This window comes from Eleutherodactylus coqui, chromosome 10 (genome assembly GCF_035609145.1).
Source record: "Eleutherodactylus coqui strain aEleCoq1 chromosome 10, aEleCoq1.hap1, whole genome shotgun sequence".
NCBI classification, from domain to species: Eukaryota; Metazoa; Chordata; class Amphibia; order Anura; family Eleutherodactylidae; genus Eleutherodactylus; species Eleutherodactylus coqui.
In genome coordinates, this window is record NC_089846.1 from 85,745,804 (window position 1) to 85,889,982 (window position 144,179).

At 48.1% G+C, this 144,179-nt stretch overlaps 3 protein-coding genes across 3 annotated transcripts in view; 2 read left to right on the plus strand and 1 right to left on the minus strand.

Annotated features, from left to right (window-relative positions):
• The window catches only part of LOC136580674 (uncharacterized), an 8,309-nt gene extending 4,115 nt beyond the window's left edge, over positions 1-4,194 (plus strand). The window contains exon 2 of the mRNA XM_066581440.1: positions 1,515-4,194. Coding sequence (XP_066437537.1) covers positions 1,570-3,549 — 1,980 coding nt within the window. The 5' untranslated portion in view covers positions 1,515-1,569 and the 3' untranslated portion in view covers positions 3,550-4,194. The remainder of the gene's footprint in view (positions 1-1,514) is intronic.
• Positions 1-15,677, minus strand: part of ZDHHC9 (zinc finger DHHC-type palmitoyltransferase 9) — a 48,585-nt gene extending 32,908 nt beyond the window's left edge. Inside the window, exon 1 of the mRNA XM_066579986.1 lies at positions 15,530-15,677. The gene's annotated coding sequence lies outside the window, so the exon portion shown is untranslated. The remainder of the gene's footprint in view (positions 1-15,529) is intronic.
• Positions 15,678-72,566: 56,889 nt separating this feature from the next.
• Positions 72,567-113,282, plus strand: UTP14A (UTP14A small subunit processome component). Its single transcript, XM_066581442.1, has 15 exons — positions 72,567-72,690; positions 73,073-73,154; positions 75,751-75,821; positions 76,502-76,566; positions 77,296-77,438; positions 80,283-80,438; positions 82,966-83,085; positions 83,246-83,340; positions 93,459-93,582; positions 93,670-93,747; positions 94,670-95,027; positions 102,633-103,126; positions 104,442-104,635; positions 110,709-110,808; positions 112,703-113,282. The coding sequence occupies exons 1-15, from the start codon at positions 72,668-72,670 to the stop codon at positions 112,982-112,984; spliced, it is 2,385 nt and encodes a 794-aa protein (XP_066437539.1). The 5' UTR covers positions 72,567-72,667; the 3' UTR covers positions 112,985-113,282.
• The last annotated feature ends 30,897 nt before the right edge of the window (positions 113,283-144,179 follow it).

Genomic DNA, 144,179 nt, shown 5'->3' on the forward strand with positions numbered 1-144,179 from the left:
CAGTGGACAATGGTACGCTGTGATTGATATCGCACAAGCGTTCTTCACAATTCCAATAGAAGAAAAGGCGCAAGATCAGTTTGCCTTTACGTGGCAAGGACGTCAATATACGTTCACTCGATTGCCACAAGGTTGGATACATAGTCCAACCATCTGTCACCGGACGGTGGCAGAACATTTGGATGAGTTTGATTTACCATCAGAAATGCAGTTTTCACATTATATCGATGATATAATGATTCAGGGACTGGATGAACAATCTGTAAAGAAACAATTGGACGGATTGTTACATCATCTGCGAGAAAAAGGATGGGAAATAAATGATAGCAAGGTGCAAGGCCCCTCTCAGACGGTGAAATTCTTAGGAATTCAATGGAATAAGGGCCATAGGGAGATTCTCCCTAAGGCAAGGCAGAAAATCTTAAATTTTCCCACTCCGAAAGACAAGAAGGAAACACAATCCTACATAGGATTGTTTGGATTCTGGAGACAACACATTCCGCATCTGGGGCAGCTTCTTGCTCCTCTTTACAAGGTGACTCGCAAGAAGTACGAGTTCACGTGGGGAGAAGAGCAACAGGTTGCATTTGAGGCAGTAAAAGAAGCCATACAACAGGCTGTAGATTTATGGCCTTTACAAGATGGTGAGATAGAACTTCATGTATCAGTTCAGCATATGTATGCAAACTGGTCATTGTGGCAGAAGCAAGGGGGCAAAAGAGTGCCACTAGGCTTCTGGAATCGGAAATTACCAGATGCAGGAGAAAAATACACTCCACTGGAGCAACAGCTGTTGGCATGTTATTGGGCCCTGGTGGATACTGAACAATTGACGACAGGACACATAGTCCTTCTAAGGCCGCAAATACCCATCATGAGTTGGGTATTATCTAATCCAAAGTCCAATCGGATAGGACATGCCCAGGAGCAGAGTATCATTAAGTGGAAATGGTACATCTCGGAAAGAGCGAAAAAAGGTGAAGGAGGGATAGCTGCCCTGCATGAAAAGATAGCTGATATCCCTCCAGATGGTCAGGTTACACCAGTAGCGCAAATGGAGGAATCCCCAGTAAAGTGGGGAATACCTTACTCTGAGTTGACAGACTCCCAAAAAGAGCATGCTTGGTTCACGGATGGTTCGGCCAAGTATATCAGTGGAAGACGTAGATGGAAAAGTGTAGCCTTTAATCCAAAATTAGACAAGACGTTGGTCATGGAAGGAGAAGGTAAGAGTAGTCAATATGCAGAACTTTGTGCAGTATTCTTAGCTCTGAAGCAGGAACAAGGGCAAGAATGTCATTTGTATACGGACTCATGGTCAGTTGCCAATGGTTTGGCCACTTGGATCATGGGATGGAAGAAGAACGACTGGAACATTCATGGTAAGGAATTGTGGGGGAAAGAGCTTTGGCAAGACATAGAGGAATTCATTAGGAGTACCAAAAGTACAGTGTTTCATGTTGATGCTCATGTCCCTCTTGACTCATTGGAACGTTTATTTAATTCTCAAGCAGATGCGGCAGCATCGATTTCTGTTGCCATACAAGAACCTGACAAGGAAAAGGAAGCATGGCTTCAAGGTACAGCTGTTTGGGCTCACCAAAAAAGTGGACACTTGGGAGAGAAGGCCACTTACAGAATCACATAATCATTTTTGGAATCCTTGGCGTCATGTGTTCGGTGTTCGCAGTAGGTGATGCGTGGACGCCAGGGATCCGCGTCAATGACACCGGAAGGAATGATTATTCGTGGGGCTGGAGGAATTCAACCCGAACCAGGAAGCAAGACAACTTCACTTGTGAAGCCAACCAGAAATGTTATATCGTGAATATTACCTTTGATGGGACTATCTGGAGTGGAAATCCATTATCGCATATAAGTTCGACCTACCGTCCTTCATATGCACTGCATAAGGCAACGGGACAAATAAACATTACGTCACTTGTGAAAGTGTCCTGCTGTCAGAGACCAAAAGAGTTGCCATATCTCAATTACTCCCTGGTGATACAATATGTTCAGAATTGTACAAATACGGGAGTGCAGTTTTCATTTCCCTTAAATGAGACAGAAGTAATTACGTGTGGGAATGCAACGGAGATCGAGAATCGGGCCATGTGGGGCCAGTTCCTGGTATTCGTGAACATTAATGCTTCTAAAATAGATCCTGGACATATAAAAAGGGTTCCATCCACCTGTCGCCTGGTGGGACGAGATGCTCAAAAGACTGTTATACAAGCCTCCGTGCAGTTTCCACCCTCAAGGACTTGTCCTACCAAGCGTTCCCGTCGAGCTTGGTATGATACCTTACTCGGAGGCTACGGAGCGCTTTCTGGGACTATTAATGGTTTTGATATAGAGACTTTAGCTAATCGAATGCATAACGCGGGAAGTGGTATTAAAGATGTGCTCACATTGCAGGCTAACTGGATGCCCACTATATGGCAGCCCTTTAGTATGCAAACGGATGTGGACACAATAATGCTTGATTTGCAAGATGCATCTAATAGGTTTTCATATGAAATAAATTCTAACATATCTAACTATGTTAATTGGTCAATATGTACCTTGCAGACCATTTATCAGCAACAACAAAAGAACACACTTCAAACTATGCTCATGACTGGCAATGAGCAAGTGTGGAGGACCGTGTTCAATCAGACTATAACTGAGACTGATTGGATACAGTTGGAGGCGCAGAAAATGGTTTGCAATGATATATTATGTAAAGGGACCATATTCATATACAATGTTACTAAAAAGAATGTGATGTGTAAGTTTGTAGTTCTCCCCTTACTTATAGGTGTTCCAGAAGATATGCATTTCTGGGTACCTAGATTTAACGGGATTTACATTGATGACCAAAATAGAACTCATGATTTATCATTGTGTGATGATACATTAGAAGGGACCATATGCAAGGTCCAATCGGCTGTTTATGAACCATGCTTATTACAAAATACGATCAATGTATGTGAATGGACTGTGCTGCCACTCACTTTTAAGATGATGGTTGAAATAGCCCCACAGGAGGTATGTTTGGCAAGTAATCAACCTGTTGTACCTGGGATGGTTGTCCCATTTTCAGGATGCTTGCGAAACGTATCTGCACTTGTTTGGGAAAATGAGACCTTTGTGTTATTACCCGAACAAGACAAGACAGTGGCTGTCAATTGGCAACCACTGCCTTTAAATGTGTCAAATTGGGATCTAAATTTGACCAAATTCAAAAAGTTGTTAGAAGACACAGAAGAAGTACAGCAACATATTAAATTGCTTAATAGATCTTTGGCAACGCATATTGTAAGTACTACTGTAATAGCTGGCAAAATTGTAAAGATGGGATCGGCTATTGCTGATGCCACGTCACACCATTGGTATGACATCTTTATGGGTTATTCATCATCTGCACAAACCACTCTTAATTGGCTAATACATCCTGTTTTGGTATTGGCCATAGTTGTAATACTTTTATCGCTATGGAATTGTTTCATGGCATATAAGGTATTCTGTAGAAAACCAAAAGTTTTAATGGTATCATACGGCAAATAGTGAATGATTAAGGACCGATTGTGACACGTATGGGATACGATTGAACTGGATGATTGTGTAATCAAATAACTAGTTGCCGTATGAGTTAACCAGAACTTCAATGAACTAATGACCTGTCTGAATATTCTGCTCAATGCAGAATATTATCGACATATATGGTAAGACAGCAAGAATGACTCATAATATAACACAGATGTGATAACTTCATGGACAAAATATTCAATATATTGTGTTGCCAATCATCTACTACGCATGTCTAGAACCTGAATAGCCATATTAGAATGACGTATATACCCATAACTGCGCAGAAGCAGATATGCCACGTAGTGTAAGAACGGCATAAATAGCAGTGATCTTCAGGGAAGAGTCGGGACTCATCTTGTGGCCGTTAGACGTACCGGCGTACTCCCGGATCCTCTTGACAATCGTACCTGGAGATCCCCCGATTGCGGAGTGATGCTACAATATCCGGTGACGTATTGATGCTTAACTTTGTTACCCATGTGATCTCAATGCCTATATGTTAATTAACTATTTTACTTACATATACTAAAGAGTAAATAAACTTGTGTTTTATATTTGTCTTACCTCAGACTGTGTGCTTAACGGGTATGTTAATGAGGTTAAAAAATTGCCAAAATCTTGAGCAGGTAAGACAACTAGAAGGCCAAAATGTGCTACCGGCCCTTTAAATCTCCTAGGTCGGCAGCGGAAGGTTCTCGGAGTCGGACAAAGTAGGTCAGTAAATTCCGGCATGATTTCTATCTTTAGAACAATCTGCAGAGATATCTGATGAGAGATAAGGAGTTTTGGGCCGATGAGTCGGATCCGCTGTACGTGAGCGACATTGGCGCGGTCTGACCTTTGTGAAATGTTGCTTTTTGACAAATGTATCTAATTGAACTTCATCAACGAGCGATAAGACGAGAAAACAATCAAAGCAAGACCCATCTACAGCCTGCGGCGTCCGGGCTCCGCCGCCATGTGAGGTCATGGCGCACGGGATTTGTAAGCTCAACTGGAAAAAACATCCAGGGAAAAAATAAAAATCACTTCAATTACACACATTAGTCTCCCCATTATATCTGACAACAGCCACAGACATTAGATCGTTTGTGAAGGCAGCTCTGGATGTGACTGGAGTATAAGGTCCGTCAACAAGAGCCGTCAGCTACTACTTGAGGCAGGCATTCAGCGCTATAGAGGAAGCGGCCATGATTGGATGCAAGTCATCGCCACCCAGTGGAATACCTAAAAGAGAACTTTATACTCCAGTCACTACAGGAGCTGCATTCAAAATTCCGCTGCAGAGTCCGCAGCCTCACGTCTCTGCTGCCCTTTTGCTGATCCAGGTTTTGGGGGGGTGGTGGTGAGAATCATGGATGAGAACCAAGACAAGCGAATCCTGAACAAACCCCAAAGTGTAGGTTAACACCGAGTGATTCAAGGGCTTTCCCCAGCTCTGGATGTGACTGGAGCAGAACAGTAACTGCAGGCCGCATGAAGGATCTGCAGGAACTCAGGCTACAGTATTGCAGAGCCAATAAAACTACCCTGTAATTCCCTCGCACAGAGTAATATTATGTCACATTACACAGCGCTCCGTTAGAGGCGGCCGCCGCCTGTTCTGCAGCCCTCAGGTTACACCTTCAGAGCTGGAATCATCACACGGCCGTGATTGCAGGTTGTAGTCTTCTACATAAACCGCTTAATATCCCACGTCTTACACTAAATAGCCTCAATTATTGCTCCAAGCGATCTATGTAGAAAGAGATTATCCGCTGCTTAAAAAGGGCGACAAACACGACGGAAACAGATCCAGAGAGAGTCCTGCCGCACCTTGTAGGATAGAGATCACACACACACACACACACACACAATTATACTCCAGAGCTGCACTCACTGTATACATACATTACATATCCAGTTTATGTCTTAACTATTTGTGGTTATATCCATCTTTGAACTTTCTTTTTGTTTCTAATAACCACCAACAGAACAGTGAGTGCAGCTCTGCAGTATAATACATGATGTACCTCAGTGTCAGTACAAGATAAGTAATATATGTACACAGTGACTCCACCAGCAGAATAGTGAGTGTAGCTCTGGAGTATAATACAGGATGTAACTCAGGGTCAGTTCAGGATAAGTAATATATGTACACAGTGATTCCTCCAGCAGAATAGTGAGTGCAGCTCTGGGGTATAATACAAGATGTAACTCAGGATCAGTACAGGATAAGTAATGTATGTACACAGTGACTCCACCAGCAGAATAGTGAGTGCAGCTCTGGGGTATAATACAAGATGTAACTCAGGATCAGTACAGGATAAGTAATGTATGTACACAGTGACTCCACCAGCAGAATAGTGAGTGCAGCTCTGGAGTATGATGCATGATATAACTCGGGGTCAGTACAGGATAAGTAATGTATGTACACAGTGACTCCAGCAGAATAGTGAGTGCAGCTCTGCAGTATAATACATGATGTACCTCAGTGTCAGTACATGATAAGTAATGTATGTACACAGTGACTCCACCAGCAGAATAGTGAGTGCAGCTCTGGAGTATAATACAAGATGTAACTCAGGATCAGTACAGGATAAGTAATGTATGTACACAGTGATTCCTCCAGCAGAATAGTGAGTGCAGCTCTGGAGTATAATACAAGATGTAACTCAGGATCAGTACAGGATAAGTAATGTATGTACACAGGGACTCCACCAGCAGAATGGTGCGCTGGGCGTCTCTGGTTGAACGGCGTAGGGTGAATGTTTGCAGATTTCTTTGCCGGAGTCTTCCACGGCTCGGCACAAACTGCTTGTGCGGTTTATTGACACACAAAAGCAACGAGCTGCGGCCGGCCCTGACTAAATATTTATCTACTCCGTGGAAACTGTACGCAGGGCCTGGATTCAGTAATGGATTCTTAAATGGAAAAATTCAGCTGCCTGATTGTGCATTACAAGAGAGGATGGAAGTGCGGCCATCTACACACCGCACGCCCGCAGCTACGGGAACATCCGGCACTGGTGACGCTAGAGCATAGGAGCTACAAAGCCAAGTCATGGGGGACCTCCAGAAACACACGAGACGGGCGGACAAACTTAGGGCCCTGCACTCTAGCGTTTTTCACGCGATTTCGATGCGTTTTAACACGAATGTCAATAGGACATCCTAATGTTAAAAACGCATCGCAGAAAAATTGAAAGTTTGTTCTTCGCGATTTTTGTGCGATGCATTTTTATTGTATTAGAAAGTCCTATTGAGGTTCGCGTTAAAATGCTGCAAAATCACGTGAAAAACGCTCGTGTGTAGGGGCCCTTAGTGTTCTGCAACTCTCTAACTAGTGCTTTAATCGGTCACCATTTTCAAGATCTCTGCTTGCCAGCAACGAATGTAGTTTATATCCAGCTGCTAACACCCTGCCCCGACCCAATACTTCTCACAGCTGGGGGTTTGTTACAGTTGTATCCAGCAGAGACAATCCCCTGGACCCCGGACTGAGGTAATATGTACAGGCGGAGAGGAGGAATCTGTGAGGCGAGGTCTTTGGCCTCCTTCACATGGACGACAATGTTGCACGATGTTCTCCCGTTGCGACAGCACTACAGATTGCATGTACGTGAAGCCTGTGCTCTCCTGTTGGTTCCTTCACATTTGCATGGTCTTGTAGTATGCGACATTGCGAATAAAAAAAAAAAAAACCTTGCGGTTTGCTAGATACACTCGCGACACCTGAGGTTTTGTAGCTCATGTTTCCCTATGGAGCCTTCCTTTTTGTTGCATCGCACAAAAACGCGTTTTTTTGTGCAGCGTGATAAAACTTTGACATTAGGAAACCCTGCTATCAAAGCCCTAAAATAACCCCTAGCTGCAGAAAAAAAAGCGATATCGCTGTGATGCCGTGTCGCCCGTATGAAGAAGGCCTTTAGCTCACAGAGGATTTTCTGCACTAGATGCGAAGCAACAAATGCTCAGCTGCGAGAAGCATGAGGTCAGTGCAGACGTTCAGCTTCTGGATGTAATCTAGCCTAGCTGTAGTCACTGATGGCAAGCAGAGATCTTGAAACTGGTAAGAAACAAAGTACATGACAATTTGGGCTACGTTCTCCGACACCAAGCAAAAAACTTACAACATTTGCACAATTGGTGCATTTCTGGAAGCGGATCTGCAGCAGATTTCTCCATGCCCGTGGAAAGAGTCTACCACGGATCTGCATCAAAATCTCCACCAATGGCGCTAATTTTGTAATTTGTAGCGGTTTTGATGGTTCCCCATTTCTCCCTCCGTGGGAACATATCCTCAAGGGGGTTTACATTAAAACTTGGTGAAAGACAGGGAATGGTAAAAACCTTCTCAAACTAAAGGCTGCTTCACACTGGCGATCGGAATATCACGGTGAGAAAATGGCTATTTTCCCATGATTTTTGAGCGTCAGCGCTGTTTTTTCTTACTAAAACATCGCTGCTGCTCGCGATTTAGCATGAAAGTCAGCAGGACTCGCTAATGTAAAAAAAGCATTACATGGAAAATAAATAAATAAATAAAAATTGCAAGTTCGTGCTCGGCGATGCGATAAAGGAGGCCCAGAGGGAAACATGGGAGATTGTTAGGATTTAAAAAAAAACAAAAAAAAAAACACATCACAGAAAGCTACGAAATGACGCAAATTTTTTTTCACCCCACATCACATCAGAGAAAATTTCGCAAATGTGAAGGAAAACATTGCAAATCAGTGGTTTTAAAATGCAGCGTTTTTACTCTAACATCGTGCGAATTCCACGCCAGTTTGAAGGCGCCCTAAGGCAGGGGTCACACGGGACGTATTCCTGGGGAAAATCTTCCGGTTTTGCTGCAGCAAGAAACCGCGAGATTCCCGCTGGGATAGCGCTGCTCTAAAACCCGCAGAACTTAGCCACAGGTTTTGGAGCGGCTTGGCTGCACGCTTTTCCATTGCAGACGGCGCTCCCATAGAGAGAGCACGGCCGCAAATGGAGAAAAAAAAAAAATTGACATGCTGCAGCCAGGGAATCCACGCTGTAGTGCCGTCCCGTGTGGCTGAGATTTTTCACAAATCTCATCCACATGGCTGGCTAATCCCTGGTTTAGCGACCGCATGCGGATTTGCCGCAGTGAAATTCTGGACGGAATTTCCGTGACAAGTCGGCCCTGTGTGACCCCAGCCTTAGAGGTCCATTACACAGGACGACTGTCAGACGCTGTAGCACTCCGCAGCCGTCCCAGTGATAATCGCTGTGCTTTCATACAGGAGTGAAAATAGCGCAGTGAATGGAGGCGGGCTGGCCTGAACAATCTCTGTCCGCTGCATGCAGTCACAGCAAACTGTCCGTCTTTTGTAGATTAGCGCCGGCGTCTTCGCAGGAGCCGAGAGTTGTCTGAGTTTTACGCCTGTAGAAACCGAACTACAAGCCGCACATACAGATGTAATTACGTATGTACAGTATTTAGTACGCGGCCAGAGAACAAGAGGCCTTTATGGCGCGGAATCATATATAAAACGCACGGTTTGTTTGTCGTCTACACATCCACAGTTCTGTCCGATTTTAGTGAATTCTGCATGATTGTTTTTCAGCATCAGCAACCAATACCAGCGGAATTAAAAATCAAAAACTTGCCAACTTCGCCTGTAATCTTTATTGCCAGTAGCAACCAATCACAGCGCAGCTTTCATTTCTTATACTAATGAGGTAACATGAAAGCTGCGCTGTGATTGGTTGTTATACATTATACCGCTGAGGTAACATGAAAGCTGCGCTGTGATTGGTTTTTATGGGCAACACAGGTTTTCTTTTGGACAGATTCCATAGCAGTGCAGTGCCGGGCTCATTGTTGTGGCCACTTTGTATATTCCAGGACTGCTAGTCATAAAACCGCTGTGCAACGTACGGGTATATCCTCTAGTGTAATATATATATTATAAATAAAAACTGGTCCATCAGCTGGTTCACAGTAGAGCACGACATGCTGCGCTGTTTCTACATGCGTATTACAGTGTGAAGGGTCCAATGAGAAGCAGTGTAGTTTCCTTGCCGCCATTCACCACATATTCTGCGCACATACACTGCATGTGTAATACACGTAAAATTACGCTTGCTTGAGCCCGGCCAACTAATGGCCGCCAAAAGCAATAAAACCAAGACACCCAGATGAGCGCTTGTTGTCACATGTCAGCCGGAGCGGACAGGGTACCCAGCAAGATATCACTCGTTAGTCGTGCTGTCTCAGCTCACTCAGACTCAGCGACTAGACTGTGACTTCTCGACTAGACTGTGACTTCTCGCCGAGGACAAATACGAGACGTTCTGCCCGTTTGCTGAAGAGGACGAGATCTCCGGCCCGCATTAACGCAGTGATGCTCCCCCCGAGTAACTGCGCAACAATCACCCGGTGTAAGAGCGCCCGCGGGCCAGAGCCTGGTCTGCGGCTGTCCGTGTAGCCCCACATTCACGCACAGCGCACATCCGCTTATTGTTTGTGAAAACTAACAAAAATAGGCCAGCAGGACCTGCGCCCGCCCCCCGCGTTATTCCGTGTAAAGAGTGCGTGTTAAAAAACCTCGCAGGTTGTAACGGGTCATTTGATGTCCGTGGAATACCAGCCGTGTATCTGTGGTCTGAGGGCTCATTCACACAACCATGACTTTGGCACGTATTACGCACGCAATGCATGGTCGTATGAGACGCGGTGGAGTCAATAAAAGTACATGGATGTTGGATGATCCGTTCATATTAGGGTGTAGACAGAGACACAGGTGAAAAACATGGCGGCCCGCTCTACGTCACCGCGTAACGCTATACTTTCGTATGGGTACACAACGTTGTATGTAACACATTGTGTGCGGGCGATGATACAAACACCGCGATGAGACGGAGCGGTCAGGCGCACTACACTCGCTGCCATATGTGGTAGCCGGCTCACACAGACAGGTGAACCACGCAGCGTTTCACGCATACGCTCGTGCGAATGAGCCCCGAGTTGGTTATTCTGTACCCCTCCCGCCACCAGGGGTGTGAAACAGCGCACCTCACATATTGGTTGCCAAATTAGGATTCCAGACTCTAAAACAGACAGAACTGGGTCCGCTCTCACACCAGTGTTTGCTACCACATATTACGCGTCTCTCCTGTGTGGGGAGCACGCAGTACATAGTGTACCGCTGCGCGATGACACCATCCTGGCGTGCAATATGCGCATGTGAACAAACTCAATGGGTTCTATTTTCTGCGTCTTGTGAATGCGAATTTTTGTGCACAAATCCGCTCACGTGCGCGCGGCCTAAGGGCTCCGTCACACTGGCGAGCACCATATCGCCGCAAGGAAAATGGCAGCAATATTGCGTTATTGTTCATGCGATATCTGAGCAGCCGCGATGCTTCTTACTGGAAAACAATCGTGCATCGCTGCCGCTTGCGATCTTCTCGCACGGTAGCCAACAACAGTTTCTAATATTAAAAAATGCATTTTACAAACGTCACAAGTTACGATAAATCGGAGGCGCCATGGGGAAATCACGAGGGAGGACAGAAAAAAAATAATAATAAAGTTTAGCAAAACGCAGAAAGAGGGTAGGCAGCGATTCCCAAATGTCGCAAGACGGGAAGGAAGTCATTGAAAATCACGGGTTTCAGAATTCTGCCTTTTCTCGCACTATCGCATCACTCAAAAATCCGGCGGTCACACTGGCGATCAAACCGTGCGTCACCCCTCTCCGTACATCGTATTGTGCAGACGATGACAGACGCACCGTCCCTGTATCGCGCCGTCAACTGATCCGGATCGTATTTGTGCTTGCAAGAGCATAGCGCATTTGTGGAATGAACGATGCTTTTTTTGCACGCTCATCGACGCACTTCACTTTTTTGCGCCCGCGAGGCTTGTTCATTTCTGTAGGAAAATAAAGACTGCAGTGGGGGTTTTTGCGCAATCAAAATGCACAGGAAAAATACAAGCCTGCGAACGAGCACATTGAAGTTAAGGAGTTCTATTTTCTGCGTATTGCACGCATAAAGACACCCGTGTGGCGCCAGCCTTAGCATGTGGATGGAAGTCCGTGTTATATGGTGGGACGCTTTTCGAATCCCCATAGCCTGCAGCTGCAGCAGGCCCCTGTACGGAAAAGGCGGACTGCGAGGAATTATAACGTGACACATTGTGCGCGGCGGTTACACATGAGAACTCGCCATGCGTGAAGCGGGAGACAGAAGCCTCTCGGGTGGAGGGTCATCACCGCTACGCAGAAGGAACTCCAGATTAATGACCTACAGCAGCGCCCTCACTGAACTGGCCGGTAGTTTCACCAGTTCCAGATGTCTTCTTTCCCTGCGCATTAACACTGGACTGCAGAGCTGCGGATTGTTCTGCGGGAACGAAATGCACAGGAAAACACGTGCTGAGAGCCAACACAAAGAAATCACATTTCTCGTGCACAAATACGCCCTCGTGGCCGGGCCTCACAACTTACTAATTATTGCCCAGTTATAGGGGTATTCAGGTCTTTTTTTAAGTCCCTTGTAACGGTCATCAATAGTCGATAGATGGGGGCCGCCACTCAGGAAGCTGATGGTCCGGCCCACCGCAGGGGGTCAGACGACATAGGAGGAGCGCTGCCTGCTCAGGATAGGACGCAGCGTCCTGGCCACGAGAAGAGCAGCAGCGATTCATCCATTTCACTGGGAGTTAAAGCGGTTGCTTCCTCGGACCACTGCAGTGGGTAGGACATAGTCATCAGAGTGCAGCGGGCTGGACGGGGGTCCCGAGCAGCAGATACCTGAAGATAATCTATCCAGGGGATAAGTCATTAGAAACTGGACTACTGCTTTAAGAGACAAGGGCTTATGTCTGCAATAGGTCGCACACAGACACATTAACTTTAAGGCTGGGGTCACACAGGACGGAATTCTAGCGGAATTCTCACAGAATGGCTGCACCGAAAAAATGCGAGAAGTCCGCTGGGAAAGTGCAGCTTAAAAACCATGGCCTTTAGCCACGGGTTCTGGAGCGGTTTCGCGGTCGGCATTCCGCTGCGGCTTTCTCTCCCCATACAGAGGTGAAAGGCAATAGGCCACTGCGGAAATGAGAAAAGAATGGACGTGCTGCAGAATTGAATTTAGTGCCGCATGTCAGTTTTCATGTGGTTGGCCGCAGCGTGTGGACGAGATTTTTGCAATGTGGGGAGGGAGGGGTGTGGATAGTGCGTGGCGCTGCGACCCATATGGGTTGTTCTCAAAAAGCTCAGACACACCTTGCACACTGCAGTGTAAATCACACAACTGTTAGCGGCGGCCGCTGGCGCTCCAGTTGTCCCAATAATTGCCAGGCCGCACACGCAGGTGCAGCTCAGCAATTAGCGCCATCACGAGCATTAACAGCCCCCATGTAATAGACTTAAAGGGGTCCGTCTCCGATGCGTTGGCTTTTAGTAAATACTTGTATTTGGCATGAAACAATTGGAAGCACCATATTTCACAACTGGCTGTTCCTCTATTATTCCTCCTGGAAATATATAACAGTACCAGAAAAAAAGTGTGACTGGTGAGGTCAGCAGTGACTGGCCAATGTCAGACTTTATATTGAGTCAACCAAGTTGGTAACACCTAGTTGTCGATATATTCAGGAATTTCCAGGAGGAACAACAGAAGAGCGGCACAAGGATACGCCATCATAATCACTCCACAAAGAATACAAGAGTTTACAGAAAGAGGGATCCAGGAAAGCAGATCACCACCACAAGCTCAGGGCATGTAACTAACGGAATGTGGGCTGATTACAGCTCTGAAGCCTGGAGGATCCTTACTGCAGCTCTGGAGTATAAAACAGGATGTAACTCCGTATCAGTACAGGATAAGTAATGTATGTGCACAGTGACTCCATCAGCAGAATAGTGAGTGCAGCTCTGCAGTATAATACAGGATGTAACTCAGGAGCAGTACAGGATAAGTAATGTATGTGCACAGTGACACCATCAGCAGAATAGTGAGTGCAGCTCTGCAGTATAATACAGGATGTAACTCGGGGTCAGTACAGGATAAGTAATGTATGTACACAGTGATTCCACCAGCAGAATAGTGACTGCAGCTCTGGAGTATAATACAGGATGTAACTCAGGATCAGTACAGGATAAGTAATGTATGTACACAGTGACTCCACCAGCAGAATAGTGACTGCAGCTCTGGAGTATAATACAGGATGTAACTGAGGATCAGTACAGGATAAGTAATCTGTGTACAAAGTGACTCCACCAGCAGAATAATGAGTGCAGCTCTGGAGTAACTCAGGATTAGTACAGGATAAGTAATGTACACACACAGTGACTCCACCAGGAGAATAGTGAGTGCAGCTCTGCAGTATAATACAGGATGTAACTCAGGATCAGTACAGGATAAGTAATGTATGTACACAGTGACTCCAGCAGCAGAATAGTGAGTGCTGCTCTGGGGTATAATACAGGATATAACTCAGGATCAGTACAGGATAAGTAATGTATGTACACAGTGACTCCACCAGCAGAATAGTGAGTGCAGCTCTGCAGTATAATACAGGATGTAACTCGGGGTCAGTACAGGATAAGTAATGTATGTACACAGTGACTCCACCAGCAGAATAGTGAGTGCAGCTCTGGAGTATAATACAGGGTGTAGCTCAGTGTTGGAGGCAGTGCTCACAGTGTACGCTTCCTGTGTATTTGCCCCGGCCCGTTTATGTGGCCTATTTTCAATATGCATCAAAACAGGAACTGCTGCATGCTCCTTCCTAGGACTGGCGTCACATCTAGGATCTGAACATGAAGGAGCCATGGAGGTCGGCGGCTTCTAGTCACTGCATAGTACGCGGTGCGGGTCCGGCCGTGTGATACGCATGGAGTGTAATCAGTACGATGGCACATTTGGCACCGTTTGCCGTATCTAGTGCGTTGTATTCCCGTCACACAAGCGCTGGGGCCGGCCGCCTCTCGCTGCGCTGCCATCTCATTTACGGATCATCAGTTCTCCGTGACAGAATGTTAGTTAACGCAGATGTCAGCGCACAGCGGAATAACTGCGATATGAGCCAGGTGTGATATCTGCCCAGCGCCAGGGCCGCAGCCGCACTGTCAGCATGTAGCAGAGCTGTATACGGCGTGCGGCCCTTTGTGTAGACAGCTGACAACACAGGCGGCCTGGTGACTCCTGGGGGCAGTGTCTACAGACCCTGCAGGGAGGGGGGAGAGGTGCATCACCTGCAGAGCCCCCTGCACAGGACGCTGCCGGACCCCCAGCACCGCTATACACACCAGACCACCACTCCCTTCTCTGCTGAGCCAGGGATGTCAGAGACCCTCAGCAGAGCAGCGGCCTGGACCACCATCCTGCCAGCCCTGCACTACACCCAACCACCATGGAGGAAGAGATGATTGGGGGGGGGGGGGGGGGGGGGGGTTCAGACAGGCAGAGACGGCCCACCCCATCCCTTTGTCACACCGCACAGAGCCAGAGCATGCCCCCCCCCCCATGGTGGGATCAGTAACCCCCCCACAGTGCACGCCGCTCATCAGTCTGTATAAACCCCCATACACACATGTCCCCCATTCCATACACTGATCAGCCCTATAGATCCCCTAATACACATCATACCCCGTGCTATATATCACCCCGAGTCCCTCCCTACATATATCATACCGCACGCTGTGTATATATATATATATATATATATATCATACCCCTATATATAGATTATACTGCTCATCATCAGCCCTGTATATGACCCTCCCTACATATATCATACCCCAAGCTTTACCATACTGACCCCATGCAGTATACACACAGAACCCCCCATGCTGTACACTGCTCCCCCCTCCCCCGGGATCCAGTGGATCTCCAGCCTCTCATTGTTCACGGGCCTCTCACACCCTGCGCCGCGGAACCTCCATACAATGTAGCATCCGTTGTGTAGGATACAATGTATCGCAGCCCTCCTCACCTGCAGTCCCTGCTCCGCATCCAGGACAGCCCGGTCCTCTGTGGCCCCCGCCTGCAGTCCTCGCAGGGCCACTAGTCCAGCAGCGGGGACATCCTGCTGTCACACCGTCCTCGCTCCGGGCAATCTCGGCTTCTTTAATTTCGCCTCCTCGAACGTCACGACTTGGAGACCTGCGCTCAGCCGATTGGTCAGTCTGGCGCAATAATCCCGCCCCTTATACAGATCCTGCAATCTGATTGGATGTGTTTTGTGCCAGTCGCCCAGCCCCATTGAGCTACTCGGTCCTAGAGCCAGAGGTGTTTGTTGGTTCCTTCTAACCAAAGTCAGTTATCCGCTGAGTGAGGGGAATCGCAGGCCTGGAGTCACGTGTCCTGGGCCCAAGAGCTGACAGTCTACAGCAGCCTTCTGAGTAGTTGTAGTTACAGAATAGTAACATAATAATTTATCAGTCAGCTACTTCTATCCCTGTGAGCTGAGCTTATGGCACAAAGCAGGGGACGGCTGAGTCCGGGGTGTAGGCGCTGCGCCTGTGTCACCCCAGCGGATTTGTGCACGCAATATGCAGAAAATATGTCATTGATTTCAATGGGATCGTTTACATGTTTGTATTTGGCGTGTGCAAAACCCCCCGCGGCGTGCGCTATTTTAGGCCTCCTGCACACGGGCGGATATACATTGCAGAATCCGTAGCGGGTGTCCACTTCCAGATACTGCAGCAAATGCCGCCAATAGCACGCTATGGCAGAATGCGTTTTCCTCTAGACGAGCGGAAAGTGATTGCCATTTTCCGTATGCAGAGGAGAAATTGCAGCATGTTGTGATTTTTTGCGGACGGCTTCCATTGAAGTCAAAGGAAGTTGTCCGTCCCGCAGCCCTTTCACAATTATCATTGCGGAAACATCGCAAGATCTGCGTCATCGCCTAGCGATGGCGCTGCATCATCTGTACTGCACACGTGTGTTAGGCCTGCACATCCGCAATACAGGTAAGCAGACTGTGGACAGGTACGCGGGGTCACAAGCTGGGCACAGGGTTGGATTCTGCTGCGCGATTCGACCCGTCCGTGCGCAGGCGGCCTAACTGCAGGGAAAGAACACTAATTGAACTCATTAAACTAAGTGACCATTTCGATGGCGGACAGCACAGCATGTGCTTTTTAGTACACGCAAAAAGAACGGTAAAAACTGCACTTGTGTGCGTAAATCTGTAACATCCATTCAGCAAATCTGTGTGTAACTACACCTACGCTCATGTGACACCGGCCGTATACTCACCTTCACCGCTGGAAGCCGCTGAATGCATTGAGTGCGACGGTAAGTATAACGCTGTGACAGAGGCCACATACACGGCGCAGCACACAGGAGCTTACTCTCAGGTAATAGGGGTGGCAGGAGGGCTAAAGACTCTGTACAGTCCAGCCAAGAAGAAGAGGCGGTTATACGTGTACACAACTGCGCAAAAGTCTTAGGCTAATTTCACGAAGGCGAGTTCGATATCAGGCCAGGGAACACCCAAAGATAGGACATGCCGCAATTTTTTTACCGCACTGCGATGTAGGAAAAAATAGGTTCACGTATATGACGCCATTTAGAAGAACGGGGCTCATATTAATGCAAGATTTGTGGGTATCGCAATGCAGAAATCTTGCACGATGTTCTTGGACACTGGCGAGGGTGAAATCAGACCGTGATTCACTGCCCGATATCGCCCTTGCAATCCATGCAAAACCCCTGGATGTGAGGCGTTTTCACTTCACTGCGGTGCTGAAGGAATCCCCGCTGTCACGGGCGCGGCTAGGGATCGCGAGGTTCTCCCATTGTTTTCAATGGGCCCGACGCTGCTGCAAAAAGAACAGACTTGCTGCAGTGAAGCATGGTGGAGAGCGGTACAATAATGAGTGTCTGCAGGCAGCAATGAAGCATGGTGAACAGCGGTACAATAATGAATGTCTGCAGGCAGCAATGAAGCATGGTGAAGAGCGGTACAATAATGAGTGTCTGCAGGCAGCAGTGAAGCATGGTGGAGAGCGGTACAATAATGAGTGTCTGCAGGTAGCAGTGAAGGATGGTGAAGTGCTGTACAATAATGAGTGTCTGCAGGCAGCAGTGAAGCATGGTGAAGAGCTGTACAATAATGAGTGTCTGCAGGCAGCAGTGAAGCTTGGTGGAGAGTGGTAGAATAATGAGTGTCTGTAGGCAGCATTGAAGCATGGTGAAGAGCTGTACAATAATGAGTGTCTGCAGGCAGCAGTGAATTATGGTGCAGAGCGGTACAATAATGAGTGTCTGCTGGCAACAGTGAAGCATGATGGAGAGCAGTGCAATAATGAGTGTCTGCAGGCAACAGTGAATTATGGTGGAGAGCAGTGCAATAATGAGTGTCTGCTGGCAACAGTGAAGCATGGTGGAGAGCAGTGCAATAATGAGTGTCTGCAGGCAGCAGTGAATTATGGTGGAGAGTGGTACAATAATGAGTGTCTGCTGGCAACAGTGAAGCATGGTGGAGAGCAGTGCAATAATGAGTGTCTGCAGGCAGCAGTGAATTATGGTGCAGAGCGGTACAATAATGAGTGTCTGCTGGCAACAGTGAAGCATGGTGGAGAACCGTACAATAATAAGTGTCTGTAGGCAGCAGTGAAGTATGGCGGGGACATCAGTGTAGTGACTGGTACTGGGCAGAGGCATCACTGTAGTGACTGGCACTGGGTGGATGCATCAGTGTTTTGACTGGCACAGGGCGGAGGCATCAGTGTAGTTACTGGCACTGGGTGGAGCCATAGTATTGTGAGTGGCACTGGGCGGAGGCATCAGTGTAGTGACTGGCACTGGGCGGAGCCATCAGTGTAGTGACTGGCACAAGGCAGAGGCATCAGTGTAGTGACTGGCACTGGGCAGAGGCATCGGTGTAGTGACTGGCACTGGGCAGAGGCATCAATGTAGTGACTGGTACTGGGTGGAGGCATCAGTGTAGTGACTGGTACTGGGTGGAGGCATCAGTGTAGTGACTGGCACAGGGCGGAGGCAACAGTGTAGTGACTGGCACATGGCGGAGGCATCAGTGTAGTGACTGGCACAGGGCGGAGGCATCAGTGTAGTGACTGGCACTGGGCAGAGGCATCAGTGTAGTGACTGGCACTGGGCAGAGGCATCAGTGTAGTGACTGGCACAGGGCGGAGGCATCAGTGTAATGACTGGCACAGGGCGGAGGCATCAGTGTAATGACTGGCACAGGGCGGAGGCATCAGTGTAGTGACTATAACATGTTAGTTCTTGCAGCATTTCTGCAGCAAATTCTGCAGCATTTCTTCACCCTAGGTCTTAAACAGATGGGCGTGTTTTAGTCCTGTTATGCGCCCATCAAAACGCGGCCGTATAACAGGATGGAACAACCATTGATTTCAATGCTTTCGTTTCCACTTGCGCACAGTAGCGTGGAGTTTGAATAGTCCGGTAAAAAAGCCAAACAGTTCATGCACTAATACGCTATAGCGGCGAGTGTAGTAGCATATGCGCCCGTGTGTTTTTGCCCCCAAATAGTCAATAACTGTACCATTGGTGCGGACGTTAACTCCAAGGCCTCTTTCACACGGACGACAGCGATATCGTCACGAGAAAATTGCAGAGATATCGCAGCTGTGTTTCTGTGCAATATTGCTGCATTTTCTCGCAGCGAGGTTGCAATTTTGTGGAGGTACAAAGTCGTGCGACTTTGTAGCCCTTTTTTGGCGGGATTTTCGGGGAGGGGAACACAGGCTTGAAAAATAAGCCCTACCTTGAAAATAAGCGCTAGCTGCAAAAAAGAAAAAACAATACATCATCTAACAAGCGCTGTCCACTCAGCCACACTTCTCCTTCGGAGGTCCGGAATACTTGTCTGCAGTCTTCAACCAGCACTTCCTGGTCAGGGGGTTCAAAAATCCCACCTGCAGGAGGCACTGGCTCTGATTGGTTCTCAAGTGCAGCGACCCAGCCAATCCCATGGACTGTGAGGAAGCTGCAGCAGCGTTGGACAGCGCTGCTAAGGTGATGTATACTTTATCCCCCCGCAGCTAGTGCTTAGATTAGGGCTTTGACAGTTGGATTTCCTACTATCAAAGTTCATCGCACCACTTGGAAACCGCGCTTTCGTGCGATGCGATGCAACAGAGAGAAAGGCTCTATAGGGAAACAAGGGCTACAAAACATCGCAAATCGCGGCAATACTCAGCATGCCACAATTTTTTTCTCACAATCTGGCAGCCTACAACACACTGCTGATGTGAGGGAACCCATCGGAAAGCCTGGGCTCCACATACATGTGACGTGTAGCACCGTCACATCGCGAGAAAAATCACATGATTTTGTCGCCCGTGTAAAAGCAGATACGGCGCTCCCCGCACCTCACAATGCTTGCGCTGTCAGTGTGCCCCGGCAGCCTCTAGTGAGCAGCGAGCCAAGGTAATGCCACTTCCCCATGTCTGACGGGATGTCTAAGTGCTGTCTGATGTCAGTGATGCCCAAGAATCCTGGGTGCAACTTTTAAATCACCCATGTGCATGTGTCTGGAAATCGGACAGCAACAATGCCAGTGTGTGTGCGGCCTGGAAATGATAGCGGTAAAGATTACAAACCCTACAGATGCCCGGAGCTGTGGTGCTCGTTAGCCCTCGTTAGTAGGTTGGCTACATTGTTTCCTTTCCAAAGCATGCAGCTCAGGCGTTTTTACGTTTTTCTAGCCAGCGTCATATAATCGCGTGAAAGGACATTTTTCTGCCAGGGTAATTAGCATTTTCTCGTCAATTTACACAACTGCGAGCATGCTTTTTAGCGAAAAAATGCGTTGCACCCCGGAAAACTCTCGCTCATCTTAAATCCTCCCAATTGACTTCTAATGCAATAGAGGCACCTGTAAGCTTTTCGCAGCGTTGGCCTCTGCAGACATGCCTCCCCTTCTCTTTTTTTCCACCTGCTCCCATAGGCGTCTATGGGAGCCGCTGGTGTATATTGGCCAAAACCAAGTTTCAGAACTATCTTTATGCCCAATATTTATGCGTCAGTGCGTATTTTGGACGCGCATGTTACATTTTTTACAGTTCCTCGTTTTTACGCGCCGTATATTTGCCTGTGTGAACGGATGCATTGGAAACCTATGCTTCATGTCGGCAGCGTGTATGTGGCTAGGCCTGAAAGCACGGTGTATATGCGCCCGCGGGAAAGAGCCCTTAGGCCGCTATTACATGTGCGCTAGCGGGTTACGCTAACAGTCGCGTTTTCCTGACAATTTCCAGGCTGAACCTGCAAGCACATCTGAAATAGCTCGGCAATTAGCGCTATTACACGAGAGTTAGCTGCGCTTGTGTATTAGTAGACTTATGGTGGCTTCACATGGACTTATACACAGAGAATAGAACCCATCGATTTAAATGGGTTCACTCTCAGTCTCATTTTTGCACGCGTATTCCACGCACGTGAAAAAAAGAACACAACATGCTCTATTTTATTGTGCATTTGCGCACCTAAGATCCTGCAGTGGTTTATGGGGGGTGCACAAATTTGCACCCAAATCCCGCATAATTGCGCATTACAGTGCAAAATTTAATGAGAAAAAGAACGCACCCGGAACTCATTAGGCTACATAGCCTTCTATATCACGGCTCGGTTGTCCCGCGCCCATGAAAAATGTGCCTGTCAGTGCAAAAAGAACAGGAAAATGCGCAGAAATGTGCGCAAAAGCACACCATTTTTACGCTCTTGTGAATGAATCTATATGAAAAAATCTATTTCATATTGGTGCGCGTTTTGTGCGCAAAACTTGTGTGAGAATGTAGTTTATGTGAATAAGCCCTCAGACAGCACTCAGGGCGTGTACATTATTGCCAGGGTGGCTCAGTGGGGGAATGCCACACCTGACCCGAGCCCCAACCCCATGGCAAACTAAAGCTCCAGGTGCATGAGAACTGCTTGTAGATCACTTCTAATTACTGCGAATGTCCAGTGATGATCTCCGATGGTAGAAATTGGCGCAGGACCAGATAACTACATTTAGCTGCTGCTATGTTCCTATTAAAGGGGTATTCCGGGATTAACTATTGATGATCTATCTTTAGAATAAGTTATCAATAGTAATTGGTAGGAGTCTGCCGCTCGGGATCCTTGCGGATTAGCTAGTCCCGCAGTGGTCAGAGACACAAGTGCAATAGTAGGCTTAACTCCCACTGAAATCAATGACAATGATGCCTCCTATTACACTTCTGGCCCTGACCATCCATGCGAACGTCTGGCCCATATTGTGATCGCATGAAGATCCCCCTGCCCTGTATTGAGGAAACATCATAATGAGGAGACATATCTGGGAGTTGTAGCAGGAAGCAGGCCTCCTGGTGGCGCTGTTGGCACAGTCTGCTCTCTCCGGACTGGCAGTTCTTCCTGTGCTGCCCTTACTGGATGGCCGGGCTGTGGGCGCTCAGTCTGTAGCGGTTCAGGATCTGGCGCTCTCTCAGGTTTAGTAGTATTTCCCCATATGGGGCCAGCTTGTAGTCCCTCTGTAGACCCTGGTATATTGTTAGTTTCTGGGATGTCCTTATGTTGTTCCTCCAATCACTGATCTCAAGCTGCCGGGCTCCCCTCCAGTCTCTGGAGATCTTGTGAGTGGTCATCGACCAGTATGAAGACGGTATATTCTGCTTAATCAATGGTTTGTACCACAGATCTACAATCCATCATGATGTTTAAGAACTTAACACATAGGTCCGCACAGTTCTACCAAGACCCAATGAAGCCCTGTATTCAGCCATAGCTACAGCAATTTTCTAACTACGATATGGACACTGTGCATTGCTCTCTGATTGGCTAGTGCTAATCACATGAGCAGCTCTCGGCAATCAGAGAGTAGGTTTAGTACATTTAGTAGTCTAACACTACCAGTGCACTATGGGGATTAGTTAGTCTGAAGATTGTGTCAGCAACAGGACCAGAAGCGGTGGATTGGAGAGACAGCAGAGAACAGCAGCTGCAGGTAATAGACCTCCCTTCCCTTCTGGTTTCAGGACTGAATTTTGTCTAAAAACTGGAGAATCGACTAAAGAACATACAGTATTTCTATATCCTGTATGTGGTGCTTGGTTATGAGTTTCATTATTTATGGTAAGTAATGGTGGTTTCTATTTTGGACAACCCCTGTTGTGTGAGCAGCCACCCTGGACGCTGGAGCCTGCTGATACAATAAATCGTGGCAAGAACTGATAATACTTTGGGGATATTGCTTAATAAATGCACAATAACTATTAATTAGCCAAGTAATGCATGCAAGAGTCTGTTCTACTGTACAATAGTCACAATGGAAGAGCTAATAACACCACAGAAGAGCCAGGTCCACCAAAGAAGAACCTTGTCCACTATACAAAATCATGGTCACCACAGAAGAGATAGGCACATTATTGAACAGTCTTTTTCAGCATGATCCAACATAAAGAAACCAGATCCTCATAGCATAAAGTCCACTTTGAAACAGTCAGGTCAACCAATCACGAGTGAGGTCACCACAGAAGAGCCATGTCCGTCACAAAAGAGCCAGGTCCAGCGCTGTAGAGTCAGACCTACTACTAGGAGTCATGTTCACTAGTAAAGAGCCACGTCCACCAATAAAGAGCAAGGTCTACCATTAAAACATCAGGTCCACCACTGAAGTACCAGATCCACCACTGAAGTCTCAGCTTAACCAGTTAAATGCCAGCTTCACCACTGAAGCATCAGGTCCACTACTGAAGCAACAGGTCCACCACTGAAGAGACAGGTCCACCATTGAAACATCAGGACCACCACTGAAGCAGCAAGTCCACCACTAGAGTGGCAGGTCCAACACTGAAGAGCCAGATGCTCCACAGAAGAACACAGACCACAATGGAAGAGCCTATTCCATCAGTGTGTGATACAACTGTTTGGTTAATCAGTTGGGTTTTGGATGGTCCTCCCACCCTCATCGCCATATACAATGTAAATAGATTTGCTTATCTCAGGATCCTGGTGCTCAAAACTACTAGTTGACAAAATAGTGCCGCTTGTGGTGCTTTTTTTTCCTAGAAAAAATATGGAAAGCTAACCGAATCAAAGCCTAAAATCCTATTGACGACACTGGGATCCGTCACAGAAATATTTATTTCCATTTTTCTATTCACAAAATAAAAAAGAAGAGCAGAAAATGGGTGGTGATACATGGCATACGTGTGAATGCCGCCTGAAGGACATCTACATACCATGAAGTTAATTGCTGTCATAATGGATGTGACTGAACCTTGAGAAGAGGACGTGGCAGTTATCCTCGTCTGCTGTCACATCTCAGGCATTTGTAAACGTGTTCCACAGAAAACCAGTTTGACACATTCTTCAGCGCTTTCTACATTTTGATGTCACGTCTGGTGTCGGGTGCAGTCAAGGCTTTGGATATTTTCAGGTTGAAACCAAATGTAGTTCTGCATCAGCCTTCATCTTCCCACAACCTGCCGGCTGCTGCATTCATGCCCAGTTATAGGGGAAGTTCTTACAAAAGTAACAGAACTGATGAAATGGGTAAAATACATCGACACCGCTCGATACATTGTACTTCACTGCAGAAGGCATTGCCACTGCTCTTAGGGGGGAATACATGGCACCACCGAGTGGCTAATACAAGACAGGAGGGGAAATACCAAATGTAAGAATATTGTAACATTGTCAGATAATGTTATTAGGAAGAGCTGCTAACACTGGTACAGTACTACACATACTGACCCCTAGTAGCCAATATATCATCTGAATAGACCACCCACGAGGGGAGAGGAGACTGCGAGGAGCAATTACCTAAAAATGGTATTTTTACTAATATGATTCTTCATGCCTCCCTTCGGTCTAAGCAAACCCCGCACCCAGCTACATGCGCAAAACGAATACCTCCAAACTGGAGCAGGTATTTTGCATTATCTATGCCAGTTTCTATTGTGGAGATTAAAGTAACTGTAGGGGGCCATGAGTGTCCACTCCCCTGTCTCTGCCCACTTTTGAGAAAGTGGTGAGGAGCGGTGTAAATACCCAAAATGTCACAGTTATGGCATGCAAGTCAAAATTGCAGCTTTTGGACTCCAGAATTCTGACATCCAGGGTGAAATAAAAAAATTTCCAAAACATATAAAAGGGTTTTCTGGGACTCTATTATTGATGATCTATTCCTAGGATAGGTCATCAATATCTGATCGGTTTGGGTCCCAGTTGATCAGCTGTTTGAAGTGATGGTGGCGCCAAGACTTCTTCTCAGGCCAGTGACATCACTTTCATTCGTCACATGGCCTTAGAGCAGCACAGTTCCATTTTAGGAAATGGGGCAGAACTGCAGTACCAGGCACAGCCACTATAAAATGTACAGCGCTGTGCCTGGTAAACACTGAAGCGAGTGCAGCTGTCAATTCAAGTGAATGGGATTGAGCTGGTATACCACTGCTACAATATGGACAGTGCTGTGCCTGGTATGCAGTGAAGAAGCCGCAGAGCTCATCTGAGCACCACGGCCTTTTCAAACAGCTGCTTGGCCGGGGACCCAAGCAGCAGAACCCCACCAGTAAGATCTGAAAAACCTATCTTAGAGTGACTACCCACCAGCGTTTGCGAATTTGCTGTGTTTTTTTTTTCCTGGTGTCTATGGTGCTTTCTAATGTTAAAAACGCAATTTACCACGAAATTGCGATTGTGCGCGATGCGATTTTAACATTAACAAGTCCCATAGAACCCTGGAGAAAAAAAAACACTGCGAATTTCGCAGTGAAAAAGAGCTGTAGTGGGTAGTCCCCCTTAAGAATAGGTCATCAAACCATAGGTGCATGTTAAAGGGGTTGTCTCGCGAAAGCAAGTGGGGGTATACACTTCTGTATGGCCATATTAATGCACTTTGTAATATACATCGTGCATTACATATGAGCCATACAGAAGTTATTCACTTACCTTCCCTGCGCTGGCGTCCCCGTCTCCATGGCTCCGTCTAACTTCAGCGTCTAATCGCCCGATTAGACGCGCTTGCGCAGAAGGGTCTTCTGCCTTCGGGTCTGTCCGGCAGCATCGGCGTTCTGGCTCCGCCCCCTTTTACGCGTCATCGCGTAGCTCCGCCCCGTCACGTGTGCCGATTCCAGCCTCCTGATGCCATTATCTTTATTCTGTGGGTCGGTACGACTACAACAATACCAAACTTACTACTACTTAAACAATAAAAGAAATTGCTTTCTGTTATGATTTTTTGACCCCCATAACTTTTTAATCTAATTATAAACTATGTGAGGGCTGTTTTTTGTACGGTGATGCGTAGCTTTTATTGACACCATTTTGCTAGCTTTTTATTCAATTTATTCTTGAGGATGGGAAGACCAAAAAGCGCAATTCTAGCAATGTGTATATATATTTTTTTTGCTGCCCTTTACCGTGCAGGATTATTAACGTGATATTTTAATAACTTGGAACCTTTACAGATGCTATTTTTAATTTTTGTAAAAATTTTTAATGTGACAACTGCGAAAATTAAGATTTTTAAAACTTTTAATTTTTTCTTTAATTCAAAAAACTTTGTTTTGCTTTTTTCTTTAGCCCCAACCAGGGACTTGAACTTGCATTGTTTGATTGCTCCTTGGCAAGTATTGATGGCAGCCATGACCTTGAGAGTGCCCCTGGCTGCCATGACACTCGGAGGGCTTCCCATTATCTCATCATGGGGTGGTCGTTTGAGCCCCTGAACACTGATTGTGGTATTTAAATGCTTTTGTCATATAACAGTCATGATTTTACCATAATTTGGCACATATTCCTGGTGCTTTGGCGTATGCGAATGCCATATTGGATTCACACTTTCTATTTATTACGCCTTCTTTCTCCATTGACATCAAATCTTAAAAACCATGTATAAAACGCCATCTCGGCAGCGCTCCCTAAACTGTAATTTATTTCTCAGCTTCTTTAGAACGCGCTTCCTTCCTTTGTATCGTCCGATCTCGTCTTTTATCCTCACATCAAATCCTCATTTTAAACCAGAGAAAAGGATCTTTGTGGATTTGATTTATTGAAATTCCTCCTCGGCACATTTAATTAAGTCTACTCGATGACAGACGCCCGAACGCCACATGGAAGGAATCCGGAATGAAGAATGAGATGAAAGGTTCATCGCGGCAAAATCTAGTTGAAGAAAACCTAATTGAAAATTCAGTTCCTGCGTCTTCTGATTTACTATAAAGGGACTGGGAGCGTCTGCGGCGGTTATTAGACGGCCGCGCGGTCATTAGCTCACGTGGTTCCATTGTCAGGAGGTTAAGGAAGACGTAAGGTTATCGTATCCAGCCAGTCATTACACGTTCCTGCAGAAATCACTTAAAGGACTTAGTACTGCAAGCTCTTTGTATGATCACAATGGCGCTACTGAAACCGCGGGAAATTGATCATCTCTTTCTGAAAATTTACAATCGTTAGCTGCCGAAAACAATTAAGAAGAAATCATGAATCAATGAGTCGGTCCCCTTAAATACTCTGCTTAGCCATTAGGTTGGTGACAGAAGCGGAGTGACATCTACCATTGGTAGCCATTACATCGGGCACCTTGCTTTCCACAAAATCTGAATCACATATTAGGGTGCGTTCACACGTAGCGGAAATGCTGTGGATACGAGGCAAAATACACAGCACTTCCTCATCAAACCCCACACCATTTGGACTAGTAGTTCACTGCGGACCCGCAGGTGATGTCAATCTGCAGCACCATAAGCTCTGAATGCAACGTACATCCCTCACCCGGCCACTGCTACTAAGCGCTGCTGCTGGTCAGGTGATATGGAAGTGGGAACATCATCTGACCAGCAGCGGCACCACTTTCTAGCAGTTGCCGAGTAATGTGTGTTGTGGTGAGGGCTTGGTACGAGGTGAGAGGGGCAACGTTGCAGGTTCACATCAGCGGTGGGTCTGTAGATGACTAAAAGTCAAAATTTGCACCAATGGTGTGGATTCGGATGCAGACATGTTGTGCATTTTTCCCTGGATCTGCAGTATTTCCGCTACATTTCAAGTCATCCTCTATCTGCTTTTAGTTAGACAGGCAGATAGATATGAGATAGATAGATATGAGATAGATAGATAGATATGAGATAGATAGATAGATCGATAGATAGATATGAGATAGATAGATAGATCGATAGATAGATATGAGAGAGATAGATAGATAGGAGATAGATAGATAGATATGAGATAGATAGATAGATATGAGATAGATAGATAGATAGATAGATAGATAGATAGATAGATAGATAGATAAATAGATAGATAGGGGATAGATAGATATGAGATAGATAGAAGATAGATAAATAGATAGATAGATAGATATGAGATAGATATGAGATAGATAGATAGATAGATAGATATGAGATAGATAGATAGATAGATATGAGATAGATAGATAGATAGATATGAGATAGATAGATAGATATGAGATAGATAGAAGATAGATAAATAGATAGATAGATATGAGATAGATAGATAGATAGATAGATAGATAGATAGATAGATAGATAGATATGAGATAGATAGATAGATATGAGATAGATAGATATTAGATAGATAGATGGATAGATATGAGATAGATAGAAAGATAGATAGATATTAGATATGAGATAGTTAGAAAGATAGATAAAGATTTTCTGCAGTGTATAACTGAGGATTCAATGTGCCACAAAACAACCATCAGCTGCATTCATGTATCACCGGAGGCTGAGAATTCCTGATTGCTTATTGATGATTGGAGGGTGACCTCAGATGTGACTCAATTTGTCATTAACAAGAATTCTGGAAAACTGCTCAACCTGGGTCATTCTTATTTAACAGATTTCTCGAAAACACATATATTCTGCTTTATATTCGGGAAGACACTGAGAAAGAAGTCTGCTGCAGGCTAAGAAATCATAAACTGGACGGTAATAAAGAAAAACCATAATAGCAGAAGGCAGCAGAGTGGAACATTGTCCAGACCAACAGCACATCTATCTTTACTACATCAACACAAACAACTGTAAGGCTGGGGTCACACGGGGCGGATTCCTGTCAGAAATCTCGCGGTTTGGCCACAGCAAAAACCGTGAGATTTCCGCCGGGAGAACCGCCGCGGAAAAACCCGCGGCGGCTTTGAAGCGGCCCGGCGCTCGCTCTTCCGCTGCGGCCGGTGCTCCCATAGAGGGGAGCGCGGCCCCAGCGGAAAGAAAAGATAAATAGACATGTTGCATATTTGAAAGCCGCGGTTCCTGCCTGACTTACTGCAGCGGATTGGCCGTCCCGTGTGGACGAGATCTCTGAGAAATCTCATCCACATGGCTGGCTAACACCGAGATTAGCGGCCGCAGGCGGATTTGCCGCGGCGAAATTCCGTGGCAAATCCGCCCTGTATGAACCCAGCCTAATACTCAACCCTACAGAAATGACAATAACTACAATAATACTGCATCCAATATGCAAAAATATAACTACTGTAATACTGCCTCCTATGTACAACAATATAATTACTATAATACTGCTCCCTATGTACAAGAATATAACTACTATAATACTGCCCCTATGTACAAGAATATAACTACTATAATACTGCCCCCTATGTGCAAGAATATAACTACTATAATACTGCCTCCTATGTACAAGAATATAACTACTATAATACTGCCCCCTATGTACAAGAATATAACTACTATAATACTGCCTCCTATGTACAACAATATAATTACTATAATACTGCTCCCTATGTACAAGAATATAACTACTATAATACTGCCCACTATGTACAAGAATATAACTACTATAATACTGCTCCCTATGTACAAGAATATAACTACTATAATACTGCCCCCTATGTACAAGAATATAACTACTATAATACTGCCCCTATGTACAAGAATATAACTACTGTAATACTGCCTCCTATGTACAACAATATAATTACTATAATACTGCCCACTATGTACAAAAATATAACTACTATAATACTGCCCACTATGTACAAGAATATAACTACTATAATACTGCCCCCTATGTGCAAGAATATAACTACTATAATACTACTCCTATGTACAAGAATAGAACTACTATAATACTGCCTCCTATATACAAGACTATAACTACTATAATACTGCCCCCTATGTACAAGACTATAACTACTATAATACTGCCCCCTATGTACAAGAATATAACTACTATAATACTGCCTCCTATGTACAAGAATATAACTACTATAATTCTGCCCCCTGTGTACAAGAATTAGAGATGAGCGAGCACCAAAATGCTCGGGTGCTCGCTGCTCGAGTCGAACTTTCCGCGATGCTCGAGGGTTTCTTTTGAGGTCAATGGGCGACTCGAGCATTTTTGTATATCGCCGATGCTCGCTAAGGTTTTCATTTGTGAAAATCTGGGAAATTCAAGAAAGTGATGGGAACGACACAGAAATGGATAGGGCAGGCAAGGGGCTACATGTTGGGCTGCATCTCAAGTTCCCAGGTCTCACTATTAAGCCACAATAGCGGCAAGAGTGCCCCCCCCCTAACAATTTTTACTTCTGAAAAACCCTCATTAGCAAGGCATACCTTAGCTAAGCACCACACTACCTCCAACAAAGCACAATCACTGCCTGCATGACACTCCACTGCCACTTCTCCTGGGTAACATGCTGCCCAACCCCCCCGCACGACCCAGTGTCCACAGCGCACACCAAAGTGTCCCTGCACAGCCTTCAGCTGCCCTCATGCCACACCACCCTCATGTCTATTTATAAGTGCGTCTGCCATGAGGAGGAACCGCAGGCACACACTGCAGAGGGTTGGCAGGGCCAGGCAGCGACCCTCTTTAAAAGGGGCTGTACAGAAGCATGAGAACTCCAATCCTGTGCCACCTCCGTCAGGAGCTACAAACGTGAGCATAGCAATAGGGAATCCATGTGCCACACAGTATTCATTCTGTCAAGGTGTCGCATAGCTCAATCCACACTGCAAGGGGAAAGCCATCAGCGCTCTTCCCTCTACCCAAGTCAGTCAGTGTCTTTGTGCCAGACAGGTCAAACACCGCGATGGGAACTAAGTTTGCACCAACAGCATAGGTGGGTCCTAGGAAGCCCAAGACATGAACAAAAAATTGATTTGAGCGGCCAAACATGGCAGACTTGCACCGCACCCACGACATAGGCCTCGGCCCACAGCTTCAGCAATCCTAGGCAGGAAGCGGACTTTCACTGCACCCAGGACATAGGCCTCTGCACTAACCCTCAGCAATCGCGGGCCTACAGCGGACTCCAATGCTAGCGTAGCTGTGCACGTCTCATTAGCGCTGTATTGCTCCTGTAGTTTGTCCCAATGCAGTGCCCCGGATAGTAGAGCTAACGTCAGATTAAATACAGGTGGGCTTCGGCCCACACTGCATGCCCCAGTCAGACTGGGGTTCTTCATAAGTAGACACAGGCAGGTACAACTCCGTGTGGACTGACAGCATGGGTGGGTCCCAGGAAGCCACCAGCGTTACATAAATAAATCCCATTGCATTGCCCAGCACAGCTGAGGTAACGTCAGATTAAATGCAGGTGGGCTTCGGCCCACACTGCATGCCCCAGTCTGACCGGGGTTTTTAATACATAGACACTGGCAGGTACAAATCCCTAATGTGAAGTCCCTGTGGACCCACAGCATGGGTGGCTCCCTGGAACCCATCGGCGGTACATAAATGTATCCCATTGCAGTGCCCTGCTCAGCAGAGCTAACGTCAGATACAATACAGGTGGGCTTCTGCCCACAGTGCATGCCCCAGTCAGACTGGTAATATGTACCTTAACAGTAACCGCGTTGGTGGGAATGTGGTGGCGACTGCGGACCTAGTAGCGCGGTTTTATTTATTTGGTTTTCGGAATGTGGCCAGGATTAAGTGGGCCGTGGTGGGGGGATGGTGGGGGGGGGGGGGCTCTCTTGTTATGTCGTTAAAGGTGAAATTCTTGGACTGCCACCAGACGGACTGAGGCAAAGGTATTTACCAAGAATGTTTTCATTGTTGGAGGAGGAGGGGGATGTTTTTGAGGCACTACGTGTCCTCTCCACGTGTCCGTGGTTATATGCACCTTAACAGTAACCGAGTTGGTGGGAAATGGCCCCGCCGCCATCATGTCTTTGGGAAGCCTCCGTTTCCACACTCCAGTGACATAGCATTAGCAGCAGTATAGGTAGAGCCCAGAATTAGTAACATTTCAGCAGTAGCATTAGGGACAGGCCCCAGTAACATATCACTAGCAGCAGTATAGGGGGGAGCACAGTATTAGTTCCATTTCAGTAGTAGTAGCAGTCAAGACAGGCCCCAGTAACAATTCCGAAGCAGCAGTATAGGGGGAGCACAGTATTAGTTCCATTTCAGTAATAGTAGCAGTCAAGACAGGCCCCAGTAACAATTCCGAAGCAGCAGTATAACGGGAGCACAGTCTTAGTTCCATTTCAGTAGTAGTAGCAGTCAAGACAGGCCACAGTAAGATTCCCGTTGCAGCAGTTTAGGGAGATAACAGTCTCTTACACATTTCAGTAGTTGCAGTATAGACAAGGCCCCAGTTACATTTCTGTAGCAAAAGTGTAGGCCAACCCCACACACCTTGCTGTAGCATGAGTGCAGGCGAAGCCCATAAAAATTACTAGGATTACACTGTAGGCGAGGGCCCAAAAAAATTGGTGTACCAACAGTACTAATGTACCTCTGAAAAATTGCCCATGCCCAACCAAGAGGGCAGGTGAAACCCATTAATCGCTTTGGTTAATGTGGCTTAATTTGTAACTAGGCCTGGAGGCAGCCCAGTTAAAATAAAAATTGGTTCAGGTGCAAGTTTCAACGCTTTAATGAGAATTGAAACGTATAAACATTGTTTACAAAAGTAATATGACTGAGCCTTGTGGGCCTAAGAAAAATTGCCCGTTCGGCGTGATTACGTGAGGTTTCAGGAGGAGGAGCAGGAGGAGGAGGATGAATATAATACACAGATTGATTAAGCTAAAAGGTCCCTGTTTTTATGGTGATAGAGAACGATGCTTCCATCCGCGGGTGCAGCCTACGTATTGTTTAGGTATTGCTGCTGTCCGCTGGTGGAGAAGAGAAGTCTGGGGAAATCCAGGCTTTGTTCATCTTGATGAGTGTAAGCCTGTCGGCACTGTCGGTTGACAGGCGGGTACGCTTATGCATGAGGATTCCTCCAGCCGCACTAAACACCCTCTCTGACAAGACGCTAGCCGCAGAACAAGCAAGCACCTCCAGGGCATACAGCGCAAGTTCAGGCCACGTGTCCAGCTTCGACACCCAGTAGTTGTAGGGAGCAGAGGCGTCACGGAGGACGGTCGTGCGATCGGCTACGTACTCCCTCACCATCCTTTTACAGTGCTCCCGCCGACTCAGCCATGACTGTGGAGCGGTGACACAGTCTTGCTGGGGAGCCATAAAGCTGTCAAAGGCCTTGGAGAGTGTTCCCCTGCCTGCGCTGTACATGCTGCCTGATCTCCGCGCCTCCCCTGCTACCTGGCCCTCGGAACTGCGCCTTCTGCCACTAGCGCTGTCGGATGGGAATTTTACCATCAGTTTGTCCACCAGGGTCCTGTGGTATAGCATAACTCTCGAACCCCTTTCCTCTTCGGGTATGAGAGTGGAAAGGTTCTCCTTATACCGTGGGTCGAGCAGTGTGTACACCCAGTAATCTGTAGTGGCCAGAATGTGTGTAACGCGAGGGTCACAAGAAAGGCATCCTAACATGAAGTCAGCCATGTGTGCCAGGGTACCTGTACGCAACACATGGCTGTCCTCACTAGGAAGATAACTTTCAGGATCCTCCTCCTCCTCCTCCTTCTCAGGCCATACATGCTGAAAGGATGACAGGCAAGCAACATGGGTACCCTCAGCAGTGGGCCAAGCTGTCTCTTCCCCCTCCTCCTCATGCTCCTCCCCCTCCTCCTCCTCAACACGCTGAGATATAGACATGAGGGTGCTCTGACTATCCAGCGACATACTGTCTTCCCCTGCCTCCGTTTCCAAGCGCAAAGCATCTGCCTTTATGCTTTGCAGGGAACTTCTCAAGAGGCATAGCAGAGGAATGGTGACGCTAATGATTGCAGCATCGCCGCTCACCATCTGGGTAGACTCCTCAAAGTTTCCAAGGACCTGGCAGATGTCTGCCAACCAGGCCCACTCTTCTGTAAAGAATTGAGGAGGCTGACTCCCACTACGCCACCTATGTTGGAGTTGGTATTCCACTATAGCTCTGTGCTGCTCATAGAGCCTGGCCAACATGTGGAGCGTAGAGTTCCACCGTGTGGGCACGTCGCACAGCAGTTGGTGCACTGGCAGATTAAACCGATGTTGCAGGGTCAGAGGGGTGGCAGCGTCCGTGTTGGACTTGCGGAAATGTGAGCTGACCCGGCGCACCTTTCCGAGCAGCTCTGACAAGCGTGGGTAGCTTTTCAGAAACCGCTGAACCACCAAATTAAAGATGTGGGCCAGGCATGGCACGTGCGTGAGGCTGCCGAGCTGCAGAGCCACCACCAGGTTACAGCCGTTGTCACACACGACCATGCCCGGTTGGAGGCTCAGCGGCGAAAGCCAGCGGTCGGTCTGCTCTGTCAGACCCTGCAGCAGTTCATGGGTCGTGTGCCTCTTCTCTCCTAAGCTGAGTAGTTTCAGCACGGACTGCTGACGCTTGCCCACCGCTGTGCTGCTACGCCGCGCGACACCGACTGCTGGCGACGTGCTACTGCTGACACATCTTGATTGCGAGACAGAGGTTGCGTAGGAGGAGGAGGAGGGTGGTTTAGTGGAGGAAGCATACACCGCCGCAGATACCACCACCGAGCTGGGGCCCGCAATTCTGGGGGTGGGTAGGACGTGAGCGGTCCCAGGCTTTGACTCGGTCCCAGCCTCCACTAAATTCACCCAATGTGCCGTCAGGGAGATATAGTGGCCCTGCCCGCCTGTGCTTGTCCATGTGTCCGTTGTTAAGTGGACCTTGCCAGTAACTGCGTTGGTGAGGGCGCGTACAATGCTGCGGGAGACGTGGTCGTGCAGGGCTGGTACGGCACATCGGGTAAAGTAGTGGTTACTGGGAGGGGGGTTGGATCTCAGTGGCAGGTTGGGGCACAGAGGGAGAGGCAGTGGTGCAAACCGGAGGCGGTGAACGGCCTTCGTCCCACCTTGTGGGGTGCTTGGCCATCATATGCCTGCGCATGCTGGTGGTGGCTCCCCGGCTGACCTTGGCATGACAAACCTTGCACACTACAGTTCGTCGGTCGTCTGCACTCTCAGTGAAAAATTGCCACACCTTTGAGCACCTCGGTCTCTGCAGGGTGGCATGGCGCGAGGGGGCGCTTTGGGAAACAGTTGGTGGATTATTCGGTCTGGCCCTGCCTCTACCCCTGGCCACCGCACTGCCTCTTCCAACCTGCCCTGCTGCTGCACTTGCCTCCCCCTCTGAAGACCTGTCCTCAGTAGGCTTAGCAAACCAGGTGGGGTCAGTCACCTCATCGTCCAGCTGCTCTTCCTCCGAATCCTCTGTGCGCTCCTCCCTCGGACTTACTGCCCTTACTACTACCTCAGTGATAGACAACTGTGTCTCATCGTCATCGTCCTCCTCACCCACTGAAAGCTCTTGAGACAGGTGCCGGAAGTCCCCAGCCTCATCCCCCGGGAACTTTCCAAAGGTTGGGCATCGGTCACGACAAACTCCTCCGGTGGGAGAGGAACCATTGCTGCCCAATCTGGGCAGGGGCCCGAGAACAGTTCCTGGGAGTCTGCCTGCTCCTCAGAATGTGTCATTTTCATGGAGTGAGGAGGCTGCGAGGAAGGAGGAGCAGCAGCCAGAGGATTCAGAGTTGCAGCTGTGGACGGCGTAGAAGACTGGGTGGTCGATAGATTGCTGGATGCACTTTCTGCCATCCACGACAGGACCTGCTCACACTGCTCAGTTTCTAATAAAGGTCTACCGCGTGGACCCATTAATTATGAGATGAATCTGGGGACCCCTGAAATTTGCCTCTCTCCTAATCCCGCAGCAGTCGGCTGCGATACACCTGGACCAGGAGCTCGGCCTGTGCCCACACCCTGACTTAGGCCTCTGCGTCCTCGTCCCCGTCCTCTAGGCCTACCCCTACCCCTCAGCATGGTGTATTACGAGTAGACCAGAAACAGAACGCTGTAATTAAATGTGCCGCTTATTGGCCTGTGGTTGGAGGCGGACTTCGCTTACGGAACGCACAGCAGAGCCAGGAAACAATTATGCGCAAGCCTGTAGTGAGACCTAGGTGCGTATGACTGAGCTACTGGAATTCACAGGGCAGAACCAGTCAAGTGGCCAAAGGCCAGTGGTAGGCCTTAAGTATTTTGCTTCTATTTTTTTAAATGGTGAGGTGAAAAAACAGACAGACCAGACCGTATATTATGTATGCTGTTTCCCTCTGGCGGGATGACGGCGGTCATGTAACGGGCACAGCAGAGCCAGGAAACAATTATGCGCAAGCCTGCTGTAACGCTTAGCTGGGTATTAATTAGCGACTACTACCCCCAGCAGACACGCAGTAAACTGAAGACGGTCAAGGGCAGCCCAAATATAGTATTTTTCCCCAATTTTTTTGAAAAAGCCCACTGCCTATATAGCCAGTATACCTCTTTCCCTGTACCACTGTCCCTGCCTCACCAGTACTGCCCCTATACTCTGTAAAATGACTGCAGACTGAGGACGCTATGGTCTGCACGCCCGATATACAAAAAAAAAAATTTGTGCAACACTGCTAAAAGCAGCCTCAACAGTACTGCACACGGTCAGATGTGGCCCTAAGATGGACCGTTGGGGTTCTTGAAGACTGAAATAACACCTAACACTCTCCCTATAGCAGCAACAGCATCAGCAGCACTTTCCCTGATCTCTGTCAGCATGCATCTGTGGCGAGCCGCGGGAGGGGCAGATTTAAATACTCAGTTGTCATCTGATCTCCCCAGCCACTCACTGCAGGGGGGTGGGATAGGGCTGGAATGTCACAGGAGGAAGTTGTAATGCCTTCCCTGTGCTTCTATTGGCCAGAAAAGCGCGCACATTTCTCAGGGAAGGAAATGCAATGGAGTCGAGCACCGCGTGGTGCTTGTCTCGAGTAACGATCATCTCGAACACCCTAATACTCGAACGAGCATCAAGCTCGGACGAGTACGCTCGCTCATCTCTAACAAGAATATAACTACTATAATACTGCCCTGTATGTACAAGAATATAAGACTATAATACTGCCCCCTATGTACAAGAATATAACTACTATAATAGTGCCCCCTATGTACAAGAATATAACTACTATAATATTGCCCCCTATGTACAAGAATATAAGACTAGAATACTGCCCCCTATGTACAAGAATATAAGACTAGAATACTGCCCCCTATGTACAAGAATATAACTACTATAATACTGACTCCTTTGTACAAGAATATAACTACTATAATAGTGCCTGCTGTATACAAGAATATAACTACTATAATACTGCCTCCTGTGTACAAGAATATAACTACTATAATACTGCCTCCTATGTACAAGAATATAACTACTATAATACTGCTCCTATGTACAAGAATATAACTACTATAATACTGCCCCCTATGTACAAGAATATAACTACTATAATATTGCCCCCTATGTACAAGAATATAACTACTATAATACTGCCCCTATGTACTAGAATATAACTACTATAATACTGCCCCTATGTACAAGAATATATCTACTATAATACTGCTCCTATGTACAAGAATATATCTACTATAATACTGCTCCTATGTACAAGAATATACCTACTATAATACTGCCCCCTATGTACAAGAATATACCTACTATAATACTGCCCCCTATGTACAAGAATATACCTACTATAATATTGCTCCTATGTACAAGAATATAACTACTATAGTACTGCCCCCTATGTACAAGCATATAACTACTATAATACTGCCCCCTATGTACAAGCATATAACTACTATAATACTGCCCCCTATGTACAAGAATATAACTTCCATAATACTGCCTCCTATGTACAAGAATATAACTACTATAATACTGCCTGCTATATGCAAGAATATAACTACTATAATACTGCCTCCTATGTACATGAATATAACTACTATAATAGTGCCTCCTGTCTACAAGAATATAACTACTATAATACTGCTCCCTATGTACAAGAATATAACTACTATAATACTGCTTCTATGTACAAAAATATAACTACTATAATACTGCTCCCCATGTGCAAGAATATAACTACTATAATACTGCTCCTATGTACAAGAATATAACTACTATAATACTGCTCCTATGTACAAGAATATACCTACTATAATACTGCCCCCTATGTACAAGAACATAACTACTATAATACTGCTCCTATGTACAAGAATATAACTACTATAATACTGCTCCTATGTACAAGAATATAACTACTATAGTACTGCCCCCTATGTACAAGAATATAGCTACTATAATACTGCCCCCTATGTACAAGCATATAACTACTATTATACTGCCCCCTATGTACAAGAATATAACTATTATAATACTGCCACCTATGTACAAAAATATAACTACTATAATACTGCTCCTATGTACAAGCATATAACTACTATTATACTGCCCCCTATGTACAAGAATATAACTATTATAATACTGCCACCTATGTACAAGAATATAACTACTATAATACTGCCCCCTATGTACAAGCATATAACTACTATTATACTGCCCCCTATGTACAAGAATATAACTATTATAATACTGCCACCTATGTACAAGAATATAACTACTATAATACTGCTCCAATGTACAAGAATATAACTACTATAATACTGCTCCCTATGTACAAGAATATAACTACTATAATACTGCCCCTATGTACAATAATACAACTACTATAATACTGCCCCCAATGTACAAGAATATAACTACTATAATACTGCTCCCTATGTACAAGAATATAACTACTATAATACTGCTCCCTATGTACAAGAATATAACTACTATAATACTGCTCCTATGTACAAGAATATATAATATATATAATATAATATAATTAGAGATGAGCGAACACCAAAATGTTCGGGTGTTCGTTATTCGGAACGAACTTCCCGTGATGCTCGAGGGTTCGTTTCGAACAACGAACCCCATTGAAGTCAATGGGCGACCAGAGCATTTTTGTATTTCGCCGATGCTCGCTAAGGTTTTCATGTGTGAAAATCTGGGCAATTCAACAAAGTGATGGGAACGACACAGCAACGGATAGGGCAGGCGAGGGGCTACATGTTGGGCTGCATCTCAAGTTCACAGGTCCCACTATTACGCCACAATACCGGCAAGAGTGGGCCCCCCCCCCTCCCAACAACTTTTACTTCTGAAAAGCCCTCATTAGCATGGCATACCTTTGCTAAGCACCACACTACCTCCAACAAAGCACAATCACTGCCTGCATGACACTCCACTGACACTTCTCCTGGGTTACATGCTGCCCAACCGCCCCCCCTCCCCCCCACAGCGCACACCAAAGTGTCCCTGGGCAGCCTTCAGCTGCCCTCATGCCACACCACGCTCATGTCTATTTAGAATTGCGTCTGCCATGACGAGGGACCGCAGGCACACACTGCAGAGGTTGGCACGGCTAGGCAGCGACCCTCTTTAAAAGTGGCGGAGCGATAGCCCACAATGCTGTACAGAAGCAATGAGAAATAGAATCCTGTGCCACCGCCATCAGGAGCTGCACACGTGGGCATAGCAATGGGGAACCTATGTGCCACACACTATTCATTCTGTCAAGGTGTCTGCATGCCCCAGTCAGACCGGGCTTTTTAATTCATAGACACAGGCAGGTACAACTCCCTATTGTGAAGTCCCTGTCGACCCACAGCATGGGTGGCTCCCTGGAACCCACCGGCGGTACACAGAAATATCCCATTGCATTGCCCAACACAGCTGAGGTAGTAATGTCGTGCTTAATGCAGGTGGGCTTCGGCCCACACTGCATGCCCCAGTCTGACTGGGGTTCTTTATAAGTGTACAGATGTAGTAAAAACTCCGTGTGCACCTACAGCATGGGTGGGTGCCAGGAAGCCACCGGCGGTACATAGAAATATCCCATTGCATTGCCCAACACAGCTGAGGTAGTAATGTTGTGCTTAACCCTTTCCAATCCAATTTGTATATGGTTTTCCTAGGGGGCTTACTCTTTTTCTGCCGTTATACAACGGCGCTATATGCTGGCTAAAGCCAGTACTGCATGAGCTGACACGTAGGATAGGCTCCGACAGCAGAGAGGCTGGCAATATACAGTAAGAGAACCCCGACGGACGTCTACCAACAACGGAGCTGTACAGCCTTAAACCCTAATGTCTTCACAGGTCACACAGTGGACTGGAAAGGGTTAATGCAGGTGGGTTTCGGCCCACACTGCATGCCCCAGTCAGACTGGGTTTCTTTATAAGTGGAAACAGATGCATTTATAATTCCCTGTGGACCCACAGCATGGGTGGGTGCCAGGAAGCCACCGGCGGTACATAGAAATATCCCATTGCATTGACCAACACAGCTGAGGTAGTTATGTCGTGCGTAATACAGGTGGGCTTCGGCCCACACTGCATGCCCCAGTCAGACTGGGGTTCTTTAGAAGTGTACAGATGTATTAAAAACTCCGTGTGCACCTACAGCATGGGTGGCTCCCTGGAACCCACCGGCGGTACATAAAAATATCCCATTGCATTGCCCAACACAGCTGAGGTAGTAATGTCGTGCTTAATGCAGGTGGGCTTCGGCCCACACTGCATGCCCCAGTCAGACTGGGGTTCTTTACAAGTGGACACATGTAGGTTAAACTCCCTGTGGACCCACTGCCTGGGTGGGTGCCAGGAAGCCACCGGCGGTACATAGAAATATCCCATTGCATTGCCCAACACAGCTGAGGTAGTAATGTCGTGCGTAATACAGGTGGGCTTCGGCCCACACTGCATGCCCCAGTCAGACGGGTTCTTTAGAAGTGTACAGATGTATTAAAAACTCAGTGTGCACCTACAGCATGGGTGGCTCCCTGGAACCCACCGGCGGTACATAAAAATATCCCATTGCATTGCCCAACACAGCTGAGGTAACGTCAGCTGTAATGCAGGTGGGCTAAAAATTAATTTGATTACACTGTAGGCGAGGGCACACAAAAATTGCTGTATCAACAGTACTAATGTACATCCCAAAAATTGGCCATGGCCAGCCAAGAGGGCAGGTGAAACCCATTAATCGCTTTGGTTAATGTGGCTTAAGTGGTAACTAGGCCTGGAGGCAGCCCAGTGTAACGAAAAATTGGTTCAAGTTAAAGTTCCAATGCTTTTAAGCGCATTGAAACTTATAAAAATTGTTCAGAAAAATTATTTGACTGAGCCTTGTGGCCCTAAGAAAAATTGCCCGTTCAGCGTGATTACGTGAGGTTTCAGGAGGAGGAGCAGGAGGAGGAGGAGGAGGAATATTAGACACAGATTGATGAAGCAGAAATGTCCCCGTTTTGGATGGTGAGAGAGAACGTAGCTTCCATCCGCGGGTGCAGCCTACGTATTGCTTACGTATCGCTGCTGTCCGCTGGTGGAGAACAGAAGTCTGGGGAAATCCAGCCTTTGTTCATCTTGATGAGTGTTAGCCTGTCGGCACTGTCGGTTGACAAGCGGCTACGCTTATCTGTGATGATTCCCCCAGCCGCACTAAACACCCTCTCCGACAAGACGCTAGCCGCAGGACAAGCAAGCACCTCCAGGGCATACAGCGCGAGTTCAGGCCACGTGTCCAGCTTCGACACCCAGTAGTTGTAGGGGGCAGAGGCGTCACCAAGGATGGTCGTGCGATCCGCTACGTACTCCCTCACCATCCTTTTACAGTGCTCCCGCCGACTCAGCCGTGACTGGGGAGCGGTGACACAGTCTTGGTGGGGAGCCATAAAGCTGGCCAGGCCCTTAAAGACTGTTGCACTGCCTGGGATGTACATGCTGCTCGATCTACGCACATCCCCTGCTACCTTGCCCTCGGTACTGCGCCTTCTGCCACTAGCGCTGTCGGCTGGGAATTTTACCATCAGCTTGTCCGCAAGGGTCCTGTGGTATAGCAACACTCTTGAACCCCTTTCCTCTTCGGGAATCAGAGTGGGCAGGTTCTCCTTATACCGTGGATCGAGCAGTGTGTACACCCAGTAATCCGTCGTGGCCAGAATGCGTGCAACGCGAGGGTCACGAGAAAGGCATCCTAACATGAAGTCAGCCATGTGTGCCAGGGTACCTGTACGCAACACATGGCTGTCTTCACTAGGAAGATCACTTTCAGGATCCTCCTCCTCCTCCTCCTCCTCCTCCTCAGGCCATACACGCTGAAAGGATGACAGGCAATCAGCCGGTGTACCGTCAGCAGCGGCCCAAGCTGTCTCTTCCCCCTCCTCCTCATCCTCCTCATGCTCCTCCTCCTGTACGCGCTGAGAAATAGACAGGAGGGTGCCCTGACTATCCAGCGGCATACTGTCTTCCCCCGCCCCCGTTTCCGAGCGCAAAGCAGCTGCCTTTATGGTTTGCAGGGAATTTCTCAAGATGCATAGCAGAGGAATGGTGACGCTAATGATTGTAGCATCGCCGCTCACCACCTGGGTAGACTCCTCAAAATTACCAAGGACATGGCAGATGTCTGCCAACCAGGCCCACTCTTCTGAAAGGAATTGAGGAGGCTGACTCCCACTGCGCCGCCCATGTTGGAGTTGGTATTCGACTATAGCTCTACGTTGTTCATAGAGCCTGGCCAACATGTGGAGCGTAGAGTTCCACCGTGTGGGCACGTCGCACAGCAGTCGGTGCACTGGCAGCTTAAAGTGATGTTGCAGGGTGCGCAGGGTGGCAGCGTCCGTGTGGGACTTGCGGAAATGTGCGCAGAGCCGGCGCGCCTTTACGAGCAGGTCTGACAAGCGTGGGTAGCTTTTCAGAAACCGCTGAACCACCAAATTAAAGACGTGGGCCAGGCATGGCACGTGCGTGAGGCTGCCGAGCTGCAGAGCCGCCACCAGGTTACGGCCGTTGTCACACACGACCATGCCCGGTTGGAGGCTCAGCGGCGCAAGCCAACGGTCGGTCTGCTCTGTCAGACCCTGCAGCAGTTCGTGGGCCGTGTGCCTCTTATCGCCTAAGCTGAGTAGTTTCAGCACGGCCTGCTGACGCTTGCCCACCGCTGTGCTGCCACACCGCGCGACACCGACTGCTGGCGACATGCTGCTGCTAACACATCTTGATTGCGAGACAGAGGAGGAGGAGGAGGAGGAGGAGGGTGCTTTAGTGGAGGAAGCATACACCTCCGCAGATACCAGCACCGAGCTGGGGCCCGCAATTCTGGGGGTGGGTAGGACGTGAGCGGTCCCAGGCTCTGACTCTGTCCCAGCCTCCACTAAATTCACCCAATGTGCCGTCAGGGAGATGTAGTGGCCCTGCCCGCCTGTGCTTGTCCACGTGTCCGTTGTTAAGTGGACCTTGGCAGTAACCGCGTTGGTGAGGGCGCGTACAATGTTGCGGGAGACGTGGTCGTGCAGGGCTGGGACGGCACATCGGGAAAAGTAGTGGCGACTGGGAACTGAGTAGCGCGGGGCCGCCGCCTCCATGATACTTTTGAAGGACTCCGTTTCCACAACCCTATATGGCAGCATCTCAAGGCTGATGAATTTTGCGATGCGGACGGTTAACGTTTGAGCGTGCGGGTGCGTGGCGGCGTACTTGCGCTTGCGCTCCAACAGTTGCGCTAGCGACGGCTGGACTGTGCGGTGCGAGACATTGGTGGATGGGGCCGAGGACAGCGGAGGTGAGGGTGTGGGTGCAGGCCATGAGACGGTCGTGCCTGTGTCCTGAGAGGGGGGTTGCATCTCAGTGGCAGGTTGGGGCACAGGGGGAGAGGCAGGGGTGCAAACCGGAGGCGCTGAACGGCCTTCGTCCCACCTTGCGGGGTGCTTGGCCATCATATGTCTGCGCATGGTGGTGGTGGTGAGGCTGTTGGTGTTGGCTCCCCGGCTGAGCTTTGCGCGACAAAGGTTGCACACCACAGTTCGTCGGTCGTCAGGCGTCTCTGTGAAAAACTGCCAGACCTTAGAGCACCTCGGCCTCTGCAGGGGCGCTTTGGGAAACACTTGGTGGATTATTCGGTCTGGCCCTGCCTCTACCCCTGGCCACCGCACTGCCTCTTGCAACCTGCCCTGCTGATGCCCTTGACTCCCCCTCTGAAGACCTGTCCTCCTGAGTAAGCGTTGCACACCAGGTGGGGTCAGTCACCTCATCGTCCTGCTGCTCTTCCTCCGAATCCTCTGTGCGCTGCTCCCTCGGACTTACTGCCCTTACTACTACCTCACTGCAAGACAACTGTGTCTGATCGTCATCGTCCTCCTCACCCACAGAAAGTTGTTGAGACAGTTGGCGGAAGTCCCCAGCCTCATCCCCCGGACCCCGGGAACTTTCGAATGGTTGGGCATCAGTGACTATAAACTCCTCTGGTGGGAGAGGAACCGCTGCTGCCCAATCTGAGCAGGGGCCCGAGAACAGTTCCTGGGAGTGTTCCCGCTCCTGAGCAGGTGTCATTGTAGTGGAGTGAGGAGGCTGGGAGGAAGGAGGAGCAGCAGACAGAGGATTCGGATTTGCAGCAGTGGACGGCGCAGAACTGCGTGTTGACGATAGGTTGCTCGAAGCACTTTCTGCCATCCAGGACAGGACCTGCTCACACTGCTCATTTTCTAATAACCGTCTCCCGCGTGGACCCATTAATTGGGCGATGAATGTGGGGACGCCAGAAACGTGCCTCTCTCCTAATCGCGCAGCAGTCGGCTGCGACACACCTGGATCAGGAGCTCGGCCTGTGCCCACACCCTGACTTGGCCCTCCGCGTCCTCGGCCGCGTCCACGTCCTCTAGGCCTACCCCTACCCCTCAGCATGCTGTATTACCAGTGATTTGATTTCACAGGCAGGAAATAAATTGGCGCAAGACTGCAGGCCAAATATAATTTTTGCCCTTTTTGGAAAACGAAAGGCCCCACTGCCTCTAGTGAATGAATAATCTAAGTTTAATAACTGTGCTGTGTCCCTGCTAATGTGTCACAGAACGTGAGGGTAGCAGAGTTATTATAACTCTGGCAGAGCAGGTATTTTTTTTCCCAATTAGGGAAAGCAAATGGCGAAGCCAGGAGTAAAACGTAGCTGGGTGCGTATGATTTTTACAGGTTGCAGACGCAGCCGACACGTGTCCACCGGCGTTAGGACGGACAGAGGCAGGACAAATAGAATTATTTTCGTTTTTTTTGCACCAAAAGGCAGCACTGCGTATATTCTATGAACATGAGAAGTTTAATAACTGTGCTGTTTTCCTGCTAATGTGTCACAGAACGTGAGGATAGCAGAGTTATTAACTGTGGCAGAGCAGGTATTTTTTTTCCCAATTAGGGAAAGCAAATGGCGAAGCCAGGAGTAAAACGTAGCTGGGTGCGTATGATTTTTACAGGTTGCAGACGCAGCCGACACGTGTCCACCGGCGTTAGGACGGACAGAGGCAGGACAAATAGAATTATTTTCCGTTTTTTTGCACCAAAAGGCAGCACTGCGTATATTCTATGAACATGAGAAGTTTAATAACTGTGCTGTTTTCCTGCTAATGTGTCACAGAACGTGAGGGTAGCAGAGTTATTAACTGTGGCAGAGCAGGTATTTTTTTTCCCAATTAAGGAAAGCAAATGGCGAAGCTAGGAGTAAAACGTAGCTGGGTGAGTATGATTTTTACAGGTTGCAGACGCAGCCGACACGTGTCCACCGGCGTTAGGACGGACAGAGGCAGGACAAATAGAATTATTTTCACTTGTTTTACAAGCAAAAGGCAGCACTGCGTATATTCAATGAATAATAACTGTGTTGTGGCCCTGCCTATACAATTCTTTCCCTGCAGTATCAATGGAGGGTGGAATGCTCTGCAGAGGCGATTTTGAGAAGCCAAAAAAAAATGCAGCACAGCTAACAGCAGCCTGGACAGTACTGCACACGGATAAATATGGCCCTAGAAAGGACCGTTGAGGTTCTTGAAGGCTACACTCACTCCTAACACTCTCCCTGCCTATGCAGCACTTCTGTCCCTAATGCCAGGTGCAACGCTCTGCAGAGCCGATTTTGAGAAAAAAAAAAATGGCACTGCTAACAGCAGCCAACACACAGCTATCAGTGGCCCTAATAAGGACCTTTGGGGGGTCTTGAAGCCTACACTAACTACCAATTCTTTCCCTACAGCAGCTCCGGTACAAACAGCACTGTCCCTCATCTAACTCACCAGGCATCTGAGCCGAACCGCGGGAGGGGCCGACTTTTATGTTCGGGTGACACCTGATCTTCCCAGCCACTCACAGCAGGGGGGTGGTATAGGGCTTGAACGTCACAGGGGGAAGTTGTAATGCCTTCCCTGTCTTTCAATTGGCCAAAAAAAAGCGCGCTAACGTCTCAGGGAAGGAAGTGAAAGTAACCAGAACACCGCATGGTGTTCGTTACGAATAACGAACATCCCGAACACCCTAATATTCGCACGAATATCAAGCTCGGAAGAACACGTTCGCTCATCTCTAAATATAATCTTTTCACCCGAGTACGGAAGTACTCGAAAATCACGGTGCTCGATCGAGTAATTACTCAAAACGAGTATATTCGCTCATCTCTAACTGCGAGCAACTAGGCTAGGAGAAGCTGATGCCGCTGAGAGATCGCAGAGCAACCCGTGACATTCCATTTTGTTTGCCCGTGGACCCCTCCCGCTCGGGTCGCTGCAACATCATTACAAACAGAGGAGGAACAGAAGCGCTACAGCTAAGTACTTTTTCAATCCAAACCTAAGTGAGTGTGCGTGGCTGACCCAACTGTACTGTGGTCTAAATGTGCTGTGTCATAAGTGTGACTTGGGATTAGTGACTTTGGAATCAGAGACTTTTTGAAGAGTCACTTGTATTTAATTACTATTTATCTATTTTAATTTTTTCACATATTACTTTCATCTAATCTAACTGCATGATCTTCATTAAGGCTGTCTGTCCACAGGCGTTGCAAAATCCCATGGCGAATCTTCACCACGGAAGCCGTCGCCCGGGAGCAGGAGCCGGCAGACGGATCTCCGCGCTAAGCCTATCTGACAGATAGGCTGACCACGGAGCATTACGGCAATTCGCAGCATGCTGCGAACTGCCGGCCACGAGCGGAGCAGCGCTATGGCAAGCGTTCACTGCGTTCCCCGCGGCCGGATTTTCGCCACTGGGAGCGCAGTGAGAATTCACCTGTGGACAGGAGCCCTTAGAATGTGCTCCATGACTGACAATATCATCCAGCGTACATCTTGTGACATGTATGCGGTCCTTGAACAGCCAGGTGTATACTGCTGTATAAGATGTGAGCATGTTGTACATTTGGAAGCCCGGATCATGGAACTAAGTGAGCAGCAGCTTGCAGCACTGAGATCCATTGACAACCTGGAAAGGAGTTTGCTGCTCACTGAACACTGGCTGGGGCAAATGTGGGGGTGAATGGTAGTTTGGGAGAGCAGGATGAGCAGGCAGCTAGCTGGGTGACAGGAGGAGGGAAGAGATCCAGGGAGGCTAGTCCTGAACTGGAACATACCAAAAAGTGTTACCATGCAGGGCGGCGCGGGGTCCCGCGGTCGGCGCGCGTCGCTCCGGCATCAGCGTCCTGGAGCTCTGGTGTCGGGGCTCTCCCGGCGGCTTGCGGCGGCCGGTGGGCGGCCCCGTGAGCGTGTCCGCCCGTAGGGTGCCGCACGCACGCCTCCATCCTTCTTATGCAGCACTCTCTGTCCCTGGGCGGAGCCTTGTAGTTAAAAGACTGGCAGTGATCTGAGCTCACTGCCAGTTATTGGTTCTGTCAGCTCCTAGTAAGGCCTGTCTGCAGCCTGTCTAAGTCAGCTTCTAGTTTGTTTGTCAGCCTCCTCCAGTTTTGCCTTGCGTTTGTATTTTCTGTCTGTTACTCCATCTGCCTTTCTGTCGGCACTCTGTCCCCCGCTAGTTAGATTCTACCTTTCAGTCGCCAGGTCCCTAGCCAGGGTAGGGTCCGCCGTCCAGTTGTTCGCCTGGGGTTAGCCAGGGTCGAGGCAAGTAGGCAGGGAGAGTGGGGGGGCGGTAAGCTCAGGGAACCCCACTTGGCGCCCGGGGGTCAGAGTGACGGAACATAATAACTGGCCCTTTAACCCCTTAAGGACACGGCCTATTTTGGGCTTAAGGACGCAACAATTTTTGGCGGATTTTCTTCTCCATTTATCAAAAGCCATAACTTTTTTATTTTTTCGTTGACGCGGCCATATGAGGGCTTGTTTTTTGCGTGGCAAACTGTAGTTTTTATCGGCGTCATTTTTGGGTACATTAACTATATTGTAAAACTTTTTTTTTTTTTTTTTTTTATGATAGCAGGGAGAGAAAACGCATCAATTCTGCCATAGATTGTTTTATTTTTTTTTTACAGCGTTAATCATGCAGCATAAATAAGACATTCCATTTTTTCTGCGGACCGGTATGGTTACAACGATACCAAAATTCTTACATTTTTTTTAGGTTTTTCCACTTTTTTGCAATAAAAACCATTTTTTGGAAATCTTTTTTTTTTTCTAAATCGCTGCATTCAAAGTCCTGTAACTTTTTTATTTTTTGATGTACGGAGCTCTGAGGGCTTATTTTTTGCGAGACGAGCTGTAGTTTTTACTGGTGCCATTTTGGGGTACATACGGCTTTTTTGATCACTTTTATTGCGTTTTTAGTGAGGCAAAATGCTAAAAATTAGCATTTTGCCTGTTTTTTAAAACGCTTTTTTCCGTGCACAGTCAAAAGCATGTGCAACTTATTGTACGCGTCGTTACGGACGCGACAATACCAAATATGTGGGGGTTTATTTTTTTTTTACCTTTTTTTATGCTAATCTGAGAAAAAGCATAAAAAAATGGGTTTCTTTACTCTTTTTTTTTACATTTTTTTAATTTACATTTTTAATCTTTGTTTTGTTTACACAATATGAGTCCCTCTGAGGGACTTTGACCACTGCCCTGATGATCGCTGTCATAAGGCATGGCAGAGCTACTGCTCTGCCATGCCTTATAGCTTATACAGCGATCTCAGGCACTGGTAATACAGGACGCCAGTGTCTACCATGGCGACAGGCCGGGCTTTCGCGATAACATCGCGAGAGCCGGCCGGAGACACAGAGGGAGCCGCGCTCCCTCTGTGGAGGAAGGGGTTAACAGCGGGGGGCGCATCTCCGATGCCCCCCCGCTGTTGCAGCGGGACGCCGGCTGTGACTGACAGCCGACTACCGCTGTGGGATAGCGCGGGATCTTATGTGATCCCGCGCTATCTCCAGGACGTAAGTTTTCGCCCTGTTGCGGGAAGTACCAGCCTGCCAGGATGTAAACTTACGCCCTGCAGCGGGAACGGGTTAAACTGTTTTTTTCCATGGAGGCGATCAGCTCCCTCGCAAACCAGCTGCAAGCCCTGGTGCCGGTGATCCAGGATTTATCAGCTCGCATGGTGGCCCAGGAGCAGTGGGCGTTGTCACAGGGGCCGGACGCCTCAACCAGTCACGAACTCAAGTGCCCTCTTCCCGATGGGTTCTCTGGGGAGAGGAACAAGTTTCTTGTCTTCCAACAGGCGTGTCGCCTGTTTTTTCGGATGCGTCCCCGTTCTTCCGGGTCGGAGGCCCAAAGGGTCGGGCTTATAATGTCCCTGCTGCGGGGCTTTTTCCATTCCCGAGGGTTCCCCCTGCCTGCAGTTGGTGGACTCCTTTTTTCAGGAACTCGGGGGTATCTTCGATGAACCGGACCGAGTGGGGTTGGCGGTTTCACGGCTGTTGGCGTTGCATCAGGGGTCGCTTTGTGTGGAGGATTATTGCTCCAATTTCAGACGCTATGCGGGTGATACTGCATGGAATGATAGCGCTCTGAAATACATTTTTCTGCAGGGCCTCTTGGACGCGGTTAAAGAACTGTTGATTTCCCATCCCGTTCCCGGGTCTTTAAGGGAGGCTATGGAGCTAGCGGTGAAGGCAGATAGGAGGCTCAGGGCTGGGAAGCAAGATAGACAGGCCCGTAGAGTCAGGGAGGTCATTTGTCCTGTTCTCTCCTCTTCCGTACCAGTCTCTGTTCCCGAGCCTATGGAGGTGGACCCACTGGACCCCAAGGAGCGACGCCGGATTCGTTTATTGCATCATCTCTGCCTCTACTGCGGGAAAGCTGGACATCAGGTGATAACCTGCCCCCTAAAGCCTCAGCGCCCACAGTCTGAACCGGCGGAAGACTCCAAAGTCCTAGGCGATTGCTGGGAGGATCGCCTAGGACGGCAGGTACTTCCTAAACTTATGGTACCTTGTCAGGTTAGATTCCGGAACTTTTTCCGCCCAGGGCAGGCGTTTATTGATTCCGGAGCAGCCGCTAACCTGATAAGCAGGCGTTTCGTTAGACCCCTGATAGCTGAATTTGTGGCGCTGAAGACGCCAATTCGTTTTACTAGCATTGATGCTACCCCTCTTGCTATGGGCTTGGTACGATGGAGGACCCCAGTGTTACAGTTCACGGTGGGGAGTTCCCACTCGGAAGAACTATCATTCCTGGTGATGGAGAAGATGTTGGTTGACATGGTACTAGGGATGCCGTGGTTGGCGTTGCGCAACCCCCAATTCAATTGGACCACCCGGGAACTGACTCATTGGGGACCATCCTGCCAGAGCCATCTTGCTCCCCTTCCTCTCTGCTCAGTAGATACCGCGCTCATTCCGGAGTACTTGTCTGACTTCCGGGATGTTTTCCCAAAGCCGGTCAGAGACCCTGCCTCCTCACAGAGAGTGGGATTGTGGGATAGACCTTATTCCAAACAAGCCCATCCCTAAGGGGAATGTCAAGGGTGATGCCCTTTCGCGGAGTTTTGGGGTGCCAGAATGTGAGTCACTGCCTCCCGAAAATACCCTGGAACCTGGGGTTGTGGTTGCGGCTGTGGACTCTGGTCTCATTCCACACCTTCAGAGAGCTCAGCAGGATGCTCCACCAGGGGTTCCCGAGGGCAGATGGTTTGTGCCAGAATCATTAAGCCTCTCAGTTTCTGAACCCTACAAGGTGGGTCAGAAGGTGCATCTGTCCTCCAGGAACCTAAGACTGAAGGTCCCGTCCTTAAAGCTTGCGCCGTGCTTTGTAGGGCCTTTTACTATTACGCGTGTAATTAACCCGCTCGCTTACGAACTTGAGTTGCCAGCCACGTGGAAAGTGCATTGGGTTTTCCACGGAGCATTACGGCAATTCGCAGCATGCTGCGAACTGCCTACCACGAGCGGAGAATCGCAATGATTCTCTGCTCGTGGACAGGAGGGCTGCGCTTTCCATAGCATCGCTATGGCAAGCGTTCACTGTGTTCCCCGCGGCCAGATGTTCGCCACTGGGAGCGCAGTGAGAATTCACCTGTGGACAGGAGCCCTTAGAATGTGCTCCATGACTGACAATATCATCCAGTGTACATCTTGTGACATGTATGCAGTCCTTGAACAGCCAGGTGTATACTGCTGTATGAGATATAAGCGTGTTGCACATTTGGAAGCCCGGATCATGGAACTAAGTGAGCAGCAGCTTGCAGCACTGAGATCCATTGACAACCTGGAAAGGAGTTTGCTGCTCACTGAACACTGGCTGGGGCAAATGTGGGGGTGAATGGTAGTTTGGGAGAGCAGGATGAGCAGGCAGCTAGCTGGGTGACAGGAGGAGGGAAGAGATCCAGGGAGGCTAGTCCTGAACTGGAACATACCAACAAGTGTTACCATGCAGGGCGGCGCGGGGTCCCGCGGTCGGCGCATCGCTCCGGCGTCAGCGCCGGTGTCCTGGAGCTCTGGTGTCGGGGCTCTCCCGGCGGCGTGGGCGTGTCCGCCCGTAGAGTGCCGCCCGCACGCCTCCATCCTTCTTATGCAGCAGTGGGAGGAATTGCCTCCTCCCACTCTCTGCCATGGGCGGAGCCTTGTAGTTAAAAGACTGGCAGTGATCTGAGCTCCTAGTAAGTCCTGTCTGCAGCCTGTCTCAGTCAGCTTCTAGTTTGTGTGTCAGCCTCCTCCAGTTTTGCCTTGCGTTTGTATTTTCTGTCTGTTACTCCATCTGCCTTTCTGTCGGCACTCTGTCCCCCGCTAGCTAGATTCTACCTTTCAGTCGCCAGGTCCCTAGCCAGGGTAGGGACCGCAGTCCAGTTGTCCGCCTGGGGTTAGCCACGGTCGAGACAAGTAGGCAGGGAGAGTGGGGGGCGGTAAGCTCAGGGCACCCCACTTGGCGCCCAGGGGTCAGAGTGCCGTAACAACAAGTTTGTAAAGTTGGCAGATGAGGGAGATGCCATTACAGGATTAGTGCTGCTGCAGCACAACATGCCCTCTGACCACCAGGGTATGTCTGCTGCAGTAAGGAGAATAGGAGCACGGGGCAGGCTAAACAGGCCTTGGTAGTGAGGGACTCAATTATTAGGGGGACACACAGGTAAATCTGCCATAAAGACTGAGATTGTTGAGCGGTGTTGCAACGGCCGAGCAAAGCACGCCAAAGTGAGAGAGACCACAAGGGTTGCAGAAGGGTTGTCACAGGCGGCTCTATGGTCCCTCCAGACAATGGTGCCAAAGGTACTGTGCCCAGAGGTTGTGCCACAACCCAGAGAATGTACCGTGGTACACTTACAGAAAGGCCTGTTTTGTCACTCGTGACGCCAGTACTCCAACTGGGACTCTCGGGATGGAATACCAATGAAATAAATGAGACGAGTTCGGTAGCTTGTAGTAGTAATCAGGGAGTACGCAGATTTACTGAGTTGAAGTTTGAAACAGTTGAACAATGCAAAAATTTCCAATATAGTAGTTGGTAGTGGTATAGAGATATCCTGCTGTATGCTGATTGAACACGTTGCAGGATACAGTAATATTTAGTTGTGTAGAAACTGACTACAACGCTCTCTCCCCTTTTCCTTGTTTATTTCTCTGACGCTGAACTGAAACTGATTCAGAAAGACAATTCCCCACTAGTTGCTCTAACTGAACAGATGAGTGAATTGATTAAAGTGTAGATGTAGCAGAGTGTAACCCGGTTGTTGAACTAATCATGGCTTTGAATTCACTAGGTAGTTTTCAGACTCACTGTTTTGGTGAAAGACTGACCTCTGAAAGATCCTCCTCCTCTCTTCTGTAGATCACCAAGGGAGCAGAATGAATCCTCACTCAACCTTGGGAAGGCTGGGAATATCACTGTTTTCTCTCTGGCACGAGTACCTCCTCCACTCAGACATGACCTGACTACAACCTCTTCCTCTCTCACTCCTGACTGCATCTGTCTAACTGCTCACTGACTCCTCCTTTTATCTCCTCTTCTACTTCCTGCACTTTCTGGACTCCTCCCACTCTGCATAGGGATTTGTGTTGTGGCTTTCCCGCTCTTGGACTCTGCACCAGTGAGATTGAAGCTGATCAGCCAATAAGACACCAGCTGAAATCAGAGCTAAGTTCTAGACTTGGTAGAGGAAGGGGAGAAACAGAGTTTCTCAAACATACAACACTTTCTATGTTCAAGGACGGCACATAGACAGGCGAGACAGGACAAGAGTTGCTGTGAATGCTCTGTAGCACCCTCTGGGCCTTTACAGTGTATTGTCACCCTGGCGCTCGGCACTGGTAAGTTGAAGGTCCTTAAAAACAATTTCAGAGAACTAGGATGTAAGCTTAGTGCAAGGACCTGCAAAGTAGTATTTTCTGAAATACTTCCTATACCACGTGCCACGCCAGAAAGGCAGCGGGAGATTAGGGAGGTAAACAAGTGGCTCCAGAGTAGGTGCAGGAAGAAGAGCTTTGGGTTCCTGGAGAGCTGGGCTGACTCTGCTGTTGGCTACAGACTCTACCGTAGGGACGGGCTTCACCTCAATGGGGAGAAGATGGCTAGAAGGTTGGAGGAGTGTTTAAACTAGGGACTGGAAGGCAACCAGAGATATAGGCGGAAATATAGTGCAGATAGTGACCTGGGACTAAGTAATGGAAATGTTAGTGGAGCGGTGGGAGGGGTCAGTACAGTTAGAACAGGCAGAACAGTTAGTAAGTATACATGTAATTTAAAAAAAATTATCAAAACTTATATGTTGACTAATACTTGAAGTCTGACCAATGAAATTGACAAATTAGAAGTAATCATGTCTGAGAAAAACTACGACATAGTGGGATTAACAGAGACCTGGTTGGATGAAAACTTACAGGGTTACAGTCTGTTCAGAAGGCATTGTAAAAAAACAGGAAAGGGGGAGGAGTTTGTCTTTATGTAAAATTCTGTTTAAAGCCTGCATTACAGGAAAATATATGGGAAGGAGATGAACATGTGGAGTCTCTATGGGTACACATACATGCAGGGAAAAACAACAATAAAATCCTCATAGGGTTTTTTTTTTATAGGCCTCAAAATATAACAGAAGCCACTGAATCTATTACTGAGGCAAATAGATGAAGCGCCAAATCACAATGAGATAATTATTATGGGGGGCTTTAACTATCTGAATATAAACTGGGAAGAAGAAACCTGCCGATCTCATAAAAGCAACAACTTTATGTCAATAACTAAAGATAATAACTAGAGATGAGCGAGCGTACTCGTCCGAGCTTGATGCTCGTTCGAGTATTAGGGTGTTCGAGATGCTCGTTACTCGAGACGAGCACCACGCGCTGTTCGAGTTACTTTCACTTTCATCTCTGAGACATTTGCGCGCTTTTCTGGCCAGTAGAAAGACATGGAAGGCATTACAACTTCCTCCTGTGATGTTCCAGCCCTATACCACCCCCCTGCAGTGAGTGGCTGGGGAGAGCAGGTGAAACTCGAGTATTAAAATCTGCCCCGCCCGCGGCTCGCCACAGATGCATTCTGACATAGATCAGGGAAAGTGCTGTCTTGCTTTAGCTGCTATAGGGAGAGCGTTAGGTGTTATATTAGTCTTCAAGAACCCCAACGGTCCTTCTTAGGGCCACATCTGACCGTGTGCAGTACTGTTGAGGCTGCTTTTAGCAGTGTTGCACAATTTTTTTTTTTTTGTATATCGGGCGTGCAGACCATTGCGTCCTCAGTCTGCAGCCATTGTACAGAGTATAGGGGCAGTACTGGTGAGGCAGGGACAGTGGGAAAGGTGAAAGAGATATACTGTCTATATAGGCAGTGGGCTTTTAAAAAGAAAATGGGGAAAAATACTATCTTTGGGCTGCCTGTGACCGTCTTCAGTGTACTGCGTGTCTGCTGGGGGTAGTAGTCCTAATTAATACGCAGCTAAGCGTTACAGCAGGCTCGCGCAAAATTGTTTCCTGGCTCTGCTGTCTCCGTTACATCACCGCCGTCATAGCGCCAGAGGGAAACAGTATACATAATATACGCTGCATACAGTATCTGTCTGGTGTTTCAGCTCACCATTTAAACAAATTGAAGCAAAATACTTAAGGCCTACCATTGCCCTTTGGCCACTTGACTGCTTCTGCGCTGTGAATTCCACTAGCTCAGTCATACGCACCTACGTCTCACTACAGGCTTGCGCATAATTGTTTCCTGGCTCTGCTGTGCGTTCCATAAGCGAAGTCAGCCTCCAACCACAGGCCAATAAGCGGCACATTTAATTACAGCGTTCTGTTTCTGCTAATCTTGTAATACACCATGCTGAGGGGTAGGGGTAGGCGTAGAGGACGGGGGTGAGAACGCGGAGGCCCAAGTCAGGGTGTGGGCACAGGCCGAGCTCCTGGTCCAGGTGTATCGCAGCCGACTGCTGCGGGATTAGGAGAGAGGCAAGTTTCAGGGGTCCCCAGATTCATCTCACAATTAATGGGTCCATGCGGTAGACCTTTATTAGAAAATGAGCAGTGTGAGCAGGTCCTGTCGTGGATGGCAGAAAGTGCATCCAGCAATCTATCGACCACCCAGTCTTCTACGCTGTTCACAGCTGCAACTCTGAATCCTCTGGCTGCTGCTCCTCCTTCCTCCCAGCCTCCTCACTCCATGAAAATGACACATTCTGAGGAGCAGGCAGACTCCCAGGAACTGTTCTCGGGCCCCTGCCCAGATTGGGCAGCAATGGTTCCTCTCCCACCAGAGGAGTTTATCGTGACCGATGCCCAACCTTTGGAAAGTTCCCGGTGTCCGGGGGATGAGGCTGGGGACTACCGGCAACTGTCTCAAGAGCTTTCAGTGGGTGAGGAGGACGATGAGACACAGTTCTCTATCAGTGAGGTAGTAGTAAGGGCAGTAAGTCCAAGGGAGGAGCGCACAGAGGATTCGGAGGAAGAGCAGCTGGACGATGAGGTGACTGACCCCACCTGGTTTGCTAAGCCTACTGAGGACAGGTCTTCAGAGGGGGAGGCAAGTGCAGCAGCAGGGCAGGTTGGAAGAGGTAGTGCGGTGGCCAGGGGTAGAGGCAGGGCCAGACCGAATAATCCAACTGTTTCCCAAAGCGCCCCCTCGCGCCATGCCACCCTGCAGAGGCCGGGGTGCTCAAAGGTGTGGCAGTTTTCCACTGAGAGTGCAGTCGACCGACGAACTGTGGTGTGCAAGGTTTGTCGTGCCAAGATCAGCCGGGGAGCCACCACCACCAGCCTCACCACCACCAGCATGCGCAGGCATATGATGGCCAAGCACCCCACAAGGTGGGACGAAGGCCGTTCACCGCCTCCGGTTTGCACCACTGCCTCTCCCCCCTGTGCCCCAACCTGCCACTAAGATCCAACCCCCCTCTTAGGACACAGGCACGACCGTCTCCCAGCCTGCACCCACACCCTCACCTCCGCTGTCCTCGGCCCCATCCAGCAATGTCTCTCAGCGCAGCGTCCAGCCGTCGATAGCACAACTGTTTGAGCGCAAGTACGCCGCCACACACCCGCACGCTCAAGCGTTAAACATGCACATAGCCAAATTGATCAGCCTGGAGATGCTGCCGGATAGGCTTGTGGAAACGGAGGCTTTCAAAAACATGATGGCGGCAGCGGCCCTGCGCTACTCTGTTCCCAGTCGCCACTACTTTTCCCGATGTGCCGTCCCAGCCCTGCACGACCACGTCTCCCGCAACATTGTACGCGCCCTCACCAACGCGGTTACTGCCAAGGTCCACTTAACAACAAACACGTGGACAAGCACAGGCGGGCAGGGCCACTATATCTCCCTGACGGCACATTGGGTGTATTTAGTGGAGGCTGGGACCAAGTCAGAGCCTGGGACCGCTCACATCCTACCCACCTCCAGAATTGCGGGCCCCAGCTCGGTGGTGGTATCTGCGGCGGTGTATGCTTCCTCCACTAAACCACCTTCCTCCTACGCAACCTCTGTCTCGCAATCAAGATGTCTCAGCAGCAGCACGTCGCCAGCAGTCGGTGTCGCGCGCCGTGGCAGCACAGCGGTGGGCAAGCGTCAGCAGGCCGTGCTGAAACTACTCAGCTTAGGAGAGAAGAGGACACAGCCCACGAACTGCTGCAGGGTCTGACAGAGCAGACCGACCGCTGGCTTCCGCCGCTGAAACTCCAACCGGGCATGGTCGTGTGTGACAACGGCCGTAACCTGGTGGCGGCTCTGCAGCTCGGCAGCCTCTCCGCACGTGCCATGCCTGGCCCACATCTTTATTTTGGTGGTTCAGCGCTTTCTGAAAAGCTACCCACGCTTGTCAGACCTGCTCGGAAAGGTGCGCCGGCTCTGCGCACATTTCCGCAAGTCCAACACGGACGCTGCCACCCTGCAGACCCTGCAACATCGGTTTAATCTGCCAGTGCACAGACTGCTGTGCGACGTGCCCACACGGTGGAACTCTACGCTCCACATGTTGGCCAGGCTCTATGAGCAACGTAGAGCTATAGTGGAATACCAACTCCAACATGGGCGGCGTAGTGGGAGCCAGCCTCCTCAATTCTTTACAGAAGAGTGGGTCTGGTTGGCAGACATCTGCCAGGTCCTTGGAAACTTTGAGGAGTCTACTCAGATGGTGAGCAGCGATGCTGCAATCATTAGCGTCACCATTCCTCTGCTATGCCTCTTGAGAAGTTCCCTGCAAAGCATAAAGGCAGACGCTTTGCGCTCGGAAACAGAGGCGGGGGAAGACAGTATGTCGCTGGATAGTCAGAGCACCCTCATGTCTATATCTCAGCGCGTTGAGGAGGAGGAGGAGGAGGAGGAGGGGGGAGGAGCATGAGGAGGAGGGGGAAGAAACAGCTTGGCCCACTGCTGAGGGTTCCCATGCTGCTTGCCTGTCATCCTTTTTAGCGTGTATGGCCTGAGGAGGAGGAGGAGGAGGATCCTGAAAGTGATCTTCCTAATGAGGACAGCCATGTGTTGCGTACAGGTACCCTGGCACACATGGCTGACTTCATGTTAGGATGCCTTTCTCGTGACCTTCGCGTTACACGCATTCTGGCCACTACGGATTACTGGGTGTACACACTGCTCGACCCACGGTATAAGGAGAACCTTTCCACTCTCATACCCGAAGAGGAAAGGGGTTCGAGAGTGATGCTATACCACAGGACCCTGGCGGACAAACTGATGGTAAAATTCCCATCTGACAGCGCTAGTGGCAGAAGGCGCAGTTCCGAGGGCCAGGTAGCAGGGGAGGCGCGGAGATCAGGCAGCATGTACAGCGCAGGCAGGGGAACACTCTTCAAGGCCTTTGACAGCTTTATGGCCCCCCCAGCAAGACTATGTCACCGCTCCCCAGTCAAGGCTTAGTCGGCGGGAGCACTGTAAAAGGATGGGGAGGGAGTACATAGCCGATCGCATGACCGTGCTCCGTGACGCCTCTGCCCCCTACCACTACTGGGTGTCGAAGCTGGACACGTGGCCTGAACTCGCGCTGTATGCCCTGGAGGTGCTTGCTTGTCCTGCGGCTAGCGTCTTGTCAGAGAGGGTGTTTAGTGCGGCTGGGGGAATCATCACGGCTAAGCGCACCCGCCTGTCAACCGACAGTGCCGACAGGCTTACACTCATAAAGATGAACAAAGCCTGGATTTCCCCAGACTTCTCTTCTCCACCAGCGGACAGCAGCGGTACCTAAACAATACGTAGGCTGCACCCGCGGATGGAAGCATCGTTCTCTATCACCATAAAAAACGGGGACCTTTTAGCTTCATCAATCTGTGTATTATATTCAGCCTCCTCCTCCTGCTCCTCCTCCTGAAACCTCACGTAATCACGCCGAACGGGCAATTTTTCTTAGGCCCACAAGGCTCAGTCATATTACTTTAGTAAACAATGTTTATACGTTTCAATTCTCATTAAAGCGTTGAAACTTGCACCTGAACCAATTTTTATTTTAACTGGGCTGCCTCCAGGCCTAGTTACAAATTAAGCCACAGTAACCAAAGCGATTAATGGGTTTCACCTGCCCTCTTGGTTGGGCATAGGCAATTTTTCTGAGGTATATTAGTACTGTTGGTACACCAATTTGTTTGGGCCCTCGCCTACAGTGTAATCCTACTAATTTCTATGGGCTTCGCCTGCACTCATAGTACAGCAAGGTGTGTGGGGTTGGCCTACACTTTTGCTACATAAATGTAACTCGGGCCTTGTCTATACTGCAACTACTGAAATGTGAAAGAGACTGTTATCTCCCTAAACTGCTGCAAGGGGAATGTTACTGATGCCTGTCTTGAGTGCTACTACTACTGAAATGGAACTAATACTGTGCTCCCCCTATACTGCTGCTTCGGAATTGTTACTGGGGCCTGTCTGGACTGCTACTACTACTGAAATGGAACTAATACTGTGCTCCCCCTATAATGCTGCTAGTGATATGTTACTGGGGCCTGTCCCTAATGCTACGGCTGAAATGTTACTAGTTCTGGGCTCTACCTATACCGCTGCTAATGCTAGGTCACTGGGGTGTGGAAACGGAGGCTTCCCAAAGACATGATGGTGGCTAGGCCATTTCCCACCAACGCGGTTACTGTTAAGGTGCATATAACCACGGACACGTAGTGCCTCAAAAATATCCCCCTCCTCCTCCAACAATGAAAACATTCTTGGCAAATACCTTTGCATTGGTCCGTCTGGTGGCAGTCCAAGAATTTCACCTTTACCGACACAACAAGAGAGCCCCCCCACCATTCCCCCGCCACGGCCCACTTAATCCTGGCCACATTCCGAAAACCAACTAAATAAAACCGCGCTACTAGGTCCGCAGTCTCCACAACAGTAACCGCGTTGGTGGGAATGCGAAGGTACATATTACCAGTCTGACTGGGGCATGCACTGTGGGCCGAAGCACACCTATATTGTATGTGACGTTAGCTCTGCTGAGCAGGGCACTGCAATGGGATTTATTTATGTACCGCCGATGGGTTCCAGGGAGCCACCCATGCTGTGGGTCCACAGGGACTTCCCATTAGGGATTTGTACCTGCCAGTGTCTATGTATTAAAAATCCCGGTCAGACTGGGGCATGCAGTGTGGGCCGAAGCCCACCTGCATTTAATCGGACGTTACCTCAGCTGTGATGGGCAATGCAATGGGATATATTTATGTACCGCCGGTGGCTTCCTGGGACCCACCCATGCTGTCGGTCCACACGGAGTTGTAACTGCATGTGTCCACTTCTAAAGAACCCCAGTCTGACTGGGGCATGCAGTGTGGGCCGAAGCCCACCTGCATTAAACCTGACGTTACCTCAGCTGTGCTGGGCACTGCAATGGGATTTATTTATGTACCGCCGGTGGGTTCTAAGGAGCCACCCATGCTGTGGGTCCACAGGGACTTCACAATAGGGAGTTGTACCTGCCTGTGTCTACTTACACTGGGGTGTTTTTTTATGACTGGGGCATGCAGTGTGGGCCGAAGCTCACCTGCATTTAATCTGACGTTAGCTCTGCTGTCCAGGGCACTGCAATGGGATACATTTATGTACAGCCGGTGGGTTCCAGGGAGCCACCCATGCTGTGGGTGCACACGGAATTCCCATTGCGGAGTTGTACCTGCCTGTGACTATTTATAAAAAACCCCAGTCTGACTGGGGCATGCAGACACCTTGCAGAATGAATAGTGTGTGGCACATGGGTTCCCCATTGCTATGCCCACGTGTGCAGCTCCTGATGGAGGAGGCACAGGATTGGATTTCTCATTGCTTCTGTACAGCATTCAGGGCTATCGCCCCGCCCCTTTTAAAGAGGGTCGCTGCCAACCCTCTGCAGTGTGTGCCTCCGGTTCCTCCTCATGGCAGAGGCACTTATAAATAGACATGAGGGTGGTGTGGCTATGAGGCCAGCGTGTGGCATGAGGGCAGCTGAAGGCTGAGCAGGGACATATTGGTGTGCGCTGTGGACACTGGGTCGTGCAGGGGGGGTTGGGCAGCATGTTACCCAGGAGAAGTGGCAGCGGAGTGTCATGCAGGCAGTGATTGTGCTTTGCTGGAGGTAGCGTGGTGCTTAGCTAAGGTATGCCTTGCTAATGAGGGTTTTTCAGAAGTAAAAATTGTTGGGGGGGGGGGCACTCTTACTGCTATTGTGGCTTAATAGTGGGACCTGGGAACTTGAGATGCAGCCCAACATGTAGCCCCTCGCCTGCCCTATCCGTTTCTGTTTCGTTCCCATCACTTTCTTGAATTTCCCAGATTTTCACAAATGAAAACCTTAGCGAGCATCGGCGATATACAAAAATGCTCGAGTCGCCCATTGACTTCAATGGGGTTCGTTACTCGAAACGAACCCTCGAGCATCGCGACAAGTTCGTCTCGAGTAACGAGCACCCGAGCAATTTGGTGCTCGCTCATCTCTAATAATAACCTTTCCCAACTTGTACAGGACCGGACTAGAGGCACGGCCATTTTGGACTTAATATTAACCCCTTAACGACTGCCCCATCGGGAAACTACGTCCTCAGTAAGTGGGCTTTAATCCTAGAGGACATAGTTTTATGCATCCTCTTTGGATTAATGCCCACTGGTCTGAGGACGTGACAGCTCTATGCTGTCGGTGCCCGCAGGTAGCCGACAGCATGGAGCTGTCATCCCAGGATGCGGGCAGTCCCCCCCGGTATTGCGATCGGCGATATCCAATGGATAGCGCCGATCGCAAAAAAGTAAAGAAAAGTGCCTAAAAAGTTAGATATTCAGCTGCCCTGATGGATCGGATCCATCAGAGCAGCTGAAAATTCTTACCTGGCTTGTCGGCGGTGTCCCCCGGAGATCGGGTCCTCCCGGACCCGCCGGCGGTCTTCTGCGCATGCGCGCCAGACGATGACGTCAGGCGCATGCGCAGAAGCCCGGGAGCCCCCGGCAAATTTGAAATCTCCTGGCTCCCGGCTCCTGAAGGTAGCCGGGAACCAGGAGGTGTTACCGGGGACCGCGGTGAGTGGTCCCCGGGCACGCGATCGCCGCTAACCATTGAATAGCGGCGATCGCGAAAAAGTTAAAAAAAAAGTCAGTTTCACCTCCCCTCATGGATCGGATCCATGAGGGGAGGTGAAAATACTCACCTAAGTCCTCCCCGATGTCCCAGGACCCGAATCCCCGTCTGCGCATGCGCACCCGATGATTGACATCGGGCGCGTGCACAGACGGGCTCGAGCCCCGGGAAATTTAAAATCCCTCTGCTCTTGGCTGCCATGTGTAGCCAGGAACAGAGAGATTATACCAGGGACATGATCACTGTTATCCAATGGATGACAGTGATCATGTAAACTTAAAAAAAAAGTGTAAAAGTAAAAAAAAAAGTTTTAAAAGCTTGCGTTTCATCTCCCCCCACGGATCATATCCGTGAGGGAGAATGAAATGACATACCTAAGGCCCGCAGATTTATCCGCGGACCTTACCGCAGCTTCTGCACACGTGCCCGTCGCCAAAATGGCGGACGCATGCGCAAAAGCCGTGGATTGCCAGGATAATTTAAAATCTCCCTGCTCCTGGCTACAAAACTTAGCCGAGAGCCTGGAGATTTCACGGGTGGGCCGCGGTTCCTCGTCACGTGTTCGCCGTTATCCAATGGATAATGGCGATCACGTAAAAGTAAAAAAAAGGTGAAGCTTCATCTCCCCTCACCGATGCGATCGGTGAGAGGAGATGAAACTTTTTACCGGAGGCCTCCGTATTTGCACCCCGACGCGATCTTCCTCCGTGAACTTACCCGGATTCTGCACATGCGACCGCCGGCAAAACAGCGAACACATGCGCAGGAGTCAGGGAGTCCAGGAAACGTAAAATCTCCTTGCTCCCAGCGACCAATGGTCACCGTGAGCCTGGAGCAGTGACGGGTGGGCTCGTTGAGCGGTCCCCGGTCTTGTGATAAAAAGGTAGCGATCTACCTTAGGCCGGTCTCACATGACCGGATAGGAATTATGGATTCGGCATGCGTCTGATCCGAGGTAATACGCATATGAAGCGCATTGGATTACACAATTCCGCTCACATTAGCGGGTCGGAATTGCGTAATCCACTCGCAGAAAAGAGAACGCAGCAGGTTCTATTTTACCGCGGATATCCGCAACATAGAGCCCATTGTGCTCCATGGTCACGGATATACCCGCAGCACATACGCAACTACATTGTATACGGGCTGCGAGTACCTGGGTCATCGCTAAGCGACTGTGCGGGAAATACAAATTTAAAAAAAGTACTGCGAATGACCGCCCGTGTGAGTAGGCAGTTATGCGCAGTACAATAGGCGGCCGTACGCAGGGACACAGCCGGGCTCACAGCTGGGATCCGCTGCGGGCCTCCGCAAGTGGATTCCACCTACGGCCGTGTGAGCCCGGCGTTATTCAGACCGCTACCTGTAATACGCAATTTACAAGAAGCCCCGGGAACGCTCGCCTTCATGCAGTTCCAGGAGCAGCTTGTTGAGCGCCTTCTGTGCGAGACCGCCGCACCTCATCAAGCTTACGGAGACTCACAGAGCGCCACTTTTTACACCCCATACCCGCCACTGAGGTCAAGAAATAACCCGCAAAAAGCATGAGAGGACGGGGGGATACACGGTTTTATTGCCCCATGTACCCATCCCAACCAGCCTCCGTAATTACCCCTGTCTTCGGAAATACCACACAGTTCACATTATTACTTTTATCTAAGATTTGGGGAACGCCGAAAAGGGCGCGGAGTGTGTGGGGGAGGGGTGGTGGATTTTTAGGGAGTCAATTTTTATTCCGTACAAATGAACAATGGCGCCTTGAATTTATTCAGTTCTGCCCTGAAATCCAACGGGTGTTCCCTGCATTACAGGCCTAACCATGTGTCCTATAAGTAGATTAGGGCCACAATGGGTATGTTTTTGAACACGGGACAAAAGGGGGTATCCATTTTGGGGTGAAGGTCTTTATTCCTATGTAAACTGTACAAAAAAAAAGTTTTTAAATTGACAAAATTGCCCAAAAAATGAAAAACGTAATTTTTTCCTTCTGCTTTGCTTAGATTTATTCAAAAACTGTGGGGTCAAAATACGCAGTACACCCCTAGATGAATTCATTAAGGGGTCTAGTTTTTAAAATGGGGTCATTTGAGGGGGTTCTTTATCGTTTTAGATGCTCAATGGCTCTATAAGTGGGCAATGGGGCCTGGAATTTATTCCGTTGTACCCTGAAATCCAACGGGTGCTCCTTCCATTATAGGCCTAGCCATGGGTCCTGTAAGTAGATTAGGGCCACAATGGGTATGTATCTGAACACGGGACAAACAGGGGTATCCATTTTGGGGTGAAAGTCTTCATTCCTATGTACACTGTACAAAAAAACCTGTTTTTAAATTGATACAAATGTCAAAAAAATGAAAATTGTAATTTTTTTCCTACTGCTTTGCTTAGATTTATTCAAAAATTGTAGGGTAAAAATACACAGTACACCCCTACATTAATTCGATAAGGGGTCTAGTTTTCAAAATGGGGTCACTTGTGGGGGTTCTCTTTGGTTTTGGCCGCTCAAGAGCTCTACAAAAGTGCTATGGGGCCTAAAACGCCTTCAAGGAAAATTTATGTTCTGAAAGCCACCGACTACTCCTTTCATTTTGGGCCCCGTTGCGCATCCACACATAAGATTAGGGCCACAATAGGTATGTCTCTGAACACGGGACAAACAGGGGTATCCATTTTGGGGTGCAAGGCTTCATTCATATGTGTGCTGTACCAAAAAAGCAGTTTTTAAAACGACAGAATTGCCAAATAAAAGAAAATCACATTTTTTTCCTTTTGCTTTGCTTGAATTCATTCAAAAACTGTGGGGTCAAAATGGGCAGTACACCCCTAGATAAATTCGTTAAGGGGTCTAGTTTTCAAAATGGGGTCACTTGTGGGGGTTCTCTTTGGTTTTGGCAGCTCAAGAGCTCTACAAAAGTGCTATGGGTCTAAAACGCCTTCAAGCAAAATTTATGTTCTGAAAGACACCGAATACTCCTTTCATTTTGGGTCCCGTTGTGCATCCAGACATAAGATTAGGGCCACAATGGGTATGTTTCTGAACACGGGAGAAACGGGGGTAGCCATTTTGCGGTGTAAATCCTCATTTTCATGGGCAATATAGGAAAAAAATATGTCTTTAAAATGACATATTTGCAAAACTATGAAATTTTTTTTTTCTCCTCTAAATTGAATTCCTGAAAAAAACTGGTAGGGTCAAAATACTCATGACACCCCGCAGTGAATACATTAAGGGGTGTAATTTTTTAAATGGGGTCATTTGGGGGGGTATCTATTATTCTGACACTCATGAGCCTTTGCAAACTTGGCTTGGTGCAGGAAAACAAAGTGTTCCTCAAAATGCTGAAAAGTAATGTTAAATTTGAACGTCCTATAAATGGTTAAAAAAAACACAAAAGTTTTTCAAGTGTGCATTCAGAATAAAGTAAACAGATGGCAATATATATCTTATCAAAAATTTGTACAGTATGTTTGGACATATTTGAGATATTACAGTTGAAAATTTGAAAAAATGACAATTTTTCAAAATTTTTCCAATATTGGTACTTTTAATAAATAAATACAAATTATATCGGTCTCTTTTTACAACCAAAATAAAGTACAACATGTGGCGAAAAAAACAATGTCAGAATCACTTGGATATGTAAAGCCTTTACGGAGTTATGCTACGTTGAACGACGCATGTCAGATTTCCAAAATTTGGCTCCGTCACTAAGGCGCAAACAGGCTTTGTCACTAAGGGGTTAACCAACAGGCCTGACAGAATAACAGGGGTGCAGATTGGGGGCACCTGGGAAATAGTGACCATAATATAATACAGTTCAATTTGTTCTTCAAGAGAGAGTTTTATAGGGGAGCAACAAAATACTAAACTTTAGGGAGGTAAAGTTCGATCAGCTCAGAGAGGCCCCTAACCTTATTGACTGGGATAATGTCCTCAAAAATAAGAGTACGGACAATAAATGGGAAATGTTTAAAAACATCCTAATTACTTACTGTGAGCGGTTCATACCTTACAGGAATAGAAGGGTTAGTAATAAGAGAAAACCAATGTAGCTCAAAAGATGTAAAGGGGGCAATAAACTGCAAAAAGAAAGTGTTTAAACTACTAAATGAAGAAGGCAGCGAAGCTGGAGGCAGAGGGGTTTATTGCCAAAGAGAGTAAACCGAACCCTAAATTGACAAATTGCTGGATCCCGGTGACATACACCCCCGGGTTCTAAGGGAATTAAGCAATGTGATAGACAGACCCTCGTTTCTTATATTGAAGGACTCTATACTGACGGGGTCTGTTCCACTGATTTGGCGCATAGCCAATGTGGTGCCGATATTCAAAATGGGGTCAAAGAGCGAACCTGGAAACTACAGGCCGGTAAAGGCTGGTTTAGATACGATACTCGCTCAAAAATCACTCAAAGCCATCTTTTGGATGAGAATTGTTGGGTCTAACTGTACTGACATTGTGCAGTTTTCGGTAACGAGTCACTGATGCCATTCTGGAGCTCAAGGAAAATAGCTGCATAACTCTGTATCAACATGGGTTTATGGGAGATCGCTTCTGTCACACCAACCTGATCAGCTTCTACGAGGAGGTAGGTTGTAGACTGGAGGGGAGTCACTGGATCTTGTGTATCTGGACTCTTCCGAAGGTTTTGTTACCATATCACATAAAAGGTTGGTATACAACATGAGAATGCTTGGTCTGGGGGAGAATGTGTGTAAGTGGGTAAGTCACTGGCCAGTGATAGAAAGCAGAGGGGGGTTATAAATGGTACATACCCTGATTGAGTCACCATTACTGGTGGGGCACTACAGGGGGCAGTACTGGGGTATTTATTAATGACCTGGTAGAAGGATTGTACAGTAAAATATCAATATCTGCAGATGATACAAAACTATGTAAAGTAATTAACACAAGCGAGGATGCAAGGCAGTTGTAAGAGGATCTGGATAAGTTGGGGGCAGAAAAGTGTCAAATGAGGTGTAACACTGATAAATGTGCGATTCTGCACATGGGCAGAGGAAATATATATCACCATTACATACTAAATGGGAAACCACTGGGCAACACTGACATGAAGAAGGACTTGGGGGAAGGGGGGGTTTACTGTAAGCCTAACTGGAACAACCCGTGCCAGGCAGCTGCTGCCAAGGCAAACAGGATCATGGGGTGCATCAAAAGAGGTCTAGCAGCGCATGATTAGAACATTGTTCTTCCTCTTTACAAGTTACTTGTCAGACCACACATGGAATATTGTGGATAGTTTTGGGCGCCGGTACTCAAGTAGGACATGAGCTGGTACAAAGGTAGGCAACTAAAGTAATAAATGGAGTGGGCGGACTACAATACCCAGACAGGGTTGGGATTATTTAGTTTAGAAAAAAGATGGTTGAGTCGTGCTCTAATAACTATGTATAGATATATCAGGGGACAATACAGAGATCTCTCCCATCATCTATTATACCCAGGACTGTAACCATGGGGTACTCTAATAACTATGTATAGATATATCAGGGGTCAGTACAGAGATCTCTACCATCATCTATTATACCCAGGACTGTAATAAGGGGGCGCTCTAATAATTACGTATACATATATCAGGGGTCAGTACAGAGATCTCTCTCATCATCTATTAAATCCAGAACTGTAACAAGGGGGCGCTCTAATAACTATGTATAATATATTAGTGGTCAGTACAGAGATCTCTCCCATCATCTATTGTATCCAGGGCTGTAACAAGCGGGTGCTATAATAACTATGTATACATATATGAGGGGGCAATATAGAAATCTCTCCCATCAATTATACCCAGGACTGTAACAAGGGGGTGCTCTAATAACTATGCATACATATATCAGGGGACAATACAAAGATCTTTCCCATCATCAGTTATACCCAGGACTGTAACCAGGGGGCACTCTAATTACTATGTATAAATATATCAGGGGGTCAGTACAGAGATCTCTCCCATCATCTATTATACCCAGGACTGTAATAAGGGGGTGCTCTAATAATTACGTATACCCAGGACTGTAATAAGGGGGTGCTCTAATAATTACGTATACTGAGAGCTGCACCTGATTGGTCCCTGCGCTGAGCCAATCAGAGGCAGCACTCACCCATTCATGACAATTCATGACAATTTTTCAAAATTTTTCCAATATTGGTACTTTTAATAAATAAACACAAATTATATCGGTCTCTTTTTACAACCAAAATGAAGTACAAAATGTGGTGAAAAAACAATGTCCGAATCACTTGGATATGTAAAGCCTTTACTGAGTTATGCTACGTTGAACGACGCATGTCAGATTTCCAAAATTTGGCTCCGTCACTAAGGCGCAAACAGGCTTTGTCACTAAGGGGTTAACCAACAGGCCTGACAAAATAACAGGGGTGCAGATTGGGGGCACCTGGGAAATAGTGACCATAATATAATACAGTTCAATTTGTTCTTCAAGAGAGAGTTTTATAGGGGAGCAACAAAATACTAAACTTTAGGGAGGTAAAGTTCGATCAGCTCAGAGAGGCCCCTAACCTTATTGACTGGGATAATGTCCTCAAAAATAAGAGTACGGACAATAAATGGGAAATGTTTAAAAACATCCTAATTACTTACTGTGAGCGGTTCATACCTTACAGGAATAGAAGGGTTAGTAATAAGAGAAAACCAATGTAGCTCAAAAGATGTAAAGGGGGCAATAAACTGCAAAAAGAAAGTGTTTAAACTACTAAAAGAAGAAGGCAGCGAAGCTGGAGGCAGAGGGGTTTATTGCCAAAGAGAGTAAACCGAACCCTAAATTGACAAATTGCTGGATCCCGATGACATACACCCCCGGGTTCTAAGGGAATAAATATATCAGGGGGTCAGTACAGAGATCTCTCCCATCATCTATTATACCCAGGACTGTAATAAGGGGGTGCTCTAATAATTACGTATACTGAGAGCTGCACCTGATTGGTCCCTGCGCTGAGCCAATCAGAGGCAGCACTCACCCATTCATGAATTCATGAATGGGTGTGAGTGAGAGCTGCCTCTGATTGGTGAAGCTGTGACCAATCAGAGGCAGCTCATTCAGCAGGCGGGGATTTTAAATCCCCACCTGCTGAATACTACAGAAAGCAGTTCAGGAGAACTGCCGGCCAGACGTGGCTGAACTCCGGCTGCAGTGGAAAGGTGAGTATAATTTTTTTTTTATTTTTACACATTTTAGGATGATTTTCAGGTAAGGGCTTATATTTTTAAGCCCTTCCCGAAAATTCATGCCGCGCTCGCCGGCAGCCCATTACTTTCAATGGAGCCGGCTGTATTGCCGGCTCCATTGAATTCAATGGTCAGTGCTCGTTTAATCGAGACGAGTACCGCGTGGTGCTCGTCTCGAGTTACGAGCATCTCGAACACCCTAATACTCGAATGAGCATCAAGCTCGGACGAGTATGCTCACTCATCTCTAGTCATTATCCATGAACATTTGAACATGAAGAAGCTATCTGCACAGCGGGCCCCAAAATCTTTGACAACAGATCAGAAAAGCATCGAGTGAAAGCTTCCCGGTCCATTTGTCAGCGTTTCTGGGCTGATAAGAACTTCCTGGATCGACCGGTCACTATGGATGAGACCTGGATTTATTTGTATGACCCTGAAACCAAGGAGCAGTCAAAAGAGTGGAGGCACAGTGGTTCTCCTCGCCCAAAGAAGTTCAGCCACTAAGGTGATGGCGTCTGTGTTCTGGGATAAGGAGGGCGTGCTGCTAGTGGACTACCTTCAAAATGGTTCCACCATCAATGCAAGGTATTACATTGAACTTTTGGACCAATTGAAGGCAGCTCTGAAGGCCAAAAGGCGCGGCAAGCTGTCCAAAGGAATCTTGTTCCTGCAAGACAACGCCTCCGCTCACACTGCACAAGCAACCACAGCAAAACTGGTGGAGCTAGGCTTCCAGCTGGTTGACCACCCACCTTATTCACCACATCTAGCTCCCTCCGACTATCATCTGTTTCCAAACCTGAAAAAACACCTCAAGGGTACCAAATTTCACACCATTTCTGATGCCATGGCTGCTACGGATGACTAGTTTGAGGCACAACCGAAATTCTTCTTTTTGCAAGGCTTACAGAACTTGGAATATCGATGTAAGACATGTGTTGACATCAGTGGAGAGTATGTGGAATAAATGTAAAGTTTCATCATCCTATCTCGTTTCTTTCTGGGTCAGGCTGCATTCACACGAACGTATATCAGCTCGGTTTTCCTGCCAAGCCGATATACGTTGTCCTCGTGTGCAGGGGGGGGGGGGGGAGGGAAGAGCCCGGAGCAGGAACTGAGCTCCCGCCCCCTCTCTGCCTCCTCTTCGCCCCTCTGCACTATTTGCAATGGGGAGAGGTGGACTGGGGGTAGGGCTAAGTTGCGCGAATTAGCCCCGCCCCTGGGGGGGGCCAAAGACTTATCAGCAGCCCCTCATATATCAGGGGTCAGTACAGAGATCTCTCCCATTATCTATTATACCCAGGACTGTGACTGTAACAAGGGGGCGCTCTCTACATCTAAAGGAAAGAAGGTTTCTACACAATGTAGAAGGGGGTTGCTTTCCTTAAGAGCAGTGAGACTATGGAACTCTCTTCCTGAGGCCGTGGTGATGACGAATTCAATAAAAGAGTATCAGAGGGGTCCGGATGCCTTTCTTGAGTGATACAATATTACATGTTATATCACTGATTACTCAGGAGGGTCGGTGATCCGGGGATTATTCTGATTGCCAGATTGGAGTCAGGAAGGAATTTTAAATTTTGTTTTTCAAATGGGGACAATTGGCTTCTGCCTTATTGGGGTTTTGCCTCCTCTGGATCAGCATTGGGGTAACAGGCTGAATTGGACGGACCTGAGTTTTTCGGAGTGACACATTATGTTACACGGTGATGTCATACTGTTGTGATGTCATCAGGTCCATAACGCGACCTGTATTACGGACGAGCTCCCTAACGCCTCCGGCTCTTCACAGCTGTGATTGTTCGGTGGGATTTTTGGACCAAAATGAACCATAAGTAGAAAGCGGTGATGTAACGGCGAGTCTTCGCGCGGGCGCTTCTCTACTCGGACGGTTCAAGAAAAACAAATGCAGATTTTTCTACTTTTCTCTGATTTTCTAATAACAATCGCCCGTTTGGTGCAGGAAGAAAAACGAATCGTACGATGCGACCGTCATCTGTGTTTAACACAAGTAACTGTGAGGATCCTACACCAGGATGTACGGCGCCGGGACGTGCGTAGCGCGTGTGTCACACAGGATATCACACCTGCCGTCCCTCAAAAAGATCCCATTTTTTTGTGTGTGATTTCCATCCGTTCCGCATCCATTTTTCACGTATGAGAAATACCCGCTTTACTGTCTGCGCACTTCCTGGTCCTCTATTATTTTAATGGTCTCCATGGTTACGTCATCACAGGAGCGCAATCCGTTTCTTTAAAGGGGTTGTCCCGTGCCGAAACGGGTTTTTTTTTTTTTTCAACAGCCCCCCCGTTCGGCGCGAGACAACCCCGATGCAGGGGTTAAACAAGAACACCGGACAGCGCTTACCTGAATCCCCGCGCTCCGGTGACTTCTTACTTACCTGCTGAAGATGGCCGCCGGGATCTTCTCCCTCGGTGGACCGCAGGGCTTCTGTGCGGTCCATTGCCGATTCCAGCCTCCTGATTGGCTGGAATCGGCACGTGACGGGGCGGAGCTACACGGAGCCCCATTGAGAAAAGAAAAAGACCCGGACTGCGCAAGCGCGTCTAATTTGGCCATTAGACGCTGAAAATTAGACGGGCTCTATGGAGACGAGGACGCTAGCAACGGAACAGGTAAGTGAATAACTTCTTATAACTTCTGTATGGCTCATATTTAATGCACGATGTACATTACAAAGTGCATTAATATGGCCATACAGAAGTGTATAACCCCACTTGCTTTCGCGGGACAACCCCTTTAAAGATCCCTATTAACTTAAAAGGGCAATTTGTATAAGAATACGTAACGGGACGCGCGGCGCGTTCTATACGTCTCGGACTACCCGTCCCACTAGGCCGCGCCTCGCAGCATCCGCAGTCCAATCAGTTGGTTCTATTTCTTTAAGATTTCAATCCAATTTTTGGGGTCACACAGAAAAATTGCACGTGTGAACATTGCCTGATGAATGGATGCAAACATATGGGAATCGCTTGTGAAAATTGCAAAAACGTATGGAAATCTCAAGAAAATCACACAAAAAAATCAAACCGTTTTCCTGCGGATCGCAACCAGCGGCTTGAACCCAACTTTACCTTGGATACAGTGGGAGAAGTGACGGGTCATGAAATGCGGCAATGGAAGAAGGATAAAAGTACATGCAGTATTAAGGGGTTAAAGAATCTGGCACAGTATATATCTATATGACTATATTCAGCCCTGCTATATCTTCCGTGTGACCGCAGCGCCCTCTAGCAGCTCCCGACGGAGTGACAAGGGAACAATCCTTATGGTCTTGGCGCCATCATGCGGCCACTTTACATCGGTGCACGCCGCGCCTGGGAGTCATGTGGTGCGCGTCACACTGAGGGTGGCGACGCCGGAAGAGCGCGACAGTCCTGGCAAAACCGGAAGTGGAGGTGCTTTACGGCCGGAGGCCCACGTGTTGTGTGCTGGGGAGAAGATGAAACAGGCAAAGAAAAAAGGGTGAGTGAGAAAGTAAGACGGAGGGGACGACAAGTCGCAGCGTGCCAACAGTATGCAGTCTGTCAGACAGTGCTGGGCCTTGTAGTGCCAGATCAGCTGCGGGGTAGAGGCCAGAGTCTGACAGGATTGGTGGGGACTGGGTGATGGACGAGAATTAGGGGGAGGGGAGGTGTTGGGGGTCCCTGGCTGTGTGGGCCAGATGAGGCATGTGATGTTGGGGGTCGCAGATAGATGGGGGGTTATAAGGGTGTTGTGGAAGGAGGTGGGCAGTGATATTGGGGTGTCACGGTCTGATGGGGTGTAAGTGAGGAGTGACTTGTAGAGGGGAGGTGGACGGGACGTTGAGCTGTTCGTGACCACAGATGTGACTTGTGTCTTCCAGCCGCGACCTCCGGCCCCCGGCCGCCATGAAGGAGGAGGAGCTCTTTGTGACGGAGCATCCGGTCAGCGCCAGCGAGGACGAGGTACGGAGCGCCAAGCGGAAATATTCATCCATAACAGGACTGTTCTGTGCAGGGAAGATGGAAAGCTGCAGGCACCGCTGGCGCAGCGAGGAGGTTGGGGTGTTTACACGGGGCGGAAATACTGTGGAGTGTCTGCAGCAAACACAGAGTCACGGATTATGACTCAAAATCGGTTGTGCCTGCACCGCTGATCTCCTACAGCATATATAACATAGGGTGGTAATGAAGGTCCCCAGTAGGGAAACAAGAAAAAGATTTAAAGTCTCAAAAATTATAAATATAAATCCCCACCTCCCCCTTTACTAGGTAAAAAAACAAACACATGTGGTATCGCTGCGTTCGTAATGACCCAGAGAAAGAAGTTAGGTAGGGATGAGCGAGCGTACTCGGAAAAGCACTACTCGCTCGAGTAATTGGCTTTATCCGAGTATCGCTGTGCTCGTCCCTGAAGATTCGGGTGCCGGCACGGAGCGGGGAGCTGCAGGGGAGAGCGGGGAGGAACGGAGGTAAGATCTTTCTCTCCCTCTCTCCCGCCCGCTCTCCCCTGCTCCCCGCTGCGACTCACCTGTCAGCCGCAGCGGCACCCGAATCTTCAGGGACGAGCACAGCGATACTCGGATAAAGCCAATTACTCGAGCGAGTAGTGCTTTTCCGAGTACGCTCGCTCATCTCTAAAGTTAGGACATTATTTAACCCTCACAGCGCACATAAGGGAAAAATAAGAACTTGATGAAATTAGCTATTTTCGCCATCTCGCCTTATAAAGAACAGAATAGAAATTGATCAAAACATCGCAAGGATCAGCAAATGGTGCCATTAAATAGTACAACACCCCTCCTGATAGATATAATATAGATAGATAGAGGCGGGCAGGAGGCACTTTTATCTTGTCGCAGAGGAATAACATGTTGGATCTGACATTGTATCTGCTGCCGGCTGCCCTCATCTCTCATTTATATATATATATATATATATATATATATATATATATATATATATATATATATATATATATATATATATATTGGTATGGGACTCCGTATGGAGGCCTCACGGACTACAGCTGAAAAGGTTCGTGCTGCTGAGCACTTGTTTTTTTTTTTTTTTTTCATACTACAAAAAAATAAAACAAAACCCCGTCACATAACGCCAATAAAAGAAAAATGTTCGGGTCTCTGAATGCTGTGATAAAAAAAACATATATTTTCTTTTTAAAGTGTGAGACAGTTGCAACCCCCCCAAAATAAGCCCTAGCTGCGTTACATTAAAAAGGAAAAAAAAAAAGGAATACGTTACCTAGCAGACGCTGTCCGGGTCCCTCCCGCTGCTCTCCGGAGCTCCGCCAGGCGTTCTGCAGTCCTTGGCCGCCCACAGAAAATCACTTCCTGGTTACGGGATTCATAAATCCCGCCTCCTAGAAGCGACGGCTGTGATTGGTTCTCGAGTGCTGTATTGATTGGCTGAGCAGCGATTGATAAACCAATCACAGCCATTGTGTTTTGGAGGCGGGATTTATGAATTGTCGGCCAAGGATTACAAGAAGCGCGTCGGAGTTTCGGAGAGCAGCAGGAGGGACCCGGATAGCACCTGCTAGGTAAGCATAAAAATAAGACCTAGCACCTCTTTTGGGGCAAAAATTAATGACTGTCTTATTTTCAGGGAAAACACAGTATATAAATTTGGTATTGGCATAGTTGTACCTTCCTGCAGAATTAATTCATCAGATTATTTATGCTGCACTGTGAAAATAAAAAAAAAAAGCATGGCAGAATTACACATTTTGTTAATCTTGCCTCTCAAAGAATGTGAAAAAATAGCAATCAAAATGTTATGTTCCCAAAAATTGAATAAATGAAAACTAGAAATCATCCTGCAAAAAACAAGCCGCCCCAGGAGCTCCGGCGCTGGGACGATAGAGATGTTCTGGCTCTTGGAATGCGGCCACAGAAAACCAAATCTATATAGAAAAAAAAACTTTGTGTACAAAAATAGCAAAACAAAAAAAACGTATAAACTTTATGTTGCGTGCGGACGGGAGAATATTGTGATCACAAGACTACTGCATGCTGAACGCCGTAAAAATGACATCCAAAGAAAAAAATAAAATTTTGTTTTTCTTAATCGCCCTTAAAAAAATGAATAAATCGTTCAACACCTTATATGGACCTAAAAATGATGCCATTAAAGATGCAACTTGTCCCGCAAAGAACCGGGCCTCACGTGGCGATGGAGGAGGGGAAAGGGAAAGTTATGGCTGCTGGAAAGAGAAATTAGTCTGTGATTAAGGCGCAAACAGGCTTCGTCACTAAGGGGTTAAGAGGGTCTCCGGGGAAGTATAGCAGCGCCTGCCTGTAGCTGTATATTGGGGCGTTCACAGCGCCCGGGCACTGAGGGGTTAATGGGGCCTTCGGGGAAGTATAGCAGCGCCTGCCTGTAGCTGTGTATTGGGGCGTCCGCAGCGCCTGGGCACTGAGGGGTTAATGGGGCCTTCGGGGAAGTATAGCAGCGCCTGCCTGTAGCTGTGTATTGGGGCGTCCACAGCACACGGACACTGAGGGGTTAATGGGGTGTTCTGACTATTGTTCTCTTCCCGCAGGATGATGGCGATGGTGAGAGGAGGCATCAGAAGCTGCTGGAAGCCATCTCTGCGCTGGGGGGCAAAAAGAGGTTTGTGCGATCCTAGCTTTTCTACACTAGTTCCGAACGATTCCTGGACGGAGAAGAAATGAATGGTGTGCGCAATAATACCTGGCGCCATAAACAACTTATTATCCCCCCCTCCCCATGTAGGAAGCTTTCAGATTTCTGCCTTGGCCTTGAATGGAGGGGGTGCTATCCGCACCAAAATCCGCAGGCCCTCGTAGCGGGACTGGCGGATAGGGCGAGCGGCAGGCTCTGCGCCATTTGTACTGAAAATAGATAATCTGCAGCAAAAATGCAACAAATCTGCAGATTGTTAAAGCAGAGTTTACCTCCGGAATTCAGCAGATTTTCCTCGTTGGATGAGCCACAGATTCATGGCCGTATCTCACCAGAATAGATGTTCCACAAGGGCGCGTTCACACACAGCGGGTTGGGTACGGATTATCCACTGTGAAAAAAATATGCACCAAAATTGATGTCGCACTTCTCTCTGGACGGTGCGGATTTTGGTGCAAATTTTTTCAATGTTGACAATCCGTCTTAAATCCCACGAGCGCAGGTGGTGCTGATCCTGATGCCGACCTGCAGCAGACGTCAGCCATTCAGCACAAAGGGTTAAGTCTCCTGCAGATACCAGGCATGGTAAGAGGCGGCTCCTGTGATTGGTGGGATGCGTCATTCTCTTTCCATGTGATCTCTTGCAGAAAGAAGTTGGCGGAGCGGACGGAGGCCGGCCTCCAGGTATCGGAGTTCGGCATTAGCGCAAAAGGTGGGGCTTGTTTTAATTTTTTTTTCTATCTGTTTTCCATAGAATGGTGGGTGACAACCAATATGGCCGCCATTACGGCTGCTCTTTGGATTTGGCTGAGTTTGTCACTGCATAAGCAGACAGCATTCCACTTCAGACATCTGGTAAAGTTGGGTAGGAGCCGCATTATCGGTTGTCACTCAGCTTTTCTAGTAGTGGGATTTCCTGAGCTCCCTAGTTATAATGTGCCACTGCAGAAATAGAATTGTTGTACAGGACTTTGGAAAAGCTTGGTCAGTAGGATCTGGAATTGTTTAGAGCAGTTGTCATCCTGCTTTCACAAGGTCCTGAATGGTAAATGTGCTTAGCTGTTAGTGTGGCAGCAGCTGGGGATACATCGCCATGTAGCGATACTGTTCAGGAGTCTAGTAAAGCTGAATTATCCTATTGCTACTGGAAGCTGTAATGGCAGGTGTATCAGTTGGTACCCAGCTTTTCTCTGTGTTGACTGTCCCGAGTTTATATGAGGAGGAGGAGAAGAGCTGTAAAAATCATTGTCCTTCTAGAGTCTTAGAAAGCTGGGTGCTTTGTATGTGACCACAGTGATAGTCACCCAGCTTTCCTGCTGCGTTGTTCAGAACTTCCGGCCAGGACTCCAGGAAAGCTGGGTGACTGTACTGCATGTGCAGCTGCTGCTCTCCTGGACTCTCGGCCTGTACGTCTTTCTGATTGCTCTTGTGGTTCACTCAGGTGCCGGCGAAAAGATCAACCTCGCGGATCTCGTCAACCCCGTCAAGAAGGTGACGCCGCTGACCAAGGTGAAGAAGCAGCTCAACAAACTGCAGGAGACGAGCAGCGTGGAGCTGCCGCTCAGCAAGGAGGAGTCGCAGAAGGTACGACCGCAGTGTGCATCTGGGGGGCTGCAGACTATCTCACCACCAGTGCATAATGCTGCTATACTTCATCTCCACACAAGAGGGAGATTTTGGTCTGAGGGACATTTATTTGGGGATTTTCATTTCCACTTTTTAAAAGCCATAACTTTTTTTTTAATTGACTTTTTTTGTGTGGTGTTTTTTCTTACATTTTTTTTGTACTGCAGTACATCATTGTTAATAAAGGTGCTCACGGTCCATGGCAGACCTGAACGCAACCCATCGGCCTTCCGCAATTACAGATTGGATTCCCGATTTCATCACAGAACGGGAGCGGACTCCCTTTTGTTAACCCTTTACATGCCACGATCAACATTGATTGTAGTATGTGAGGGGTTAACAGCAGGGATCGGTGTTCTCATTGACGCCTGCTGCTGCAGTGGGAGGCTGGCTGCCAGTTACAGCCCTCTCCTGGTGGGGTTGGCGCTGAGCACGCACCATCGGTAGGATGTAAGTTTACATCCATTTATGCCAACTACTACCTGGCCAGGACATAGACATTCTTCCTGGGGCAGGAAGGGGTTAAGAGGACTCCTTTTGCCCCTCCTGCGAGCCCAATAAGCTACATTTATGGGCTCATAGAAGCTAAAGTGGTGAATCGGGGGGGATGTGACCTCACATACCTGCTTTCCTTGGCGTTTCTCCGCTCGGAGTACAAGCGCTCGGCTTTCTCCAGCAGTCCCATTCACATAAGTGGAGCGGCTGTAAATATGTGCAACCACCACGCCGTTCATTGCTGGAGGCACCGGACCCCCGTTGTGATTGGTGGAGGCTCCTGCAGTTAGCCCTCCACCCATCGGCTATCCCCTATTTTGTGAATAAGGCATAGCTCCCTTCCTTAAAGGGGTTGTCCCGCGAAAGCAAGTGGGGTTAAGCACTTCTGTATGGCCATATTAATGCACTTTGTAATATACATGGTGCATTAAATATTGGCCATACAGAAGTTATACACTTACCCCCTCCGGTGTTGGCGTCCCCGTCTCCATGGCGCCGACCAAAGCCGCCTTCTGCCTGGATTAGACGCGCTTGCGCAGTCTGCCCTCTTCTGTCCGTCTCCGGTGTGCTCGCGCCGCAGAGGTCTTCTGAGCACGCCGGAGCGGCCCCTTCAGTGCAAGCGCGTCTAATCCAGGGAGAAGAAGGCTTCGGTCGGAGCCATTGAGACGGGGACGCCAACCCCGGAGGGTGTAAGTGAATAACTTCTGTATGGCCAATATTTAATGCATGATGTATATTACAAAGTGCATTAATATGGCCATACAGAAGTGTATAACCCCACTTGCTTTCGCAGGACAACCCCTTTAAGCAACGTCATTAACTCCTTCACATTCCAGAGCATATATTACATCAGGGTTATACGGAGAGGAACGGCTGATGGTGGCTGTTAACCTTTTATAAATACCCCGATCCGTATTCCGGAGTTCCAAATGTGCCCCCCACTCCCCGCCATGAGGTGCTACTTGGTTGCTCTGGCAACTTGCGGTATTCTGAATGCCGTTCCTGTGGTACGTCTTGGCAGACTGCCGGTCAGGACAGGGTATTACATTATACTGTGTGAGCGATCAAACTATAGGTTCACGTTTCCTGCGCAGACTTTAAAATGCGTTTAAGAATGTTTGGTTAGAAAAAATTAAAAAAGAAAAAAAATCTTTTTCCATATTTATAATCAAAACAGAAAAAATCTAAAATATATTTGGTATCGCCGAGTCCATAAAAGTCCCATCAAAAAGTCGTATGTACCAATAAAAACTAAACATCATAACTATCACAACTATATCGGCAGGAAGATTAAAAAAAAAAAGTTATGGCGGCAGAATTTATTTTCTTTTTTTAACAAGATTTTATTTTCGTTAAAAGTAATACAGCAAAAAAAATCTACATTTGGTATCGTAGAAATTGTGCAGACCCACAGATTAAAGTTATGTAATGGCGGTATTCCATCTCTCTTCTAGTAATCTGCAATGATGGATAAATGAGTTACGATTATTTTATTTATTTTTTTTTATTTTTACAAAGAGCAAAAATGAAAGAAAAAGAAGAAAAAAATGTGTCGTTAAAGGGGTTTTCCAGGCAAATACAATCGATCACCTATCCTCAGGATGGCTTGTTGATAGTTAATCACCGGGGACTCTCCACTCAGGACCGGCGGCTATGAACTGTTTCACCCGCTGCACTGATGGGGTCGGGACAGGAAGTGTCATAACTGGCTTCACTCCCATTGAAATCCTGGAGAGCTGAAACTGTTGTTGCACTTCCACGGTCGTCCCCGGTGTCAGAGGAGGAAGTGCCGGAAGTGTAATAGGTGGATTCAGCCTACATGGATTTCGATGGGAGTGAAGCCATCTATCGCACTTCCTGTCCCGACCCTGTGATGATGTCCGGCCCGCTGCACTGACAGCGCACACGGTGATCAGATGATCGCTGGGAATCGTGTGGCGAGTTCCCTGCAATTAACTCTTGATAACCAAGCCTGAGGACAAGTCATCAACAGCATTTGCCTGAAACACCCCTTTATAATAGAGCCTGGGACTGTATGCTTGGCTTTGTAATGTAATTGATTGCAGTCCGCCAGTTCCTGTAATGGAGGGGTGTTAGCCAGGAGCTCTACAGACAGCTAACAGGTGAGCCTGAGGGACCCACCATAATATACCAGTACATCATCTGTCCAAATCTAGGGGGCGCTGACGTGGCGGATTTAGGTATAAATTCCCCCCATTTGGCGCGGATCCGCAGCTGATTTCATCCCTTCAGCTGGAAAATCCGCCACATTTGAAAGCACCGTTATACATTTTCCTTTTCTTACAGATCCAAAGAATCGTCTCCTACAAACACACCTCAGAAGAGATCTCCAGATGGGACGACGTAGTGAAGGAAAACCGGAAGGCGGAGCAGCTGGTCTTTCCCCTCAATGACCAGCCGCTCAAGCCTGCGCCCATAGAGGACGCCATGGTCAGCTGGAAAGTAAGTGACCCCGACCACCACCCCACTGTTGGTGGAATTGTGGGATCCAACTGTTGTTTCATCATGTTCAGGGGACACAGCTTGATGCTCGTTATATCCTGCTCTGCGGCCTTGTGTCTAGATCTGTTTCTGGGAAAGCTGGGTGGTAGCCTGTGCAGTCGTCAATATGGCTGCCACGCGGGTCCCATACTACTGACTGACAAGTTGCCTTATGGTGAAAAACATATGCGGCTCTTTCCACCAGCCGACTAAGACAGTTCTGCCTTTCAGGGGTCTGAGAATGACAAGGTGTCATATAGAGGGGTTTTCCCACCAAAAGACTCAGTAGGGGGCGCCACATCCACTGTGTGACGGTAGGAGGGGGAATGTTAGACCTTCAACATACTTCACAGGAAATGTTCTCCAAGGGCCCAGCAGCCATCCCAGCAATAATTGCTCCGGAGCGTGGATCGCCGAGCGGATGCAGGGGGGGCGCGCGGGCCCGGGATCGCCGAGCGGATGCAGGGGGGGCGCGCGGGCCCGGGATCGCCGAGCGGATGCAGGGGGGGCGCGCGGGCCCGGGATCGCCGAGCGGATGCAGGGGGGGCGCGCGGGCCCGGGATCGCCGAGCGGATGCAGGGGGGGCGCGCGGGCCCGGGATCGCCGAGCGGATGCAGGGGGGGCGCGCGGGCCCGGGATCGCCGAGCGGATGCAGGGGGGGGGCGCGCGGGCCCGGGATCGCCGAGCGGATGCAGGGGGGGGGCGCGCGGGCCCGGGATCGCCGAGCGGATGCAGGGGGGGGGCGCGCGGGCCCGGGATCGCCGAGCGGATGCAGGGGGGGGGGCGCGCGGGCCCGGGATCGCCGAGCGGATGCAGGGGGGGGCGCGCGGGCCCGGGATCGCCGAGCGGATGCAGGGGGGGCCGCGCGGGCCCGGGATCGCCGAGCGGATGCAGGGGGGCCGCGCGGGCCCGGGATCGCCGAGCGGATGCAGGGGGGCCGCGCGGGCCCGGGATCGCCGAGCGGATGCAGGGGGGGCCGCGCGGGCCCGGGATCGCCGAGCGGATGCAGGGGGGGCCGCGCGGGCCCGGGATCGCCGAGCGGATGCAGGGGGGGCCGCGCGGGCCCGGGATCGCCGAGCGGATGCAGGGGGGGCCGCGCGGGCCCGGGATCGCCGAGCGGATGCAGGGGGGGCCGCGCGGGCCCGGGATCGCCGAGCGGATGCAGGGGGGGCCGCGCGGGCCCGGGATCGCCGAGCGGATGCAGGGGGGGCCGCGCGGGCCCGGGATCGCCGAGCGGATGCAGGGGGGGCCGCGCGGGCCCGGGATCGCCGAGCGGATGCAGGGGGGGCCGCGCGGGCCCGGGATCGCCGAGCGGATGCAGGGGGGGCCGCGCGGGCCCGGGATCGCTACTATTCCAAGTAAACATACAGTCGTCCATGGATGATGGACTGTTCACACAGGCTGATCGCTGTTTGATTTTTATGACTGCAGAAACTGAAGAACAAACGAATTATCACTCGTCGTTCAGTCGCTGCCAACGTTCACACTGAACGATTATCATCCAAATTACTGATGTAGAGCAAGAATCTGAATGTCATCGTTCTGTCAAAAGGGCCCTCAGACTACGACTGCCGACAGACATGTAATCAAGGGTTGTCTGGGACTGATATAGTTGATGATCTAACCTCAGGATAGGTCACCAGTAGTGATTGGTAGGGGTCCACCGCTCGGGGTCCCCACCTATCAGCTGATCTCTGGGCCCGCTGTAAGTGCAGATGGCGACGTCCATATTGCCGCGGCTCGGTTTGATACTGCAGACGCAGCTGCTACTGACTTCAATGGCAGCTGTACCCAACTGAGGCGATTTTGAGAGCTTGCTGCGCTGCCCGCACTTGTGGGGGATCCCGAGCGGTGGACTCCTACCAATCAATCATTGATGACCTATGCTGAGGACAGGTCATAAATAGTAAAAGTCCTTTCTGACCGCTATAATTACTCCCTCTGGAATGCTGTAACCCTACGACTACGCAGACATTCTGACTATGTAGATGTGGTCACAGCTTCAACGTCTCCATGCAGCTTCATCACCCTTTGTTTATTGCCCCATTGCTGCTAAAATCTGCCTTACAGATGGTCTTCATTAAAGCTTGCCCTAGCTTTATGTCCGGCTGCCATACAGACCTGTGATGACCAAGCAGCCCCATATAGTCTGATCCTGCAGTCGCACGTCCTTCTGCCTCTCTCTATCCATTCTGTATATTAAGGACAGAGCTGCTCGCCTCTCCTCATGTCTCTGCCATCGATAAAACGTTTATTGCAAGGACTTTGGCGTCCCGTGGATACGTGTAAGTTACACCCCGTTCACGTCTGCATCCTTGTTTCCGTAGCAATAGCTGAACCGAACACAGGTGGCGCCGTACAGTCCCCGCTGCCTTGTAACAGGTTTCATTCTGCTATCTGCATCAGGCAACTGTAGCGATGCATGCAGCCCTACTGTTCTTCCAACGCAGTTGTGAACTGACACATACGTTTTTTCCTTCCTCTTTAGGCAAGCACGCCACTGGAGATGGAAATATTCAGCATCCTCCATAAGAATAAACAGCCCATCAACGATCCGCTGCTCACCCCGCTGGAGGAGGCGTCCCTGAAAGCCATGAGCTTGGAGGAGGTAAAGGGGGAGTTGGAGGGGAAATGGGGGTGAGAAGTGGGTTTATGGAGAGAGATGAGGAGTCCAGGGGGTGAATGAGGTGGCTGCAGGGCAATGTGGGGACAGGGGAGACCACTGCTGGGTAATTAGTTGTTGAGGATGATAATTTGTCTTGTTTTAGGCTAAGGAGCGCCGGGCAGAACTTCAAAAAGCAAGAGCGCTCCAGTCTTACTATGAGGCCAAAGCGCGAAGAGAAAAGAAGATCAAAAGCAAAAAGTACGTTTATTATACTCCTATTTCCATTGGTGGGCATCACAGTCCATTCTAATTCACCATTCCTAGCGCACGGGAGATGGCTTTTTGATATAATGTATGACAAAAACGCATAAATATAATCTACATTGGTGGAGACACTGTGTACATACATTGCTTATCCTGTGTTGTACTCTAGAGCTGCACTCACTATTCTGCTGGTGGAGTCACTGTGTACATACATTACTTATCCTGTACTGATCCTGAGTTACATCCTGTATTATACTGCAGAGCTGCACTCACTATTCTGCTGGTAGAGTCACTGTGTACATACATTACTAATCCTGTACTGATCCTGAGTTACATCCTGTATTATACTGCAGAGCTGCACTCACTATTCTGCTGGTAGAGTCACTGTGTACATACATTACTAATCCTGTACTGATCCTGAGTTACATCCTGTATTATACTCCAGAGCTGCACTCACTATTCTGCTGGTAGAGTCACTGTGTACATACATTACTAATCCTGTACTGATCCTGAGTTACATCCTGTATTATACTCCAGAGCTGCACTCACTATTCTGCTGGTGGAGTCACTGTATACATATATTACTTATCCTGTACTGATCCTGAGTTACATCCTGTATTATACTGCAGAGCTGCACTCATTATTCTGCTGGTGGAGTCACTGTGTACATACATTACTTATCCTGTACTGATCCTGAGTTATATCCTGTATTGTACTGCAGAGCTGCACTCACTATTCTGCTGGTGGAGTCACTGTGTACATACATTACTAATCCTGTACTGATCCTGAGTTATATCCTGTATTATACTGCAGAGCTGCACTCACTATTCTGCTGGTGGAGTCACTGTGTACATACATTACTAATCCTGTACTGATCCTGAGTTACATCCTGTATTATACTGCAGAGCTGCACTCACTATTCTGCTGGTGGAGTCACTGTGTACATACATTACTAATCCTGTACTGATCCTGAGTTATATCCTGTAGATCTTTTTTTATTATAAAAGTGAAAAACATAACATTGACAAAACCATAAATATCGCTCACTTGGCATAAGACATAAACATAAAACAAAAACAAATTATTACTTATATTCTGCCTTACTTCAGGACAAAGGGACAAAAGCCAAAGGTCCATCTGGTCCAAATAATATATACAGAACACTACACCAACATACACTCAAACTACACTCACTCATCCTCACCAATACATATACGCTACAAACTACACAATAAACCCACATGTAAGAAAAGATATCCCTAACGCACAGGATCCAGCCTGAAATCCCCCAAAAAAGAAAGAAAACTTGACTAATAACCGAAAATCCACGTCAAAACAATTATATAATTACAATAATACTAACAACAATACCAAAAGTAATAATAATAACAACCCAATACCCTTTTTTGGTACTTTTTTTTTCCCTTTAAATTTTGTTTTATTTATTTATTTATTTATTTTTTTTGTGATGCCCACCACCTAAAGAATAGAACCTTACATAATCCTAAACTAACCCTATAACCAGACCAAAGCACCACACACCCCAAACAAAACCCCTATGGTGCAGCCTGGGAGCCACGCCTGCATCCCAAGTCTGTGCTCAATGTCTATGTCCAGGACGAGCCAAGCTGCACCAGAATACATGCCCTGCCCGCCACAGCCTGATGGCTACGCCCGCACCAACAGTCCGTGCCCAGTGTTCATTGTCCGGGACGTGTCAAGCTAAGGCATATATCCCCCCCACCCCCCCAATAGACCCCCCACCCAACCTATCTATAACCCCTAACCCTATATACAAAACAAAACATACAACATCTCTTATACTACATAACTACAAACCAACACTCCACATTAATACCCGAAAGCCTAAGGTTCAGTTACCTGCAGCCGTACATACTTAATCTTTGACCGAAAACAAAAACTCTACTGGTATCACACACAGCCCTCCACAAGGACTGGATATGATAAGCCGGGCACCGAACAAATAGAGAAACACTATCCCTATAGTTAATCTGTCCCTAAAATGTCCCTACTCCTTCCCTAAAACTTACCCTCAGAGAAACTGTCCCTACCCCTCCCTATGCTGTCCCTAAAAAGACCCTAACAATAAGGAAACTGCCCCTAACGAAAGACAAACCCTCTCCATAGGAGAGAGGCCTTAGTCGTGCCCAACCTCTCATAATCCAGAGAGCGCACCTTCACCAGGTCACCCAGGATGTTCCTATTCACCTCATCCGCAGGAAGGATTTTCTCCTCCGTCAACACTAAACACCGTGCATTCCAAATGTGAAACCTGACCACTAAGCTGACTAGGAATAAAGTGCACCGGTCCCTACCACCAAGGTCCCTGAATGCCCCATAGACCCATTCCACATACGAGAGGCGTGCCAACCTGGGCCAAGCAATGGAGGCTCCCACCCCAATTGTACACCTCTGTATTAAAGGGACACTGAAGCAGGAAATGCTTTCCAGCACGTTGCTGCACTCCTGACGGGGGCAGCCCCTGTCAATCAGAGGCCTGCTCTTCAAGTTGCCCCTTACATACAGTCTCCCGTGGAAACAGTCATGTCCCAAAACTTCAAGGAGATCCTGTCAGAATTCAATAAACATAACCCTCCCTCCAGGTCCCGACCTGGGCAGTCCTTGAGCGCCAGGGGCTTTTGGAAATGGGTCAACAGAACTCTCTTATCGAGGAGTTTCCTCGACAGAGTTCTGATCTCCCACATCCCCAGACCCCACCGACGTATCATCTTCAGAACCACGGTAGCGTAAGCCGGGAGATGCCCGTGCGAAGGTCTTTCACTCACCCTCCTATCTCCCATTCCTGGAAGAAAGGCCGAAGCCATCCCCAACAGGAGAATACCCACAGAGGAGCCCTCTCTTGCCAGAGGTTGCCTATGTTGATCTTAACAAAAGTGTTTACAAGAAACACCACGGGGTTGACCATAGATAACCCCCCCCTAGTCTCCTTGTGCGATATGTGACATCTCTCCTAATAAGGTTCAATCTATTGCCCCACAACATTAGAAAAAACAGGTTGTAGACCCGAGTCCAGAGAGGCTCTGGCAAAATGCATACGCTGCCCAGGTAGATGAATACAGGGAGCAGGTATGTTCTGATCAGATTAACCCTTTCCCGAAGGGTCAAAGACCAACCCTTCCACTGGGCCACCTTCTGAGTGGCACCATCGAGCCTGACCACCCAATTTTGCATGGGGTAATCTCCCCGACCAAATTCGATGCCGAGAACTTTAGCCGAGTCCTGGGGCACTGGAAGGGTGTCCGGGAGACCAAATGTAGGATCTCCCCTTCCTAACCAGAGACTTTCGACTTTCGCACTTATCCCAGTTGATGCCAGACCCGGATGCTTCTGAGTAGCGATCCAACTCCGTCATCACGTACTCTGCCTCCCCCCTTGAGGACACAAAGACGGTGACGTCATCGGCGTACGCTGCCACCTTGAGGGTGGCTTCCGCCACCGCCCGATCCATCCCGACCCCCGCCATAGGCCCACCATCAATCCTCCTAAGGAAAGGATCAATGGCAAACACGTACAGCAAGGGGCTCAGAGGACAACCCTGATGGACACCAGACCCAACCTCAAACGGGCGGCCGACCCAACCGTTCACCAGTGGGAAAGTCTCAGCCCCCGCATACAATGTCCTGAGCCAATTGACAAACCCCATCGGCAGGCCATATCTCAGAAGAACAGACCAGAGGTACTCGTGGTTAACCCGTTAAAACGCTTTGGCCTGATCCAAGGACAGCAGGTACCCCTCCCAGTGACCCGCCCTACTCTGCTCCACTGCCTCCTGGACACCGAGAACAGCACTAAAGGTGCTACGACCTGGAACAGAGCAATGCTGGGCCCCCGAGAGGAGCTGGGGTGCAAACTTGACCAGCCAATTAAACAGCACTTTTGCCAGAACCTTCCTGTCCATATTGAGAAGCGCTGTGGGACGCCAGTTCTCAATACGGCTTGAGTCTTTACCTTTTGACAGAAGGATCAAGGCCGACCTCCTCATTGACTTTGGAAGAGTGTCCGAGGAAAGACACATTAAAAACCTCAGTCAAGAGGGGACTCGAGGTCTTTAAAGGTCTTATAGTACTCAGATGTTAAGCCATCCGGTCCTGGCGATTTATTTATTTATTTATTTTGAGCGCAAGCCCATCAATCGCCAGTTTAACTTCCTCTACGTTGATCTCCTCAGTCAAAACATTAAGGGAGATGTCATCCCCTGGCTCAGGAACAGCTTCAGCCAGGAAAGCCGACATCACATCTCGATCTAGATCCCTCTTTCTCAAAAGATGCGAAAGATCTGATGACTTCCAGAATCCCTGATCTGGACCTGTTCAGAGATCCCGTACCGTCGATCAGTCCAGTGACAACTTTACGATTCACTGACATCTTGCAGTTTCTGTAAGGGTCAGGTGAGTGGTACTTCCCGAAGTCTCTCTCAAAAACCAAAGATGCGTGCCTATTATCCTGGCACCCTTTGAGCAAAGACTTCACTCTGGAGATATCCTATCGGCTACCTCCAGTCAAGACGAGATGTTTGAGTTTCCTCCTCAGGCCCTGATAAAGACGGTACTTACTCAGCCTCCTGAGGCTAGAGAGCTGGCGGAAGAACCTTGTCGCCCTGATTTTGAACATCTCCCACCACTCTGACTTACTGCTACAAAGATCCAGTAATGGTACCTGGCTCTGCAGAAAATCCTCAAAGGACTGTCTTATCTCTGCTTCCATTAGGAGTGATGAATTCAGCCTCCATAAGCCTCTACCCATCCGGGGGGTCTCTGCAACATTCAGGGAAAACAAAATCAGACAGTGGTCGGAGAATTCCACCTCAACAACAAACTGGTGAAGAGATGGCTTCCTCCTTCAGATAAAACCTGTCTATTCTAGACCTGCTCTCGCCTCTATTATAGGTGAAACCCACGTGGCCTGGGGTGTGCCGGATGTGGACATCCACCAGGCGAGCTTCGCTAGCTATGCTATTAAGCGTGACCCTATCATAAGTCAGCTTGCCTAGGGAGCCTCCCCTGTCATGGGTGCTCGTGACTGCGTTAAAGTCACCCCCAAAGATCACCTGCCGACTGGTAAAAAGGTACGGCTTGATCCTCCTAAAGAGATCCTTGTGGTCCCGCTTGGTTTGGGGACCGTAGATGTTGATTAGCCGAAGCTCTTGTCCGTTCATGAGAACATCCAGGATCAGGCACCTCCCTATTTCTAACTCGATAACCCGTCGGCATTCAACCACTGCGGTAAAAAGTACCGCTACTCCGCTATATGGCTCGGCCGCAAGAGACCAGTAAGATGGACCAGACCTCCATTCCCTCCTTGCCTTATGCACAGCTGCCAAATTTGGCAGCCTGGTCTCTTGCAAAAACACTGGTGATCGATTTAGATGGCTTTCTTCTTCCCACCCCCCTTCTCATCCGGGTCTGAGGATGACCCCTTGCCACGTTTCTTGGACACTGAAAGGTCCATGGCAAAGGGCTCCTCGACCTCGTCCTCCTTGCCACTGGGCTCTGGGCCAGCCCTCCCCCTGGAGGTTACCAAACCTCCACAAGAGGAAGGCTCAGCACCCCCTGTAGGCCCCACGCTTGCTCTAGACACCTCTGCCTCCTCCGAGGACGAGAGAGCTTGGTACTTGTTGGAGAGCCCAACAAGAGGAGAGTTTGGATTGCCTTCCTGCACCTGGCCCATTGCAGGGGAAGATTTCCCTTCCCTTTTTTTCACTTTCTTGGCGCCCTGCTTGCGCTTTTTCTTTTGTCACTCATCTTTGCCCTCACCCACACTTTCATAGTGGGAAGAATCTGAATAAGTGGCATCCTCTTCCCTTTGGATCCTCCTGACCTCCTCATCCAGCTCCCTGTCCCCTGGGGCCTCAGCCACATGATTTGCGTGCGGAGCAGGGGCCAGCATTGACCCACCTGCCACCTGGGTTTCCACCAGCTCCCTGCCCCTTCCACACTTCTCTTGGCGCCTCAGCTTGGCTGCCCCAGCATGTTTGTTCTTCCTTGGCTCCTGGGCTCCATCGCCTCTGCTGGTCCCCTCCCCTGCAGAAGCAACCTCACGGCTCTCCTCCGCTGGGGCCATGACCGCATTGGCGAAAAAGCGCGGACAGCGACTGAATGGGTGACCGAGGTCACCACACAGGTGACAACTAATATCTGCCGCAAGATGACCTACCTCGCCACACAGAGTGCACTTGATGACATTACAGGCTGCACTCAAATGTGTGGGGTCGCCGCACTTGTGGCAGAGCTTCGGCTGCCCCTGGTAGAAGGCCAAGATACGATCCCTGCCAAGGAAGGCCGCGGATGGTATGTGGGCCACCGAATTCCCTGAACGCTTAAAGGGGTTGTCCCGCAAAATAAAGTAAACACTTCTGTATGGCCATATACATGCACTTTGTAGTATACATCGTGCATGAAATATGTGCCATACAGAAGTTATTTACTTACCTACAGGGGGTCTCACCCCCCTGTGTTGGCGTCCCCGTTGCCATGGAGCCGACCAAAGTACTCCTCTGGTCGCTGGATCCGTCGCGCTTGCGCAGAGACGAATCCTCTTCAGGATAATCTGTGCTCACGAGCTGCGTCCTGACTCCTCCCTCGGCCGTCCTCCTCCGCGTCATCGCGTTGCTCTGTCTCCGCCATGTAGTGCCGATCAGCCAATGAGGTGGCTGGAATCGGCAGTGGAATGCAGACTGCAGAAGAACACCCGCGGTGCACCGTGGGAGAAGTCCAGCGGCGCCATCTTGGACAGAAGATTTTTAAAAGTTGCTGAAGGGGGATCCAGGTAAGAGAATTTTTTTATTTTTTTTTAAACATAACACATGACTGCGGTATTCCCTTTGAGTAACTGGGGAAAAATTTTTTTTAATGTTTTGGCGCCGGACAACCCCTTTAAGTTTCACCATAAACGTCCAGGCTCCGGACCAGATGCCGTGTTCGTCCCGGTTTTTATTGGGCATATCCACCACCTCTCCGTACCGACTTATCCAAGTCATGATATCGTAACAAGAGAGTGAATCGTTATGAGTCAAAACGGTCACTCTCTTTACTCCAGTCTGGCGGGTTACGACTTGTGCAGCAAAACCGCGCCAGCCGGGCTCGTCCTTCATCAACTCCTAGTTCCCCCAAAAGAGCTCGAGGCCCTCTTGGCAAACAAAGCTGATGTCGATCTCAGACGTGCCGTAAGGATGGATCAAGGCATAGATGTCATTTGCCCTGAAACCCATCTTCGGCAGAAGCTCCACCACCTTACTCCTGGATGGGCACACGTCATTGCCTCTCCACTGAAGAGGCGCCACATTCCTACGGCCAATGTCCTGCCCGGTTGTTGGCAGGGACCAGACGGTCTCCCCCCTTTGTTCTCGGAAGGCACCAAGACCATGTCTCTCCACCCAGAGAGACAAATCCACAACTCTGCCCCCTACATTCATTGAGCTCTCCCCCCCTCCTCAAGGCCTCCAGGAGGTGCCGTTGCAAAACGCTGTCCCCAGAGCGCAAAGACAAGGAGGACGCATCCCCCCCCCCCCCTCCCTCCAGCAGCGACACTGGCATAACTTCTACCAGATGTTGTCGCCGCTGGAGGGGTGACTGGATCCTGATCCATCTCCTGACTACTACCCGAAGCCCACCCTCCTGTACAGCTGATGGCATACCTCCCAGGGGATTGGGGGCATCCAGAGCTCCCGGAGCTTCCGCGGGAGCAGGAGCAGTGGTAGCACTAATGGTTGTCTCATTCACATCATTCAAACATTTCTTCGCTTTTGCTGGACCAGGACCTCCCCAGAGCGCAAAGACAAGGAGGACGCATCCCCCCCCCCCCCCCCTCCCTCCAGCAGCGACACTGGCATAACTTCTACCAGATGTTGTCGCCGCTGGAGGGGTGACTGGATCCTGATCCATCTCCTGACTACTACCCGAAGCCCACCCTCCTGTACAGCCGATGGCATACCTCCCGGGGGATTGGGGGCATCCAGAGCTCCCGGAGCCTCCGTGGGAGCAGGAGCAGTGGTAGCACTAATGGTTGTCTCATTCACATCATTCAAACATTTCTTCGCTTTTGTTGAACCAGGACCTGCTTCACCTTTTTTCTTAATGCTACACTTTCCAGCTGGCTGAGGCTGGAGACCGGCACTGAAAGAATTAGCCTTAAGTCCAACATTATGCTCTGTAAGAGCTGTCTCTGCAGCTCTAGCTTCGTCCATTTTCCCGGCCATTCTGGGACTTGCAGTTCTTTTTACCTGCTTATTTGTTATTACGGTACCGTCATGATGGGTGGGACCGGCAGACTTGGCCACCACCCACTGCGCCCCCTCTACACCTGACAGGCGTTTTAGGGACACAGGAGGGACAGCCAAGCCGCCACTGGCAGGACCTGACACCGGACCCCCCCCCCCCCCCTTCCACTGGGGGGCAACCATCAGTGCCAGCGCCTCTGGATTGGCCACGACCCCTCATTCCATCTTTCCCACGGACCTTCTCTGCCACCTTATCGCCTCCATTCCCACTACTGGCACAAGCAGGAATGGAGGTTTGGGCCACATTAACCCTCTCATCCCCAGTCCCCTGCATCGGACCAACTGTAGAGCCCGGAACTAGGGGTATACCAGGGCTAGCACCCCGATCTGACTTTGCTGCCAGACCGGAGTGCTTGGTCACGTACACAAACTTTTCTTGTACGGCGGTTTTTGTCATCGTTTTTTTCCGCCTCTTTTTGCCCGCAGATGTTGTTTTTAGGCATGTCGTCACCAAAATACATATTGTGCATTCTTTCTGGGGACTTCTGCAGCATAATTTGCTGCATTATGAGGGCCCCCTCACCGCTGCTGCTGTCGTCGTCCGCGTCCTGAGCACTGGACTCCTCCGATGTGGGGGGCAGGCTAACCTGTTCCCTGCAGTTCCCGTCTGCTGTAGGGACAGCTGCTCCCCAGAGCATACCGCCCTCCCCTCCTGCGCATCCTCCGACTCTTCTGAGCTGCTGTCACTGCTCAGGTGTGCCATTCCAGAAAATCGCTAGTCATTTAAGAGATTTTCTTTAAACGGGCCGCTGGCTTGGAGTATCCTGTACCTCTCCTCTTTATAGTAATCTACTGCCTCCTTGCAGGATTTAACTCTTTCCACCGCAGTGATCTTTTTCTTCCCCCGTGGGGCTTTATCCAAATCGCTGAGGGCAGTCTGCAGTTCTCTACGATATTTCTGCAGCTGCCTACCAACCTCCTTATAGTCTTTTAAATTGGCCGCTATCCGAGACGCCATGTCAGTCACAGATTCACCCCTCTTATGCTCTCCCCAGCTGACACTTGTAGGTGCCTTTTGAAGCACTGACCTTGCCTTTGGTTTGGCTTCGGGCTTTCCTATAATCCACATCCTCCCGGGGAGTCTGGGTGACGCTGCTTGTACCCCGACTGGATCCTCTCCCCTCCTGGGGTTCATTCCTCCCCCCTCCCGCCTAAAGCCGGGGGGGGAGCACGGGACTCCATAGCAAATGAAGCCCAGAAATGTGCACTGTTCCTGGGCTCTCAGCAAGGTCTCCACCCAAGAAGCAGACCACGCCCTGGATCCTGCAGAGCTCTTCAGAACACAGCCTTCTCCAGAGCTGCACTCACTATTCTGCTGGTGGAGTCACTGTGTACATACATTACTTATCCTGTACTGATCCTGAGTTACATCCTGTATTATACTCCAGAGCTGCACTCACTATTCTGCTGGTGCAGTCACTGCGTACATACATTACTTATCCTGTACTGATCCTGAGTTACATCCTGTATTATACTGCAGAGCTGCACTCACTATTCTGCTGGTGGAGTCACTGTGTACATACTTTACTTATCCTGTACTGATCCTGAGTTACATCCTGTATTATACTTCAGAGCTGCACTCACTATTCTGCTGGTGGAGTCACTGTGTACATACATTACTTATCCTGTACTGATCCTGAGTTACATCCTGTATTATACTCCAGAGCTGCACTCACTATTCTGCTGGTGGAGTCACTGTGTACATACATTACTTATCCTGTACTGATCCTGAGTTACATCCTGTATTATACTCCAGAGCTGCACGCACATTTACCCCTTGGTCTGACTCTTGCAGGTATCACAAGATATTGAAGAAAGGCAAAAGGAAGGAAGCTTTAAAGAATTTTGAGGAGCTGCGGAGGACGAATCCAGATGCAGCCCTGAAGGAGTTAGAGATGATGGAGAGGGCCCGGATGCAGGTGACTGTGGGGCTGCTAGGGGTCATCCAAGGATGTCTCTATCCACCTCCTATGTTCCTACTAACCCTCTATGTGATCTCTCTCCAGGAGCGGATGTCTCTCAAGCACCAGAACAGCGGCAAGTGGGCAAAGTCCAAGGCCATTATGGCCAAATATGACGAAGAGGTGAGCGCCTCCTACTGGAAATTTTTAAGAAATTTCAGTTTTTTTTCACCGTGCCAATGACTGTGTCCTGATGCATCATATAGCTGAGGGCAACCGGAGGAGAACTAGTAAATGTCTGCGTGCGGTTTGCTGCAGTAATGTGTATTGGCCACAGCAGCACAAAGTATTTCAGTAGTTTGCAGTACCCTCCAGCAGCGCAGAGGATTTTGGGAGAGGAGTGTGTGGATCTCATGGGAGGAGCGGGCTCCAGAGTTATAGAGGAAGCGGCAGAGTCCCCAGCAGCACAGAGGATTTCAGGACAATGTCTGGTCAGTTTCTCACAGCCGTACCTTGTAAGCTGTCGGATTTTTTTGACGCTGACCTGACAGTTTAATCCTCCCAGAACTACAAGGCTCCGCTTCAGAGTTCTGATGGGTTTTGGTGCGATGCGCACTTGAATTTAGCTCCCCTCAATGGGGGACAAATCCACCTATGGCGGCAGCCCAACACTTAAAGGGGTTTTCCAGGATATAAAAAATATAAAATGAGCCCGTCGCACAGAACCCGAAAGAAGCCGCGCGCGGTCATGTGCCATTCACTGTGCAGGTTACCGCTCAGCCGTGATTTCTTCTATGGTCGCTGAAGCCTGTGAGTGGCTGAGCGGTTATGTGCACCATGTACAGCACATGATTATCCGCCGCTTCTTCCGAGGTCCATATGGAGGGGCCCCAGGGCTGCTTCGCTGGATGGAGAGCCACCGGGTGAGGCAAGTATTCAAGCCGCACCAAAAATTGACATGGCAGCTCTGTTTGTTTTCAGAATGTAGGTTTGAAAATCTGCACTGATTTCTTAGTATTTAATTTAATGCTAAACTACCCCCCCACCCCACCCCATTTTATTGCTCATGTCCGTCACATGCCTGGATCTTTTGTCATTCATTTAGGCACGCAGAGCCATGCAAGAACAGCTGGAGAAGAACAAAGAGTTAACCAGAAAGATCGAGGTCCTGTCTGAGGAGGAGGAAGACAAGGAGGAAGAGATCATCCCGGACTTTGTTAATGATGCACAGATGAGCCTTGAAGGAGCGAACCCTTGGATGACAGGGAAGCTGAGGACCGATGCAAAAGACCCTGAGACTCCAGAGGAGAGACTGGCGGAAGAAGTAGTGATGAATGTGAACACGGACGAGCCAGAGGAGGAGGAGGAGGAATCAGAAGAGGAGACTTTACTTAGAGAATTCGAAGATAGAAGACGTCTGCGCAAAGATCTGGGAGAACAGGAAGGTCTGGAGCCCAAGCCGGGTGAGTACCACAAATATGGGTCCAGCCAACTACCATCTTGCACTTATAGGGTACGTCCTTACTCTACTATGCTGTCCATGTAGGGGTAAGGTCCGCCACTCGGGAACCCTTCTATTAAAGGGATTGTCCAGGACTTTTTTTCTTCTATTGATGACCTGTCCTCAGAATAGGCCATCAGTAGATGATCGGCGGGTGTCTCCACTCTGGATACCTTCCGATCGGTTGACTCCCATTACTGCTGAAAGCAGATTGCGTAGACTATAGGGCAGCAGCCAGAGTTGGTATTGGAGGTGCAGGTCCCAATGAATGCACTACCAGCTGTGCCTGCAGTACCAAACCATGCCGCTGCGCTATGGTCAACGCGATCTGCTTCTTGCGCTGTCTGAAGTGGCAGCAACATCACGAATCCCGAGCAGCAGGCCCCTGACAATTATCAATAGAAAAATTTCAGAAAGTCCTGGACAATCCCTTTTAACCCCTTGATGGCACCTACTATATGTGTGTGTTGGATATGCACAGGGTTTCTATGGCACAGCCTCAGGAGCTGAACTCCTGCCGTACATGACAGTTGTTGGCTGTCTTTGACAGCTGACATGCAGCCACAATCAAAGTTCATTCAGATCGTGACTGGGGTTTTGTCATTAATATAGAAAACTGTCCACCCTCTGGGCCAGCCCTAAAACAAAAAAATGGCGCACACTTGCTTCACCCTGGTCCCCCTAAGTCTGGGTTTCCACGGGCTGACATTTCTGTTTCTGCATAGAAATTCCGCCGGCAAATTTTCCACACGCTATGGAGAAGCCGTTGCGGCCAAGCTGTGATGAAACGGACATGCCACGTGGAATATAAAGCTGCAGCATGTCAATTTTATCACTGTTTCCGCTGCTGGCTCTCTCCTCTCTATGGGCAGAGATGGCCGCAGCGGAATGCAGGCGGCGAAACCACTTCAAAACCCACGCTTTTTTGAAGCTACCTTTGTGCCGCAGAAATATCAGGGAATATTTCCGTGGGATTTATGCCTCATGTGACCGCAGCCTAAGTGGAGCTGAGAGGCTACTGAAGTGAATGTCATGTGAGCTCTGTGGCCAATCGGAGGCTGCAGCGTCACTGCCCCAAACTCCTGGAATCCTGGTGCCCCAGATGTGAGCGCTGATTCCAGACGGTCAGATGATGATGCTGTGGCCTGTGATTGGCTGTTGCAGTCACGTGATTTTCCACCAGACTGTCTACCTCAAAGCCTGCATCAGGGCCGCGAGGGCCACTCGGCATGCCTTTTGGGGGTCCAAGGAGAGGCGAGTATGTTTGTTTGATTTGGAATGTCTTAATAGGATGCCAGCAGAAATACCATATGCTGCAATACTAACATGTTAGTGTTTTGTATTAAGGATCATAAGTTCAAGTCCCTTTGGGGAAGTAAATATAGCAATGTAAATAATTGTAGTTTTATTTTTAAATAATTTAAAGGTTAATAAACCCTCCTAGTGTCTTATTGAAAACAAGCACCAAAACGCCTAAAAAAACCTATTTGGGATTGTTGCGTCTGTTAAAGTCCCATCTTTTGAAATATCACATTATTCTTGACGGTGAATATCTTCAGAAACTAAATACGTACCAGACTTGCTACCACCCCCACCCCCCCCTTCCCTGTTCCCAATAGGGAACATAATAAAAAGTCATATGTGTCCCGAAAATGGTTCCAATAGAAACCTCAGGCCTTCCTGCAAAAAGCAAGCCTTCGCATTGTGCGTTGATGGCAAAATGTAAAGTTATGGCGGTCAGAAAGAGAGATTTTTTATTTATTTTTTTTAATACCAGAGCCGCTCTTTGCTGGTTGAGGACCTCCACCCTCGTCTATTACACTGACGCTGTGGAATATTTTAGTTTGACCGCTTCCCCTGACAATATTGGCCAGTGCCTGAGGCGGCTGCACTCTGAGAGGAGGCGGTGGTCCGCTGTGAACTCCCTTCTAACCTAAAATCAGATATCTAATCCATTGTAAACAACAGTGAGGGACACAACTGTGACGAAGACTCAGCTGCGGAAAGCGTTCGGTTTGTGCAGGTTGCCAGTAAAGGGAGTGAATTTCTTACCGAAAATTCCTTTTTCCCGAGCCATCCTGACGGCAGACATGGAGGTTGCACCTTGATCTTGTAGGGACAGGAAGCAAGAGACTTCAAAAGGCTCCTCCTGCCTCCCATTCACCAGTGTCTTCTAAATTATTTACATGGACATGTCGTGGTTAACCAAGGAAGATTTTATTGCTCCAAGACAAAATTAACATGGTTAGTTCTTTTGAAAATAAACAATAAGAGGGTAAACTTACCCGGATTAACCAAAGAAATTATGCACAAATTTACCGCATAAAACAAAACTGTCCAACATAGGAGCCTCTGGGCTACTGGTTCGCGCCCGCACAGGCGTAGGTACCACCGTGTGAATTTTCGGGAGGGAAATACGTGCCGTCAGGATGGCTCGGGAAAAAGGAATTTTCGGTAAGAAATTCACTCCCTTTTCCCAGCGCCATCCTGACGGCAGACATGGAGTATACCAAATTAACTCTTAGGGAGGAACCACTGCTTGCAGGACCTTTCTCCCGAAAGAGAGATCGGAGGAGAGGTCCGTATTCAGCCTGTAGTGTTTTGTGAAGGTATGCAGGTTGGACCATGTGGCTGCCTTACAGATTTGTTCTGGCGTGGCCATGGCCCTCTCTGCCCAGGAGCAGGAGACTGCCCTGGTTGAATGGGCCTTGAGTCCTTCAGGGATAGAACTGTTGCCGGAAGAGTAGGCCTGCTGGATGGTGGATTTTATCCAGCGGCTAATGGATCTTCTAGAAGCCGCTCTTCCTCTGCCCGGCCCCTGGAATTGGACAAAAAGACAATCAGCCTTCCTGAAAGATGAGGTCTGTTCTAGGTAGCATAAAATGGCCCTCCTTACATCCAGGCTATGGTAGTCTCTTTCCCTATCGGTTTGGGGATTTTGACAGAAGGATGGGAGAACAATTTCTTGCTGTCTATGGAATTTTGAGGCTACCTTTGGGAGAAAGAAGGGGTCTGTTTTTAGTATGACCCTATCGTCCTGGATTAATAGGTAGGGTGTCTTACAAGATAGGGCCTTAAGCTCGCTCACACGCCTTGCCGTTGTGATAGCTACTAAGAACACGGTTTTGAACGTGAGGAACCTAATTGGTATCTGCTCGATAGGCTCAAAGGGTGGTTTGCACAGGTTTTGGAGGACTAAGTTTAGATCCCATGGGGGAACCATACTGCGGATAACTGGCCTCATTCTCTCTGCTGCTTTCATAAACCTGCGGATTAGTCTATGCTCCGCTAGGGGCTGATCTAGGATGGCCGAGAGTGCTGACACCTGCACTTTCAGGGTTGCCGGCCTCAGGTTTTTGTCTAGACCCTCCTGGAGGAAATCCAAAATCTCCGCCACAGAAGTGTCGAGATTGGAGACTTCCAACCCCCTCCAGGAGGAGAATCTTTTCCAGATTTTATTATAGATAGCAGAGGTCACGGGTTTACGGGACTGGCGTAACGTCGCGATGACCCTAGAGGACAGACCTTGACTTAGTAGCGTCTGTTCCTCAATATCCAGACCGCGAGGTTCAGTCTCTCTAAGTTGGGGCACAGAACTGGGCCCTGCGTTAGAAGATCCATCCTGGATGGAAGGCGGATTGGTTCCGTGATGGCGAGTTTTAGGAGTACCGGAAACCATGCCCTTTTTTCCCAGTGTGGAGCAATTAGGATCATTGTGATGTTGCTCTGCTGGACCTTCTGAAGAACCCTCGGGATCAGGGGTATGGGGGGAAAGGCGTATGCCAGACTGAAGTCCCAACTCTGGGAAAAGGCGTCTAACCCCTCGGCCCTGTCCTTCGGATCTAGGGAAAAGAAGGCGGGGCATTTTGAGTTTTTTCTGGTCGCGAACAAGTCCACCTGTGGACTGCCCCAGGTTTCTGCAATATGACGGAACTCCTGTTGATTCAGCGACCATTCTCCGGGGTCCAGGCGTCTTCGACTGAGGAAGTCGGCTGTCTGGTTCTGGGACCCCTTGAGGTGGACCGCTGTCAGGGATTGTACTGTGGCCTCGGCCCATCTGAAGATCCGGGCTGTTAGTTTCAGCAGATGAACGTTTCTGGTGCCCCCCTGGTGGCGAATAAGCGAAACGGCGGTCACATTATCAGAAGACTTTTATGTGTCTCTTCTTTAGAATATCCTGGGATCTGTGAAGCGCTTCCCAGATGGCCCTAAGTTCTCTGTAATTCGATGTCTGGGTACGCAGCGTCGGGCCCCACTCGCCCTGGAGCAGGCGCTGCCCTACTTGTGCTCCCCAGCCAGACTGGCTCGCATCGGTTACTATCGTGATGAAGGGTTCTGCCACCCATGGTGACTCAGCCTGTAGAGTGTGGGTTGACCGCCACCAGCGGAGGGACTTTAAGACAGATGATGACATGGGCATCCTCTTATCCAGGGAGATGGGTGTCCCATCCCAGTTACCCAGGATGGCTCTCTGTAGTGTTCTGGAGTGCGCCTGGGCCCAAGGGATAATGCCGATGCAGGAGGTCATGAGGCCCAGGAGCCTCATTGCGTCCCTAATTACCCTTTGCTTTTTCTGGCCGCCCTCCTGTGCTGCCAATCTAAGACTTTCCTGTCTGAGTGGAGGCAAGGACAAGGTCTGAGATACTGAGTCTAGCCGCACCCCCAGGAAGGTTTTCTGTGTTTCGGGGAGAAGACTAGACTTGGGGAAGTTGACTATCCACCCCAATCTTTGAAATAGAGAGATGACCCTGCTAGTGTTGTCTCTGAGGGTCTTGGATGAGGAGGCGATTACCAGGAAGTCGTCCAGGTACGGGATATTTATACCTGCTACATGGAGATGCGCCACCATCTCTGCCACTATTTTAGAGAATACTCGGGGTGCTGTAGAGATGCCAAAGGGTAGGCACTGAAACTGAAAATGGCGTACCCGACTCCCTATTCTGATGGCAAACCTCAGGTATTTATGGTGTTCTGGCAGGACTGGGACGTGGTAGTACGCGTCTTTTAAGTCGACGGTACTCATAAAGTCTCCTCTTTCGATCAGGGTTACCGCTGACCGAACTGTCTCCATTTTAAACCTTTTGTAGGTAATAAATTTATTCAGGCCCTTCAGATTCAGAATCATTCGAAAACTGCCGTTTGGCTTTTTTATCAGAAATAAAGGCGAGTAGAATCCCTGGCCCTGCTCTACTGTGGGGACCCGAACTACCGCCCCCATTTGCAGCAGTTTAAGGATTTCATTTTCAAAGATATCCTGCATGGCAGGGGATTGTGTGGGGGTGATTCTGAAGAAATTGGGGGGCCGGGTGAAGAATTCTATCCTGTACCCCTGGGCTATGAGCTGCAGGACCCACGGGTTATCTGTTATCTCCTGCCATTCTCGGGAAAAATTTAGTAACCTGCCCCCCACCTGGTATTCTTCTATAGGGGTAGGGGTTGTTTTTATCTTACCCCTGCCTCCTTTGGGGTAGGACCAGCGCCCAGTTTTTCCTTTGCCCCGGTATGGCTTGAAGGATGGCTGGCGTTTGTAGGGAAATCCCGTTCTGGCTTGATCCGGGAAACTGTGAGTTTTGTCCGTGGCTCTTTTTAGGATCTCCTCTAAATCCGCGCCAAAAATGTGCTGGCCATGAAAGGGGATGGAACACAGTCTTCCTTTAGAGGCTGTATCTGCCTTCCAGGTTTTCAGCCAGACTGCCCGTCTGGCCATGTTGGATAATGCGGCGCTTCTGGCCGCCAGCCTCATGGACTCGGCGGATGCGTCTGCCAGGAAGCCTGTTGCAGACTTTAGTAAAGGCATACATTCCAGCAACGCCTCTCTGGGGGCCTTCTGTTTGATTTGGTCATCTAGTTCCCCTAACCAGAGGAACATCGACCTTGCTACGGAAGTCGCTGCGATGTTGGACTCTAGCGTGTAGGCCGTCGTTTGCCAGGCCCGTTTCATCAATGAATCAACCCTGTTGTCCATTGGGTCTCTAAGATGTGAGGAGTCCTCAAATGGCAGGGCTGTCTTCTTTGCCATTCTGGCCACCTGTGCGTCTACTTTAGGGACTTCTTCGTAGACGCTCACATCCTCCTCCGCGAAGCGGAGTCTTTGTTTGTACTCGCGGGACAGGAAGAGATGTCTGTCCGCAGTAGCCCATTCATGCATGATTACTTTTTTCAAAGTATCATTGACTGGGAACACGATGCGATTCCTTGGCCTGAGCCCGCCAAACATGTCGTCCTGTACGGACCTAGGCTCCACCACATCTTCTAGCTTCATTGTATCCCTGACGGCTCTAATCAGGTCATCCAGGTCCCCGGATGAGAAAAAATACTTCTTATCCTCATCCTTGGTGTCAGAGGGACGGTCTGAGAGTTCGCCGTCTGACAGGTCGCCCGGGGATTGCTCAGAGTCTGAGCTCGACAGCCGTATGTGGCTTGCTCTCTTAGTGGCCTTTTTTTCCCGCTGGGCTGGGGGGAGGCTGGAGATCGATGCCCGGACCTCCTCCCTGACTAGGGATCTAATATCCTCCCTAAATGCGGCCTGTTCATCCGTGAGGATCTTTGAAGTACAGTCTTGACATAACGTTTTTTTGTACGCCTCATCTAACTTTTTGAGGCACAGGGCGCATTTCTTGTACTTTTTCCTAAGGTCTTGCTTAGACCGGGTGGATTCCCTGTCCTGCAAAAGACACATGCATGCACATAAGGGAAAAACCCCTACACAATGTTAATCCCTGGGCATAACATTCCTGCAGCAAGTCACACTTACGGTTTGCAGGGCTTCCATCTCTGAATCCTTTGTAGTCATACTTGCCAAAAGTGTAGACAGGATCAGGCAGACAGATAAATCCTTCCCTGAAGGTGTACTGTCAGTGGAAGCTTGCCGGGGGGTCTCCATTTTTAAATCTCCCGCTGGATCCCGGTCAGCTGGCGGCGTCTGACGTCACCGCGTCACGCCGCGTCCTTAGCTCCGCCCCCCGACGTTGCGCGCGGCCGCGCCGGCGTCCTGGAGGAGAGAGGCTTCTGAGCCCATGGCCCGCCGCTCTCCCCGGCTGAAAGACGCTGCCCGGAGCCCCGTGCATGATGCAGGAGCGGACTCAAGGACCTCTGGTCCGCCGCTCCGATGTGCTGCGGTGGTGATCCCCGGGCGGTCAGACCCGTGGCCTGCCGTGCTCCCGGACCGCGCTGACTCTCCGGAGGGGAGGTAAGCGGGGAAGCAGCCCCATGGACCGTCCGCCCCGCTGTCAGCAGATTCCTTCTGGAGAAGGTGAGAGGGGAAAACGGCCCGTGCCGGTGTAATCCTGTGGCTCCCTGGAGGGAGCACCTCTTGCATGTCCCTGTAGGGACAGGAAGCACTGGTGAATGGGAGGCAGGAGGAGCCTTTTGAAGTCTCTTGCTTCCTGTCCCTACAAGGTCAAGGTGCAACCTCCATGTCTGCCGTCAGGATGGCGCTGGGAAAATGGAACATTTCCGAGGCTGACATCAAGTAGAGATCTTGAAAATTGCGAGGAGCGAAAGCCAGAAGTTCATTAGAAAGTTGCACAATCTCGTTATACTGTCTAACCTTCTGTATCTTCTGCAGGGTCGTCAGCAGGCAGCGCGACTGAAGACAATGCTGGCAAAGTGGCGCAGTTCAACACGCTATTCCAGAGGTTGTTGGAGCAGAACAAGATAGAAGAAAAGCAGTCGGCCCCGGCAGAAGAGGAGCCAGTGATAACCGAGGAGCAGGTGGGGAAGGAGGAGACCTTGGAAGAAGAAAAAGAAGAAGATTCATTCCTAATACAGAGTCTGGAGAGGCATCGGACCATAGAGGATCTGGAGGCTCTCAGGGAGCAGGAACTTCCGGATGAGAGAGCTCAGCCGGCGCTGCTTCCTGGGAAGCCCAAGGAGAAGATCTCCCAACCAGCTGCCAAGAAGGAAGGCAAGAAGTCAAAGGAGAAGATTTCTCAACCAGCTGCAAAAAAGGAAAGCAAGAACTCAAACCTCATAGACTCTAAGAACATTCTGCCAGCTAAGGAGCGGCCTGTCCAGGCGTCGTTACTTCCCACCTCGGTGGAGGAAGATGAAGATGAAGAGGTGAGACAGAAAAGCTGGATTATACTGTGAAGGGGTAGGACCCCCATTAGTGTGGCTGGTGGTCACCCTGCTAAGGCAAATGGTCAGCGACTACATTTTCCTTGCAGTGGCACATAACAGTAATGAGAAGAGGGGTCCTGATCTGGGAGCCCCCATATATTACCTTTGTATGGTCCTAATCGGGTGTTTGGAAAAGTTTTCTTAACAACCCAATTAAGTTCTGTTTGCCTGTTGTGTTTCCATTCTTTACCTATCTCCAGCTTCCTGTAGTCTTCTCCAGTCACATCCAGAGCTGCATCCTCAAGTCTACTAGATTCCTTGGTAAAGGGGTTTTCCAGGGAGAATACTATGGATGACCTATCTTCAGGATAGGTCATCAATAGTTGATTGGCTGGGGTCCGTCACTCGGGGCCCCGACCGATCAGCTGAGTGGGCACATGCTGTTAGCACCGCAAATACACAGAGGTTGGACCTGAAGTCGCTGCTCTGACCTTGATGTAGTAGCCGGCACTTGTAACTGCAGGCTGGGGTCTCATTGAAATCAACGCGAACCGTGCCTGCAGTTACAAGGGCCGACCACTACACGGAGGTCAGCTCGGAAACTTGCACTCCGACCTCTGTGTGTTTGCGGCGCTGACGGCATATGCCCAGTCAGCTGATCGGTTGGGGTACTGAGCGACGGACCCCAGCTGATCAGTGATTGATTACCTATCCTGAGGATACACCATCAATAGTATTCTCCCTTGAAAATCCCTTTTAAGCTGTAGGATTGTACATCTCAAAGCTGCCCCCTGTCTGTGCTCTGCTGTGGTGCATTATGGGGAAATTTAATGATCACACTGAATTCAGAAGAAAATGCTACTTTTCCCAGAATGCACTGCAGCATCTGTCAGGTCATTTAAAGGAGTTTTCAAAGACCTGGGGAGAAAAAACTTAAACAGACTTAATGGAAAAAAAAATTTGAATGCTCACCTACGCCGGCGCTCCCCGTCCAGCGCTGCAGCCCCGATGCCCACCGCACTGAACCTGGAAGCAGCCACAGGCGGTCGTGCACCATACACAATGCGGAGGGCACTGGGGCAGCAGCGCAGGACGGTGAGCCGCTGGGAGGGGGAGTATTAAGTTGTTTTTTTTTCATTTTAACATTTATTTCATTTAGTTTTTTTTCTCCATGTCCTGGAAAGCGACTCCAGCCTCACAAGATTAAAAACTTCTGCTGTCGAAATCTGAACCAAAATTCACACAGGTCTATGCAATTTAAATGAGCCCATCTCAGCCAGTAACTATGGATGTTATGTTCCCTTCTCACGTTTAGGATGATGACGGCGACACGAGACAGAAAATGATCATCCGAGAAGCGTTTGCTGGTGATGATGTCATCAGAGACTTCCTAAAAGAGAAACAAGATGCAATAGAAGCCTCAAAACCCAAAGACATCAGCCTGGTGCTGCCAGGTTGGGGGGAGTGGGGCGGGACCAACCTGAAAGTCAGCAGAAAGAAGCATCGCAGGTGAGTGACCTCCACAACACTGGTTAACCCCTTAATGACCACTGTATAGCGTTGTTTTTTTCATGGGCATTGAGAGAAAGCGCAGGCTGCAGGACTCCTATTATTTTAGTCATTTTGAAGCAAGGGATGAAAGTTTTTGTATCTGAGGAGCAGCGGCGATTCGTTATGCTCTTCTGACCCATAAGTTGCGTGTTAAAAAAAAAAAAAATTTTTAAAAATGATTGGTTAAACACGCAGCGTCCTTTAGATCTGTGACTGCGGCTGATGGCGGCAGGCAGATTGCCGTTGCATTCCGTGTTCATACAGTTGCTGGAAGTCACTTAGATCGCTGGATTTTTCGGGAAAAAAGTATTTAGTCAGATACCAATTGTACAAGTTCTCCACTTAAAAAGATGAGAGGCCTGTAATTGACATCATAGGTAGACCTCAACTATGGGAGACAACATGAGAAAACACGTCCAGAAAATCACATTGTCTGATTTTTAACGAATTTATTTGCAAATTATGGTGGAAAATATATGTATTTGGTCAATAACAAACAAGCAAGATTTCTGGGTCTCACAGACCTGTAACTTCTTCTTTAAGAGGCTCCTCTGTCCTCCACTCATTACCTGTAGTAATGGCACCTGTTTGAACTTGTTACCAGTATATAAGACACCTGTCCACAACCTCAAGCAGTCATACTCCAAACTCCACTATGGTGAAGACCAAAGAGCTGTCGAAGGACACCAGAAACAAAATTGTAGCCCTGCACCAGACTGGGAAGACTGAATCTGCAATAGGCAAGCAGCTTGGTGTGAAGAAATCAACTGTGGGAGCAATAATTAGAAAATGGAAAAGATACAAGACCACTGATAATCTCCCTCGATCTGGGGCTCCACGCAAGATCTCACCCCGTGGGGTCAAAATGATCACAAGAACGGTGAGCAAAAATCCCAGAACCACACGGGGGAACCTAGTGAATGACCTGCAGAGAGCTGGGACCAACGTAACAAAGGAACCATCAATAACACACTACGCCGCCAGGGACTCAGATCCTGCAGTGCCAGACGTGTCCCCCTGCTTATGCCAGTACATGTCCAGGGCCGACTGAAGTTTGCTAGAGAGCATTTGGACGATCCAGAAGAGTATTGGGAGAATGTCATATGGTCAGATGAAACCAAAGTAGAACTGTTTGGCAGGAACACAACTCGTCGTGTTTGGAGGAGAAAGAATGCTGAGTTGCATCCAAAGAACACCATACCTACTGTGAAGCATGGGGGTGGCAACATCATGCTTTGGGGCTGTTTCTCTACAAAGGGACCAGGGCGACTGATCCGTATACATGAAAGAATGAATGGGCCCATGTATCTTGAGATTTTGAGTGCAAACCTCTTTCCATCAGCAAGGGCACTGAAGATGAAACGTGGCTGGGTCTTTCAGCATGACAATGATCCCAAGCACGCCCCCAGGGCAACGAAAGAGTGGCTTCGTAAGAAGCATTTCAAGGTCCTGGAGTGGCCTAGCCAGTCTCCAGATCTCAACCCTATAGAAAACCTTTGGAGGGAGTTGAAAGTCCATGTTGCCCAGCGACAGCCCCAAAACATCACTGCTCTTGAGGAGATCTGCATGGAGGAATGGGCCAACACACCAGCCACAGTGTGTGCCAACCTTGTGAGGACTTACAGAAAACGTTTGACCTCTGTCATTGCATATAAAGGATTTATAACAAAGTATTGAGATTAATTTTTGTTATTGACCAAATACTTATTTTCCACCATAATTTGCAAATAAATTTGTTAAAAATCCAACAATGTGATTTTCTGGATGTGTTTTCTCATGTTGTCTCATAGTTGAGGTCTACCTATGATGTCAATTACAGGCCTCTCATCTTTTTAAGTGGGACAACTTGTACAATTGGTATCTGACTAAATACTTTTTCCCCCCACCGTATCATGTGATTTTATGCTGCACTCCGGGGTCACGGGGAGAATTTTTAAATAGAGAAGTGTTGGGGGCTCTAATGAAGAGGATATTCAGTGTGCTTACCAAACCACTGTAGTGAGTGGCGGGTCCCCGCTGGGTGCAGTCACACTGTGACGCCATCCGGGTGTCGCTATTATTACTGCTGGAGGGCCACTCTGGGGGAAGGGGGGTGTCGCTGTTATTACTGCTGGGGGGGGCCGCTCTGGGAAGTGGGAGGGTGTCACTATTACTGGTAATTGGGGGGGTCACTATTATACTGGGGGCCGCTGTGGGATGTCACTCATCGCTGGGGGGGTTATTATTCTCGCTGGGGGGGTCACTATTATCGTTGGGGCCGCTGTGGGGTGTCACTATTACACTGGGGCTGCTGGAGGGGGTCACAATTATCGCTCGGGCCGCAGGGGGGTGGGGGGTGTCACTATTATCACTGGAGTATGTTTACATGTGGCGGAAATGGCCAGGGCTGTTTCAAAATAGACGGTGCAGATTTTGACTGCTTTTTGGATGCGGAAATGCTCCACAGAAATTTCCTCTGAGGACATTCTGCCGTATTTCTACATCCAAAAAGCAGTCAAAATCTGCACCCTGTCTATTTTGAAGCGGCCCTGTTCTTTTTAGAACGACGGGGGTAAAATCATACGTTGTGATAAGCCCCGCCCTCTGACATGTTGGCACTTTGCAGTAAATAAGTGGGTTTTGGGTTGTAGTTTGGGCACTCGGTCTCTAAAAGGTTCGCCATCACTATCCTATGATGTGTATAGGCCTCCTTTTACTGCTTTATAGTCTTGTCTGTCCCGAGTCTACAGGCTGGTAGAGGAAATAGAGTCCTAGGGTCAACTTTGGCATTGGGCACTACTTTAGATCTATATATACTCTAAACTATGTTGGCAAAAGTATTTACCCCCCCCCCCCTCCCCTCCCCTCCCCTCCCAATCCTGTGCGGTCAGCTAATGTGTAAGCATTAAAGTGCTGAAGACCACATGTCCACCAATTGTGTGTGTGTGTGTGTGTGTGTGTGTTACATGCAGAGCCTGACAGCACCTGTGATGTCAGTTACTGGCTTTTAGCTCCACCCCCTGATCACATGACAGTAATATCATCACAGGTCCTTTATCCTTGCTTACTGATTGAAGGATTATGGGTGGACTACATCCCCCACAAGCCCCTGTGGCCTCAGTTACTATGTATACAGCAGTACTCAGTCTGGCAGTTTGTAGCTGGTTGTGAGACAGCTGGACACCTGTGTGGAGACTCCAAGAAATGAGACTTCACAAATGTTCACATACATAGCTGGCAGTGCATACTGACCAACATCTTCACAGCTAGCTTCACATCTCCTGAATGTGATATTATGTCATCTCAAGTGCTAATTCCACCAACACTAGTCCAGCCTTTATCTAACCATCAACCATTGTCCAATGATGAAACAAACCATCGCTGTTGTGCAAACATGTCACCACAGAGGGTTCAACGCAGCCGTGCAGCTAATGCAGCTTACATGACAGTGACAAGCCATGATGTCCCCTCAGCCACCAGCTCAAGTTTGTAAAACACATACAGCAAATTTGTGAAAGCTGCAAGAGGCTGTAGTTCGTAAATTACATGCAGTTAATATGCAAAAGCAATGTCGCAGAGCTGTGTGTGTGGGTGACGTGCATGTCGCAGAGCTGTGTGTGTGGGTGACGTGCATGTCGCAGAGCTGTGTGTGTGGGTGACGTGCATGTCGCAGAGCTGTGTGTGTGGGTGACGTGCATGTCGCAGAGCTGTGTGTGTGGGTGATGTGCATGTCGCAGAGCTTTGCAGCCCATTGTGCCACCAGAAACACTAGTACTATAATTTCCTTATAATTACTAGTCTGGTATAAAGGAGAGGATCGCACAGGAGATCCCAATATAGAAAGCATCAGATGCCCCCGGGTATAGAGCTGACAACGGGGTCTGGCAGTGGGGTGCCACCGTTGTACAACCGGCAATGGGGTTTGGTGGGGGATGCCACCGGGTGTAGAGGTAGTTACAATAGTTAGCTGTGTGGTGGTCCCCTGCTCCTCTGTCTCTCCCCCCCCCCCCCCCCCTCTTCCCTGCTGACAGGATTGGAAGACTATCTACACTATAATTACAGTCGTAACTAGCTGTATGGTGGTCCCCTGCCCCTCCCGTCCTCCGCTGCCAGGACTGGTGGGCGATCCGCACTATAATTACAGGCGTTACTAGCTGTATGGTGGTCCCCTGCCCCTCCTGCCCCCCACTGCCAGGACTTGCAGACTATCCGCACTATAATTACAGCAGTTAATGGATATATGGTGGTCCCCCCCCCCCTCCCCTGCTGCCAGGACTGGTGGGCAATCCGCAGTTAATAGATATATGGTGGTCCCCCCCCCCCCCCCCCCCCCCCCCCGCTGCCAGGACGTTCAGCTCTTGCACTTGTTAGTTTGCATCTCTCAATTTCTGCATAATCCCTCGCGGACCCTCTTAGCATTAACGCCGCAATTAAATATCTCCCGCCCCCTGGAGGCGCTGTAAGCGAACGCTCTTCGCCTCGCTATTTGCTACTTTACTGACTTTGTTGACGGTGACTTTTGTAATGAAGCGTTTTTACTCCATCAAACAGATTATTGAACCAAAAACCTAATTGTTCTTAAAAACGTTAACGTTTTCTGAGTTTTCCTCTTTTCCCGTCTCTGTAGAGCTTTACAGCGAGCGCTTGCGTCCGCCCCCCCTCCTGATCGGCGCACATTAATATGAATATTGCTTGTTCTTGGAGACACTTTGGGGACGCTGGAAGCTGCTGACACTTCTGTTCTGCTTTGAAGATAACTTGGAGGAGTGTGAATTGGAGTCCCCGGTGCCGCTGCCGGGACGCTCGTCTCCGCGCTCCAGTTAGTATGCAGCAGCCGCTGCCGCTCGGGGACCGCTTGTTCTCCTACCTCTGGGGACCAACTGCAGTTTTGTTAGGATTGTTGTGTCTTTTTTTTTTTTTTGTCATTAATTAGAGGTGAGCTCATGGTAACGAGCCATAAAACTGAATAACACTCGTCTCCTGTTAACCTGCTTCGTCTCCTGTTAACCTGCTTCATGCTGGAGAGGGAATTTTATGGTTTTGCAGCAGTTTGCTTTACTGCATCAGGTTTTAGTTTTTTGTAGGGAGTCACTTTTGCTCGTATATTTTGCTTGCACACACACGACGTGATTACACACAATCGCACTGTATTGGAGGATCATTTTTAAGAGGTTGCTCAGTTGTAAACTATTTATGACCCATCCTTAGGGTAGGTCCTCAGTGGTAGATTAGTAGAACCCACCAATCAGCTGTTCTCTAGGAGAGTTCACTCATGTACTGAGCGGATGTGTGCAGGAAGCAGACAGCTCAGTTCCCAACATAGTGACCAGACTTGGTACTGCAGGCCAAGTTCCCATTGAAATGAATGGGTGTAATACCAAGCCAGGCCACAGTAGTGGGAACGGAGCTGTCTGCTTCCTGCACACATCAGCTCAGTGCAGCGTCCTGGAGAACAGCTGATCGTTGGAGGTTTTAGCAATGGACCCCACCAATCCACTATTAATTAGCTATCCTAAGGCTAGGCCATCAGTAGTTTGCAGTTGGACAACTCCTTTTAAAGTGGTTGGGCCAAAGCAGGAAATTATGCCCTATGCACAGAGCTCAAGAACGGGGGTCCCAAAGGTTGTGATATGCATGCAGCGGTGGGCGCATGTGTGCCCTGCTGCTCCATGCTTCTCAATTTAGTCTCTGGCGCTCCTATTGAAATGCCGTTGCCTCCTCGCTCATGTGCAGCCGCCTCCTTGCTCATGCCGAACATTTGGAACCCCCGTTTCTGCAGTTGGACCCCAATTATCCTGTGGATAAGGGATAACTTTCTGTTTTGACACAAGCCCTAATGGTCCTGGACCCGTCCTCAGAGGAGACGTTGCGTTGAGCTCTTATTACACGCCGGCCATCAGTGCCTGAAGGTTGAAACCCTTGTATTATTTTTCACCTGCTTCAGGGGGCGTTCAGCACCAGTGCTGCGGATTTTGACACAGCATTTGCAGATTCTGTTACATGTGAACACATCCTGACGCTTTTTTCATCCTTGTGTTTTTTTTATTTTTAGGTTCACTATTAAAGCGCCCCCTGCAGCTCCACGGAAAGACCAGCACCTCCCTAACGTCATCATAAATGAGAAGAGGAATATAGAAGCTGCGGCTCATCAGGTGGGTGAAGAATGGTGGCCTGCTGAGGAGGGGGACTGCTGGAGGCAGAGGATGGGCACGAGGGGGACTGCTGGAGGCGGGGCAGGGGCACGACGGGGACTGCTCGAAGCGGGGGGGGGGGGACTGCTGGAAGCGGGGGGGGGGGGGGGGGGACTGCTGGAAGCGGGGGGGGGGGGACTGCTCGAAGCGGGGGAGGGGGGACTGCTCGAAGCGGGGGAGGGGGGACTGCTGGAAGCGGGGGAGGGGGTCTGCTGGAGGCGGGTGAGGGGCACGAGGGGGTCTGCTGGAGGCGGGTGAGGGGCACGAGGGGGTCTGCTGGAGGCGGGTGAGGGGCACGAGGGGGGGTCTGCTGGAGGCGGGGGAGGGGCACGAGGGGGGTCTGCTGGAGGCGGGGGAGGGGCACGAGGGGGGGTCTGCTGGAGGCGGGGGAGGGGCACGAGGGGGGTCTGCTGGAGGCGGGGGAGGGGCACGAGGGGGTCTGCTGGAGGCGGGGGAGGGGCACGAGGGGGTCGGGTCTGCCGGAGGAGGGGCACGAGGGGGTCGGGTCTGCCGGAGGAGCGCAAGGGGGACTGCTGGAGGATTCACACAATACGACCGCGCCATTTAACACTTTTATATATTATGTTGAGTAACGTTATAATATTTTTACTGATCAGGATATTTTTTTACTCTAGTCGCCTCCAGAGCTGCATTTACAATTTTACAGTTCCTTTAAATGCAATGTGTCGGCTCTGACACTAATCTTACTGCTCCCTTACTTGTGAGAATGCCATCGGTGTGGCTCCTGCTTCTGCAAACTACGGCCGTCGGCACCAGTAAATTGGCAGCTTGCCATACTTTGCACCAGAGGGGATGTAGCATTTCTAATGACTGTTTGTATACGGCTCGATCTACTGTGGTGCATTGTGGGAGATACTGTGAATACACCAGGCAATGCAAATCTCAGAATATTACTTATTGGGAATTTTTTAACCCCCTAAAGAGGTGGGCCAGGGTTAGAAAAACGTGGCAACTTTCTTCCAAACGCAGCGCCACCCTTGTTAATAGGGTTGTGTGAGGTATTGCAGCTCAGCTCCATTGAAGTGAAGAGAGTTGGGCTGGAATACCAGACACAACCCACGGACATGGCTGGCTGGCGCTGTTTGCAAGAAGGCGACCATGTTTTTCTAAACCTGAACAACCCTTTTAATGATCAAGGGCCTACATGTACTTGGTCACTAGGGTGTTTACGTAGCGAGCTTGAGAGCCGACCTCCGCTTCAAAACTGGTGACAGCTGACAGCCGCACGCAACAACCATGATCAGAAGAAGCTCTGATCGCTGTGGTGTAACTACTTAGATGCTGTGGTCACTGCTAGCCGCTGCTTCTAAGTCTTTAGCTGGGAACAAGAACATATAGAAAGATTGCTGGTCATTAAGGGGTTAAAATGGGGATGTCTCTAACATATCCTGATATTAAAGTACATTTTATCACGCGCAGTATGGGAAATGTTATGCAGAAAATATTGGAAGTAGGTCTGTGCTACGCTGTGTGATTGCAAATGAGTAGCAGAAGTATTATGAACGCAGCTTTGGTTGTGACTAGAGTAGAAATTAAAATGGCAAAAGCAATGACTGTATGAGGAAACGTACAGCGATTAAAGATCATCTGATAGTTTTTTAATTGCATTCTGGGAGTTGTAGTTTATTACTGTGCATTGCCTGGTGGTCTCTTATGGTACACTGAGTAACACAGAGATCACAACTGGTCCAGCAGAGAGGTTCTGCCGCCTAAAAGTAAACTAGCAGAACTGTGATTGCAGCTGTGGGGGTGAATGGAGAAGACACAAGGCAACACGTCAGGCAGCGTTTCTGCAAATTCTTGACACGTTACTCTTGTTTCTCGTTCCCTCCAGGTTAATGAGCTCCCGTTCCCCTTTAAGAACCCGAAGCACTTTGAGAGCACAATCCGGGCACCAGTGGGCAACACGTGGAATACCGAGAGGGCAGTCCAGAAGCTGACAGCCCCGCAAGTCATTACCAAGCGGGGTCACATCATCGAACCCATCACCGAAGACCTCTTCCAGAAACACAGTGCCACAAAGAAACCGGCCATAGAACTGGAGAAGCCAAAGACTAAACCCATCCCCCGACTCCCGAAAACAACCCTAAACAAGAGGAGGAAAGCAAAACGCTGAGACCTTCAAAGACTGACGACCCCACCGCCCATCCTGGGGCGTCACTTCTGGGGTCTTCAGATTTCACCTTCTGCATTCCCTCCAACTTTGTATGTGCAGAATTGCTTCAGTAGAACTGCAGGAGTTTGACTATCCAGTTGCGCCCTCTGTTAACCTGAACACTGCAGTTAAGAAAGGGTTGTGGAGTTGCTATTTAAGCGATTGGTGCTTATTTACAAAGTGGACACAAAAAATGGAGACGATACGGAGTGTAAAAATGTTTCTTCTGTACCATATAAAGTAACATTGTATCTTGTAAGACTTGTCTGATGTATTCTGTTCATAGGGCGGCCATCTTTTAAAGGGATCTCCTTTCAGTTAGAAGGATCACCTGATAAGGTGATCACAGGGTGACCCACAGATTTAGGGTCCATTAAGGCCACCTGCACACGGGCGGAAATCCCGCGGCGCGATTTCCTGCGGGATTTCCGCCACTGAAAGCCTGCATAGGAGTGCATTACAATACGCACTCCTATGCAGGCGGCCGTGGTTTGGCCACGCGAAATGTCGCGCGGCAAACAAACCGCGGCATGTCCTATTTTTGTGCAGGGCTCGCAGAGCCTCGCACAGAAACGTCACTCACCCAGCCGCCGGCTCCGGTCTGCGTATGCGCCGGCTGCCCGGCAGCCGGCACATGAAAGACCCGGGGCCGCCAGGCGCGGGTGAGCACGCGCTCCTCCCTGCAGGTGCTCGGGTCGGGTCCCGTGGTGAGAATTCTCGCTGCCGGATCTGACCCGCCCGTCTGCAGGCGGCCTTACACGGGATGAGCTGTTGGGCAAACTACGCCAGGCACTTGTGCCAGTGATGTGCTTACTCAAAGCGCTGCCGGCATGGGGGCAGAGCGGCTGGGCAGCGTTCCTTCCCCGCCCCGGCCCACCGCCATTCACAGTCAATGACTACAAGTTAACACTGGACGCAGAAACTGAGTGACTGAACAATTTTTGTGATCACGATGATCTGAACGATTCTGAATGATGGTCGTCCTGGGAAAGAGGGCCATTAACCACCATAAATCAAACCTCATTAGCTGGAAAACCCGGAGCCAAGTGCTCAATTTCTCTACAGCGCCCCAGCAGGAGGGAGGAAATGTTACATTATTTAGACCAATCACTGTTTTCAAACTAAACTGCAAGAACCAGAACAGTGAGTGCAGCTCCTGAGCACAGTGCAGGATGTAGTGACCCGTTTACACGTAACGATTATCACTACAATTCCTTCAAACAAACCAATTTGAACGATAATCCTGCAGTGTAAATACAAAAACAATCACCTGCTATTCATTCGCAGTTCGTTGGCGCTGACTTTGTCGCCATAAAAACTATCGCTGGCTTCTCGTTCCGTGTAAATGCTCAGCGCTTTACATAGAAGGTGAAACACTGACCAAGAAGCCTGCAATACAGCAGGGAAGTTTGTCTGTATGCTCTGCACGAGCGCCAACAGCTTTAGGCCTCCTTCACACGGGCGACAATACATCGCTGCGAGAAAACGCAGCAATATCGCATTGCTGCACCGTGCAATATCGCTGCGATTTTCTCGCAGCAATACCGCGACTTTGTAGCGTTACAAAGTTGCATGTGATGCTACAAAATCGTGCCACTTTGTAGCATCACTTGCGAGGATTTCCGGGGGGGGGGGGGGCCTTGAAATATAAGCCCTACCCCGAAAAAAGCTGTAACTAGAGGAGAAAAAAAAGTCTACATCACCTATTCCGTGCTGTCTGGGGCACCGCCTCAGCTTCTCCCCAGGTCCCGGCCTCATCATCTTCAGGCTGCTGGAAGCGCTGGCTGTGATTGGCTGACACTTAGCCAATCACAGCCAGTGCTCGAAGAATGGCTGTGATTGGTTCAGCCAGTGCTTCCAGGAGGCGGGGATTTTTGAATCACCGGCTAAAAGAGAAGTAGAATCAAAGTTGCATCGCATGCAAACCGCATTTTCGTGCGATGCAACAGAGAGGAAGGCTCCATAGGGAAACATGGGCTACAAAACCTCGCATGTCGCGGGCATAACACCGGACCTGCGAGGTTTGTGTGTCTTTTGTAGCATGCTACAAAACATCTCGTGTGAAGGAACCCATAGGAAACCATGGGCTTCTCATACATGCGATTTGTAGCATCGTAGCAATGCTACAAAATCGCGCGACTTCGTCGCCCGTGTGAAGGGGGCCTTAATGGTGACATCAGTGTTTGTGCAGTTGTTTACCCAACTGTTGTCCTGTGTAAAAGGGGCCATAACTCAGGATCAGTACAGGATAAGTAATGTATGTACACAGTGACTCCACCAGCAGAATAGTGAGTGCAGCTCTGGAGTATAATACAGGATGTAACTCAGGATCAGTACAGGATAAGTAATGTATGTACACAGTGACTCCACCAGCAGAATAGTAAGTGCAGCTCTGGAGTATAATACAGGATGTAACTCAGGATCAGTACAGGATAAGTAATGTATGTACATAGTGACTCCACCAGCAGAATAGTGAGTGAAGCTCTGAAGTATAATACAGGATAAGTAATGTATGTATACAGTGACCCCACCAGCAGAATAGTGAGTGCAGCTCTGGAGTATAATACAGGATGTAACTCAGGGTCAGTACAGGATAAGTAATGTATGCACGCAGTGACTCCACCAGCAGAATAGTGAATGCAGCTCTGGAGTATAATACAGGATAAGTAATGTATGTATACAGTGACCCCACCAGCAGAATAGTGAGTGCAGCTCTGGAGTATAATACAGGATGTAACTCAGGATCAGCACAGGATAAGTAATGTATATTCACAGTGACCCCACCAGCAGACTAGTGAGTGCAGCTCTGGAGTATAATTCAGGGTCAGTACAGGATAAGTAATGTATGTACACAGTGACCCCGCCAGCAGAATAGTGAGTGCAGGTCTGGAGTATAATTCAGGGTCAGTACAGGATAAGTAATGTATGTACACAGTGACTCCACCAGCAGAATAGTGAATGCAGCTCTGGAGTATAATACAGGATGTAACTCAGGATCAGTACAGGATAAGTAATGTATGTACACAGTGACTCCACCAGCAGAATAGTGAGTGAAGCTCTGAAGTATAATACAGGATAAGTAATGTATGTATACAGTGACCCCACCAGCAGAATAGTGAGTGCAGCTCTGGAGTATAATACAGGATGTAATTCAGGGTCAGTACAGGATAAGTAATGTATGTACATAGTGACTCCACCAGCAGAATAGTGAGTGCAGCTCTGGAGTATAATTCAGGGTCAGTACAGGATAAGTAATGTATGTACACAGTGACCCCGCCAGCAGAATAGTGAGTGCAGCTCTGGAGTATAATTCAGGGTCAGTACAGGATAAGTAATGTATGTACACAGTGACTCTGCTTGCAGAATAGTGAGTGCAGCTCTGGAGTATAATACAGGATGTTGTACACAAAGACTCCCTTCTTATTTAGATTTTTTTAAATCTCTAGGCCCCTTTTAAGAAATGTGCGGCGGCTGCCGGTGCTGGTTGCAGCATGGATTTGTCCTTGGTGTGTAATATCGCTGTAATGCTCCCTGATGGACAGGTTTCCTGTCTGATTCACACATTTCCACCTTCTTTCCATCTGCATAGTAAATGCCGTCGGTTTTTATGCAGATTTAATAAAGGGTCATAACTGGAAATGGTGTTTAAGTTTATTGCCGACATTTATTTTCTGTGCACAGAATGCAGCCTGTATTACAATGTGGGAATGTCGGGTCGTGGCTGCTGCGCGGCTCATCCTCGCCGGCTCCATCACCATCTATTATAATGATCTCGGTAACTTGTGTGGGATGTAAATGGATAGAAGAAAACGGGAATGATTCTGAAGACAAATGGCGGCCGCTGGATGCGATTGTGTGTGATAGATACGGGGTCTGCGTAATCCATTGTGTTGCATCAGATTTGCTGCTGCGGCCCGTTCACCAGCGTGCGGATCCTATCGTGTCTGCGGCGCAACACAAACTTATAAACAGCATTATTTATGGAGTTGGTGCGCAATATCTGGCAACACTGTATAAAGTATCTTTACTTGTGGAACGTTTCTACTTTGTATGCTGTATTTAAAGGCACAGTACACCCCAAAACCCATTTCTGTGTAGTGTGACAGTTAAAAGCAATGCAGTAGTCTCTGTTATCAGCCATTTCAATTCGGAGAGTCTTACTGCAGTTGGGCTACATTCACACAGGCGATAGGGAGTCACACCCGACACTCTGGGACTCGGCTCGCATTGCACACAGACAGACCGCACATCTGCTTGTTCTGTTTTTGGTGAGACTTGCATGAAAATAGAAGGTGTAATGATTGTTCGGTATCACAGCATCGCTGCAGGAGAAAAATCACCCATGTAAATAGATCCATCGCAAATAGAGTTTTGTGCAGCGCGGAAAACTCGCACGGTTTTTTCTCCCGAGTGAACACACCCTTAATGGAAAGAGTACAGTAAATTAACTGACCCCTTCCAAGTGATGTATAAGTTACCCAGGCCTAAGGCGGCTTCACACAACCGGATTCCTATTGGCGTCCGCATGGAGGATCCAGCGCAAATCGCACAAATTGAAAGGTACTTTTGTTTTTCCCTTCACGCTCGCGGAAACTAATTGCAGCATTCTCTATTTCGCTGCAGACTGCCTCCATTGAAGTCAAAGCAGGCCGTCCAACTCGCAGCCCATATGCAATTAACATTGTGGATGGGCCCCAGATACCTGCATCATCACCTAGCGATGGCGTGGGAAATGCACATATTAAAAAAGAAACCCTGACCTGCGCATGACCGAGGGAGAGTGTACGCAATGATCCGCAATAAAGATTTCGCAGGTAGACGGGGTTGTCTTTTCGGGGTCACAGACAGATTCTGCTGCGGGTTCCGGCATGCGGAATCCATCCCAGTCGCGTGCAGCCGGCCTTAGAGAACTAATAAACCTGCAGTCAAGCACTCAATTTGCTATTCAACATGTAACTTTTCTCTGTTATCAGCTGCTTCAGCACAGACAGTATGGCTCTAAAGCTTTAGAGAACGATTGGGAAATCTAAAAATAAGTCTGCCCCTTTTACCACCTAGATTTCCAGGGGTAATGGGGTATTAATGTGGGACTCGCACCCACTTAGAGTTCTGGCCTCACTGCACCCGGCCGGCTGTTTGCGTCGGTTGGGGTTACAGACACAGTTGCGCGGTGCGATCTACGTGGTTTCCATAGCTCCCATAGAAGTGAACGAGGATCTCCTTTAACCCTTTATCACCACAGTTAAGTCCTGGGAGTGCAGTGTTTATATAGGCAATCCTGCTCCATGCAAGGCACATGTCGTCTGTCCGTTATGGCAGACACCCACCCACAACTGACGCTGATCATGGCCTATAACCCTTCAAGACATGGATTATATGGTTGCGGAATAGTCATGGCTAATTTGCTAATTTTGATGCAGAACTAAAAAGAAGAATTCTTTTTTTTTTATAAATCAATCTTTATTGAGTTTTATATTTTTCTCCAACATTAAACCCAGAGGGTCTAGACAGAATAGCACATTTACATGACAAACGTCACTGGAATGGGATACGTCAAATTCTCGCCTTTGCCATCCGCTATTGTTAAAAAGAAGAATTCTGACAGCAATTTCACATCAAAATCTGCAATTAGTTGTGTAGATTTTTGTGTCGAATTCCAGGACAGCATATGCCACAAAGAGATTAGATTGAGGGATGCCTTTCAGTTGCCATGGGATCCGGTGGCCTAATGAAGGCCCCCAGGGCTGACCTGAATGAGTGCCTATCAAGGCATAGCTGTGGCATACCTGCATTGACTGCTTGTCAAAATTGGTATAAGGCTATATTATGGTTTTACATTATAGTGTATGAGCGATAACATGGTTGTAAGTTCAAGTTCCCCCCTTGGGGACTAAAAAAAAAAAAGGAAGAGTATAAAAAAAAACAACTTTATTAATTATTGGGGAAAAAAAGTAAGTGAAAATTTTAAACCCCGGACCCTGCTTTTTTTTCCAATATTGATTAAAAAAAATAAAGGCATATTTGGTATGGCCGCGTCTGCAAAAGTCCAAAGTAGTATATTATTTACACCACATGTTGAATGTTGTCAGAATAAAATATACACAATACCAGAATTGTGCTTTTTTTTTGGCACCCTGTCTCCAAGAAAAAATTTCACATGAACTCCAAAATGGTGACAATAGAAACTATAAGATGTCACACAAAAAAATGAGCCTTCGCACAGCCTCATCAATAAAAAAGAAAAATCGTTACAGCGGTAGAAAATAATTTTATTCCTTTTCCAAATTTTTTTTTAAGGCAGTACAGTAAAAAAAAAATCCCCCAACTATATGAATGTAGTATCGTAGTAATCATACTGACCAATAGGATTAAGTTATCATGTCAGTCTTTATGGTGTAATAACAAGACCCCCACTTGCACCCCAAAGATGGCGGAATTGCATTTTTTTTCAGTACATTATATGGTACATTAAATATTACCATTGAAAAATACAACTCGTCCCGCAAAAAACAACCCGCAGACAGTGATGGCGATGGATAAATGAGTTATTATTTTTGGAAAGTGAGGAGGAGAAACCAAAATTAAAATAGATCCGTATCCCTGTAGGGTTATTCTGGTTCCAGCAAGTTATTCCATGTCCACGGGATAGGGAATAACTAGCTGATCTGTGGGGTTTGACTGTTGAGACCCCCCGATGATCTCCGAATGTAGGAAACGCAGATCGCGCAGTGCCGGGAAGATTGGTCGGGCAGGCACACTGTGCTTCATTCAGTTTAAGGGCGCCCACCCACTGGCGATTTTTTTTCCCTGCGAAATTCGCAGCATTTTTTTCTCTGCAGGGGTCTATGGGACTTGTAATGTTAAAATCGCGATCGCGCAAAATCGCGATCGCGGTAAATTGCGATTTTGCGCGATCGCGATTTTAACATTACAAGTCCCATAGACCACTGCAGAGAAAAAAATGCTGCGAATTTCGCAGGGAAAAAAATCGCCAGTGGGTGGGCGCCCTTAGTCAACTGTCAAAGATTCTCATGTCAAGCACTCAGGAGTCTGGCACTCTCATTACAATGACTGGAGCACAGTGCGTCTGCCCAACCTGCACTTCCTTCAGTCGGAGACTGACCGGGCTCCCATTCATGTGATCAGTGGGGTTCCCAGGGGTGAGACACTCATTGCTCAGCTAGTTATTCTCTATCCCGTGGATAGGGGATAATGTGTTGGCACCAAAATACACCTTTAATGGGTTAAAATGCTCTTGCTAATCTTGACTAAAATAGTCTAGTTTATTAATATCCTACTATATTAGTGCTGTCTATAACTACATCATTTACAGTGAGAGAGGAGGAGGCAGTACTACAGTAACTACAATATTTACAGGGGGGATAGGGAGGCAGGACTATCTGCACCTACATAATTTACAGAGAGAAACAGGGAGGCAGTACTATCTCTTCCTACACTATTTATAGGGAGACAACATTATCTGTACTTATATCATTTATAGGGAGATACAGGGGGGGCAGTTCTAGCTGTACCTACATCATTTACAGGGAGAGATGGGGAGACAGTACTATCTACCTACATCATTTACAGGGAGGCAGTACTATCTGTTCCTACACCATTTACAGGGAGGCAGTACTTTGTGTGCCTACATCATTTACAGGGAGCGATAGGGAGGCAGTACTATCTGTATTTACATTATATATAGGGAGAGACAGAGAGGTAGTACTATCTGTACCGACATCATTTACAGGGAGAGACAGGGAGACTGTACTATCTGTACCTACATCACTTGCAAATAGAAACAGGTAGGCCCCCTGCACATGGGCGGAAATTCCGTGGCAGGATTTCCCGCAGAATTTCCGCCCGTGCCCGCCTGCATAGGATTGCATTACAAAACGCAATCCTATGCAGACGAACGCGATTTGTCCACATGAAAATACACGCGGAAAGCAAATCGTGGCATGTTCTATTTTTGTGTGGGTCTCGCAGAGGCCCGCACAGAAATGTCACTCCAAACGCGCTGGCTGGGCGGCAGCTGGCACATTACAGAGCTGGAGCCACAGGAGCAGGTGAGAGCCGCACTGGTCCTCGCAAGGATGCGGGTCAGATCCCACTACGAGAATTCTTGCAGGGGATCCGACCCGGTCGTTTGCAGGCGGCTGTAGGCAGAACTATTTGCAACTACATAATTTACATAGAGAGACTGGGAAGCAGTACTATCTGAACCTACATCATTTACAGGAAAAGAGAGGGAAGCAGTATTATATATACCTATATCATTTATTGAGAGAGAGACTACAAAACAATATCTGTTTTTACTTCATTTGCAAAGAGAGACAAGGAAGCAGTGCTATCTGTACCTACATCATTTACAGGGAGAAACAGGGAGGTTATACTATCTATTTATCTATATCATATACAAGGAGCAATAGGAAGGCAGTATTATCTGTACCTACATCATTTACAGGCGGAGACAGGGAAGCAGTACTATCTGCACCTACATCATTTACAGGGAGAAACAGGGAGGTTGTACTATCTATATATCTATATCATATACAAGGAGCGACAGGTAGGCAGTAGAGATGAGCGAGCGTACTCGAAAAAGCACTACTCGCTCGAGTAATTTGCTTTATCCGAGTATCGCTGTGCTCGTCCCTGAAGATTCGGGTGCCGCTGCGGCTGACAGGTGAGTCGCAGCGGGGAGCAGGGGAGAGCGGAGCGGGAGAGAGGGAGAGAAAGATCTTACCTCCGTTCCTCCCCGCTCTCCCCTGCAGCTCCCCACTCCGTGCCGGCACCCGAATCTTCAGGGACGAGCACAGCGGTACTCGGATAAAGCAAATTACTCGAGCGAGTAGTGCTTTTCCGAGTACGCTCGCTCATCTCTAGTAGGCAGTATTATCTGTACCTACATCATTGACAGGGGGAGACAGGGAAGCAGTACTATCTGAACCTACATCATTTACATGAAGAGAGAGGGAAGCAGTACTATCTGAACCTACATCATTTACATGAAGAGAGAGGGAAGCAGTACTATCTGCACCTACATCATTTACAGGGAGAAACAGGGAGGTTGTAATTTCTATTTATCTATATCATATACAAGGAGCGACAGGGAGGCAGTATTATCTGCACCTACATCATTTACAGGGAGCAATAGGGAGGCAGTACTATCTGTACCTACATCATTTACAGGGAGAGATAGGGAGACAGTAGTATCTGTACCTACATCATTTACAGGGAGAGATAGGGAGGCAGTACTATCTGTACCTACATCATTTACAGGGAGCAATAGGGAGGCAGTACTATCTGTACCTACATCATTTACAGGGAGCAATAGGGAGGCAGTACTATCTGTACCTACATCATTTACAGGGAGAGATAGGGAGGCAGTACTATCTGTACCTACATCATTTACAGGGAGCAATAGGGAGGCAGTACTATCTGTACCTACATCATTTACAGGGAGAGATAGGGAGACAGTAGTATCTGTACCTACATCATTTACAGGGAGAGATAGGGAGGCAGTACTATCTGTACCTACATCATTTACAGGCAGAGACAGGACGTTAGTACTATCTCTACATCAGTCGCACAGGTTATAAAGGTGTCCTCTCTGCTCTGTGTCACTACTGGGTTCTGGTTCTGATACCATTTAGCGCACTGATATTCATGAAGAATAAATATAGACCTGATATAAAATAACCTGCCTGCTGCCAGATTCCAGGAAGCCTCCGGCACTGGTGTTACCGGCAGCAGCTTCCCCTCCCCCCACTTTCTGTTTTGTTGTGCAGTAAAATTTTGTATCTCCTGCCATAAATTGAATTGTATCATTTTGTCCTGTTGGGCTTTTGCTACATTAAAATAGTACTTAAAAAGGAAGCATATGCTGTATGCAGCGTGACACAAGATTATGGTAACAGCCATCGGCCCGGCTCACACAGCTTGATTGGTCATTTCTATAATTTTGCAGCACAGAGTAATCTGTGAGCTGAAAGCTTTAGTGAGAGGAGCAGAATTCACGGGTCACATCTAATGCTGCAATAAAACAGTGGTGTGTCACTGATAGAGCCGCACTCTGCAAAGCCACAGCTGGCAGCTCGACAGATGGAGATCAGCGCTGCGTCTTACTAACCCAACACATCCTAATGTCTCCGGCCATGCTGCTTTTCAAATGAGTTTAGGAAATTAAACTGCCCTTGATACCCAAGAAACCCATCCCTAATCTATTGTCATATTAACGCAGCCATTGCCAAGAGGTAACGAAAACCTCCAGACTCCAAAATGCATGACAAGTCGGGGAAGAAGAATTAACCTGACTGTAACTGTATATATTCATTTACATGCAGGGATACTAACTGCAAGGCCAAAATCATAGCAGCGACACTCTTGTACATAAGCAGTAGTACTTGACCTGGATTACATCTTGCATTATTCTCCAGAGCTGCACTCACTATTCTGCTGGTGGAGTCACTGTATACATATATTACTTATCCTGTACTGATCCTGAGTTACATCCTGTATTATACTCCAGAGCTGCACTCACTATTCTGCTGGACGAGTCACTGTGTACATACATTACTTATCCTGTGCTGCTCTTGAGCTACATGCTGTATTATACTGCAGAGCTGTACTCACTATTCTGCTGGTGGAGTCACTGTGTACATACATTACTTATCCTGTACTGCTCCTGAGTTACATCCTGTATTATACTGCAGAGCTGCACTCACTATTCTGCTGGTGGAGTCACTGTGTACATACATTACTTATCCTGTGCTGATCCTGAGTTACATCTGTATTATACTCCAGAGCTGCACTCACTATTCTGCTAGTGGGGTGACTGTGTAAATACATTACTTATCCTGTACTGATCCTGTGTTACATCCTGTATTATACTCCAGAGCAGCACTCACTATTCTGCTGGTGGAGTCACTGTGTACATACATTACTTTTCAGAGCTGTATTCAGAATTCTGGACATTCCATGTGTATTCTTGTTCGATCTCCCGGATCTGCTATTGATGGACTACTCTGAGGATAGACCTCATACTTCCCTTGAAAGACACTGATATGCCAAAAGTCATGGGACAGGGATGCATTTAATGCAAGACAGTTCAGCAATGCCACGTGGCATCGATTCCACAACTGGGATGTTGAGCCATCTGGACACCCCCACTGCTCTGATATATATTTGTAGGTTGGTGGACCCAACCCATGCCATGAGAATACCCCCCACAGCAGGATGGAGCCTGCACAGTGCCTTGTTGACAACTGTGGTCTGTGGCTTCATGGGGTCTGCTGCACACATGAATGCTGCCATCAGCCGGAAACAATGGGTACTGTGACTCTTCGGATCACACCACATGTTGCCAGTCCTCCAAGGTCCTGCTAGTAGCATGATGAGCCCAGAAAAGGCGCTGTGCCCGGTGTTGTGGTGGTAACATAAGCCCTCTGGTGCGCTTTCTGCTCCTCTATCCCATAGAAGGTAAAGTGTGCTGCACTGACCCGCAGGATCTGCATTGGTGCCTCATTGTTATGTATGGCGCGGCGGTGACAGACGAAGGTGGAGGCAGCAGGTGTTTTTCTATAAAATACCCATACTGAACAGACTGGTTTTCCGTCGCCCCAGAGGAGGGTTCGGTACTTTTAACGGTACGTATTTTAAACCAATAATTCACAATTATAACATACTTAAACGTTTCGCAGAATTTTACCCTTATATTTCCCTGTGAAGCACTTCATACTCTCTTGCAACCAAACCTACAGACTAACACTCCACACTCATTGTTGCACCCGTACTCTATTCCTGAGGGGCTGCAGCATCGCAACCTCACGCACCAGAATACATCAATAATTACGGAGACTCTCGCCACTGTGGACTAAATGCACGGTAGGTGCAACAGGACTTCTGCACACTCGTCTCACATGAACTTTTGCTGGTGTTAAATACCACTACTCAAAATGCCTTGTCCCTGTCACATCATCATTCATGTACCGAGACACATCCCATCAATGTTAAAATCTCCTAATTAACTGCAGTCCCCTCTGGGAGTTACTCCCCCCGTCCTTACTAGTCCCTAATATGTAAACACTAAGGTCGTGGTGGAGACCGGTCTCACTTGTCCTGCAGGTTCCTCTGTCTTGGGTCTGAGTCTATGGCACCAAGTCTTCTTTATTCTGTGTGCTGTCATTTTCAGCCCCTGTATCATCAGGCCCTCGCTCTGGCAGCTCATATCTATGACTGTCATCAGGTCCTTCCCCAGCATGTGGACAGCACTCATGCAACCTTCTGTATTGCGGCTGCCATGACATCACAAGTATCGCTGCTGGAGCTCCTTCCGCTCAAAGGCTATGCTGGGCCTGCTCTATTCTCCTGTAGCAGCATGCTCTCCTCTAGTGATGCATCTCTAATTTCTTATACGAGGGGCTGCTGATAAGTCTTTGGCTTTACCCAGAAAGAAACGAGATAGGAAGATGGAACTACATTTATTCCACATCCTCTCCACTGATGTCAGCACACTTCTTACATCGGTATTACAAGTTCTGTAAGCCTTGCAAAAAGAAGGATTTTAGTTGTGCCTCAAACAAGTCATCTGTAGCAGCCATGGCATCAGAAATGGTGTGAAATTTGGTACCTTTGAGGTGTTTCTTCAGGTTTGGAAACAGATGATAGTCGGAGGGAGCTAGATCTGGTGAATAAGGTGGGTGGTCAACCAGCTGGAAGCCTAGCTCCACCAGTTTTGCTGTGGTTGCTTGTGCAGTGTGAGCGGAGGTGTTGTCTTGCAGGAACAAGATTCCTTTGGACAGCTTGCCGCGCCTTTTGGCCTTCAGAGCTGCCTTCAATTGGTCCAAAAGTTCAATGTAATACCTTGCATTGATGGTGGAAGCATTGGGAAGGTAGTCCTCTAGCAGCACCCTCTCCTTATCCCAGAACACAGACGCCATCACCTTAGTGGCTGACCTTCTTTAGGTGAGGAGAACCACTGTGCCTCCACTCTTTTGACTGCTCCTTGGTTTCAGGGTCATACAAATAAATCCAAGTCTCATCCAGTGACCAGTCGATCCAGGAAGTATTACAGTAATATTGAGTAATATTCGCGACCAGGAGGACTTTGAGGAGTCAGCACTTCAAGGAGGGGGCTTCTTGTACAATACACCCCCCTCCTCCAGAGTAAGTGCCATCCTGATTTCTTTCTTACCAGATTGACGATTTATTTTGGGTTATCTTCTTTCATATTCCACGAGCGCAAACCTTTTTATTTAAAACCTTCTCTTTGCTTTTTCTTTGGGGATCATTCTCCTTGTGAGAACCCCCCTACATTGTCGTTGCAGCTCTCCTCATCCATGGAGGATAGGAAAATGTTAAGATGGATAACCCACCATTATTCCTTTGGCGCTGTCTGAACTACTGTGGTTCCTCATCATTGGTGCTAAAGTGGACTGTTTTAAATTTGGCAACCCAGTTCTTAACTGTAGAATATGAAGGGCATTGATCCCCCAATGTCTGCCACATATCACCATGAATATCCTTCGCCGACTTTCCTTGCAGAAACAAGAATGTTATCGCTCCTCTGCTCTCATTTGCTGTGAATATCGCCTTAGACTCCGCCATTTTGTTTTCCTGCGTACCGAGATCACTGTTGCCATAAGCTACAAACACAAAATTTTGAAGACATATATTAGACACATAAAGCTTTCATGTGATGTAACATTCGTTACCATAGAAACAAAAAAAGAACACAAAGACTTATCAGCACCCCCTCGTATATGTACCCTCGGGGTGTCTGAAACCATCCTGAAATTTCAGGGCTAGGGTCAGAGCTCAGGTGCTATCCCAGGACTTCTGGCACATGAGTGCACGCCGGTGGCGCCTTCGTGCGCAGTGCAGCCATGATGTCTATGATTCGAGGACAGATGAGGCTGCTGTTCTGTTTGTGATAAACAATAATGAAACGTGTCTTGTGTCTTTAATCCCATAAATGTGTTGGTTTCGCTTCTATGAAGTCTTGGAAGGTACGCGGCGCTGCCAACCCGAACAATGCATTCGGCGCTGTTTGGCTGCGGTAATTACAAGGCGCGCACATGACCCTGAGAAATTGTGTTCTTACTTCTGTGATATTGATCACTGTCTGCTTGGACTTCATCATTCCATCCAGCGCAGCGAGGGGCAAAAGGTCCTTTCATTAGAGAGAATATTTTGCCGCAGACTCAATTAGCGCTTTTATTTTTATTTTTTCCTCGTTCTTTTTTGTTTTCCTTTCATGTCTTTTGCTCACAGTTGGGTTTCTCTGCTTTATCCTTGCATATTGGTTCAGCATCATGATGAGTTCACGCACACAAAGACATACGCGGAAAGCCAATGTGTAATCGACATACCCCCAAGGAGGGGCAGGGGGAAGATGGGGGTTAAGGTACAGTAAGGGTTAAGACCTGGAAGGGAAGGTTAAAGTTCAAAGGTGAATTGAAGCTCCTAGCAGGATTTGCCTATTGCTCTAAATGTTTGATTACAGATTTAATCTCTGGCTGCAGTAGCAGGTGACAGCCTGTAGATGGCAGTGATGCTCTTCAGTGGTGAAATCCTGCAAGAGGCAAAATGAGAGGATCCTGGATCAAACCTAAGTGATGGGAGTGAAGAGATCTGTGCTTATCCAAGTGTCCAGGATTCTGCATCCTGCCTGAAAACACCGACTTCACATCTCCCAACATAGAGGAAGACATCGTTATTTTGAGGCTACAAGTATCATCACCGTGCCCAATAATTGGACCCCCGGCCCCCCTCCTATGTCCTATAATAGGACCCTCGGCCCCACTCCTATGCCCTATAATTGGACTTTTTGCCCCACTCCTATGCCTTATAATTGGACCCTCGGCCCCCCTCCTATGCCCTATAATTGGACCGTTGCCTCCCCTCTTATGCCCAATAATTGGACCTTTAGTCCCCTTCCTATGCCCAATAATTGGACCCTCGGCCCCCCACCTAATATGTGATATTCTACTAGACATGCAAACTGTTAGGCTGTGTTCCCATGTGGCGTTTTTGTGGCAGTTTTCAACTGAGACAGGATGGCCGGACAACTTTGCAGGCAGGCCCCAATTTCCTGGGTCAGGCCATGCCTGTCCGTGTTGCACCCTGGCAGAGAATCGGGCACTTAATGGAGTGGGGATCCATAGGTGCCGGCCGTAGAGGACATAAGCACCAGAAGCTATAGTGATGCTCAATAACTCTAACACAATGGCACAATGGTGTGAGATCGGTCTCACATCCCCGTTCGCAGGCTCCATCACATATCCCTCTGAAAATACAGCTTTATCTTCCATCCAAAACCCAGGCAGCTGGGCGCAAAGCGGGCGAACCCCATTATAGTCAAGGGGTCCGTCCGGCGCTCTTCGGCAGACAGAAAAAAACATTTCTGCCACAGTTTTTAAAAAAAAATTTTTTACAGCGTTAATCATGCAGCATAAATGACTTGAAGCATTTTTTTCTGCGGGTCGGTGTGATTATAAAAATACCAAAATTATATATTTTTTTAGGTTCTTACTAGAGATGAGCGAACGTGTTCGTCCGAACTTGATATCCGTGCGGATATTAGGGTGTTCGGGATGTTCGTTATTCGTAACGAACACCATGCGGTGTTCGGGTTACTTTCACTTCCTTCCCTGAGACGTTTGCGCGCTTTTCTGGCCAATTGAAAGACAGGGAAGGCATTACAACTTCCCCCTGCAACGTTTAAGCCCTATACCACCCCCCTGCTGTGAGTGGCTGGCGAGATCAGGTGTCCGCCTAATATAAAAGTCGGCCCCTCCCGCGGCTCGCCTCAGATGCCTGGTGAGTTAGATGAGGGACAGTGCTGTTTGTACCGGAGCTGCTGTAGGGAAAGAATTGGTAGTTAGTGTAGGCTTCAAGACCCCCAAAGGTCCTTATTAGGGCCACTGATAGCTGTGTGTTGGCTGCTGTTAGCAGTGGCAAATTTTTTTTTTCTCAAAATCGCCTCTGCAGGGCGTTGCACCCGGCATTAGGGACAGAAGTGTTGCATAGGCAGGGAGAGTGTTAGGAGTGAGTGTAGCCTTCAAGAACCTCAACGGTCCTTTCTAGGGCCATATTTAACCGTGTGCAGTACTGTGCTGGCTGCTGTTAGCTGTGCTGCATATTTTTTTTCTTCTCAAAATCGCCTCTGCAGAGCATTGCACCCTCCATTGATACTGCAGGGAAAGAATTGTGTAGGCAGGGCCACAACACAGTTATTATTCATTGAATATACGCAGTGCGGCCTTTTGCTTGTAAAACAAGTGAAAAAAATTCTATTTGACCTGGCTCTGTCCGTCCTAAGGGCTGTGGACACGTGTCGGCTGCGTGTGCGACGTTTAAAAATCAGACGCACCCAGCTACGTTTTACTGCTGGCTTCGCCATTTGCTTTCCTTAATTTGGAAAAAAAATACCTGCTCTGCCAGAGTTATAATAACTCTGCTACCCTCACGTTCTGTGACACATTAGCAGGGCCACAGCACAGTTATTAAACTTCTCATGTTCATTGAATATACGCAGTGCTGCCTTTTGGTGGAAAAAAACTGAAAAATTTTCTATTTGTCCTGCCTCTGTCCGTCCTAAGGGCTGTGTGTACGTGTCGGCTGCGTGTGCAACGTTTAAAAATCAGACGCACCCAGCTACGTTTTACTGCTGGCTTCGCCATTTGCTTTCCTTAATTTGGAAAAAAAATACCTGCTCTGCCAGAGTTATAATAACTCTGCTACCCTCACGTTCTGTGACACATTAGCAGGGCCACAGCACAGTTATTAAACTTAGATTATTGATTCACTAGAGGCAGTGGGGCCTTTCGTTTTCAAAAAAGGGAAAAAATTATATTTGGCCTGCAGTCTTGCGCCAATTTATTTCCTGCCTGTGAAATCAAATCACTGGTAATACAGCATGCTGAGGGGTAGGGGTAGGCCTAGAGGACGTGGACGCGGCCGAGGACGCGGAGGGCCAAGTCAGGGTGTGGGCACAGGCCGAGCTCCTGATCCAGGTGTGTCGCAGCCGACTGCTGCGCGATTAGGAGAGAGGCACGTTTCTGGCGTCCCCACATTCATCGCCCAATTAATGGGTCCACGCGGGAGACGGTTATTAGAAAATGAGCAGTGTGAGCAGGTCCTGTCCTGGATGGCAGAAAGTGCTTCGAGCAACCTATCGTCAACACGCAGTTCTGCGCCGTCCACTGCTGCAAATCCGAATCCTCTGTCTGCTGCTCCTCCTTCCTCCCAGCCTCCTCACTCCACTACAATGACACCTGCTCAGGAGCGGGAACACTCCCAGGAACTGTTCTCGGGCCCCTGCTTAGATTGGGCAGCAGCGGTTCCTCTCCCACCAGAGGAGTTTATCGTCACTGATGCCCAACCATTCGAAAGTTCCCGGGGTCCGGGGGAAGAGGCTGGGGACTTCCGCCAACTGTCTCAACAACTTTCTGTGGGTGAGGAGGACGATGACGATCAGACACAGTTGTCTTGCAGTGAGGTAGTAGTAAGGGCAGTAAGTCCGAGGGAGCAGCGCACAGAGGATTCGGAGGAAGAGCAGCAGGACGATGAGGTGACTGACCCCACCTGGTGTGCAACGCTTACTCAGGAGGACAGGTCTTCAGAGGGGGAGTCAAGGGCATCAGCAGGGCAGGTTGCAAGAGGCAGTGCGGTGGCCAGGGGTAGAGGCAGGGCCAGACCGAATAATCCACCAAGTGTTTCCCAAAGCGCCCCCTCGCGCCATGCCACCCTGCAGAGGCCGAGGTGCTCTAAGGTCTGGCAGTTTTTCACAGAGACACCTGACGACCGACGAACAGTGGTGTGCAACCTTTGTTGCGCAAAGCTCAGCCGGGGAGCCAACACCAACAGCCTCACCACCACCACCATGCGCAGACATATGATGGCCAAGCACCCCACAAGGTGGGACGAAGGCCGTTCAGCGCCTCCGGTTTGCACCCCTGCCTCTCCCCCTGTGCCCCAACCTGCCACTGAGATGCAACCCCCCTCTCAGGACACAGGCACTACCGCCTCATGGCCTGCACCCACACCCTCATCTCCGCTGTCCTCGGCCCCATCCAGCAGTGTAGTTCAGCGCACCGTCCAGCCGTCGCTTGCGCAAGTGTTCGAGCGCAAGCGCAAGTACGCCGCCACGCACCTGCACGCTCAAACGTTAACCGTCCGCATAGCAAAATTCATCAGCCTTGAGATGCTGCCGTATAGGGTTGTGGAAACTGAGTCCTTCAAAAGTATCATGGAGGCGGCGGCCCCGCGCTACTCAGTTCCCAGTCGCCACTACTTTTCCCGATGTGCCGTCCCAGCCCTGCACGACCAACGTATCCCGCAACATTGTACGCGCCCTCACCAACGCGGTTACTGCCACGGTCCACTTAACAACGGACACGTGGACAAGCACAGGCGGGCAGGGCCACTACATCTCCCTGACGGCACATTGGGTGAATTTAGTGGAGGCTGGGACAGAGTCAGAGCCTGGGACCGCTCACGTCCTACCCACCCCCAGAATTGCGGGCCCCAGCTCGGTGCTGGTATCTGCGGAGGTGTATGCTTCCTCCACTAAAGCACCCTCCTCCTCCTCCTCCTCCTCTGTCTCGCAATCAAGATGTGTTAGCAGCAGCATGTCGCCAGCAGTCGGTGTCGCGCGGTGTGGCAGCACAGCGGTGGGCAAGCGTCAGCAGGCCGTGCTGAAACTACTCAGCTTAGGCGATAAGAGGCACACGGCCCACGAACTGCTGCAGGGTCTGACACAGCAGACCGACCGCTGGCTTGCGCCGCTGAGCCTACAACCGGGCATGGTCGTGTGTGACAACGGCCGTAACCTGGTGGCGGCTCTGCAGCTCGGCAGCCTCACGCACGTGCCATGCCTGGCCCACGTCTTTAATTTGGTGGTTCAGCGCTTTCTGAAAAGCTACCCACGCTTGTCAGACCTGCTCGTAAAGGCGCGCCGGCTCTGCGCACATTTCCGCAAGTCCCACACGGACGCTGCCACCCTGCGCACCCTGCAACATCACTTTAAGCTGCCAGTGCACCGACTGCTGTGCGACGTGCCCACACGGTGGAACTCTACGCTCCACATGTTGGCCAGGCTCTATGAACAGCGTAGAGCTATAGTCGAATACCAACTCCAACATGGGCGGCGCAGTGGGAGTCAGCCTCCTCAATTCCTTTCAGAAGAGTGGGCCTGGTTGGCAGACATCTGCCATGTCCTTGGTAATTTTGAGGAGTCTACCCAGGTGGTGAGCGGCAATGCTACAATCATTAGTGTCACCATTCCTCTGCTATGCATCTTGAGAAATTCCCTGCAAACCATAAAGGCAGCTGCTTTGCGCTCGGAAACGGGGGCGGGGGAAGACAGTATGCCGCTGGATAGTCAGGGCACCCTCCTGTCTATTTCTCAGCGCGTACAGGAGGAGGAGGAGGAGCATGAGGAGGATGAGGAGGAGGAGGGGGAAGAGACAGCTTGGCCCGCTGCTGACGGTACACCGGCTGATTGCCTGTCATCCTTTCAGCGTGTATGGCCTGAGGAGGAGGAGGAGGAGGAGGATCCTGAAAGTGATCTTCCTAGTGAAGACAGCCATGTGTTGCGTACAGGTACCCTGGCACACATGGCTGACTTCATGTTAGGATGCCTTTCTCGTGACCCTCGCGTTGCACGCATTCTGGCCACAACGGATTACTGGGTGTACACACTGCTCGACCCACGCTATAAGGAGAACCTGCCCGCTCTCATTCCCGAAGAGGAAAGGGGTTCGAGAGTGTTGCTATACCACAGGACCCTTGCGGACAAGCTGATGGTAAAATTCCCAGCCGACAGCGCTAGTGGCAGAAGGCGCAGTACCGAGGGCAAGGTAGCAGGGGAGGTGCGGAGATCGAGCAGCATGTACATCCCAGGCAGTGCAACAGTCTTTAAGGGCCTGGACAGCTTTATGGCTCCCCACCAAGACTGTGTCACCGCTCCCCAGTCAAGGCTGAGTCGGCGGGAGCACTGTAAAAGGATGGTGAGGGAGTACGTAGCCGATCGCACGACCGTCCTCCGTGACGCCTCTGCCACCTACAACTACTGGGTGTCGAAGCTGGACACATGGCCTGAACTAGCGCTGTATGCCCTGGAGGTGCTTGCTTGTCCTGCGGCTAGCGTCTTGTCGGAGAGGGTGTTTAGTGCGGCTGGGGGAATCATCACAGATAAGCGTACCCGCCTGTCAACCGACAGTGCCGACAGGCTAACACTCATCAAGATGAACAAAGCCTGGATTTCCCCAGACTTCTCTTCTCCACCAGCGGACATCAGCGATACGTAAGCAATACGTAGGCTGCACCCGCGGATGGAAGCTACGTTCTCTCTCACCATCCAAAACGGGGACATTTCTGCTTCATCAATCTGTGTCTAATATTCCTCCTCCTCCTCCTCCTGCTACTCCTCCTGAAACCTCACGTAATCACGCTGAACGGGCAATTTTTCTTAGGGCCACAAGGCTCACTCAAATAATTTTTCTAAACAATTTTTAAAAGTTTCAATGCGCTTAAAAGCGTTGGAACTGTAACTTGAACCAATTTTTCGTTACACTGGGCTGCCTCCAGGCCTAGTTACCACTTAAGCCACATTAACCAAAGCGATTAATGGGTTTCACCTGCCCTCTTGGCTGGCCATGGCCAATTTTTGGGATGTACATTAGTACTGTTGATACAGCAATTTTTGTGGGCCCTCGCCTACAGTGTAATCAAATAAATTTTTAGCCCACCTGCATTAAGCATGACATTACTACCTCAGCTGTGTTGGGCAATGCAATGGGATATTTTTGTGTACCGCCGGTGGGTTCCAGGGAGCCACCCATGCTGTAGGTGCACACGGAGTGTAACCTACATGTGTCCACTTGTAAAGAACCCCAGTCTGACTGGGGCATGCAGTGTGGGCCAAAGCCCACCTGTATTACGCACGACATTACTACCTCAGCTGTGTTGGGCAATGCAATGGGATATTTCTATGTACCGCCGGTGGCTTCCTGGCACCCACCCATGCTGTGGGTCCACAGGGAGTGTAACCTACATGTGTCCACTTCTAAAGAACCCCAGTCAGACTAGGGCATGCAGTGTGGGCCGAAGCCCACCTCTATTACGCACGACATTACTACCTCAGCTGTGTTGGGCAATGCAATGGGATATTTTTGTGTACCGCCGGTGGGTTCCAGGGAGCCACCCATGCTGTCGGTCGACAGGGACTTCACAATAGGGAGTTGTACCTGCCTGTGTCTATGAATTAAAAAGCCCGGTCTAACTGGGGCATGCAGACACCTTGACAGAATGAATAGTGTGTGGCACATAGGTTCCCCATTGCTATGCCCACGTGTGCAGCTCCTGATGGCGGTGGCACAGGATTATATTTCTCATTGCTTCTGTACAGCATTGTGGGCTATCGCCCCGCCCCTTTTAAAGAGGGTCGCTGCCTAGCCGTGCCAACCCTGTGCAGTGTGTGCCTGCGGTCCCTCGTCATGGCAGACGCACTTCTAAATAGACATGAGGGTGGTGTGGCATGAGGGCAGCTGAAGGCTGCGCAGGGACACTTTGGTGTGCGCTGTGGGGGGGGAGGGGGGGCGGTTGGGCAGCATGTAACCCAGTAGAAGTGGCAGTGGAGTGTCATGCAGGCGGTGATTGTGCTTTGTTGGAGGTAGTGTGGTGCTTAGCAAAGGTATGCCATGCTAATGATGGCTTTTCAGAAGTAAAAGTTGTTGGGAGGGGGGGGGGCCCACTCTTGCCGGTATTGTGGCTTAATAGTGGGACCTGTGAACTTGAGATGCAGCCCAACATGTAGCCCCTCGCCTGCCCTATCCGTTGCTGTGTCGTTCCCATCACTTTCTTGAATTGCCCAGATTTTCACACATGAAAACCTTAGCGAGCATCGGCGAAATACAAAAATGTTCTGGTCGCCCATTGACTTCAATGGGGTTCGTTATTCGAAACGAACCCTCGAACATCGCGGGAAGTTCGTTTCGAATAACGAACACCCGAACATTTTGGTGTTCGCTCATCTCTAGTTCTTACACTTTTGCACAATAAAACCCCCCTTTTTTAAGAAATGACTTATTTTTCCATTGTTGCATTCAAAGTCACATAACTTTTCCGTGGACGCAGCTCTGTCAGGGCTTGCGTTGTGCGTGACGAGCTGTAGTTATTATTGGTAACATATTGAGGTACACACTGCTTTTTTGATCACTTTTATTGTTTTTTTTATAAAGCAAAATGAAAAAAATCCAGCATTTTGCCTGCATTCTTTGTGTGTTTTCTAATGTTTTTTTTGCCATGCAGGATAAATTGTGACTGCAATACATTGTACAGGCCATTCCAAATACGAAGTTACCAAATCTGGGTGGAATTTTGACCTTTTTAAATTTATTTTATATAAATAGAAAAGTACCCAATTTTATTTATTTTTTTTAAAAACTATTTTTATTTTGTATGTCTCTGTAGTGGATTAAACCATAAAAGCACTGATCGCTCAGGTAATGCATTGCAGTACTTCTGTACTGCAATGCATTATCACTCACATTAGCAATCACAGGCCATGACAGACCTGGACACCAGTGTATGGCGCCCCATCGACCCTCCGGATTCTCACTCCGGGGGCTGTACAACATGACTCCACATCTCCAGGCATTAAAGGGGTTCTGACATCAAAAAAAAAAATTGTACTCACCTTGCCTGGCCTGGCCCGATCGCCAGGCATGTCCCCTCCAGCGGGCATCTTCTTCTGTGCCTTTAAAGCAGAGCAGGATCGGTCAAAAAGACCGCTTCCTGCTCTGGTCCGTCCGTCAGGCACTTCCGAGGTGAACGGACGGACCGCCCACAGCAAGCACGTCACAAGCAGTGCTTGCTGTGGGTGGCCCGTCCATCCTGCTGAACTCCGGAGTGCTGCGCATGCGCAGTGGAGACGCAGCCCGTCCTGACTCCTGTCAGAGGGCACCTCTCCACTGCGCATGCGCGCGATCCCGGAGCGGCGCGGCTCGTGCAGACAGAAGAGGAGGAACAGCGCCTGCTGGGAGATGACCCTCCCGATGTCAACAACAACAGAAGAACAGGTAAGTATTATCTTTTTATGCTTTAGCAGCCATTAAACCATGGGTTCCCTGGCTCCATTAGGCAGACCAGGGAACAATGGCTGCTAAAGCATAAAAACATTATTTGTGTCAGAACCCCTTTAAAAGGTGCAACAAATGTATCAGCATTGTATGAACTTGGATTGATTTGTATCATCTTTAGGCCGCCTGCACATGGGTGGATTTTTGCTGCGGAATCCAGGGCAGGCGTCCGCCTCCGGGTTACGCAGAAAATACCCTCCAGAGCTTCAATGGAAAAGTGATTTCTCATGCACACAAGTGGAAATCTATTGCGGTTTCCACTCATGGAGGAAAAATCACAGCATGCTCCATTTTCTTGCGGTGTCCGCACGAATGGCTTCCATTGATTTAAATTGTGGACAGGCTGAGGATTCCACGGAAAAAACAAGAATCTAAAAGAAAAAATCTGCACTGCACATGTCTGACGGGGAGCTGTGCCGACCATCTGCAGTACAAAGGAGCAGAAGAATGACAGATACACAGGGTCGCTGCAGCTGGAATACGGACGTGCCTTGTGTATGTACCTTTAAACTTTGGCTTTTGAGCAATCACTTTGCATAAAGTACTAATTGGTACTAATGCCATATAGTAGCTTATTAATATGCCAGGAGCTATATTCAGAGAACAGTAGGTGGTCTGTCTCTGAATACATTCCCTTTGTTCTGGGCTGACAGCTGAGACAATGTTATCAGCGCTCCCCGTGGAGAACACAGCATGAAGTCCCTGCTATCAGCTCTTCTGCTAAACAATGGATTTTATACTGAACATAAAATGATTATTCAGCAAAAAAGTGAAGGATGGGCACATTTACACGCAATGATTATCACTCAAAAGATGACTTTTGAGTGATAATCATTGTCTGTAAAAGGGCCTTTAGAGTCCCCAACACCCTGAAATCCAACTCTGATATTCTTGTACATAGGAGCAGTATTATAGTAGTTATATTCTTGTACATAGGAGCAGTATTATGCTAGTTATATTCTTGTACATAGGAGCAGTATTATACTAGTTATATTCTGTACATAGGGGGCAGTATTATACTAGTTATATTCTTGTACATAGGGGACAGTATTATAGTAGTTATATTCTTGTACATAGGGGGGCAGTATTATAGTAGTTATATTTTTGTACATAGTAGCAGACTTATAGTAGTTATATTCTTGTACATAGGGAGCAGTGTTATAGTAGATATATTCTTGTACACAGGAGGCAGTATTATAGTAGTTATATTCTTGTACATAGGGGGCAGTATTATAGTAGTTATATTCTTGTACATAGGGGACAGTATTATAGTAGTTATATTCTTGTACATAGGGAGCACTATTATAGTAGCTGTATTCTTCTAAATAGGGGCTGTACTATAGTAGTTGTATTCTTCTAACTAAGAGCAGTATTATAATGGTTATATTCTTGTACATAGGGGGCAGTATTATAATGGTTATATTCTTGTACAGGGGAGCAGTATTATAGTAGTTATATTCTTGTACATAGGAGGCAGTATTATAGTAGTTATATTCTTGTACATAGGAGGCAGTATCATAGTAGTTATATTCTTGTACATAGGAGCTGTATTATAGTAGTTATATTCTTGTACATAGGGGGCAGTATTATAGTAGTTATATTCTTGTACATAGGGGGCAGTATTATAGTAGTTATATTCTTGTACATAGGAGGCAGTATTATAGTAGTTATATTCTTGTACATAGAGGGCAGTATTATAGAAGTTATATTCTTGTACATAGGGGGCAGTATTATAGTAGTTATATTCTTGCACATAGAAGCAGTATTATAGTAGTTATATTCTTGCACATAGAAGCAGTATTATAGTAGTTATATTCTTGTACATAGGGCAGTATTATAGTAGTTATATTCTTGTAAATAGGAGGCAGTATTATAGTAGTTTTACTTTTGTACACAGGAGGATAATTTGTTAAAAATGTGGGTAACGTAGAAATATGTTCTTCTGCAACATAGACTGTATAATGCATCTAATACATACTATGGCTTTCTATTATACTGATGCTATGCTGTCCAGTTGAAAGCAGGATGTGATGAGTTAATATTGTTAGTGATTCTGTTTTTTCCTTTTTTTTACCTGATTGGCAATGGATGGACGGTCGATTTGTATAAGCTAGTTTCAGTTTTCGCAAAATGACTTTGAGTCTTACGCTTCTGAGCCCTCTCAAGTATCCTTCTTTTTCCATTAAGCTGCTCAAGGACACCAGTGTGCGTCTTTTCTCCGTGCTTAAAAGCTACAATGTTTTCCTGATCTCCACCCGAAAGTCAAGCCTTATAAAACCACAAATGGTGGCTCCCATTGTGCTGGACTGGCTCACTGTTCTTTTACTAACCCGCCTGAGATCACAAACATGACCTTTCTGAAATGTCTCGGAAAATGTAAAAATGATTTCATATGGAATTATCTATCTATCTATCTATCTATCTCATATCTATCTATCTATCTATCTATCTATCTATCTATCTATCTATCGCATATCTATCTATTTATCTATCTATCTCATATCTATCTACTAGAGATGAGCGAACGCGTTCGTCCGAGCTTGATATTCGTGCGAATATTAGGGTGTTCGGGATGTTCGTTATTCGTAACGAACACCATGCGGTGTTCTGGTTAATTTAACTTTCTTCCCTGAGACGTTAGCGCTTTTTTTTGGCCAATATAAAGACAGGGAAGGCATTACAACTTCCCCCTGCAACGTTTAAGCCCTATACCACCCCCCTGCTGTGAGTGGCTGGGGAGATAAGGTGTCACCCGAGTATTGAAATCTGCCCCTCCCGCGGCTCGCTATGGATGCATTCTATATGCGCTCAATGGGGCCAGCGGCAGCAGCGCTGACCCCATTGAGAACATATAGAAGACAAATCCTTCTTCTCTGGTACAGCTGTAACAGCTGTAGCAGAGAAGAACGATGTTTGCCCATTGAATTCAATGGAGCGGCAATACAGCATGTTCCACTGAATGCAATGGGCTGCCGGCGATCGCAGGATGAATGGTCGGAAAGGGGTTAAATATATAACCCCTTTCCTGCAATTCATCCAGAAATGTGTTACACTAAAAATATATACCGGCGTATAAGGCGACGGGGCGTATAAGACGACCCCCCAACTGTCACCTTATACGCCGGTAATACAGTGGAGCAAAGAATAAAAATCATTACTTACGTTTTTAGATGATCTGCGGCGCTCCTGCAGGCTGTCACTCCCTCCTAATCCACGGCAGACAAGCTTTCTCTATGAAAGGCTTTAAATCCCTGCCTCCAGAAAGACACGTGCCTTCAGCCAATCACAGCCAATGACAATGATGTCATTGAATGGCTGTGATTGGCTGTGTTTCTGGAGGCGGGGATTTCAAGCCTTGAAATCCCCGCCTCCAGAAACACAGCCAATCACAGCCATTCAATGACATCATTGTCATTGGCTGTGATTGGCTGAAGGCACGTGTCTTTCTGGAGGCAGGGATTTAAAGCCTTTCGTGGAGAAAGCAATACTCTGCCGTGGACCAGGAGGGAGTGACAGCCTGCAGGAGCGCCGCAGATCATCTAAAAACGTAAGTAATGATTTTTATTCTTTGCTCCACTGTATTACCGGCGTATAAGGTGACAGTTGGGGGGTCGTCTTATACGCCCCGTCGCCTTATACGCCGGTATATATTTTTAGTGTAACACATTTCTGGATGAATTGCAGGAAAGGGGTTATATATTTAACCCCTTTCCGACCATTCATCCTGCGATCGCCGGCAGCCCATTGCATTCAGTGGAACATGCTGTATTGCCGCTCCATTGAATTCAATGGGCAAACATCGTTCTTCTCTGCTACAGCTGTTACAGCTGTGCCAGAGGAGGACGATCTTTATGCTGACAGTGGGGGGGGGGGGGGGGGGGGCACTCTTGCCGCTATTGTGGCTTAATAGTGGGACCTGTGAACTTGAGATGCAGCCCACCATGTAGCCCCTCGCCTGCCCTATCCGTCACTGTGTCATTCCCATCACTTTCCTGAATTGCCCAGATTTTCACACATGAAAACCTTAGCGAGCATCGGCGAAATACAAAAATGTTCTGGTCGCCCATTGACTTCAATGGGGTTCGTTGTTCGAAACGAACCCTCGAGCATCACGGGAAGTTCGTTCCGAATAACGAACACCCGAACATTTTGGTGTTCGCTCATCTCTACTATCTACCGATCTCATATCTATTTATTTATCTATCTATGTATCTCCTATCTATCTATTTATCTATCTATCTCATATCTATCTATCTTTTTATCTATCTCATATCTATCTATCTATCTCATATCTATCTATCTCATATCTATCTTTCTATCTATCTATCTCATATCTATCTATCTTTCTATCTATCTCATATTTATCTATCTATCTATCTCATATCTATCTATCTATCTATCTATCTATCTATCTATCTCATATCTATCTATCTATCTATCTATCTATCTATCTATCTATCTATCTATCTCATATCTATCTTTCTATCTATCCATCTATCTTACTATCTATCTCATATTTATCTATCTATCTATCTCATATGTATCTATCTATCTCATATCTATCTATCTATCTCCTAGCTATCTATCTCATATGTATCTATCTATCTCATATCTATCTATCTTATATCTATCTATTTCATATCTATCTATCTATCTATCTATCTATCTATCTATCTATCTATCTATCTATATATCTATCTCCTATCTATCTATCTATCTATCTATCTATCATCTATCTATCTATCTATCTCATATTTATCTATCTATCTATCTATCTATCTATCTATCTATCTATCTATCTCATATCTATATGTCTATCTATTTATCTCATATCTATCCATCTATCTCATATCTATCTATCTCATATCTATCTTTCTATCTATCTATCTATCTATCTATCTATCTATCTATCTATCTATCTATCTATCTATCTATCTCATATCTATCTATCGTTCTATCTATCTCATATCTATCTATCTATCTCATATCTATCTATCTCATATCTATCTATCTATCTATCTATCTATCTCCTATCTATCTATCTCATATGTATCTATCTATCTCATATCTATTTATCTATCTATCTCACGTCTATCTATCTATCTTATATCTATCTATCTATCTATCTCATATCTATCTATCTATCTCATATCTATATATCTATCTATCTATCTCATATCTATCTATCTATCTATCTATCTATCTATCTATCTCCTATCTATCTTTCTATCTATCTATCTATCTCATATCTATCTCATATCTATCTATCTTTCTATCTATCTCTTTTGTATCTATCTATCTCATATCTATCTATCTATCTATCTATCTATCTATCTATCTATCTATCTATCTATCTATCTATTGTATATCTATCTATCTCACATCTATCTATCTCATATCTATTAATTTCATATATATTGTCTATTAGAAAGGAGCAAGCATCGCTCTTCTCAAGTATCTGCATACTCGTTCGAGCAGATGCGAGGGGGGGGTCGGGGGGTAACGGGCAGGGAGAGTGAGATCTCTCTCCCCCCCCCCCTCCCCGCATCTGCTCAGACAAGTATGCAGATACTCGAGAAGAGCGATACTCGCTTGAGTATCTGCCTTAACCAAGTGTGCTTGCTCATCTCTATTATCTATCTATCTATCTATCTATCTATCGCATATCTATCTATTTATCTATCTATCTATCTCATATCTATCTACCGATCTCATATCTATTTATTTATCTATCTATGTATCTCCTATCTATCTATTTATCTATCTATCTCATATCTATCTATCTTTTTATCTATCTCATATCTATCTATCTATCTCATATCTATCTATCTCATATCTATCTTTCTATCTATCTATCTCATATCTATCTATCTTTCTATCTATCTCATATTTATCTATCTATCTATCTCATATCTATCTATCTATCTATCTATCTATCTCATATCTATCTATCTATCTATCTCATATCTATCTTTCTATCTATCCATCTATCTTACTATCTATCTCATATTTATCTATCTATCTATCTCATATGTATCTATCTATCTCATATCTATCTATCTATCTCCTAGCTATCTATCTTATATGTATCTATCTATCTCATATCTATCTATCTATCTTATATCTATCTATTTCATATCTATCTATCTATCTATATATCTATCTCCTATCTATCTATCTATCTATCTATCTATCTATCTATCTATCATCTATCTATCTATCTATCTATCTATCTCATATTTATCTATCTATCTATCTATCTATCTATCTATCTATCTCATATCTATATGTCTATCTATTTATCTCATATCTATCCATCTATCTCATATCTATCTATCTCATATCTATCTTTCTATCTATCTATCTATCTATCTATCTATCTATCTATCTATCTATCTCATATCTATCTATCTTTCTATCTATCTCATATCTATCTATCTATCTCATATCTATCTATCTCATATCTATCTATCTATCTATCTATCTATCTATCTATCTATCTATCTATCTATCTCCTATCTATCTATCTCATATGTATCTATCTATCTCATATCTATTTATCTATCTATCTCACATCTATCTATCTATCTTATATCTATCTATCTATCTATCTCATATCTATCTATCTATCTCATATCTATATATCTATCTATCTATCTATCTCATATCTATCTATCTATCTATCTATCTATCTATCTATCTATCTATCTATCTATCTATCTATCTATCTCCTATCTATCTTTCTATCTATCTATCTATCTCATATCTATCTCATATCTATCTATCTTTCTATCTATCTCTTTTGTATCTATCTATCTCATATCTATCTATCTATCTATCTATCTATCTATCTATCTATCTATCTCTTTTGTATCTATCTATCTCATATCTATCTTTATATCTCATATCTATCTATCGTATATCTATCTATCTCACATCTATCTATCTCATATCTATTAATTTCATATATATTGTCTATTAGAAAGGAGCAAGCATCGCTCTTCTCAAGTATCTGCATACTCGTTCGAGCAGATGCGAGGGGGGGGGTCGGGGGGTAACGGGCGGGGAGAGTGAGATCTCTCTCCCCCCCCCCCTCCCCGCATCTGCTCAGACAAGTATGCAGATACTCGAGAAGAGCGATACTCGCTTGAGTATCTGCCTTAACCAAGTGTGCTTGCTCATCTCTATTATCTATCTATCTATCTATCTATCTATCTATCTATCTATCTATCTATCTATCTATCTATCTATCTATCTATCTATCTATCTCCTATCTATCATCTATCTATCTATCTTTTTATTTCATAACTATCTCATCTATCTCTATCTATCTATCTCTAATATCCATCTAATTTTTTTATATCCATCTATCTATATTATATCTATCAATTTCATATATATTATCTATGTATTTTATATCTGTCTCATGTATATCATCTCTCTCTCTTTCTCTCGTCTACCTGTTGTTAATTTTATTGGTTGTGTGTTTCATTTCAGTGATTTCATCGTAAGAGATTATTCTGCATGGAGCTTTTTCACTTTTTTTCAATAACTTTGCCTGCATTAAATAAATTGTGTTAAATACTCTATTAACATTAATGATTTAATTAAGTTCAGGTTAATGCAGCAGAAGAACAAGCAAGAATCAGATTGTGAAATTGTGGCAGATGTCAAGTTTGGCATTAAATGATGTTAAATGGAATAATAATCTAATGTGCAGAGTGTCCCTTTAAAATCTATGAGGTCAGGGGGTCACAATCAGGTTTTAATGGTAAAAACTAACCAGAATTTATTCGGCGTGCAGTACAGATGTGACATGTTTGCTCCCGCTCCATACAGTGTGGGTGCTGGATGTTTCTTACAGTCGCAACAGCTCTAATCAACTGAGCTGTTAACTGTTTAAATGCCACTGTCAATTTTGACAGCGGCATTTAAATGCCAGGATTGAGGTTCTTAAGTCCTAAACTGCCCCACGCAATGAGATTGCAGGGTGCTGTGCAGTTGCCACG

What these genes read in the sequence shown, in the direction of transcription:
- UTP14A (XM_066581442.1), top strand. Translation starts at nt 72,668, where the DNA reads ATGAAACAGGCAAAGAAAAAAGG. An exon ending in AAGAAGATCAAAAGCAAAAA is followed by an intron (nt 83,341 to 93,458) that starts GTACGTTTATTA and finishes TGACTCTTGCAG; the next exon opens with GTATCACAAGATATTGAAGA. An exon ending in TAGAAGCTGCGGCTCATCAG is followed by an intron (nt 110,809 to 112,702) that starts GTGGGTGAAGAA and finishes CGTTCCCTCCAG; the next exon opens with GTTAATGAGCTCCCGTTCCC.